The sequence below is a fragment of the Pongo abelii genome, chromosome 2 (genome assembly GCF_028885655.2).
Source record: "Pongo abelii isolate AG06213 chromosome 2, NHGRI_mPonAbe1-v2.0_pri, whole genome shotgun sequence".
NCBI classification, from domain to species: Eukaryota; Metazoa; Chordata; class Mammalia; order Primates; family Hominidae; genus Pongo; species Pongo abelii.
The window spans coordinates 82,225,551-82,369,729 of NC_085928.1; the positions used below are offsets into that span (position 1 = coordinate 82,225,551).

Sequence of the window (144,179 nt, forward strand, 5' to 3'; positions counted from 1 at the left end):
GGGCCATTTTATAGGATTTGGGTAGGTAAAGGAAAATTACAGTCAAAGGGGAGTTGTTCTCTGGCGGGCAGGAGTGGGGGTCACAAGGTGCTCAGTAGGGGAGCTTTTGAGCCAGGATGAGCCAGGAGAAGGAATTTCACAAGACAATGTCATCAGTTAAGGCAGGAACAGGCCATTTTCACTTCTTTTGTGGTGGAATGTCATCAGTTAAGGCAGGAATCGGCCATCTGGATGTGTACGTGCAGGTCACAGGGGATATGGTGGCTTAGCTTGGGCTCAGAGGCCTGACATTCCTGTCTTCTTATATTAATAAGAAAAATAAAATGAAATAGTGGTAAAGTGTTGGGACGGCGAAAATTTTTTGGAGATGGTATGGAGAGATAATGGGCGATGTTTCTCAGGGCTGCTTCGAGCGGGATTAGGGTTGGCATGGGAACCTAGAGTGGGAGAGATTAAGCTGAAGGAAGATTTTGTGGTAAGGGGTGATATTGTGGGACTGTTAGAAGAAACATTTGTCATGTAGAATTATTGGTGATGGCCTGGATATGGTTTTGTATGGATTGAAAAACTAAATGGAATAAGAGAAGGAGAAAAACAGGTATTAAAGGTCTAAGAATTGGGAGGACCCAGGACATCTAATTAGAGAGTGCCTAAGGAGATTCAGCATAGTCCTGCCAGCAAAGATTATTTATTTACTTTAAGAGTTAACAGTGGCAGTTTGGGGATAGCACCAGGAGATATCAGCTGTGATGGCTTGGAGAAACAGTGTAAACCGGCAGTGTAAACAAGAGCAGGGCATGTATGAGTAGTTGAGAACGATGAATAGGAGTATGACTAGAAAGAAGATAGTAGGGATGGCAAGTTTTTTGGGGCACAATCCAAGTTGGTCTGGTGTCTGGAATGAGACTGGGGCCTAATAAAAAGGAGAGTCTATACAGGAGCTTAAATGGGCTGTACCCTGTAGGATTCCGAGGACAGGCCTGAATTCTGAGAAGGGAAAGTGGTAAAAGTATTGTCTAGTCCTTTTTAAGTTGGTGTCTGAGCTTGGTGAGGTGTGTTTTTAAAAGACCATTAGTCTGTTCTACTTTTCCTGAAGATTGAGGACTGTAAGGGATATAAAGGGTTCACTGAATACCAACAGCCTGAAAAAATGCTTTGCTGATTTGACTAATAAAGGCTGGTCTGCTATCGGACTGTATAGAGGTGGGAACGCCAAACCGAGGAATTATGTCTGACAGAAGGGAAGAAATGACCATGGTGGACTTCTTAGACCCTGTGGGAAAGGCTTCTACCTATCCAGTGAAAGTGTCTACCTAGACCAAGAGGTATTTTAGTTTCCTGACTCGGGGCCTGTTGAGTAAAGCTAATTTGCCAGTCCTGGGTGGGGGCAAATCCCTGAGCTTGATGTGTAGGGAACGGAGGGGACCTGAATAATCCCTGAGAAGTAGTAGAATAGCAGATGAAACACGAGAAGTCATTTCCTTGAGGATAGATTTCCACGATGGAAAGGAAATGAGAGGTTCTAAGAGGCGGGCTAGTGGCTTGTACTATAGCATAGCCTGCCTTTGCTGGTGTGTGGCCATTAGGCCTGGTGGAACTGCCATCAATAAACCAAGTGTGATCAAGGTGAGAAACAGGGAAGAAGGAAATGTGGGGAAATGGGGTGAACGTCAGGTGGATCAGAGAGATGCAGTCATGAGGGTCAGGTGTGGTATCAGGAATAATGTGGGAGGCCGGATTGAAGTCCGGGCCAGGAACAATGGTAATTGTGGGAGACTTAACAAAGAGTGAGTACAGCTGATGGAGCTGGGGAGCAGAAAGTATATGTGTCAGGTGTGAGGAAGAAAATAGATTTTGGAAATTATGAGAGCTGTAGAGAGTGAGTTGAGCATAGTTTGTGATTTTAAGGGCCTCTAAAAGTATTAGGGCGGCAGCAGCTGCTGCACGGAGACATGATGGCCAGCCTAAAACAGTAAGGTCAAGTTGTTTGGACAAAAAGGCTACAGGACGCGATCCCGGTCCTTGTGTAAGAATTCCGACTGCACAGCCCTGCACTTCAGCTGTGTGTAATGAAAAGGGTTGGGATGAATCAGAGAGAGCTAGGGTGGGGGCAGCCTCTAAAGCTGTCTTCAAGGAACGGAAAGAGGAGTGGGGAAAGGATTTAGGATCTATGGGGTCAGCTAGGTTTCCTTTTGTGAGTTTATATAATGGTTTTGTTAGGATGGCAAAACCAGGTATCCAAAGGCGAAAGTATCCAACCATGCCCAGGAAGGAAAGGAGCTGTTGTTTTGTAGAAGAGGTTGGAGTTTGAGAGATTAGTTGGACATGATCAGCAGGGAGAGCACGTGTGTTTTTATGAGAGTTATGCTGAGATAGGTAGCAGATAAGGAAGAAATTTGGGCTTGACTGAAGTAATGGGGGCTATCTGTGAAGCTTTGCAGCAGTACAGCCCAGGTAATTTGCTGAGCCTGATGGGTGTCAGGGTCAGTCCAAGTGAAAGCAAAGAGAGGCTGGGATGACGGGTGCAAAGGAATAGTAAAGAAAGCATGTTTGAGATCCAGAACAGAATAATGGATTGTGGAGGGAGGTATTGAGGATAGGAGAGTATATGGGTTTGGCACCATGGGGTGGATAGGCAAAACAGTTTGGTTGGTAAGGCATAGATCCTGAACTAACTTGTAAGGCTTGTCTGGTTTTAGGACAGGTAAAATGGGGGAATTGTAAGGAGAGTTTATAGGCTTTAAAAGGCCATGCTGTAGCAGGCAGGTGATAACAGGCTTTAATCCTTTCAAAGCATGCTGTGGGATGGGATATTGGCATTGAGTGGGGTAAGGGTGATTAGGTTTTAATGAGATGGTAAGGGATGCATGATCGGTCACCAAGGAGGGAGTAGAGGTATCTTATACTTGTGGGTTAAGGTGGGGGGGATACAAGAGGAGGACGAAAAGGAGGCTTTGGATTGGGAAGAAGGGCGGCAATGAGACGTAGCTGTAATCCAGGAAAATCAGGGAAGCAGATAATTTAGTTAAAGTGTCTCAGCCTAATAAGGGAACTGGGCAGGTGGGGATAATTAAAAAGGAGTGCTTAAAAGAGTATTGTCTAAGTTGGCACCAGAGTTGGGGAGTTTTAAGAGGTTTAGAAGCCTGGCTGTCAATACCCACAATAGTTATGGAGGCAAGGGAAACAGGCCCTTGAAAAGAAGGTAATGTGGAGTGGGTAGCCTCCGTATTGATTAAGAAGGGGACGGACTTACCCTCCACTGTGAGAGTTACCTAAAGCTCGGCGTCCGTGATGGTGTACCGGGCTTCCGAGGCAATCGGGCAGTGTCAGTCTTCAGCCACTAAGCCAAGAAGATCTGGGAAGGAGTCAGTCAGAGAGCCTTCGGCCAGAGTTCCAGGGGCTCTGGGAGTGGCTGCCAGGTGAGTTGAACAGTCCGATTTCCGGTGGGGTCCTGCACAGATGGGACACGGCTTAGGAGGAATCCTGGGCTATGGGCATTCCTTGGCCTGGTGGCCAGATTTCTGGCACTTGTAGCAAGCTCCTGGGGGAGGTGGTTCTGGAGGAATGCCTGGCCACTGCAGTTTAGGCGTTTGGAAGTTCTTGTGTGCTGGAGATGTGGCTGGGGTTTGTCTCACAGTGGAGGCAAGGAATTGCAACTCAGAAATATGTTGCTACTTGGCTGCCTCTACTCTATTATTGTACACCTTGAAGGTGAGGTTAATTAAGTCATGTTGTGGAGTTTGAGGGCTGGAATTTAATTTTTGGAGTTTTATTTAAAGTTGGGAGCAGATTGGGTAATAAAATGTATATTGAGACTAAGCTGGCCTTTTGACCTTTTAGGGTCTAGGGCTGTAAAGCATCTGAGGGTTGCTGCCAAATGAGCCATGAACTGGGCTGGATTTTTATATTTGATGAAAAAGAGCCTAAATGCTATCTGATTTGGGATGAAGAAAAAGGAGCATTAACCTTGACTATGCCTTTAGCTCCAGCCATCTTTTTAAGAGTAAATTGCTGGGCACGTGGGGGAGGGCCAGTCATGGAACAAAACTGTAAGCCGGACCGGGTGTGAAGAGGGGAGGTGATAAAAGGATTATAGGGTGGAGGAGCAGAGGCTGATGAAGAATTGGGACCTAGCTCAGCCTGGCAAGGATGGGAGAGGTCAGATGGGTCTGTAGAAAAGGAAGATTAGAAAGACTCAGCGATGCTTGGGGTTGGGACTGAGGGGACAGGTGGGAGGGAAAGAAGGAAGATTTGGGATGAGTTGCATTCGGAACAGAGACTAGAGAGGGACCGATGTGTAAAAGAACGCCTGGACATCAGGCACCTCAAACCATTTGCCTATTTTAGGACAGAATTATTTAGATCTTGTAGGATGGAAAAATTGAAAGTGCTGTTTTCAAGCTATTTGGAACTACTGTTGAGTTTGTATTGGGGTCAAGTGGCATTGCAGAAGAAAATAAGATGCTTAGATTTTAGGTCAGGTGAGAGTTGGAGGTTTTAAGTTCTTAAGAACACAGGCTAAGGGAGAAGAAGGAGGAATGGAAGGTGGAAGCTTGCCTATAGTAAAGGAGGCAAGCCCAGAGAAAAGAGTAGAGACACGGAGAAGGGGTGGGGGTTTCTTGCCCTCCAGAAAAGCAGAGAAAGGGCTGGGGCATGGAAATAAAGGGTTGGGGCACAGAGATAAGAGGTCAGGGCATGGAAATAAGGAATTGGGGCGCAGAGATAAGAGGTCAGGGTTTCTGCCCCTCCCCCAGAAAAGCAGGACTTGCCGCTAAGGGTGAAGGACCAAGGCAGGCATCCCTGTGTGGTCTGACACCTCTGAAACCTGGATGAATAATCAGAGAGGCATCCCTGCAATGATTAAACACCAAGGGAAGGCTGCCTTCCCTAGTCTATGACCGGCGCCGGAGTTTTGGGTCCACAGATAAAACGTGTCTGCTTTGTCTCTACCAGAAAATGAAAGGAATTGAAATTAAGAGAAGGGAGAGATTGAAGTGTGGTGCCAAGATTGAAAGGAGAAAGAGGTTGAAGGATAATGAGGGAGGTTAGAGAAGAGAGTAAAAAGAGGCAGCTTATTGGATTTGAAATTGGTGAGACATTTCTTGGGCTGGTCAATCTGAGGACCTGAGGCCATAGGTGGATCTTTCTCACAGAGCAAAGAGCAGGAGGACAGGGGATTGATCTCCCAAGGGAGGTCCCCCGATCTGAGTCATGGCACCAAATTTCACTCGCGTCCCTGTGAAGAGACCACCAAACAGGCTTTGTGTGAGCTATAAAGCTGTTCATTTCACCTGGGTGCAGGCGGGCTGAGTCTGAAAAGAGAGTCAGCAAAGGGAGATAGGGGTGGGGCCATTTTATAGGATTTGGGTAGGTAAAGGAAAATTACAGTCAAAGGGGGGTTGTTCTCTGGTGGGCAGGAGTGGGGGTCACGAGGTGCTCAGTAGGGAAGCTTTTGAGCCAGGATGAGCCAGGAGAAGGAATTTCACAAGATGATGTCATCAGTTAAGGCAGGAACAGGCCATTTTCATTTCTTTTGTGGTGGAATATCATCAGTTAAGGCAGGAACCGGCCATCTGGATGTGTACATGCAGGTCACAGGGGATATGATGGCTTAGCTTTGGGCTCAGAGGCCTGACAGTCAGCACAAGATACAGGTCATTAAAGACCTTGCTGATAAAACAGGTTGCAGTAAAGAAGCCAGTCAAATCCCACCAACACCAAGATGGTGATGAGAGTGACCTCTGATGGTCCTCACTGCTACACTCCCACCAGTGCCAGGACAATTTACAAATTTCATGGCAATGCCAGGAAGTTACCGTATATGGTCTAAAAAGGAAAGGCATGAATAATCCACCCTTTGTTTAGGATATCATCAAAAAACCATAAAAATGGGAAACCGGCAGCCCTGGGGGCTGCTCTGCATTAGGCATAGCCGTTCTTTCATTCCTCTACTTTCTTAGTAAGCTTGTTTTCACTTTATTGTGTGGACTTGCCCAGAATTCTTTCTTGCATGAGATCCAAGAACCCTCTCTTGGGATCTGAATCAGGACCCCTTTCCGGTAACACAGCTACTCAAGCAGAGGCATAGAGGAAGGGATAGTATTTGCCTCCATTTCTGACACAGCTTCTCCGCTTAAACTAAAGACCTTGACTCAGACACTTGATTTTAGAAACCTTCACATGTGGGGCTTATAAGAAAATAGAATTAAAAGCTAGAGCAAGGAAACTGGGCAAAATGAAGGAAACGTTATATGACTGCAGGAGAAAGCACGATTCTTAGTTGGGTCTCTGGTTGCAAGTACCGGAAAGAAACTTGAGCTAGTTTAAATGATGAGGGAGGCAGGAAGAAGGAATGTTCTTGATGGGATACTGTATTCACTTTCCAGGGCTGCCTTAACAAGCACCACAAACTGGGTGGCTTAAACACCAGAAATCTGTTGTCTGACAGTTTTGGAGGCTGGAAGTCTGAGATCAAGATGTCAGCAGGGCTGTTTTTGTCTAAGACCTCTCTCCCTAGTTTGTAGATAGCCGCCTTCTCTCTGCGTCCTCATGTGGACTTTCCTCTGGACCTGTGTCTCCCTGCCATCTCTTTCTCTTCTCATAAGGACACCAGTCATATTGGATTAGGGTTGTTGATGAAAAGAGTCAAACTCTGTAAAATACTTGAAGAGATTTGTTCTGAGCCAAATATGAGTGACCATGGCTCAGGACACTACCTCCGGAGGTCCAGAGAACATGTGCCCAAGGTGGTTGGGATGCAGCTTGGTTTTATACATTTTAGGGAGGCATGAGATATCAATCAAATACGTTTGAGAAATACATTGGTTTGGTCCAGAAGGGTGGGACAATTCGAAGGACAGGGGGGTGCTTCCAGGTTATAGCTAAACTTAAACATTTTCTGGTTGACAATTGGTCAAGTTTGTCTAAAGACCTAGGATTAACAGAAAGAAAATGTTCAGGTTAAGAGAAAAGATTGTGGAGACAGGTTCATTTGAACTCTCAAAGCAGCTGCCGTTAGTGACAATACATGACACAAGTTTCCTATTTGGACCTTTAAAGAGGTGCTAGACTCTCAGTTAATCTCTTCAGGATTGGGAGGGCCTGGAAGAAAAAGATCTAGTTATGTTAATAGAGATTCTTTACAGATGCAAATTTTCCTCCCACAAAGGATGGCTTTGCAGGGCCATTTCAAAACATGGCAAAGAAAAATGTTTTGGGGTAAAATATTTTTATTTTCTTCTTTGTTACATAATGTTATAACAGAGTCAGACTGGAAAGTAAGTCATGATATATAGGGTTAAATAAAACCCAACTAATGAGAATTTATGGTTTATAGGGCATGATTCCCCAGACCCCATAGATAGGAATTTGGGCAAGAGAAAAAAAGCAGAGCTTAGTCCTTGATAGTGTAAATCAGAGAAAATGACCTTGGCAAGTTCAATCATTTTAGGAAGTTTATTTGCCAAAGTTAAGGACACATGCCCAGGAGACAGGTCTATGCCTTTCTCCAAAGATGGTTTTGAGGTCTTCCATGTTTGAAGGGCAGGATATTGAGAAGTACACAATTTTCAGATGAAGGGGAGAGGGGAAAATAGTCATTCATGTCTTTGTCAGGCTCAGTGAGTCTGCATTTTTTATGTAAGGTAATGCAGCTAGGCGCGGTGGCTCATGCCGGTAATCTCAGCACTTTGGGAGGCCAAGGCAGGCAGATCACGAGGTCAGGAGATTGAGACCATCCTGGCTAACACGATGAAACCCCATCTCTACTAAAAACAAAAAATTAGCCAGGCATGGTGGCATGCACCTGTAGTCCCAGCTGCTCAGGAGGCTGAGGCAGGAGAATCGCTTGAACCTGGGAGGCGGAGGTTGCAGTGAGCTGAGATCGCGCCACTGCACTCCAGCCTGGGAGACAGAGTGAGACTCCGTCTCAAAAAAAAAAAAAAATCCAAAAAATTAACCATATGTGGTGGTGGGCACCTGTAATCCCAGCTACTTGGGAGGCTGAGGCAGAAGAATTGCTTGAACCTGGGAGGCTGAGGTTGCAGTGAGCTGAGATTGCACCGCTTTACTCCAGCTTGGGCAACAAGAGGGAAACTCCACCTAAAAAAAAAAAAAAAAAAAAAAAAAGGAATGCAGACAATAGGGCAGAGGAAACAATCAGATATGCAGAGGGATGACTTTGAGTTCTGGCCTGTGTCCCTATGCAGCTGCAGAAGATAAGCTATCAATTTACATTATCATGGTGAACTTCAACAGAACTGCTTTAGGGTGAAGACCTTGGGGACCACAAGGAATTTTCTTATGGGCAAAATGTAAGGAAGGTACGTAGCTTTTCATCTTTGTAGCCGTCTTATTTAGGAACCAAAATGGGAGGTAGGTATGTGTGATCCAGTTTCCAGCTTGACTTTTCCCTTTGGCTTAGTGAATTTGGGGTTCCCAGATTTATTTTCCTTATTTTTTTGTAGCAAGAGTTACAGAAGTATCTCATGGACTCCATTAAAAGGTTGAACAAACAGGCCTTAAAAGAGCAGATACCAGGCTGGGTGTGGTGGCTTACGCCTGTAATCCCAGCACTTTGGAAGGCGAGCGGATCACCTGAGGCCAGGAGTTTGAGACCAACCTGGCCAATATGGTGAAACACCATCTCTACTAAAACTACAAAAATTAGCTGGGCGTGATGGCACATGCCTATGGTCCCTGCTACTTGGGTGGCTGAGGCAGAAGAATCACTTGAACCTGGGAGGCAGAGGTTGCAGTGAGCTGAGATGGTACCACTGCACTCCAGCCTGGCAACAGAGTGAGACTTCGTCTAAACAATACAGAAAGAGAGAGAGCAAATTCCAGGTCTGCTCCGACAGGTATTTGAGATTTTTTCTTCTTTTTATTTTATTTTTTTGAGATAGAGTCTCACTCTGTCACCCAGGCTGGAGTGCAGTGGCGCGATCTCAGCTCACTGCAACTTCCGCCTCCTGGGTTCAAGCAATTCTCCTGCCTCAGCCTCCTGAGTAGCTGAGATTACAGGCACCCACCACCACACCTGGCTAATTTTTGTATTTTAGTAGAGACAAGGTTTCACCTTGTTGGCCAGGCTGATCTCGAACTCCTGGCCTCAAGTGATCCACCCGCCTTGGCCTCCCAAACTGCTGGGATTACAGGTGTGAGTCACCGCAGCTGGCTGAGATTTTTCCTTCTAGAGCAAGAATCCCAAACCGTAATGCTTCCAAGCACTAGGAGGTAGGATTAACGAGGGCAGGGTAAACAAAATGGATTGGCAGAGACTGTGGGGGAACTGGAGAATGTGGGACCCAACTAAAGAGAGTGCTACTTAGCTCCAGACAATTGCTGCCTTTCAGAATCCCAGGCCTGGTATAGTTAGATGGTCCAGTTTTCTAACAGAATCCAAAAGTCTGGGTTTTTAGTAAAGTTGACAATATTTTAAAAACTGTGCAGGCCAAATAAAGCATGTCTGCCAGCTAGATCTCTGTCCAGTTTGTGGTTGCTTCTTGAGAGCTGTAGGGGAGGAAAGATTTTTCTCTTTACCTTCCTAGGTTTGATAGCTGGGTCTATGAAATTAACTGACAACAGGGAGATTAACAGGGAAAAAAGTATATAAATTTATGAATTCTTAATGTAACATGCATGAATGCATCACAGAAAAAAAAAAGTGAATACTTCAAAAAAGCAATGAGATTTGAGAGCTTCCATTCCATCTTAATAAGGAAAGTGGGGCGGGTTGCGGGTCACTTAGGAGAGTAGAAGATTTTTAGGAAAGATGAATGAGCCCATAGAAAATAAGATGGGAGATATGCTAGGTTGTGACAAAGTTTGTTTGAGGGTGGTGTCAACTTCTAGTCTCTCTGTGATGAGTTCATCTTCCCTGGTTGATGAAACTCCCAGGGATGGGACTGATGACAATTTAGTTTCTTTTGCAGGATCTGTCCTTGGGCAGGTAACGGAAGTTCAGAGACGGGCTCTCTCTGCGCTGCTGTTTTTTTAAGTGCCTTCAACTCAAAATAATCAATGTATCAAACTGGCCAATTTTGGGGGTAGCAAGAACCGAACCCCTTCAGAGCTTTGCTGTGATGTGACTCAGCTTCCTTCTCTGTGGCTCAGTTCTGAGGCGAGAGGTCCTGATTGGCCCAGCTAGGGCCAGGGAGTCACTGGGAGGGATGACTCAGCGAAAATGTGGCTACTGAGTGGCAGAGTGATAGAGTGGTTCCTAAAGAAGAGGGTCTGAAACTGCAGGATCCTCTGGAGGGAGTGAGGGGTCAAGGTAAAGTTGTTTATCACTTTTCCATGTCAATGGGAATTGTATCACCCAGTGGGAAGCAACTTGCAGCTTATGGAAAAGAAAGAATGAAATGAAATAGGCTTAAACTGAAATACTAGGAATTTAAATCAGACATTTGGTCTTCCAAAGGGAGCTGTAAAGCTCTGAGAATTTACCACAGGGTCTCAGGTCCTATCAGATTGAGTCAAAACATATCTGTCTTGCCTGATCTCTGGGAAGACCTTGTCAAGCATCATCTGTCATTGTCTCCACTCCCTCTTTCCAGCCCCTAAATCCCAGTTCACATGCAACACATTCACTGCCTTCCCCGAGAAGAGTATGGGCCATTTCTTATCTCACCAGCTTGCAGATCAAAGTGTGATTTGAGGACTGGGGCCCAGCCACACCTCCCCTCCCCTTACCTTCCTGTTGAGCCACTGAAAGTCCCAGCAAATCCTTTGATGTTGCTGATTCTGTATTTAAGGTGACGTCTTCATTTGGGAAAAATAATTTCACTCTGGTGGGCTGATACCGATGGGAAACTGGCATTGTCAATTGTTATTAAGTTAGAGGATATATGGAGGGTGATGATAAATTCCATGCATTATGAATTATTAAGAACAGGTTGGTACCCCTGCTCATTTGCTTTAACATGCCTCCTTCACCCCCATCTATTAACTTGTGGCTATTTGAAGGCTACATATGCAAATAGAGGCAGAGCTATCAGTGGAGGTGGGGGTGGTGGATGGGGGGACACAGCTGCTTTGGGGGAATAAATTAAATCACATCCACTGAACTATTTTGCTGTTTAAATCCATTCTAAAGATATCCTTGGAGCAATGAGCGCTCTCAAACAACCCAGCTAGGGCTCCAGAACATTCATTCTGATGGTAGTTCTGTCCAAAACTTGAAGGACAACAGCTGCAGAAGGAAATTATAGCATCAGAAATTTCCCAGCTGCTCAACTCCCTGTGGACCTGCTTCTGATAACTTTTCTTTCTTTTATTATTTTTATAATTAATTCATATAATGCTTTAAAGTCAACACAGTTGACAGGGTGTTTTCTGACCTTTCATTCATTGGAATAAGTTTACGGAATGCTTGTCATGTGCCAGGAAGCATTCTAAAAGTGGAGACTTTCATGGCAAACAAAACAGACAAGGGTCCTGCTTTTGTGGCTCTTACACTGTGATGGCAAGAAGGAAAGGAAGAAAAACAAGTCAAGAAATAAATGAGCAAGATAATCAACTGTAGCTGCAAAAGGCATGATACCCTTCCTCACCCATCGTAAGGGTCATGGCCTACACTTCTATAGCAAAAGACAGGTTAACAAGAGAAAAACATAACGTATTTGTTTAATCAAAGTTTTATGTGATATAGGAGCCTTCAGAAATTTAGACCCAGAGACCCAAGGAAAACTATCTATTTTTATGCTTAGGTTGCATGAAGAATGGATAGCCATGTGGAAGTGTGATTGGACAGAAGGGTATAATCTAATGGTAATAGACTGAGGGGCAGAATCCAGTGAGTAGAAAAAACAAGCTCAGTTTCTCCTACCACACTGTCACTCAACAATCAATGCAAAAGCCTTCAATGTTCCCTGGTCACCAAGAAGCATGTGGGGATTCCTTCTCACCGTCAACCAACCAGTCAGTTAATTCTGCAGCAGATTCTCCTGCAGAAACTACCTGCCTTTAGCGCAATTCATTTCTGACACTATCTACCTGGAGATAGCATCACGACCCACACATTGAGGGCTCAGTTCCACAAGACCGCCCCTGACTTCCAATGCCAGTTGCAAGCCCCAGGTTGTCTTACCTATGCTTCTGACCAACGAGCTATAAATTGGGGTTCCCACAGCTACTTCTTTGGGTTCGATTAATTTGCTGGAGTAACTCACAGAACTCAAGGAAACACTTACTTATGTCTATTAGCTTATTTTAAAGGATATTACAAAGGCTACAGATATACAGCCACATGAAGAGAAACATAGGGCAGGGTCTAGAAGGGTCCCGAATGCAGAAGTTGGGAATGTGTAAGTCCCCATGTGCTCAGCTCTCCCCAAGCTCTCTGAACTCTGTCCATTTTGGGTTTTTATAGAAGTTTTATTACGAAGGCATGATTGATTAAACCATTAGCCTCTAGCTATCAAGTTAACCTTCATCACCTCTCTCCTCCCTGGAGGTTAGGGAGTGGGTCTGAAAGTTCCAACCCTCTGATCACAAGGCTGATTCTCCTGGCAACCAGAACTTTATCCTGTAGTATCTAGGGGCTTTCCAAAAACTGTCTAATTAACATAAGCCCAGGTGTGTTTGAAAGAGCTTGGTGTAATTAACAAAAGACTGTCTTTCACCTTTATCGTTTAGTTGCTACTTCAGGAACCAAAGACAAAAGAGCAAATATTTTAACAGAAGATGTTCTTATTACTCCAAACACTTAGGAAATAACAAGGCTTACAGGAACTGAGAGCTGGCAGTCGGGATGGACCAAAAAATACATGGTAATATCACACCCATCAAGGCCTGTCGGCTCTGATTCTCGGCTCTCCGTGTAGCATTCCTCCCCACTTCCACCCAACCCTGGTACAAGGCAGGACCCTTCTGAGATGAAGGTCTTTAAGTGGGAAGGGAGAGAGGCCTACATAGGTTTTATGGCTTGCTTTGCGGGAGAGAAGTTCTAGTTTCTATGACCCACCTTGAGGAAGAAGAACTCTGGCTTCTGTGACTCATTTCAGGGGAGAAAGAGGGGCAGAGACTGGGGGGAGGGGAGGAGAAGGTCAGAGAGACCTTGCTTGCTTCAGAGGTCCTTCAGAGGTCCATCCAGTCTCCTTTAGTTCAAAGTACTCAGCATGCCAAAGCGCCGTACTTTGGAGTATTGTGTTCTGATCCCCAACAAGACGATCAAGGTATGGACTTGCTGAAGAAGTGCATCACAGGTGAGACCTAAATGACAAGAAGGAGCCAGCTTTGTGAAGATCTGGGATGTTCTAGACCAGTGATTCTCAACTGGAGACAATTCTGCCTTCCAGGGGGCATTTGACAATGTCTAGTGGCATGGTGGGTTGTCACAACCAGAAGGTGTGCTACAGTATCTAGTCAACAGAGGCCAGGAATGTGCTAAACATCCTACAATGTACAGGACACTCCCCCCAACTCCCCCGCATACATACACAACACAGAATTATCAAGCCCCAAATGTCAGTAGTGCCGAGGTTGAGAAACTCTGTTCCAAAGAGAATAGCTTCAAACAGAGGGAACAGCATGAAAGTTTCAGGAAAGGAAACAAAACTGGTGGTCCAAGTATATTAAACATTAACATTAAACTAGGAGTCTTCTGGGATGGCTCTTCTTCTGGCTGCAGCTTGGCCAGGCTTGGTTCCAGACTATGGGTTAGGTTAAAATCTGCTGCAAATCTTCTCTCGCTTTCCTTGGACAAGCAGCTGGCTAGGGCACACCCTTCTCCTGGTAGTATTCCCAGAAGAACAGGGGAGAGATAAAGTGCACCATCCACAGATTTCAGGGTTCTTTCCATGTCATGACCACTAATATGCCACTGGCCAAAAGAAGTCTCATGGCCAAGCCCCAAGTCCAGGTACGAGGAAGTCTCCTCTACCATGTAAAACCATGGCAGGGTTATTCAGAAGGTTAAGAATCACACGGAATGATCCACTTTTTCTCACAGAGTGTGGCAGAGAGGGAGACAGAAATGGAGATACAGGCACGTGCAAGATCAGAGAGGCATGGACTAAGGATTTTATTGTAAATACACCGAAAAGCCAGTGGATGCGCTTAATCTAAGGAGTTACACATAGTCAAATTACATTTAACAAGTATAAACAGCTGCTTTGTGAAAAAATAGGTTGTAGCACACAAAAAGAAGGCAGGGAGACCAGTTAGGACACCATTGCAGTAGACCAGGTAAGATACAATAGTGTCATGGACAAGGATGTGGGCAATGGAGGTAAACCACAGCACACAAATTTAGGATATGTTTCAGAAATAGAATCATTGGAGTAGATTGATAGATTTGGGATTCAAAAAAAGGAAAAACATCAAGAATGACTCTAATAGCTTTGTCTTGAGCCTCTGCACTAAATGGGAGGTGGTACAATTTACTGAGATGGATGACTAGGGAATGAACACGTCTGGGGAAAAATCAATCTTTATCTCATTTAATTTAATTGTGTCAATAACCCTATCTAGAGGTATTTTTATTTTCTCCTTTCCTCAAAAGAGGAAACAGGGGCTTGGAAAAGTAGTGTAACTTGTCCCAGATCCTAGTGCGGGCCAGTGGCAGAGGCAGGATTTGAATATAATTAGTCTGCATTCTATACGGGCTACCCAACCGCATATGATTGTTTTACTACTTCTCTGCCCCTGTAGGAGACCCTACATGGCTTGGGGAGGCTGAAAATCTTACCTGCTTCTGAATGTATGTTTTTTCTAGACCGTACACTGTAAAATTAGTACTTTATGTGTTCGGGCAGTAGGAAGCAGGCATTAGACTGAAAGCAGGGAGACCTAGACTCATGTCCCAGCTCATCTGCTAACAAGCTTGTATATAAAAAATGAAGCTTGGCTGGGCGCAGTGGCTCATGCCTATAATTCCAGCACTTTGGGAGGCTGAGGCAGGTGGATCACCCAAGGTCAGGAGTTCAAGACCAGCCTGACAAATATGGTGAAACCCCATATCTACTAAAAATACAAAAATTAGCTGGGCATGGTGGCGAGTGCCTGCAATTCCAGCTACTCGGGAGGCTGAGACAGGAGAATTGCTTGAACCCGGGAGACAGAGGTTGCAGTGAGCAGAGATCTGTCTGCTGCACTCCAGCCTGGGTGACAGAGCGAGACTCCATCACAAAAAAAAAAAAAAAAGAGAATGAAGTTTGTTTCTGAGGGCCTTGATAACAATGAGCAATAAAAATAAAGAATGAAGCTTGTTAGAGGAAAAGTAAAGACCAAACTCCCATGAACCTGGGTGATCTGGCCCCTGCTTCCTCTCCAACCTTCCCTCCCTCACCATGTTCCAGCCACCAGGGACTCCTCTCAGTTCCTGGGACAGACTGAGCTCTCGCTCACTCAGGCCTCTGTGCTGCCTGCTCCCATGGGTTCCTCATTCATTGCTGTTCAGTGTTCGCTTTTTATTCCCTCCATAGCACTTAGCACTGCAAGTTCTTAAAAATGGCTCCTTTTTCCGTTTCCCTGCCAGAGGCATGAGGGATTTTTTTTCTCTGATCTTCACTGCGAGAACTTGGTAGGGCTCCTGAAGGTAAACCCACAAAAGTGTGAGCAGCCCCTAAGACTAACCCCCTCAGAATTTTTACATCTCAATCCGGTCCACGCCGAGCTTCCAGTAATTTGTCAATTACAGTTGAACACATTCATCCCAATCCTGGCTCGGCCAAGAAGTCTGCTCTCAGGAAGCTGGAATTCTCTATAGCCACCCATCTGTCTCTCCAGTTTTTTGGGGGCAGCAGCTTGCCCTGTAAGCAAAATTCTCTGATGGATCTAAGAGCTGCTGATTTCCAGTGTGTTCAGCATTTTTCTTGTTGTGAGGGTGATTCCAAGCTCTTTACATCGTAGACCAAAACCAACTATGGTTTTTATTGTTAAGTTTTGTCTGCCTCCTAGGCAAAGACTGTCTCCATTTTCTTCACTCTGTTTCCCCAAGATGCCTGGCACATAGAAGGGGCCCGAGACGCATGGCTTGTGAATTAATGCGAGAACCTGGGTTCATCCCGTCATGTCAATTTCCTTAGTTAGGCATGAAATGTGTAATCTCTCAAAGATCCTTTCTAGCACATAAACGCTGTGATGATGAAGCCAGGGGATTTCTTTGGGAGATGTGACCTGAAGGGTAATTCACCAGGCCATAAAGACTATTAATAGAAATGAAAATTGCCCAATTTGCTAGCCAATCTCCTGATAAGAGTTTTGTGTATAACCAGAGAACCTCAACTATCAAATGACGGGATCCCCCAGCTCCTAGGGGCTAAGAAGAACAGAAGAGACTAGAAGGCCTTTTTCATATTTCCAATAACCACTTGGAAATGGTATGTTTCTCTATTATTAGGAACATGGACTCAATAATGCCATTTATCAGTTTTAAAAATATGAGAATGAATTAATTACTGCTGACTACATGCTGTTTTGCTTGGATGACATGGTGTTTCAAAACATGCCATTATTAAGAGGAAGAATATTGGCCATCTTCTTGGTGACTGACTTATTTATTTATCTTAATAGAGATGGGGGTCTCGTTATGTTGCCCAGGCTAGTTTTGAACTCTGACCTGCAGCGATCCTTTTGCCTCAGCCTCCCAAAGTGCTGGGATTACAGGAATGAGCCACCAAGCCCAGTCTCAGTGGCTTTAAAAAGGGGGGTTGGTAGGTAATTCAGAAGGTGATATCTCAGGTTCCTTGATCCTTAACCTCCTACAATTTTCCCCGCCAAGTTAGAGCCTGTGTCATGTTCCTCTGAACTGTGTTTGTCCCCTTCGGAGGACCCCACATGCAGCGGACACCTGATGATTCGACCTGTTCACCATCCCTTCAGTCCTGAACTGTCAACAGTATCCTCATTATTCATGAGAAAACTATTCCTCCTCCCTTCCCAGACCATGAGGATTGAGTGGAATTCACTCCATCCTTCTCAGCTCCCTGGTGAGTAGGTGGCTGGAACTAGTCAATGAGTATATTTCAACCCAGGGATGGGAATGTAGCCAACTCTGAACAATGAGAGTCAGCCTCAGGATTCTAATGGAAGTGTCTGTAAGAAATCTCTGTCTCCACCAGACCAGACACTGGCAGGGTACAAGCCTACAACTGTTGGCAGCCACCTTACCACCACCCAGGGAGTCAGTGACTGGGCTCCCTAAGAAGACGACGACTCTGAGGCAAGGATTTCTGTGCAAGAAGTTTATTTTGGAGACTCCAAGGAAGCATGGGAAGGAGAATAGGAAAGTGAGACAGGAAAGAGAAGGGGGCTAAATCAGAGTACATTGGAGAGCAGGCTGCCACAGCAGGCAACTGAGGCTTAGCACTGTTGTAAACATCTGGAGAAAATATAGAACACGTCCAGGAGTCCTCCCAACCAAAGACAGTAGTAATTCATTGTTGAATCTACTAAATTGGTCTGTCTTTGGCTGAAGGCTGCTACCAGGGCCATTAACTCCCTGGTTCTTTTGCCTGCCCACAACAGACTGAACCAGCCCCTGTGGCAAGAGAAAGTCCCCAGGCTGAGAATCACCAGAGCTGCATTGAGGAGTCCCAGCTGTGTGTCCAGGAATGCCAAATGCAGAAGGGCTATACACGGGGCACCATCATGACCTGCTTCAGAGACCATCCCTGAGAACAGAGGAGCAGAGAGAGAGAAGAGCAAGAGATGGGCAAGGACAGAGTCCCAATCCCAGTGTCTGGCCCCTGCCTCCGGCCATGTCTCAGCTAGCTCTGTCACTGGACTTTCCTTTGTCTGGGACCAATATCTCTCTTCCTTCCTAAAGATGACTGGAAACTGGTTTCTGTCCTGTGTAATAAAAAGATCATGATGTGCACAGCTTTTTACCCCATCTTAAGAATATTTGAGCACTTATCTCCATAGAGGGCAGAACCTGTAATGAATTTACTTTTCAGTCCTCCATAACACCTGTCACAAGGTTTGCACAGTTTTCAAGAAATACTGGGTAGATGAATGAATGGGTACTGAAAAGACCCACTAAAATTTAATGCAAATCTGTAACAACAGATGCCCATTTAAGGCACATGGTAGAGGGCAGGTGGCATAGGGAGAAAGTAGTTGGAGTGGATTCATCCTGGCAGTGGCACCCTGTGAGCAGGGGTACTGGCAGATCCCATTGGGGCTCCCAAGTTAAAAAGTCCCAGTGTTAGTTCCTGCTACCAAGAAACCTAGAGCTTCTCTGGTTCCAGTTTTTTCCAAAGGCTCATTTTCCAGCTTTTTCTTCCATTCTGAGAGCTATACCATAGCTTCCAATAAATTCTTTATTGTTTGTTAATTTGGCCTAATATTGTGACGCAGTCTCTGTTACTTGCCACCCTAGAACCCTAGCCAGCACAGAAATGACAGTGAAACTCTCTCCACACAAACCAGTGCTGCTTCCTCTCTTCACAGTTGCAGATTCTGTCTCTAGTGGAAGCATTAAGGGAGATTGTGTCATCAAGCCTGCTTTGCTCTAAGATGCTGACTTTAACAGATTAGAAATGTTCCCGGCACAGCCCACGCTTCTGCTAATAAATGATTCCATATCTATCATGAATGAATTTCAAGTCTTCCATTACCGGGCTGTGTACCTACTCACGAAGTACATTTCCAGGCGATTTTGTCTGAATTACATGGTTAATTGCCTCATATTTTCAGCTCATGTTAAAGGCCTTCTGAGTTAGAATGAGAGAGAGAAATACCATGTATCACTTCCTACACAGGGGACAAATTCACGGATAGAGCCAGGCACGTGGAAAACGGCTTCATTACATATATTAATGATGAATGCTAATTTGTTCCTAGCTTCCAAGTATAAGTAAGTTAAAAAGAGCCAGAAAAGGAGGGTGAGGGGTAGGAAAGTCAGCCAGTAAGCCAGATGTTTTTACTTTCAAATTTTATACTAATTCGTTCAGTAATTTGTTCCTCAAAACCTGCACACTTGCAAGGTTCTCTGCTAGGAATGTTGGAAGGTAAATTCAGAGAGGTGACCTCAAATATCATTCTAACTGAAGTTGTGGTATGTGTAACCCATTTAAAAAATAAGAAAATATAAGAGTTGTTTAAGTAAGCTACAATATAAAGCAGAGAAAGATAAATACTTACTGGAAGTTTAGGCAATAAATCCTGTGGGAGTCCATCGGGAGGTAAGTTCAGAGTTATAGAAGGTGTGAGCCATGGTGAGACCTGTTCCCAAAGGCAGGCTCTTGATGGACCTTAAAGGAAGGGCAGATATTAGTTGGGTGAGGCAGAGGTTGACATGATTCCAGGATTGGGAAATGGTTCAAGGAAAGCGGGAACCATGCACATTGCCAGTCTTACTTGCAAGTGGAGCCCCCCCGTATAAAAGTCTAATTACCAGTTGAAACTGGACATTGACTCAAGATCAATTAGAAATTTGGATTTAGGAGCAAAGTGCCTGTAAAGGCATATTCCTAAGTAGTCATGTGGAAAACAAACAACCACTAACATTTATGGAGCGATTACTTAGCAACTGTTAGCCTTGTATTCCTTACCTATGACTGTGCTAAAAAACAATCCTTAAACCTAGCAGCTTAAAACAAGAGATATTTATTATTTCGCATAGTTTCAGCAGGTCAGGAAATCAGGAGCAGCTTAGCTGAGTGATTCTAGTTCAAGGTCCTTCATGAGGTTTCAGTTAAGATGTCATTGAGGGCTGCAGTCATCTGAAGGCTAGATGGGGGCTGGAGGAGCCACTTCCAGATAACTCACTCACATGGCTGCCTAGCTGTGGGCAGGAGTCTTCAGCTCTCCACAGGGCTGCTTGAGTCCTCGTGACCCTCATGACATGGCAGCCAGTGTTATCCAGTGCAGTGATTCGAGAGAGCTAGGCAGAAATTGCAATGTCATTTATGACTCAGCCTTGGAAGTGACATCCTTGTATTTCTGCAATATGCTTTTGGTCACAGAGATTATCCTCATTCACTGTGGGAACAGACTACACAAAGGAGTGACAAGCAGAAGGCAGGAACCATTGGGAGCCATCTTGGAGGCTGACTGGCACAAGCCCTTACAGACATTGTATCTTCAGAACTTGAAAACAATGGTGCTATTAATATTATTTCTCCATTTTACGGAAGAGGAAATGGAAACCCAGGGCAATTAAGTAAATTTCCTTCAAATTTCACAACCAATAGGTGGCTAAGCGAAGATTTGAACTTGTGTCTGTCTGACTCAGCCTGGATTCCATCTGTATGAGTTTGCTAGAGCTGCCATAACAAAGTACCACACACTGGGTGGCTCAAAACAACAGAAATTTGTTGTCTCACAATTCTGAATACTAAACGTCCCAAACCAAGGTTTTGGCAGGGCCATGCTCCCTCTGAAACTCTGGGTAGAATCCTTCCTTGCATCCTCCACCTTCTGGTGGTGGCCAGTAGTTCTTGGCATTCCCTGGCTTGCAGCTGCATGAGTCTCATCTCTGTGGGCCTCTTCATACAGTGTTCTCCTAGTGTGTCCTCACATAGTCCTCTGTGTCTATGTTCAAATTTCCCTCTTTTGTTTGGTGTTAAAGAAAAAATTATTCAGTGACACTTGTTAAAACACAGCAAGGAAGACTTTATCCAGGACCATTGCAATAGGTACGAGGAACACTGCAAAAGGGTCTTGCAGTGGGGGAGAGAGATTGGAATCAACTCCGAATACAACATGAGCCAATTTATAGCTACTGAGCAGGGTGGGGGTCAGTGGGTGGAAAATTACCAAGAGGAAAACATCAATGGTAAGGGGGATCCTGGTTAAACCAACCCACTAGAATTCTTGCTGAAGACAGGCTGGAATGATTGGACATCACCTGGGGGATGGTGGAGGATAAGGAACCTGATCAGATATCAAGGATGATCAGATCTCGAGGTTGAGGAGCTTCCTCCTAAGCTGCTTCAGCAGGGTTTTTTGTTTGTTTGTGTGGACCCAGAAAATTTGAGACAGGTCTCAGTTAATTTAGAAAATTTTGCCAAGGTTGAGGACGCACACACGCCCATGACAGCCTCAGGAGGTCCTGATGACATGTGCCCAAGGTGGTCGGAGCACAGTTTGATTTTGATTTTATACATTTTAGGGAGACATGAGACATCAATCAACATATGTAAGATGAACATTGAACATTGATTGGTTCAGTCTGGAAAGGCAGGGTGGGGGCTTCCAGGTCATAGGTAGATAAGAGATAAATGGATGCATTATTTTGAGTTTCTTATTAGCCTCTCCAAAGGAGGCAATCAGATATGCATTTATCTCAGTGAGCAGAGGGATGACTTTGAATAGAATGGGAGTCAGGTTTGCCCTAAGCAGTTCCCAGCTTGACTTTTCCCTGTAGCTTAGTGATTTTGGGGGCCCAAGATATTTTCCTTTCACATTTGTTCGTTTGTTTGTTTGTTTTTGCTGAAACTGGATTTTACAAGGAAGTACACAGAAGGGGCCAGGAAAAGTTTATAAGCATTACTGACGTGTGTGAAGCAAACTTCAAGGCCAAGCAAAGATTCTTTGTCAAAGGACACTAGTCATATTGAATCAGGGCCCACCCTAATGACCTCATCATAACTGAGGGTGTTATCGCACTCAACACCTGTGGAAGGAAGTTAAATCTACAAAGACCCTATTTCCAAATAAGGTTCTCACCAGTGGAGGGTGTCCAGGTTCTTGGTGTCAACTTGTTCTTAGTACATTCCAGAACTAATGTCAGATTTGGGTCATCAGAGTCCACAAACCACATCGATGAAGAAGATGGATAGGATTCCATGATGTTGCAGTGGAGTGTGAGCAGCGGCAGCAAGTGCAGGCTGCCTGGCAGCAGAACTGGGAACTGGCAGTGCAGCTCATCCAGCTTCCAGCTGATGATGCGGAATTGCTTGTGGTTCTTGCTGAAGATGTGTTCCTGGACCAAATTGAGGGTTGGGCTGCTATTTCTTGTGGCCCAATAACGAGATGCAGATGAACTGGGAAGGAAGAGAGTCCTTATTTCTGTAACTGGTTACAGGGAGAAGGCCTGGAAATTATTGCCAGACCAACTCAAAATAATAAAGTTTACCAGAGCTTATATACCTTCTATGTGTAAGTGTGTATTTATTCAAAGACATAAGTGATTAACTTCTTATAATCTATAACTAAGGTCTGAGTCCTGAAGACCTTCCTCTGAAGCCTCAGTAAGTTTACTTAATCTAAATGGGTCTAGGTGCTGGGGTGATTACCCTCATCTTGTCTCCTGCTAAATCATAAAGATTTGGGGAGTTCCTTTAGACCCCAGTAAACTTGTTTGTGGAGGCCTGGGGAGTTATTTCAGACCCCCAATAAAACTTGTTTAATCCTAAAAAGGTATTGTTAAGAATTCCTTTGTTATATTGTCATGCTTCAAGGCTCAGGAAAAGCCTAGGCAAAACTCTTGCTGGGCTCTTTGCTATATTTCAGCCTTTTTATAAGAGCACTGGCTCAATCAGCTTTTACTGTTTAACCTAGCTACTCAGTGAGTGCTGGGACAGTCGTACTGGAGGCCTGCATTAGTGAGACCTGGCCTGCCACAAGGTCACATTCTGATGTAATGGGAATTAGGACTTCAACATATCTTTTTAGGGGGACACAATTTAGCCCATAATACCACCTGACCCCAGAGCCCACTCTCTAGCCATCACAACCCCTGCTCCTGCTGAAAGTGTAGGGGAAATAAAAATAGCTTCTGTCTACACTCCTCGGTGAACTTGTCTACAAATTAAATTCGCATAAGGCAGGTTAACAGGAAGAAACCATTTTAATTATGTACATATGCACACACAGGAGCCCCATGAAAACATAAGACTCAAAGAAGGGCCAATGCGGGCACAGTGGCTCATGCCTGTAATTCCAGCTACTTGGGAGGCTGAGGCAGGAGGATTGCTTAAGCCCAGGAGTTTGAGACCAACCTGGGCAACATAGCAAGACCCCCATCTCTCTCTTAAAAAAAAAAAAAAAGATAGGCCAGATGATTGACACTTAATCTGAGCTACAGAAAGGCATAAGGGTTTGGGGCTTCTAGGGAATGGTAGAGACAGATCGTAGGAGGGTGAGAGGAGGAAATTTATGGTGAAAATAAAGGTTACCTTGTTATGCAGATAAGAGTCTCTCAGGTAATAAAAGTTGGCTCAAAGCAGCTTTCTTCCTGGTATAGATATCTTTACTAATGAAAACTTCCTTTATACATTTCTCTCTACAAAAGGGGAGTTTGTAACTGCCCAAGGGGTTCACCTTGCCTGCTGCCTAGACAGAGCTGATTCATCAAGACAGAAGAATTGCAGTAGAGAAAGAGTAATTCACGCACAGCCGCTGTGCAGGAGACCAGAGTTTTATTATTACTCATATCAGTCTCCCCAAGCATTAAAGTTTTTAAGGATAACTTGGTGGATGGGGGAAATCCAGTGAGCCAGGAGTGCTGATTGGTCAGGGATGAAGTCATAGGGAGTAGAAGCTGTCTTCTCTTGCTGAGTCAATTCCTGGGTGGGGGCCACAAGATCAGATGAGCCAGTTTATTCATCTGGGTGGTGCCAGCTGATCCATCAAGTGCAAGGTCTACAAAATATCTCAAGCACTGATCTTAGGAGCAGTTTAGGGAGGGTCAGAATCTTGCAGCCTCCAGCTGCATGACTCCTAAACCATAATTTCCAATCTTGTGGCCAATGTTAGTCCTACAAAGGCAATCTAGTCCCCAGGCAAGAAGGACATCTGCTTTGGGAAAGCGCTGTTACAAAACTATAAACTAAGTTACTCCTAAAGTTAGTTCGGCCTACGCCCAGGAATGAACAAGGACAGCTTGGAGGTTAGAAGCAAAATGGAGTCGGTTAAGTTAGATCTCTTTCACTGTCTCAGTCATTTTGCAAAGGCAGTTTCAGTTCTGTTTTACACAGTGGAGGGGAACATGAAGAGCTTTTACTGTGTTGGCTTGTTCTTGATTTCTTTTAGTTCAAAATAATGAATATGCCTAGGCAGCTTATTCTGGTCTTCTACAGTCATGTTTTGGAGTCGCGTGTCCTGAGCCCAAAACAGATATTTTGAGAAATGGCTGAACAGGTAAGAGAGAGAGGTGTGGGAGCAGGGGAGCCCTCTCTTTGCTTCTGAAATTGCTGAACAAAAGGCCAACAGCTGTCCCTGCTGTAGGTGGCTGGAGGAGCCAGTGCCCAAGGGACCTGAGCAGGGACCCTCAGCTCCTTGGCCTCTTCCTTGCTGCACCCGTTTTCCGTTATCACAGCTGGAGTGTGGCCTTGGCTTCTGTAAGGCAAATAGCATTTTTTTTCTCCCTGTTAAAAATAAGGAAAGAGCCTTCTCTCCCTGTCTTCCTTTTCTTTCAGAATTACTTTTTCTGTCCTTCTCAAATGTATGTAAATCTTTTGAATGGCTAAATAGCCTCTGATCAGTCTCACAACTCAAGAATATTTCCTCAAGGAACTGGGAGCCACCTCTTTCTCTTTGAAATGTAATCATCAAGGAAGATAAATCCCAGCTCCCGGTTTCCTGGGAGGACACAGGCTTAACTTGTCACCTGACTCCAAATTGCAAAACCTACCTGACATATTGAATGGGTTGCATCCACTTAGTTACATAAAAGAGTGAGATTTCTTTCTGTCTTTACAATCCTTTCAGCAGCATTGCCTGTGATGGGCATCACATCTGGTTTAATGCTCATTCAATAATCAAATTGTTTTCTTTCTCTTTTAGCTTTGTGGAGATATTTTCTGGGTTGGGAAAAAAAGAGATTTTGTTTTTGGTTTTTGGTTTTTTTGAGACAGGGTCTCGCTCTGTCACCCAGCCTGAAATGCAGTGGCAACCACTGCAACCTCCGCCTCCTGGGTTCAAATGATTCTCCTGCCTCAGCCTCCTGAGTAGCTGGGATTACAGGCACACCTCACCATGCCCAGCTAATTTTTGTATTTTTAGTAGAAACGGGGTTTCACCATGTTGGCCAGAAGATTTTGCTTTTTATTATATTTCCAACACTCCCCCATCCACAGTGGCCTCCCTGATAGTTTTGTTCAGTACCATTGGTCAGAACCTAGAGTGAGGGAATAAAATCAAGATTTGTCCTTCTCCTAATTGGCTGTGTGATGTTCTCCACACTCTGCTGAGGTGAACCTAAGGTCATGTCTAGGAGGAAAAACTTCTCCTCTACCCTCTTCGGTTCAGTAAATGGGGGCCTGTGAATTAACCTGACAAATGATAGATTAACGGGAAAAGGTACACAATTTTTATTAATATTTACATGCATGAGGGTTCATAGAAAAGAAGTAGAACTAAAGAGTGGTTAGACTTGGGGGCTTATATACCATTTTAAAGAATGAAAGGGGCTTTGGGCTTTGAGGGACAGTGCAGGGTAAGGAAGTGACTAGGGAATTCATGGGGGAACGAGTGGAAGCTAATGTGGAAGGCAAGAATATGCCACCCCAGAACACACTTCCTTGATGTATTTCAAACTGGCTATTCAGAGAACTGCAGGCAGGAATAGACCTGAAAAGCTGTCCTTTCTTAAAGGAAACTTACGCGGATCTACCTTAGTATGGTAAACTGCAGATGGAAGCAGAGGTTTTTCTCTGAGGCCGTTTTAGCTGCCTAAAGATGGATAAAGGTCTGAAACCTCCTCAAGACAGAGCTTACCACAGGCAATCACCTATTTTTCTGATGGCTGTTACCTGGGAGACCTTATCTGCATAAAAACAGCCTTCCTCCCCCCACCTCCCATATGTTGTCACAACTACCCTCCAGGAATCTTCCATTCCCCATTTTTTTCCATAACATAAAGTGACATTTGAGCTTCTAGACCTCATTGGGTTATTGGGTATTGACTTGCCTGTGATGACACCATGGACTGAAATGAATTTGGATGCTTTTTCTCCTGTTACTCTGTCTGTTGCCAGTTTATTTCAGCAGACTTAAAGAATTGAATCTTCAGAAAGTAAAGGGAAAAATTCCCCTCACTTCTACAGTAAGCATTATTTTTACAAGGTCTGTTTATGCAAACTCATCTCTGTGTCAACTCCCTATCTCTGTTGATGAGAGTTACTACCCTTCCCTTCCTGGTGCTAGTGAGGAGTCACCTTCACAAAGGAAGGGAAACTTATTCCCAGCTCTTAGGCAGATCAAGGGAGGGCAGAGAGCTCTTCCTGTATCTGCTGCAGATTCTTGATTGCCTTTACCTCAAAATACTCAATATGCCACAGTGGCATCTTCTGAGGTGGAGTACTCTGGACCTGTTTGGTTACATCAGTCAGGGTCCCATCAGGAAGCAGAGAGCACACTCAATATGATGGCCATGTGATATAAAAAGGAAGCCTAGCACAACTAACTCCCTCCACACATACCCCTTCTGTCCAGCCTCCCATGATGATATTGAAGCGACATCATTCATCTGGGGTAATACCCAAGGTTCATTGTCTCATGCCAAGGAAATCAAGGACATGGACACACAAGGAATGAGGTTAAGAGTGGAGGTTAAATAGGCAAAAGAGAAGAGCTCTCTCCTGCAGAGAGAGGGGTCCTCAGTGGGTTTCTGGCCCCCAACAAAAGGCAGGGGTTTTTATAGATGAGTTTGAGGAGGTGGTGTCTGATTAACATAGGGCACAAAAGATTGGTCGGACCAGGTGTGCCATTTGCATAAGGCTTGAAAACTGGTTAGGACTAGGCATGCCATTTGGCCATCCCCACCCTAATCTTTTATTATGCAGATGTGTTCTCTACCTGCCAGTGCCATGTTGCCTATTCCTTTACCATATATGTGGTGACAAAGAAAAGGCAAGATGAAGCCTCCATGTTGAACATACCTTTTCTATTGGCACAGCTGCCAGCATTCACTCATGCAAGCTTCCAGCTTGCTTATTTATCTATGTCTGCAGCTCAACTTTTTAAAGCCGCTTTTTGTTGGAAAATAAATAATTCTGGGACTGCTTTTTGTTAAAAGGGAAATTCCACCAAGGACTCTTTTGCCCTCGCTGTTTGCCTAAATAATTTCTTTCTGTCTCCTGTATCAATATCTTTTAGGTTAACTGTTTTTGCTTGTCTCTGCACATAGGCCAATCTAACTATGGGAGGAATGTAGCTTATAGTTTAACTTTAAAGCAAGGATGAGAATAGCCCTTCCCCGAAACTAACACCCGAGGAGAAAACAAGGGTATACACAGAAGTAACAATGTTATATTAAAATTTCATGAGTGTTGTGACCTGAGCAAGGAAAAAGAAGTTGACCCTCACTGCCACTCAGATGTCTGTGGTCATCTGTCACTTTTTGGCCTCAACCCCCTGCATCTTCCCCATTTCCCTAAAATAAAGGGAGCCCTAAATTCATAGTAGCTTAACATGTTTCTTTAGGACACTAGTCTGCCATCTCAGTTTGCTGGCCCTCCAAAATAAAATCTCTTTCCTTGCCCCAACATCTTGTCTTTCGACTAATAGTTGTCATGCAGTGAGCAGTACAAGCTTTGGACTTGACAACAGTTGGAGGAGATTTTAATAAAGGAACCATTTGCAAAGGTGTAAGTAGGAAAGAGGAATCCCACAAGGCATGGTGCAGTGCCAGAGGGCTGGTAACTGAGAGGCTGTCAACACCATTAGGCTTGAAGGAGTGATGAAAGGAAGCAGGTTCCTGCAGGCAGAGGGACCAACTTACATGGAGGATGCTCAGATGCCTGTCCCCAGATACCCTTCAGTGAAGGATTCACAGCCCAGCTGCTGACAGTGGTGTCTGCAGAGAGCTTCCAGCTTCAGCCCCTCAGAGATTGCCTCAGCTGCATGCCACTGTCATGCCAAGGTTGTGCCCCTTCCTAGTGCAGCCTAATATCCAGTGACTGACAGATGTGAGAATATAAGGGCCTGGCCCTCTTCTCCCAACACTAAGTGACTCTGAAGGGCCATTCTAGCTCCAGGTCCTCCAGTGGGGTTGGCCAAGACAGTCAGTGGTCCTGCCTCAATAGCTGAATTTCCCCCGTGCCTGGTCCTACTTCCTCATCTTCCTTTCACGTGTGTCAACATGAACACTCCCTGATAACCATCCTGCATACCAAACCCCATCTCACATTGTTTCCCAGGTGTATGGGTTGAACTGTGTGTCCCTCAAAGAGGAGATCACAGCCCAAGCCTTGGAGAATGCTCATGGTTAAGTTCATTGTAGGATATTCAAGGAGAAGAAACCATTTTAAGAAGCACAGACTAGGCCAGGTGCTGTAGCTCATCCCTGTAATCCCAGCACTTTGGGAGGCTGAGGCAAGAGGATCACTCGAGCCCAGGAGGCCAGTCTGGGCAACATGGCGAAATGCTGTCTCTACAAAAAATACAAAAATTAACCAGATGTGGTGGTGTGCACCTATAGTCTCAGCTACTTGAGAAGCTGAGGTGGGAGGATCGCTTAAGCCTGGGAGGTCAAAGATTCACTGAGCTGAGACTGCACCTCTGTCCTCCAGCCTGGACAACAGAGCAAGACACTGTCTCAAAAAAAAAAAAAAAAAAAAAAAAAAGAAGCACAACTGCATACCAATGTCAAATAAAGGAGAAGCTCAATGACTGACATGGCTGTAATTAACCAGGATCTTTGATTGCAAGTAATATAAATCCAAGTAAAATTGGCTTAAGCAAAAACGTTGGCTCACTAATGGAAAATTTAAGTGAGATTCCTTCAGGTATGGTGGACCCAGGCACTTAACATATGAAGTGAAAATTCAAGCTCTCTCTAAACCTCTTGGTTCTGCTTCCCTATGTACAAAATCAGGGTTTTGCTAACCAGACAAAGTAGAGAATGGCTTCTGTACTGGGAGTTAATAGGTTACCGAGACAAGTAAAACCTTCCATTTTTAGGTGGCCTCTCTTCACATCACGGCAGCCAGCATCTCTAGATTTGCATTTTCCTAACCGCAAGTCAAGCTGAACGTGGAGCCTCTGTCTTTGCTACAGTTTTGATAAAAAGCCAGGTAATGGGATATATTGAGTGACTGGGATCATTTTTCCAATTATGAACAAATTGCTGTGGACAAGGGAACTCAATACTTCTATAACAGCATGAGTAACATGTCAACTCCAAAAGACAAAGGTGGTGTTAGTCTCAGCTTGAACTGAGACCTCTGCAGGGCCGGTTTCCCAAGGGCAATATGGATTCTGTCAATAAAACTCAAGGAATTGGATGTTGGACAGAGAGAAGCAACAAATGTCTCCTGCAAAGATGGAACAGCCAGATGTTTAAACATGGAGCCTTCTTCGTGAAACCCCATGATAAACCATACTTAAATACATCTAGATAGCTGAGCTGATCATGTTCCTCTCCTCCATGTGTCATCTTGTAAGTCACATCCTTTATTCCCAGTAACTCTGTTCATTCTGAATTCTGGAAATAACGTCATCAGATCCACAACGGTTGAGCTTTTGGGAGGGAAAGAATCTCCCTCCACACGTGTGGTGATATTCTTGGAAGAGTGATTTGTGGGCACTAAAAATGAATCATTTTGCAAAGAAGGGTGAATTTATACCGTAGAAATGACTTTCAGGGTAATAGCACCTCCTCCCCCAAGTGGATCTGATGGGGATGGAATGTTCTGTGCTCTGGGTCTCACAAGTGATTCAGGCACTTACTGAGCACAAGAGTTGTGTGACTAGCAGATGAATAATGCAACTGCGTGCTTTATAGATTTTATTCTAGAGGAGAAAGAGGAGAGAGAATGTAGGAGGAAGATGTGGTACATTGAAAAGACCAAAAGGAAAACTTGCTCATTCCTACTAATGGGTAACCTGGTAAGCAGTGATGGGAGTTTGCTAGTCTCTGTAACCTGTGATTGCCTATCCAACAACCCTTCCCAACCTTGCCACCAGGTTAGCTGAACCTGATTTTGTGCAGGTATGAGGCAGCCATGGCCTCAGGTAGGCCAGGTCATGCCCAGTGCTGATGGAATCATGTGTGGCATAGACTGCCAGTTATCACCCAGTAAGCTGCACCTTCTCCCCTTTAAATAGCAATAGAAATTCCAATTTTTATTTGTGCCCATGGCTGTGCAGGATAGACATTTCTCAGCCTTTGTCACAGCCAGGTAAGGCCATGTGATTGAGATTTGTCCAGGTGGAGTCAGCATATGTAGAATGTACAATTCTAAAAGTGTCCATTATAGAAAGGAACTTTGGTTTTTTTTTTTTTTTTTTTTAGATGGAGTCTTGCTCTGTCACCCAGGCTGGAGTGCAGTGGTGCTATCTCGGCTCACTGCAATGTCCACCTCCCGGGTTCAAGTGATTCTCCTGCCTCAGCCTCCTGAGTAGCTGGGACTACAGGTGCACGCCACCATGCCTGGCTAATTTTTGTATTTTTAGTAGAGATGCGGTTTCACAATGTTGGCAAGGATGGTCTTGATCTCTTGACCTTGTGATCCACCTGGCTTGGCCTCCCAAAGTTCTGGGATTACAGGCGTGAGCCACCGTACCCGGCCTGGAACTTTGCTTTTCCTCTCTTTTTCTCTCCTCTGGTGCTGAAATGAGTACAAGAGGACTGGAGCTGGAGCAGCCGTTTGGGGCTATGAAGGAACTTGGAGTGGAACCATGCACAGAGGAGCATGAGATTAGAAAGAGCCTGGGTTCCTGAAGCTAGAGGTTCCCAACTGCATAGCCAGACTTCCAAAATGTGAAAGAAAGCAACTTCTGTCTTGTTTAGACACTGTTATACGGGGTTTCTCTGTTCCCTTCTGGTCAGTGTAATTCTTACCTATACACAAGCTCATCCCATGTCCTCATAAAAGTTTGGTTGAGCATAGGGCATGTGAAGTTATTTTGAAAAAGGAGATATAAAGGGACATTTAATGAGACTCTAGGAATTTTTCCTTGATCTTAAAGATTGAGACAAAACAGAGATCTTTCACTTGTCTGTCTCCGGAGGTTGGTTTTTTTGTTTGTTTTGTTTTGTTTTTGCCTATGATGCGAAAACTTCAACAGCAAATGTGGGATGTTGGAAGGATCCATCCCAAAGTTTAGCAGAGGCTGGCAGGACAGTTAGTGGGGAAGAACCTGTATCCTTGGTGACAGCAATGAATCACCTGATGAATCCCTTGGGGAGCCATTTCATATCCAGACTTCTTGTTATAGGAGATAACATATTTACTTTTTAAAAAATACTTTCCCTTGTGTTCTTGTGTTATCGCTCTTTCCCTCCTCCTCCTCCTCCTCCTTCTTCTTCCTCCTCTTCCTCCTCTCCTTCTCCTTCTTCTTCTTCTTTTCTTTTCTTTTCTCTCTCTCTCCTCTCTCTCTCTCTCTCTGTCTCTGTCTCTCTCAACTGTAAACATTCTTACAGATACATTAATCAGTTCCTTCCATTGTAAATCCAGGCTAGTGAGTCAGGGTATAAATAACAGTGATAACAACAACAGTAGTAGTACACACTGACATTGATCAGTCATGGATGGAGCATGATCTGTGCTAAGTGCTGTGCATGAACTTTATCTCACTCCTTTCCCCAAGAGGTGCTCTTATCCTTTCATTTTCCAGATGAGGAAATTGGGGACTAGAAAGCATACGCAGGGTAGTGCAGGAAAAATATCTTTCCCTTCTACTCCTCTAAGACTCATCTGGGGCCCCTGTAACAGAAGACAGATTAGCAAGAGAAACACATACTAATTTATTTAATATATGTATTTTACATGACACGGAAGAGTATGAGAAAGTGAAGACCCAAAGAAGTTGTTAAACCTGAATGTTTTTATGCTAGGTTTGATGAAGAATGGAGATTCTTGGGAAAATGTGACAGGACAAAAGAAAAGTAGGAAGTAAGAGTGGTCAGCTTGGGGAGACAGCAAGCCTGCATCTAGGTTCCTCTACGTGTCCTTGTGACTTGGAGATAAGGATCCTCCTCTTCACCAGGCATAGAAAGGGCACCTCTCATGGAGGGGCTTATGACCTGCCTCAGGGAAAGGCCAGAGAGATCTTCCTGCACCTGCTGTTTTACAGATTCCTTCAGCTTGAAACAGTCAATGTGCCAAGGTATCATATTTGGGGGTAGCAGGTCCTGGAGCCTGTCAGTAGCTTGCTCAAGTTCTCTTAGTTACAAATGGCAGATCTGGGATTCAGAAGCAGGGAGGCAGTATGGCAAGGGGCTTACACGCGTGTGCGCTGGGCTCATGGGACCTGTGTGCCTGTACCTCTCTGGAGTCTCAGCCTTCAGAGGTGAAATGAGAGGGTTAGACTTCAGGCTTTTCAAAGCCCCTTTATGATCTGAACATGGGCCTTTAGGGGGCACTCAGGGCTCCTCCCCTCCCTGATCTCATGTTCCTCAAATCTTTTAGAGGGTGGGGGCTGGGGTGGTAGCTTTTAATAACTTATTTTTTGAAAATAAGTTATTTTGAAATAACTTCAGATGTATAGAAAACTTACAGGAATGGTGCCAAAAACAACTCCCCGGTACCTTTTACCCAGATCCCCCACTGATGAATATTTCACCATACTTGCTTGGGGCTGGGAGAGGGAAGGAGGAAGAGAAGGGGTTGGGGAAGAAATGGGATGGAGAAAGAATGCTCCTTCATCCCTAAATATTTCAGCATTTATTTCCTAAGAACAAGCGTCCTTACATAAAGATAATACAATCACCCAAATCAGGAAGTTAACATGGAGAGAAATGCCACCATCCAATCGAGGGGCCCTTTCAGATGCAGCTGCCTGCCTCAAAGATGGCTGTCATAAACACCCTTTCCTCTCTGGTCTAGGATCAAATCCACGTTGCTTTTGGGTGTCCCTTCTCTTCAGTCTTTTTCCATTGGAAATGGCTCCTTAGCCTTCCCTTTAATTTTCGTGACCTTAACGTTTTTCGGGAATACAGGCCAGTTACTATTGTAGACTGTCCCTCAGTTTGGGTTTGTCTGATGTTTCCTTGTGATTAGATTCAGGTTAGACATTTTGGCCAGAAATGTCACAAAAGCGATGTGTTTTTCTCAGTGCATCCTATCAGAAGGCACACAATGTCAATTTGTCCCATAACTGGTGATGTTAAATTTGGTGGCTTTGAAAGAGACTTTGAGACTTTGAATATCATATGTGGAGACGCTATGAATCCCTGTTCCTCAACAAACTTAGACCCACTTGTTTTAGCACCCATTGATGATTTTTGACAGGATCAATTATTAAATACTGGGTGCCTTGAAAGCTGCTCCACCCTCTGTGACCCTGAGCAGGCCACCTTCCCCAGAGTGGGGCCCCTCTGCCACATTGGAGGGGTGAGAATCCTTGGCTGTGATCCCGTTGTTCAAGGGCCCAGGCCATGCTGGGCATCCTCAGATGTGGGCTCCTTTCCTCCATGCTGCGAGGTGGGCTTGAGAGCAGCTTCCTCTCATGATGAGTGATGAGGTCTCCACCATGGGACTTTGAGGAGAGACGGGAGACATACAGGACTCTGATATTTCAGCAGCAGCATCACACTGCTCTTAACTACATCGCCAATACTGACCTGATCCATCTCCGGCTCTAATGCTGTTCAGCTCTTCTCCTAGTGTCTCCTCCCCTGTTTCTCAATGTGGTAAGATATTGCAAGATACACACTGATGTTTTGGCCCAGTAGTACTTCCTATGGCTGCCAACTCTTTCCCCACTCTGGGAACCTGGGCCAACTGCTTTTATTATCTCAGGGAAAGGATGTTATCACAGGATGGGGAGAAGAAGGGAAGTAATTCTGACAGTTTTGTGTTTCAAAAGTCATAGATGTTTTGAAATTTAGAGTCATATATAACAAAAGAGAGACATTATCTTGTTCCTTGTACCTTTTGCCACCTATAAAGTTTCTACAAGTTGGGGAAAAAGTATACGGACCAGAAAGGAAGGAAAGAAGGCTTAGATGCTAGTCATTCCAGACACTGCTACAGAACTGATCCCTGTTGCAGAGTGGCAAAACCCCCATATTGATTGGGGAATCCGAAAATAGGGGCTTGTACTCTCACTCTGGGGAGAATCTAGGGAAGTTGCAAGGGCCCAAAACTTAGCATAGACCTGAGTAATTCAGGCAAGAGGTACAGCTGTAGCACAGAGAGCTGGCATCCTGAAAGGCACTGTGGCTAGACGTGAGGAAGGACATACAGCAGCTGGCAGGATGAGCAGAAAATGAGGCATGTCAACAGATCCAGGGTGGAGTGGGAGAGAGAACCACACTGCAATCTGCACACACCATCCTCAGCGCCGACTTCCATCCCAGGGTAACTCATCACCCAAGACAGTTACTGGAGCTCCAACTGTCACACCAAGCTCCAGGCTGCAATAAGGAAAAAGCGGGGGAGGGCAAAACGGCCTGTTGGTTAGATGAGTCAGTATCCTTTACAGGGCCTTCCTGGAAGCCCCACACACAACTTCCACTTTTTATCTCATTGACTAGAATAAGACTCACACCCAGCTACAAGGGAAGTAGGGTCATGTGGTCTTTTGGCTGAGCACTGAATTAAAAATTGGGGTCGTTACTAAGTAGGAAGGGGAAAATGGATATGGGGTGGCACCTAACAGTCTCTTTCTCTTTTCTCATTTATTTATTTATTTAGAGACACGGTCTCACTGTCACCAAGGCTGGAATGCAGTGGTGAGATCTTGGCTCACTGCAGCCTCAGCCTCTCAGACTCAAGGGATCCTCCCACCTCAGCCTCCCAAGTAGCTGGGACCACAGGCATGTGCCACCACACCTGGCTGATTTTGTGTATTTTGGGTAAAGATGGGGTTTCACCATGTTGCCCAGGCTGATCTCAAACTCCTGGGCTCAAGTGATCTTTCTGCCTCATCCTCCCAAAGTGCTGGGATTACAGGGGTGAGCCACTTCTTCCGACCTGGCAGTCTCTTTCAGGCTGTGCCTTTTCTGTCTCTACATTTTTTCTATCTCCTTCTTCCCACTTTTCTGGGCCTCACCTCTTCCTCTCTTGCTCTGAGTTCCAACCTCACTTTACAGCACCCTGAAGGAGCCACCAGCCTCATTTCTGTCAACTCTGCACAAAGGGGCACTATTTGTATCCCATTGGTGGGAGTTGGCAGAATATGCTGGTGCCGTCATGGTTGCCTTGCCCACATGTTTTCAGTTTCATGTAGTTGCAATGGATATGCTTCCTTCCTGATGCCGATTCAAGTTGCAGCTCATGTCCTGTTGCCCATTGTGTGTGGTGGTCTGTGTGTGTGGACGCAGGCCAAATAAGTCATTCTGTAACCTCCAGTAAGGTGACCAGGTGGCCCAGGGAGCCCGAGCTGACTTTGGTACCAAAAGCCTGCAGGGCAGGTGTCTTGGAAAATGCTGTGGCGTCTCCCTTTTCCTAAGGGAAAGAGAGGAAAGAAGGAACTGACATTTAAGTGACTGTCACGTACTAAGTCTTGTGCTAATGATTCTCAGATGTGATCTTGTGTGATTTTGGTGCAAGAACATCAAAACTATGAGGCAGGTAGGTACTTCTCCTAGTATGAGTTCTACCCAAAGCAGACCCTGAGACAAGGACTTGGGTGCACATTGTTTATTTGTGCCAGAAAGGACAAGAGAGGAAATGGTATGTTGGTAAGTGTCTAACATCTGGCTGTCCAACAATAACAGCAGGCCGGGCAAGGTGGTTTATGCCTGTAATCCCAGCACTTTGGGAGGCAGAAGCAGGTGGATCACCTGAGGTCAGAAGTTTGAGACCAGCCTGGCCAACATGGTGGTCTCTACTAAAAATACAAAAATTAGCTGGGCGTGGTGGCAGGTGCCTGTAATTCCAGCTACTGGGGAGGTTGAGGTGGGAGAATTGCTTAAATCCAGGAGGTAGACGTTGCAATGAGCCAAGATTGCGCCACTGCTCTCCAGCCCGGGCAACAGAGGGAGACTCTGTCTCAAAAAAAAAAAAAAAATCAATAACAACAACAACAACCTGATTTATAGCATCTGGGGATTTCCCTGGTATAAATATGACACCATAGTCAATTTTAGGTCACCATCATGACATCACTGAACACAGAGGGAAGAGATGCACACACTGATTCTCAAAAACCTATGTAAGCTGGCACCAGCACATCAAAAGGAAGAGCTAGCCAAGATAAAGCCAATGAAGTGTGCCTTAATAAGCAGGTCACTAACGTGGACACATGGAACTCACTCTCATGGGTGCGCTCTGTGAAACAGCGTAGAGCAAACCTCAGAATCCACTCACAGGGACACTGGCACACTTACCCATCTGACTCTGTTCCCTATTGATTGAAGTTAACTTTCCCCCCAGCTCCAATTAGGTCTCCAGGTCTTTGAGAAAGCTCACCTAGTGCCAAAAATAAAGCCTTCCAGCAGAGAAGAGAGAGGCACAGGTATTTGAGATGGGAATTATTAGCATGCTGGAAAATGCCTTTGCCTGCAGCTGCAGGTGAATTCAGGTGGCCCAAGGGTATAGGGGATAAAGCAGCAGTAGTACTGGAATCTGCAACAGGAGGCAACACACTTTTTCTGTAAAGAACCAGACAGTAAATATTTCAGGCTTTGCATGCCACATATGGTCACTGTCACATATTTTTCAAGTTTTTTATTTGCTTGTGGTTTACAAGATTTTAAACATATAAAAAACAAAAAAACCTTCTTAGCTTGTGGGGCTAAACAAAATGAGTCTGAGGGCCACAGATTGCCAAGGCCTGTCCTACAGACCAGCAATAGCAGCACCCAGGAGCTTGCAAAAATGCAGATTCCCAGGCACCACCCCCGGTACTGAATACAATCTGCATTTTAGCAAGATGTACACAGTAATGTTTGAGGAACACTATGCTGCTGTACTATCATTTCCATCATACAGATAAGGACACTCAGTCCTTAGAGAGGCTGAGTCACTTGATAGAAGCTGCAAAGAGCCAGGACTCAAATCCAGGTCTGACTGATCCCAAGGCCATTCTCTTCACAGGTCTGGGTATAATTGTAAATAATCTATAAAAAATTTCAATTCCCATATGATATGGTTTGGATGTTTGTCCTTTCCAAATCTCATGTTGAAATGTGATCCCCAAAATTAGAGGTGAGGCCTAGTGGGAGGAGTTTCGTTCTTAGGGGTGGATCCCTCAAGAGTGGCTTTGTGCCAACCCCGTGGTAATGAGTTCATGCAAGATCTGGTTGGTAAAAAGAGTCTGGGACCTCCCTCCCCCCTCTCTTCCTCCCTCTCCCACCATGTGACACACCTGCTCCCCCTTCTCCTTCCACCATGAGTGGAAGTTTCCTGAGGCCTCACCAGAAGCAGATGCTGGTGCCACGCTTCTTGTACAGCCTGCAGAACCATGAGGCAAAATAAACCTCTTTTCTTTATAAATTACCCAGCCTCAGGTACTCTTTTATAGCTATGCTAAATGGACTAATATACCATATTTAAAGTAAGATGGCTACTTTAAAATAATATCTAAGCAATTTTGTAGTGACATCATTGGAGGAGCCCTGTACATGGGGAAATGAGTCATTTTAGCAATCAGTTTACAGAAAGACAGGCGATGTGGAGCTCCAGAAAGGAGTTCGTGTGTCTGTGATGGCCATCTTCCTTACACATGATCTTAGGTGTCTTAGAAGTAGACTGAGTCCCTCAACAGATTGGAACCTCCTTGAGAGCAGGAACAGGGTACTCTCTTCCCCTGATGACCTCTCAAAGGATTAGTAAATTGATTCTCTAAAGGAATACAAACAGGAAGTGCACAGACTCCCACCACTGGTTAGGCCCTAATTACACCCTTTTTTGTGTGTTGTGGGTTAGAGGTTAGCTTAAGAGGTTCAACCTTGCAACAAATTCTTCCCAAGGCACCGGGCTGACTGGGACCCCTACCCTGCTGTGTAGGACAGTGTCATGGTGTGGAGGTGAGGGCTTAAGTCAAGCCCAAAGATGACTTCCAGGCAGTCAGATCTGCTTTTTCCTTCTAGGGATTCTATTACATGCATGTTGGGTCTCAGGGATATCATTTTTATCTCTTTTTTTTCTTCTTTGATTCTCACCTCTTTAATCTTTTCCACAGAGCTCTTGAAGAAGCTCTTAAGCCTCTCTCTCTCTTCTGTGATCTTGGTTTTCTTCAGTGACTCAGGAAAGACACTGCTTCTATTGTGTTTTTAATATGACACCTATAATTTTCATCTGCAGTCTTTATGGGCTGGATTATGGATCTTGGATTATGTTTCTTCTTCATGACAATCTGCTCTCATTTAATAGATATGATGGGTCTTTAAGTTATCTTGAAAATACTAATGATGACTTACCTAGTTTCACATGTTTTTCTTTCAAGATAAATTTGCTGTTTTCAGATTGGCCCCTTTCCATTGCCACAAACAGTAAATTCTTTTTTGTTTTCTTATTTATTCAGAGAATAGCCTATATTTGCAAATTACTGAGATGTGCTAAGGTTCTTTCAGAGACTGTGTTCATCCATGTCTGAATCACAGATACTCAGATGAAGGAGAAAGACCACGCAAGATAGTAATGTTAATGGGCAGGGCCCTGAAACTAGACTGCCTAGGTTCAAGTCCCAATTCCACCACTTTCTAGTTATGTGATTTGGGGTAAGTTACTTGACTGGGCTGAACCTCAGTTTCTTCCTCCATAAAATGGAGATATTAATAATGCTGACCTCCTGGGTTTATATCATGAGGATTAAATAAGCCTAGATACAGGGTGCATAGAAGAGTGCCCAGCATATGGTAAGCTCAGAGAAAGTGTTAGCTGTGAAGACAATGATGACAATGATAACGGTAATAATTTTACTCCATTCATGCGGACTCTTCTGTTTACTTTCCAATTTCATTGTTTCTGTGAAGTCACATCAAGCCAGTCTTTAATCTTGTCTTGAACCATCACATTTTGCAGAAGTTCTTTAAAGTTTCTGGCATATGGCTTTAGGACTCTTCCGTGGTATAATAATGTAATAAAATTATTATTTTCTTCAGAGCAAAATCTGCCCTCCCACACAAGAAGGAGCTATTTTCCTTGGGAGATATTTTAGCTCACATTCCATAGAAAATAGAGCCTGAGATGATGCTTACCTGACAGTGCTTACTGGGGGTGCAATCCCAGGCCACAAGAATGAGGGAACAAAGAAATGAGGTGGAGAAGGAAGGAATGCAAACATAGGTGGTGCATTACCAATTGGGCTTGCCACAGCTTCACGATGAAACATAGCAGGTTTCTTGTTCATGCAGGACATCTGCAGAGAAGTAAAAGAGGTACTCCTAAGCCTCAGAAGAGTCCATCAGGGGAGCAAAGTGCAAGGAATTTAACTGTGACTCCTTCACTGCCAGGTCTCTCCTTGGTCAACATTAGCTCCATGGGGCATTGACTCATGCCATTTCTGGGTGGTGTTATCCCCATCTAAGCAGCCACTGAGGAAGCCAAATTCCACACCCCAAAGCATGATGCTTCTCCTGGGCCTGGAAGTAGAGGGAGGAGCCAGGGCCCTGATGAGTCAGGTCAGTCCTGGGCCTCAGAGCGGGCATGACGGGGGCCATGGGAAGGCTTTGCCTTTACTCCAGGGGAGACTGATGCTGCTGCGGGGATTAGAATATGGGGACCTAGGATACAGATGTGAGCCCCTCCCTGATAGAATATTGAGAGGATAATTTTATTTTCTCCAGGACAGTGTATGCCCAGCCACCCAAGAAATATCTATTTTTATTAGGAGATGCTTTAGCTCATGTTGCCTAAAGATTAAAGCTTAGAATAGTGAAGCTGAGCAAATATATGGAGGCCCATAAGTTGCATCCTGTGCAGTTTGAATATCCAAGAATGTTTGAGAAACAGTGTATGTTCATTGAACTAGTTTTTTGTTTTTGTTTTAAGCAAACAGGATCTTCCTCTGTCACGCAAGCTAGAATGCAGTGGCATGAGGCCACATCACAGAAGCCTCAACCTCCCAGGCTCAATGATCCTCCCCACTCAGCCTCCTAAGTAGCTGGTACTATAGATGACTGACACCATGTCCAGCTTTTTTTTTTTTTTTTTTTTGGAGAGACAGGATCTTACTATATCATCCAGACTGGTCTCAAATTCCTAGGCTCAAGTGATCCTCCTGTCTTGGCCTCCTAAAGTGCTGGGATTATAGGAGTGGGCCACCACCTCTGGCCTGAACTGATTTTTAAAGGGAGAAATCCAGGGCTCTTGTCTGTTGAGTAGGGAATGTGAGCTGATGGTCAGAGTGGAAATGCACAGAGGTCAGGGGCTAGAGAAGATGAGATAGCCAACTCCTTAAGAGGAAGTGAGGGGGAAGACAGAGAGGTTTTTAGAGTTTTATGAAGTTCAGTCTGGGCAGTGCTATAAATACCCTTTCTCATTTTCCTTGAGATCATCAGCTCCATCCATATTACCTCCTAATAGTTTGCAAAATTGATCTATTTGAGGCAGGGGCACTGGCCCAAGTGCTGAGCTCAGCCTCAAAGAAGGCACAGGGTAAGCTGAGGATTACATTGAGATGTTTGCTTTGCCTGGGGTTCACCAGGTGCCAGCTTTTCCTCTGCATTAGACAGATTATTGATTTCAAACAACAGAAATTAACTCTGGCTTTCTTCAGTGGAGAAGGAATTGAGAAAGAATATTGGGGACTGGACAGGGCAGGAATCAAGGCAGTTGCAGTAGGTCAATCAACAGGAAGACCCACAATGAATTTTAACAGGAAGCATCTGTCTAGGATGCCACCACTACCACCGCCAGGAAGAAATTAACCACCCTGCGGCTTTACCTCACTCCCTGCAGATTTAGAGTCCAATTAGCTCAGCCCAGTCAGATGTGTATACATCCTGCCTGCCAGGGGAGCACAGGGAACTGTTGTGAGAGGCAAGGAACCGCGTTCCAACAATTACTACACACACGGGGCGGGAGGGGGTGGATTCTGCTTGTAATTCCGCTTGGAGAGGCAGGAGGCCACAATCATTAAAGGTACTAGCTCTGGGATCAGATAGCCTAGATTTGAAGTCAAGCTTGGCCATTTTCTTGCTTAATGTGCCTGAATAAGTCACTTTAACTCTCTGCTTTTCAGTTTCCTTGCCTATGAAATGAAGCAAAAACAATCCTTACCTTCAAATATCATTTTGGGCTGGGTGCAGTAGCTCACTCCTGTAATCCCTGCACTTTGAGAGGCAGAAGTGGGAGGATTGCTTTAGGCCAGAAGGTTGAGGTTACAGTGAGCTACAGTCACGCCACTGCACCCTAGCCAGGGCAACAGAGCGAGACCCGGTTTCTAAAAGAACCCAAAAAGTTTCATTATAAGAAGAAGAATATTAATTTAATTAAAACATTTAAAGCATCATTATGAAGATTAAGTGTTAAAGCCCTCAAAACTTTGTTAGGGCCAAAAATTGTTAGCAACTTGTATTAGTTTCCTGTGGCTGCTGTAACAGATACCACAAAAACTGGCTCAGTTAGGAAAACAGAAATGTACTCTGTCACTGTCTGGAAGCTAGAAATTTAAAGTCAAGGTGTCAGCAGGACTGCACTCCGTCTGGAGGCTGTAGCAGGGATTCTGTTCCCTGCTGCTTCCAGCTTCTGGTGGACCCTGGCGTTGCTTAGTTTGTGGCCACATCACTCCAATCTCAGCCTCTGCCTTCATGTGGACTTTTCCTCCTCTGTCTTCTTATCTTCTGTCTCTTATATAAACACGTGCATTCCACTGAAGTCTTATCCAGATGATCCAAGATGATCTCATCTTGAGAGCCTTACTTAATTGCATCTGCCAAGACCCTTTCTCCAAATAAGGTCACATTCACAGGTACTAGGTGGACATATTTTTAGGGAGCCATCATTCAACCAACTACACAGCTCTCTGCTTTCGTCCCCAAATCGAAAAAGGAGTTGAATGCTGGATAATGGAGGCAGTAGACCCTTTATTTATGTTTTATTGATAATCCTTGAGGGAATTAGGAGTTGGGGGTGGGGTGATTTGTGTGGCCTGAGTCAGGCACATGAATCTGTATCATCAACACGGTTTTGATCGGAGGTCAGAAGCATGTTTTAGTGCTCAAGTAAGAAAGACTCTAGTGGACCAAATGTGGAGAAATGACAGATGGCTCTCAAAACATACTGCTTCCTACCTTAAGACCCTAGCTGTCACTTCCTACCTTAAGACCCAAGCAGCTGGATGATGGAAGGTTTTTCATCCATAGCTAAGACAACTGAAGGACCTGAGGTTCTAACTTCTGAGATATTCTCAGTGGTAAAACATTAGCACCTCTCATGTGGCAATAAACTTTACTGTTGTGCAAAGCCAACCTAATGTGCTGGGCAGATATGATTCCCCTAAGGAATCAGAGGAAAGGCCTAAGGCCCAGATTTTGTTCTGTTTGTACCCTCCTGGGTGGTGGCACAAGGGAGAGAATCTGAGGTCTTTCAGTCAAAACAACAGGGGTCGACTAGGCATGGTGGCTCACACCCGTAATTCCAGCACTTTGGGAGGCTGAGGTGGGAATTAGGTCGAGAGTTTGAGATCAGCCTGGACAAGCGGGTAAAACCCTGTCTCTACTAAAAATACAGAAACTAGCCAGGTGTGGTGGTGCACACCTGTAAACTCAGCTACTTGGGAGGCTGAGGCAGGAGAATCACTTGAACCAGGGAGGCAGAGGTTGCAGTAAGCTGAGATAGCACCACTGTACTCCAGCCTGGGTGACAGAGTGAAACCCTGTCTCAAAAAAAAAAAAAAAAAAAAAAAAGTGAGGGGTCATCAGGTGCAGCTGCCTTCACTTTGTACCATCATGCGCATTCTATCTTTGATACATGGTACCACGCAGTTCTACCTTCAGGGGACAGTCTTGGTTGTCTCTCTACTTCTCTGTGCATGCGTGTGTGTGTGTGTGTGTGTGTGTGTGTGTGTGTGTTTTCTCCGTAAGAATATGTAAGTTCTTCCAGAATAAGGAACCCTACCTCCCACCGAGTCTATCTTCCACCCCATCCACCCCCAAGCAGCAGACTCTGAGACAGGAGTTTCAGTACACACTGTTGATTTGGAAAGTGATCCCCCTAGGGGAGTTGGGAAATGAGACAGGGAAGAGAAGGAAGCCAATTTTGTGTGTTGCTGAGTGGGTTTTCACTGCAGACAACTGGCAGCCTTCAGAAGACTGTGCAGAACCTACTAGGGTTAAGCCCCACAAGGGGCAAGGAAGCTGAGGCTCACCCTCCAATGCTTATTCATCATCGGCTGGGGCTGCTCTTGGGAGTATCAACTCCTGAGCACTTGCAGACCAACATGTGTGCGGAGGAGAAAACCCTCAGGCAGAGGATCACAGAGGACTTCGTAGGCGTGTAAGGAAGTCAGGGCCAACAGGATATGGGGGAAGCACGAGGCTTATGATTGTGGGCTTTGCAGTTAGAAAGTCCTGGATCCGAATTTTGGTTCAGCCAGTTGTGAGATTCTGGCGAGTTCTTTTTCTCTCTGAAGCTCATTTGCCTCCTTTGTAAATTAGGGATAATAATAGTCTACCTCACAAGGTTTTGATTCAAAATGAAACACTTAACATGAAATGTTCAGTACATGCCTGGTGTGTGAGAAGCATCTGTGACCAGTAACTGCCTTGTGCCATTTTAAGATTAGCACAGGACCAGCACTGATAGCTATTGCTTGAATTGACTTTGAAATCTCAGTGAATGCTGGCACAGTGCATTATGTTCTGTACACATTTTCATATCATGATTTTGACAGATTTTAGACCACATGCTTTTGTTCTTTTCTTCTCTTTTTTTTTTTTTTTTTTTTTTGTTTTTGGTAGCTCATTGTGGTTTTGAGTCTCCCTAATAACTAATGTCAAAACTGTTCTCATGTGCTTATTTGCCACATGTATTTTTTTTTTTTTTTTTTTTTTTTTTTTTTTTGAGACAGACTCTCACTCTGTTGCTTAGGCTGGAGTGCAATAGCACCATCTCGGCTCACTGCAACCTCTGCATCCCAGGTTCAAGCAGTTCTTGTCTCAGCCTCCCAAGTAGCTGGGATTATAGGCACCCACCACCAGGCCCAGCTAATTTTTGTATTTTTAGTAGAGATGGGGTTTCACCATGTTGGCCAGGCTGGTCTCGAACTCCTGACCTCAAGTGATCCACCCACCTTGGCCTCCCAAAGTGCTGGGATTACAGGCGTGAGCCACCGTGCCCACCGCCACCTGCTTTTGATACATCTTGGAACGTAGGTATCTATTGGGTGTCAGATTGTAACTATGTACCTGAGTGCACAGCTCCTTGCCTTTCTGGGGTTTGGTCCACAGAAAGCTAAGATATAAATAGGGGAGGTATTCAGCTATTCAGAGGGGTTGAGAGACCAAGGAGAAGAAACAAGAGGGAGATTGCAGAGGAGACCCTCCCTTGAGGCTGCCCATCATTGTAGACAGATGGTTACTAAGGAGGAAGAGCCTGCATCATCTGGTGGCTGCTACAGGTGTGTCTGGCAGCTAAAAGTCGGACAGCTCAGGAAAAGGACTGTACCTTCCCACACTTCTAAATGTCAAGAGCAAGAGAGGGGCTCCCTGTGAAAGGCTTCTTAAAACAGAGCTAGCCTCAAGCATGATCCGGATATTAATCCTAACTTAATCTTGCATCACATAAGGATTCTACTGAGCATAAAGGTCTTCAAACATAATATTCTTTGAATCCCAGTCTCCTCTGGGCATCACAACGCTAGTTGTCTCAGCCTAGATTCTCTAGAAAACAGAGCTGGAGGCAAATGATTATACACTAATATTTTATTGGGAAGTACAGTCCCAGGGATGCTAGAGTGAGGGGAAACAGGAATGAGGTCAGGAATGAATGACAGCAAATATGAGAAGGTGCATGCCAAGTTGGCATGGAAAGTGACCAATTGCTCCAATTTGTCACTGTCCTCCGACAGGTTGTACACACACTTTAGAACAGTGTGCGCTCACTGGGAGGACAGTATCAGAGTTTATCCTTTCCAATAAGTTGTCCCAATTTATCATTTGACCAGCTCCTGTCCCTCACTGATCAAAGTGTTAACCACCCTGCTCACTTCCAGGTCACACATGTTGGGGTCTAGGCCATCTGGTGTCTCAGCAGCAAGAGAGATGCCTTAGGGCAGTAGAGAAGAAGAGAGTCCTGAGTATAGGAGGCAAAGTCAGCCATGGGGCAAGAGCTGTTGGGTCGTGCTCAAGCAGGTGGTGTCAAAAACTCTCTCCTTGACCACGCTCTAGCCAGGCTCCTTTGAGCTCTTCGTCAACAAGGACCCATCTTTGGGCATGTCCTCAAGAGCCCTTTCTTTTTTTTGAGACAGGGTCTTGCTCTGTCACCCTGGCTGGAGTGCAGTGGTGTGAACTTGGCTCACTGCAACCTCTGCCTCCTGGGTTTAAGCGATTCTCCTGCCTCAACCTCCTCAGTAGCTGATTACAGGCATGCACCACCATGCCCAGCTAATTTTTTGTATTTTTTAGTAGAGACGGGGTTTCGCCATGTTGGCCAGGCTGGTTTCAAACTCTGGACCTCAGGTGATCTACCCACCTCAGCCTCCGAAGGTGCTGGTAATACAGGAATTACAAAGTGCCATGGCTGGCCAAGAGCCCAATTTTATCGAGAATCCTACTGCGTTTCTCCGGCCCACTTATTGAGTGACCCAAAAGGCTACCAGTTTTGAGTGGGGTCCAGAACAGGAGAAGATTCTGCAATAGGTCCAGGCAGCTGTGCAAGCTGCTCTGCCATTTGGGCCATATGACCCAGCAGATCCGATGGTGCTTGAGGTGTCAGTGGCAGGTAGGGATGCTGTTTGGAGCCTTTGGCAGGCCTCTGTAGGTGAATTGCAATGGAGGCTTCTAGGATTTTGGATCTAAGCCCTGTCATCTTCTGCAGATAACTACTCTCCTTTTGAGAGACAGCTCTTGGCCTATTACTGGGCTTTGGTAGAAGCTGAACATTTGACTATGAGTCATCAAGTCACCATGTGACCTGAACTGCCTATCATGAACTGGGTGCTTTCTGACCCATCTAGCCATAAAGTGGGTCATGCACAGCAGCATTCCATCATCAAATGGAATTGGCATATACGTGATCAGGCTTGAGCAGGTCCACAAGTAAGTTACATTAGGAAGTGGCTCAAATGCCCATGTTCTCCACTCCTGCCACCCTGCCTTCTCTCCCCCAGCCTGCACTGATGGCCTCATGGGGAGTTCCCTATGATCAGCTGACAGAGGAAGAGAAGACTAGGGCCTGGTTCACAGATGGTTCAGCACAATATGTAGGCACCACCCGAAAGTGGACAGCTGTAGCACTACAGCCCCTTTCTAGGACATCCCTGAAGGACAGCAGTGAAGGGAAATCTTCCCAGTGGGCAGAACTTCAAGCAGTGCACCTGGTTGTGCACTTTGCATGGAAGGAGAAATGGTCTGATGTGTGATTATATACTGATTCATGGGCTGTATAGCCAATGGTTTGGCTGGATGGCCAGGGACTTGGAAGATGCATGATTGGAAATTTTGTGACAAAGAAATCTGGGGAAGAGGTATGGACCTCTCTGAGTGGTCAAAAACTGTGAAGACATTTGTATCCCATGTGAGTGCTCACCAACAAATGACCTCAGCAGAGAAGGATTTTAATAATAAAGTGGATAGTATGACCCATTCTGTGGACACCACTCAGCCTCTTTTCCCAGCCACCCCTGTTATCACTCAATGGGCCCATGAACAAAGTGGCTATGGTGGCAGGGATGGGCTCAGCAACATGGACTTCCACTCACCAAGGCTGACCTGGCTACAGCCACTGCTGAGTGCCCAATTTGCCAGCAGTAGAGACCAACACTGAGCCCTCGATATGGCACCATTCCTCGGGGTGATCAGCCAGCTACCTGGTGGCAGCTTGATTATATTGGACCTCTTCCAATCATGTAAAGTGAAGAGGTTTGTCCTCACTGGAATAGACACTTACTCTGATATGGGTTTGCCTATCCTGCATGCAATGCTTCTGCCAAGACTACCATCTGTGGACTCATGGAATACCTTATCCACCATCATGGTATTCCACCCAGCATTGCCTCTGACCAAGGCAATCACTTTACAGGAAAGAAGTGCAGCAGTGGGCTCATGCTCATGGAATTCATTGGTCTCACCATGTTCCCCATCATCCTGAAGTAGCTGGATTGACAGACTTGTGGAATGGCTTTTTGAAGTTACAATTACAACACCAACTAGGTGACAATACTTTGCAGGGCTGAAGCAAAGTTCTCCAGAAGGCCATGTATGCTCTGAATCAACGTCCAATGTATGGCACTGTTTCTCCCATAGCCAGGATTCACTGGTCCAGGAATCAAGGGGTGGGGGTGGAAGTGGAAGTGGCACCACTCACCATCACCCCTAGTGATCCACTAGCAAAATTTTTGCTTCCTATTTCCACGACATTATGTTCTGTTGGCCTAGAGGTCTTAGTTCCAAAGGGAGGAATGCTACCACAAAGCGACACAACAACAATCCCATTAAACTGGAAGTTAAGAGTGCCACCTGGACACTTTGGGCTCCTCCTACCTTTAAGTCAACAGGTTAAGAAGGGAGTTACAGTGTTGGCTGGGGTGATCGACCCAGACTATCAAGATGAAATCAGTCTACTACTCCACAATGGAGGTAAGGAAGAGTATGCATGGAATACAGGAGATCCACTGGGCATCTCTTAGTATCACCATGCCCTGTGACTAAGGTCAATGGGAAGCTACAACAGCCCAATCCAGGCAGGACTACAAATAACCCAGACCTTTCAGGAATGAAGGTTTGGGTCACTCCACCAGGAAAAAAACCACCATCTGCTGGGGTGCTTGCTGAAGGAAAAGGGAATACAGAATGGGTAGTAAAAGAAGGTAGTCATCAATACCAGCTACGACCACGTGACCAGCTGCAGAAACAAGGGCTGTAACTGTCATGAGTATTTCCTCCTTCTTTTGTTGAAAACATGTTTGTGCATGTGTACACTTGTACTAAGAAAATATCTTCATTTTATTTCTTTTCTCCTTTATCATGTGACAAGATTTATTGACTTCACATCAGCGTTTAACTATTTGGGTTGGGGATTGGTGAGTTTCCGGTTGTATTATGTTAGGCGTAATTATGACCTTATTATTGTCTTTATTTGAAGATTATGTATGATCTCAGGAGATGTGTATGGGTTCAAGTTGACAAGTGGTGGACTTGGGATGGTTAATACTGAGTGTCAACTTGATTGGATTGAAGGATACAAAGTATTAATCCTGAATGTGTCTGTAAGGATGTTGCCAAAGGAGATTAACATTTGAGTCAATGGGCTGGGAAAGGTAGACCTACCCTAAATCTGAGTGGGCACAATCTAATCAGCTGCCAGCTCAACTAGAATAAAAAGCAGGCAGGAAAATATGAAAAGAGAGACTGGCCAGCCGGGCGCGGTGGCTCACGCCTGTAATCCCAGCACTTTGGGAGGCCAAGGTGGGCGGATCACAAGGTCAGGAGATCCGGATCATGGTGAAACCCCATCTCTACTAAAAATACAAAAAATTAGCCGGGCACGGTGGCAGACATCTGTAGTCCCAGCTACTCGGGAGGCTGAGGCAGGAGAATGGTGTGAACCCGGGAGGCAGAGCTTGCAGTGAGCCGAGATCGCACCACTGCACTCCAGCCTGGGCGACAGAGCAAGACTCCATCTCAAAAAAAAAAAAAAAAAGAAAAGGAAAGAGAGACTGGCCTAGCCTCCCAGCCTACATCTTTCTCCTGTGCTGGATGCTTCCTGCCCTTGAACATCAGACTCCAAGTTCTTCAGTTTTGGAACTTGGACTGGCTCTCCTTGCTCCTCAGCCTGCAGATGGCCTATTTTGGGACCTTGTGATTGTGTGAGTTAATACTGAATAAACTTCCCTTTAGATATATAGATATATATATATACACACACACACACACACACATACATATATATAAAGGGTATATATATATATATATATATATATATATTCCTTTAGTTCTGTCCCTCTAGAGAACGCTAATACACCTACAAAGTCAATTTGGCCAGAATCCCTTACTCTCCATATCCAATCACCCTCCTCATCTGGCACCATACCAGATGATATCTGATCACTCTGGCCTGCCTTCAGCAAGAATCCCATTAAGTCAGTTTAGTGAAGAATTACCTTACCTTCAGTGATTTTCCACCCACCAACTTTTCACTGGCTATAAATCCCCACCCTTCCTTGTTGTATTTTCAGAGCTGAGAAAGAAAAGCAACTTTTTATCTGAGGAATGCCAGTCCATTCAAAAACCTGGCCCAGAGAGGCATTGAAATGTGACAGAAGGCTCATATCACCTGCCCTCCTTGAGCTAAGTAATCTGCCTGCTACCTGGACTCTAGACTGAATGTCCTCACCAAGAAGCTATAAATTAACTTAACAATGCCTCACACTGGACACCATGACCCATACCCTACAGTTCAACAATATAGTGTCAATTACTCATCAATGTTATTTCTGCAAACCAGTGAGAATTCCTGAGGAACAACCTTTGTAATCTCTCCCTCTTTGAATTTGCCCTTTTTTCTTTTAAAACACAAGCCTCTCCTTTATTCCCAGAGCATTTCCCAGCATTTCCCAGACTGCAGTCCTCAAACTTGTCCCAAATAAACTCAACTGTATTAATTTTACCTCCGTTTCTTTCTTTAGGTAGACAGGGTTGAATCCAATCTCTCTCTCCTACTGCAAAACCCCATCGTAGCAGTCACCTGAATAAGGTGGCCTTCTTGCCTTTCATGAGCATCAGAATAGTTTTTCTTTCACAGTGATCAGACCACACAGTGGTGAGTCCAATATGCAGGAGAGGTGCCTGATACACTAGTCTGAGACCTATTTCCATAGGAAATACTGGACTCTGAGTAACAATTAAAGGCTTTTTTTTTTTTCAAGCATTTACTTTGCAACCAGACACTTTTCTAGGCTCTTTATCCTATTAGCTGATTTAGTACCATTTTCAGAAAAGGAAACCCAGGCACCAAGAGTTTAAGTTACCTAACGCAAGATCACTCAGCAAGTAACTGCTGGAGCCTGAATCTCAACCCTGGTAGACCAGCTTCACAGCCTGTTGTCTAACCCATTACACTTAATAGACACAGAACAACATAACAGCATACAGGACACCCTGGTCCAGTCCCCTACCAGCCACAGGATCCAGGGCAAGGATGGCAATCTCTGTGGCCTGGGTTCATTCATCTGTACAACGCAAATGAGCATACATTGGAATTTTACAAGCACAAACATTTTGAAACAAGTCACAGAACATGCTCGCTTCGGTGCCTGACTCTGAATAAACACACACTCTATTTTATGTGTTGTTCTTATTATCATTATTACCAATCTCTTTTAAGTGTTTTCTTTTACCTGAAATGGTGCTCATTGAATTGAATGCAACTTCTTGGCACAAAGAATCACAATGAGCTCTTTCAAGTTTCAATTTTCATCACCTTTGCCTCCCAAGCAGCACACACATATAGAAAGTGCTGTAAGGATTAGCCACGGAGCATGCAGTGACTCCGTCTCCTTCCTGTGAAATCCAAATTGAGTGAGCTGAGTTGCCCCAGGGACAGAAGAGAGATGTTTGGATAATTGCTGATCATTCACAGGCATAAAATAAACCTTTGAAGGAGACCTCATCCTTATACTAGATTATCATAATGCTTTGACGAAATCTTCTGACTTTAAAAATGTCTTGTAAATTTGGTTTGAATGCTTGTATTAGGTTTAATATCATCTTATTTTTCTGTTTTATGAATCATGTCAGTTTTTCTCTGGAGCTTGAAAGAACTATCCATTGACGGAACGAAAAGTTGTTAAGCAGGTCGGTCATCCTGTCACATCATAGGGCGACGCTTACCCTACCAGGGGTTTGTTTCATGTGCTTATTTGGGTATGGGACAAGGACAGATTAATCCTACAGCTGACCTTCAGCCCTGCCCCCTCTTGAAACCCTCCTGAGGCTATCTCCAGAATGTTCCTTATCAGAATACGCATCACTCTTCTCTGTCCATGGTAGCTGATTTTTGCATAGCCACACATCAATAGTTCATTCATTGACTGAGTATAAAAGGAAAGGTTCCACAAAAGTAAATTGTTCGGCTAAATGGAGCTTATCCTTGTAAGCAACACATTTAAAATTTTTAATTATATTTGAAAGAAATGTTGCTAGGAGGTATGTGCCCAAGTCAGAAATAATTTGGTTATGAGTGACAAAAAACCTACTCAGACTAGCTTAGGTAAAATGGGGTTTATGGAGCAGGCAGAGGGGTGTCTCATGGAATCCAAGAACAAAAAGTGACAGAGGTTTCTAAGAAGCAGGAAAATCATCACACACTCTCTGGTCCAAAGGTACTCTTGGGGACTGCACTGTCACCCTGGGTGGAGTGCAGTGGCACAATCACAGCTCATTGCAGCCTTGACCTCTCAGGCTCAAGTGATCCTCCCAACTCAGCCTCCCAAGTACCTGTGTGTGCCACCATGCCAGCTAATTTTTGTATACTTTGCAGACACAGGGTTTTGCCATGTTACCCAGGCTGGTCTCAAACACCTGGGCTCAAGCAATCCTTCCGCCACGGCCTCCCAAAGTGCTGAGATTACAGGCATGAGCCACCACACCCGGCCCTCATTTCCCCTTTTTAAGAACTCTATGAGTTAGATTTCATCAACTTCCATATTCCAGGTATAGCAACAGGAGCTCAGAAAGGTTGTTATGTCCCTAGGTCACACAGCTGGTAGCAGGTGCTAGAGCTAGGAGTCAAACGTAAGCCTCCCAAAGTGCTGGGATTACAGGCATAAGCCACTGAACCTGGTCTCTGATTCTTTTTTTTTTTTTTTAAGATGGAGTCTCTGTCACCCAGGCTGGAGTACAGTGGCAAAATCTTGGCTCACTGCAACCTCTGCCTCCTGGGTTCAAGAGATTCTCCTGCCTCAGCCTCCCGAGTAGCTGGAATTACAGAAGCCCACCACCACACCCAGGTAATTTTTGTATTTTTAGTAGAGACAGGGTTTAAACATGTTGGCCAGGCTGGTCTTGAACTCCTGATCTCAAGTGATCCAACCTCCTTGGCCTCCCAAAGTGCTGGGATTACAGGCGTGAGCCACCGCACCTAGCCCAGCCTCTGATTCTTGATTGACAAACCATAATAGTCACAATTCAGAGTCCCAATCAGTCATCTGTAAGGCAGGAAGCAGTGTTTGGGCACCAGCTCTGGCTCAAACCAACATTGCAAAATTAAACATTTGTGAGTGGTTCTTAGGCAAGGATGAGGGAAGTTCTATCTCAAGGGAGTATTAGGAAATAGATGAGGGCATTGTTGATTGTCACAGTGACTTGGAGGAGGGCCACTACTGACATTTAGTACATAGGAGCCAGGGGCACTTAATGTCCTCCACTGTATGCAACAGCCCCACAAATGAATTGTTCTCACCTCACATCCCTCCCTCGCTCAACCCACCAAATGCCAATAGTGTTCATACTAAGAAACACAGAATCCCAGGGAGCTTCATTTCATTTTCCCAAAGGAGTAGCCTTAGCTGTTTGGGCCACTACAGTTTTTAAACTCTGTGGCGTAACCATGACTGTGTGATATCTTGGTACAGAGAGGCCCTCTGGTCGTGATTTGTGCTGCTAGGCAAACATTCTGATCATCCCCATTCTGGACACACGGAAGGGCAGGAGCAATGTGACCAGCAATGGGCAATGAGCTGTGAGCCAGAGAGCACACCCCTTCTGCGATGAACAATGAATTGTCAATGAACAATCCACAAAGGTGCTCTTTTTTCCTGACCACAGCTGGAGACGTTGTAACAATGGCTGCTCCATGAGTCTGGGTCCTAGAGGGAAGACAGTGATAATTCAGAGTAGAACCTCTTGCCTCTCAATGATGAACATGAGTATAGGTGAAAAATAAACCTTCATTATGTTAAGTCACTGAGATGTGGGGGACTGTTTGTTACTGCAGCAAACCCAGCCAGTCCTGACAAATACAGGCTCTCAGAATTGCTATGTGCCAGGAACTCTTAAGTACTTAACAGTATTAACTCATTTAATTCTTACAACTTTATGAAGTAGATGCTACTATCATCCTTCCTCACTGTATAGATGAGAAAACTGAGGAACAGAAAGGTTAAGTTGCTCATTGAAGTGACAGTAAGTGATGGTGCTGGTATTTAAACCCAGGCAGTCTGCCTTTAGAGTCATATCTTAACTACAATGCTGTACTGCCTCTTGAGTTTTATGTAGCAGGTGCTACCACGCTAAATGACTTTAAACTACTGTGCTTCAGTTATCTAATTTCTGCTTTCAATGTTGTTAACAATTTTGATTCTTTATTCGTGTTGGTTGTCACTTTTTGCCATTGTCATCATACCTGCCGCTAGCAATAACTCCTTCTTTTTTTCTCTTCTAATATGCTGTTTCTAATCCATTACGGACTAGGAAACCAGATAATTAAGCTTGTTATGCACGTTATAATTGTGACTAATTGAGCCCGGCCACCTTGATAGTCAACATCGCTCTATCCCACCTCCACCCACCTTGCTCACGCTCTTGTAATTGTGTGATTGGTGGCTCTTGTATCTTCCCCTCTAGAGAGCATGCTCTTTTGAGGAAAGGTAATGAGCTCAATTCACCTTCACGTCTCTCTGTCCCCTTCCCCCAGCACCCAGCACAATGCTTTGCATATGTTAGGTGACTAATAAATATCTGCTAAGACTATTAAGTAATTAGGTTCTGAGTAATGGCCCAAGAGCTTGCCTATAAGTTAATTAGATGGGCTTTCCTGCTAGCCTGTGGGACATCCGTTTTAGCTGTCTAGAGGCCTCTGGGATTTTCTCAGTTGTGTCTTGGATACTTAAGATTATAGGACAAAGAGATCAATGAATTCCTTCATTTAGTCTCTCGGTAGTTGTTTATTGACTTTCTACCATAATATTAAAAATACTAGTAGCTTATATGTCCTGGATATTTACCACGGGGAAGTAATATTTGAAGCACTTTATAAGTGTTAATTTATGTTACACTCACAACAATCCGATTAGGTAGGGACTGTTGTCATCAACCCAAAGGCTGAAGAAACTGAGGCACAGAAAGCAAGTTTCCTAAGGCCTCATGGCTACTGAGAAGTGGAGTTAGACTAGTCAGGTGCTGGACCTATAGGAGGACAAGATAGAGAAGACATTTACCCTCAGGAGGTTGACATTTTTGTGGGAAGGCCAGATATGAAACAAATAAGCTTATAAATCTACTAACTGATTGTAGGCTGTGATAAGTGTTCTGAAAAGAATAAGCAGAGTGCTATAATAGAAAATAAAGCAAGGGACATAGGAGTGTGGTCCCACAGGGTGTCTAGGAGTGGGTGCATTAGCGTATCTATTGTTGGATAACAAACTACCCCAAAAATGTAGTGCTTAAAATAATAGACCTTTACTATCTCCCAGTTTCTGTGAGTCAGGGATTTGTGAGAGGCTCATCTGGGTAGTCCCAGCTTGGAGTTTCCCACCAGATTGTAGTCAAGATGTTGCCTGGCTGGAGCTGCAGTCATCCAAAGGCTTGACTGGGGCTAGTGGATCTGTTTCCAAGGTGATTCATTATATCAAACAGGGTTCTCTCAGACAAGCAGAACCAGTAGCAACGATATAGATCACAGAGTTGGGGGCATGGTTATAAGTCTCTTTCCAGGTATAAAGCTCTCCCTACATCTGATGCCAGACCTTGAAATCCACAGAGCAAGCAATCAGGAAGGAAAGGCCACAAGCAAATGGAAACCCCACCAGCACAAGCTAGAGCCCCACAAGGATAGACTGAAACTCATGTTCTTGGTGGTGAGGGCATCCTACAGAGGTTGGGCCTTTGTTCCAGATCTGAACACACACACCTGGCCCAGCTCCTGCATCACATCAACAAGGTGAGTCAGCAGGTGAGTAACAATGTATTTGCAATACAAAATTGCTGTTGCCCCCAGTACCACTACCCCCTACTCCAAGTCACTGAGAATTTCCCTCATGGCCAACCCTAACTGGAAACATACAAATAAGGGGATTCTGTAGTTCAGCCTTGTTAAGCTGACACACTGCAAACCCATCACATCATGACACTCACTCCAGTGGCTCTTAAAGGCCTCAGTTCCTCCTCGGCTGTTGGCAGGAGGCCCAGTCCCTCACCACGTTGGCCCTCATTAGGGCTGCTTGAGTGTCCTCATGACACGACAGCGACAGCTGTCTGCTCCCGGAGTGAATGGCCCAGAAAGAGAGTGAGGAGAAGACTGCAATGCCTTTGATAGCCTAGTCTTGGAAGTCGCCTATTGTCACTTCTCCAGTATTCTATTCATTACAAGTGGGTCATTGAGTTCAGAACTCATGCAAGGGGAGGACAATTAGGCTCTACCTTTTGAAGAGAGCAGGGTCAAAGATTTACGGGTGTATTTTAAAACCAGGAGACGGTATTTAAGCTATGGGGAAGGCAGCAATTTGAAGAGCCAGAGAAGAGTGTTTTGGGGCAGAGGTGACATCAGGAGACCCTGAAGGGTCTGATGTGTGTCTTTTACTGTGTGTTTGTTTGCTGTCCTCTTAAGGTCAGCGTGGCTAGATCCTCATGAGCCAGCCTCTGGGGAAAGCTGCCTAACATGAGGCTGGGCCTCCTCAATTGTGAGGAGCAATTTGTGTTTTATTCCAAGTGCAACCAGACACCATCATGAGGTCACAAGAAGAGGGACACAGTCTGGTTTGAGTTTTTGTGGTATTGCTGTGGCTGCTTTATGGGGAGTGGGTTGGAGGAGGATAGAGTAGCTGCAGGGAGCCCAGAAGGGGCATCAAAACACCATGCCTGTTCTTGTTCAAGCTCTATTGTTTATTTGGTCAATTCTTGTAAGCTTTCTGAACCCCTTTCATCAACTGTAAAATGAGGTGACTACTCCTTCCACACATCTCTGGACCACTGCAGGACTCAAAAAGAGAATGTATGTAGAGACACACTGCAAAATGCAAAATGTTCTGCAATGCAGCCGGAGAACTTTTGCCTGACTTGCTCTGGGTTAATACCACTTCCAGAGTTAGGTATTTTAACTCCAAAAGAGCACAATCATCAGGAGAAGCCTATTTTTAGCTTCAGTGTATCTATTGGTACAATTGCTACTCAACACTTCAACAGAGTTGATACCCACCTAAGTATTTAAATGACCAAGAACCATCACATCGTTGGGGGCAATGCTGTGAGATCACTGTAACATCCCAGCAATCATTCATGACAACTCATACCACCTGGCCATGTGGCATCACCTGGCTTAAGTTAGTGTCCTGGAGGCAGAGCCTAAAATGGGGACTTTTGCGCAGGTGGTCTATGGAGGTGGTGCTTCAGAGTAACCTGCAGCAGAGTGAGGGAAGCAGGATCAGGCAGGAGAGCAAGCAGGCAGATGGTGGTTTCAGGAGGGAACTGGCCTGAGCATGATCCTCTGGGGAGCTCTGGAGCATGAAGCATGAATTGCAGAGGTTATCCTGCCCAGAGGCAAGAAGGCTTGGCTGGTATACAACATCCTCTTCGCATGATTGGAATAATCTCTTGTAGTTTAACATGTCACCGCAAGAACTAATGACTTAAAACAACAGTCATCTACTTGTACACAGATGATCATAGCAGTATTATTCACAATAGCCAGAAGGTGAAAGCAATGCAGGTGTCCATTGCCAGGTGAAAGGATAATCAAAATGTGGTATATACATACTATGGATTATTATCTAGCCTTAAAAAGGAAGAAAATTCTGACATGCTACAACATGGATGAATTTGGAAGGCATTACGCTAAGTCAAGTAAGCCAGTCACAAGAAGGCAAATATGGTATGAGTCTACTTATATGAGCTGCGTAGAGTGGCCAAATTCATGGAGATGAAAAGTAGAATGATGGTTGACTGGAGGGAGGAGGGAATGGAGTTGTTTAATGGCTATGAAATCTCAGCTTTACAAGATGAAAAAGCTGATTGGTTATACAACAATGTGAATATATTAACACTACCTATCTACTTAACTGTACACTTAAAAATGGTTACAGTGATAAATTCCCCATTATGTGGGATTTTTTATTTTGTTTTTGTTTTGGAGACAGGGTCTTGTTCTGTCACCCAGGCTGGAGTGTAGTGGCAGAATCATGGCTCACTATAGCCTTGAACTCCTGAGCTGAAGCAATTCTCCTGTCTCAGCCTCCCAAGTAGCTGGGACAGTAGGCACACACCACCACGCCTGGCTAATTTTTTTTTTTTTTTTTTTTTTCTTGTAGAGACACGGATCTCGCTATGTTGCTCAGGCAGGTCTCAAACTCCTGGGCTCAAGAGATCTGCCTACCTAGGCCTCCCAAAGTGCTAGTATTACAGATGTGACCCACTTTGCCCAGCCTTGTTATGTGTATTTTACCACAATTAAAATAAAAAATAAAATTTTAAACAACAGTAATCATTTATTATCTGTCACTTTCTCTGTGGGTCACAAATTTGAGGGTGGCTCAGCTGGGCTGGGCCGGGCTATTCTCATTCAGGGTCTTTCATGAGGGTACAGGCAGATGGCAGTTAGGACTTAGCTGTCTTGAAAGTTTCTTCACACACGTGTCTTGTAGCTGGGCTGAGAAGACTCAAACAGCTGGGGCTCCTTAGGGGTCTCTATCTCTATCTCAGTGTGGTGGCTTCCCGGTCACTGAGCTTCTTACATCACGGCTCAGACTCCAAGGCACATGTCCTGAGGGACAGACAGAGACAGAGAGGCAGGCCGAAGCCGTATCGTTGCTTGCAATCTAGTTTGGAAGGTACATTAGTCTCCTAGGACTGCTGTAACAAAGGACCACAAGTTGGGTGGTTTAAAACAACAGAAATTTGGTCTCTCACAGTTCTGGAGGCCAGAAGTCTGAAATCCAGGTGTTGGCAGAGCTGCACTCCCTCTCAAAGCTCCAGTGGAGAATCCTTCCTTGCTTCTTCCAGCTTCTGGTGTTGCCAGCAATCCTTGGCACTCTGGCTTGTAGAAGCATCCCTGCAATCTCTGCCTCCATCTTCACGTGACATTTCCGTGTGTGTGCATGCCTCTATGTGTAAAACAATAACTGTTTTAACAATAGTTGTGAAGATGCAGTGAGTTAATGCTTAGGTGTGTAATAAATGTCCATTAAACATTAGCAACAGGCCGGGCGTGACAGCTCAGACCTGTAACTTTGGGAGACAAAGGCAGGTGGATCACTTGAGCCCAGGAGTTCAAGACCAGCCTGGGTGATATAATGAAACCCTGTCTCCCTGTCTTTCTCCGTATAAAGACAAATTTCCCCCTCCTTCTCCATATAAAAACATGAGTCGCTGGATTAAAGCCCACCTTAATCCAGTATGAACTCATTAAAACTTGATTACATCTGCAAAGACATTATTTCCAAGTAAGATCCCATCCGTAGATATCAGGGGTTGCGATTTCAACATATCTTTTTAGAAGACACATTCAACTTACAACAGAACGCATGCGGCCACTTCCACCTCATCCTCTTCCTTAGAATCCTGAAGTCTTTAGTACTGGCCCACCTTCAAGGAGAGGGAATCTGCCTTTTGATGAGAAGGATGTCAAAGAATTTGCAGGGAGTGTGTAACCTCCCAGGCATCTCAGGAGCTGTGTCTCCTGCCAGCCATGCCCAGCCTTCAGAGAGTGTGCAGGTGTGAGCTGTTAAACCAGCACTGCTGCAGCTGGGCAAGCTGGCCTGGTAGCAGGCATTTGGGAGCAATGCTATGGGACACCTGCTACAGGAATGTGACAACCAGTCCTTTGCAGACCAGTGGATCAGCTCATCCCCTTCCATGGCGTGCTACAGCCAACTATTCTTCAATTATAAAAATGGCATCACCTCTTAAGTAGAAAAATATTTTTAAAAAATTTTTAAATAATCACATTTTTTGATACTGTTTAGACAGCTAAATAATAATACTTGCCCAATGAGAATATTTACAACGGGTCAATACTGTTCCAACTATTAACAGATTTAATCCTGACAATTGTAGGAGGTTGGTTCCATTATCATCCCTATTTTACAGATGAGAAGACTGAAGCCCAGAAAGGGTTATGTAAATTATCCAAGTTCAGATGGTTGCTCAGTGGCAGAGCTGAAGTTTGAAACTCAGCATCTGGATCCATAAATCTATGCTCTTAGTCTCACTACTGTACTGCTGTTCTGAAATAGAATCCAGTAAGAAAAAAGCAAACCAAACTTGATCTTCTATTATATAATCATTCAGATTTATAATTGGATTTAAACATAGCCCAAGAAATTAAGGACCAACAGTTCTACAGCTGCTTTCCCAAGAGGACTGTTATGCTGAGGCATAACCACTTCTTCCAGAAGCAAGAGCCTGGGATAAGTCAAACCCAAGGCTGCCTGGGCAAGGTAGCATTGTCCTGGAAGAACATGTCTAACTGAGGCTCCAAATCCAGCGTCAGCAAACCCTTCAGGTGAAATTAATCTGCAACAGAGACGCTCTGCAGGGCAGTGTGAATTCTGCAAGCAGACCCTCTCTCCTGGTAGTTAGATGAGGTAAATCAACTAATTTCCCCAGTGAGATATGTTTTCTGTTGGACTTGTGCTTTCAATTATCCAAATGAAGAAAAATTCCATTTCGGAGGCTCTTTTCCAAATCCCAATTTTCTTCCTTATTCCCAACTCTTAACACTTCCTCTTCCCTAGCAGCTACCTAGGACCAGAGATTCTGATCTTTCTGCTTAGTGGAGTGTGTGTGTGTGTGTCTTGGAGGCTGGGGGCAGTAGGCAGGGGTGGTGCAGCACCCTGAACAGTCATGAACTGCCAGATAAAATGCCCTTGATCTGATGGTTTGCTTCAAACCATCAGACTGCATCACTCGACAATCCGGCAGCCTCCAGCTGATGGATTTGCAGAAGTGCTCAAGGATAATTGGCATTTTAATGGGAAAATGCCGTGTTCCCAAGTGTCAGAATAGCAATAAGATACCCCAAGGGCCATTAACACAGTTCTTGGGTAATTAAAGTTGCTCACCCATCAGTCTTGGTCTCAGAATCTATCCCATGCTTGCAGCAGGGCTTCTGAGGGTGCCCAATTCTCGCAGACCACTAAATTGGAACTCTAATGATCAAATGGCTTTTCCCATTCAAACACACACATGCAAAACACAGTGAAGAGCAGTTGCACCTCCATCTGTCACTGCCATTCTTCTGTCTTCTCTTGCACTAGGGCTGGGTTCAGGAGAGAACAGTGAGAACCATGGGTAATAGAAGGAATAATCCTTAACTGACTCTTCTGATATCAACTTACAGAGGCCACATTTCAGAAGGTCATTTTGATCCAATGCATCCACTATTTATTTATAGTTTACAGATGCCAGATACAGGGTGCATGGTACCCATTGGCTTGGTGATTAGGGCTGGGGCTGTACTTTAACCTCCCTTCACCCCCTTGGCTGGGCATCTGGTGTCCACACAAATAGATGTGCCGGTCTTTGCTAATGTTTCTTTTTTTTTTTTTTTTTTGAGACAAGGTCTCACTCTATTGCCCAGGCTGTAGGGCAGTGGTGTGATCTTGGCTCACTGCAGCCTCAACCTCCTGGGCTCAGGGGATCCTCCCACCTCAGCCTCCTGAGTAGCTGGGACTACAGGTGCATGCCACAACACCTGGCTAATTTTTGTATTTTTTTTTTTTTTTTTTTTTGTAGAGACAGAGTTTCACCATGTCGTCAAGGCTGGTCTTGAACCCCTAGACTCAAGCTATCTGCTGGCTTTTGTCTCCCAAATTGCTAGGATTATGGGCATGAGCTGTCGTGCCTGGCCTGTTGCTAATATTTAATGCACAGTTATTATGCACCCAAGCATTAACTCACTCCACCTTCACAACTGTTGTTAAAATGGTTATTGCACAGATAAAGAAGCTGAGGTTGAGAGAGGGAAGTGGCTTGTATAAGGTCACCCAGAAAATGGAGCTCAGGCTCAAGCTGTCTGATTGCAGAGCTCAAGGTTTTCACCACTACCCTATTGTAATGGTTGATTTGGAATGTCAACTTGACTGGATTAAGGGATACCCAGATAGCTGGCATTATTTATTCTCCATGCTTCAGTAGGTACTAAGCCTATCTCTTTTCTGCTGAAAAGGAAACCCAGGTAGCTTTGCTTTTGACTGGAATGATTGGGCAGCCCCAGATGTGTCTGTGAGGGTGTTTCCAGAGATTGGCTTGTGAGTCGGTGGACTTAGTGGGGAATATCTGCCCTTAAAGTGGGTGGACACCATCCAATCAGCTGTGGATCCAGATGGAACAAAAAGGAGGATGAAAAAGAGAATCCTCACCCTCTTTCTGCCAAGGCTGGAAGCTCTTCTCCTGCCCTTGAACATCAGCATTCCAGGTACTCTGACCTTGGGACTCACATCGGTGGCCTCAGACTGAGAGCAACACCATTGCCTCCCTGGTTCTGAGGTCTTCAGACTTGGGCTGAGCCAAGTTACCAGCTTCCCTGGGTCTCCAAGCTTGCAAGCATGGGCCTCTCAGCTCCGTAATCAAGCGAGCCAGTTCCCCTAATAAATCTTTTGCATGAATCTCTCTCTCTATGTCCTATTGGTTCTATATCTCTGGAGAACGCTGACCAAAATGGCTCTCCTTCTCTCAATCACTTATCAAAATTTGGGGGCAACCCATTTCTGTACCTATTAAAGAAGTATATCTTCCTATGAAAGCATCCTTAATTCTCATTTTGACCAAAGGGTTTGTCCCAGTGCCATTTTGGAAGCATGAAATAATGCTCAAGTCAAAGCATGTGGGCTGGACTGAGGGCTTTGAGATGAGGCTGGTGTTTGATGGGCTTTCTCCCATCAAGGACCACCTGCCCTTAGGAATAGGGACAGGAGAGTCAGGGTTCTGACAGGAAACAGATGGGCACGTGTGGACTGTTTAATAAAAGTACTCTACAGAGCTGAGGGCAAGGTTTAAGAAACCCAGGGAGGGATGGGGAGAAATTCCAAGTCAGGCAAAAGCCTGCTACATCCTAAGATATGAAGAGAAATGGGGGTTGGGGAGTCAGTGATTTCAGGGACCTAGAGAAGGTAGCTGCTTGGGGGTGGCTGCATGACAGGGGCTGTGGCTTCCCTAGAGGAACACAGCAAGTGAACTGGCAAAGAGGGGGTCCAGCCTCATTCTCCTCTTGCCTTCTCTCCTGCCAGCCCCTGCTTTCAGCTACACCCAACCCAAATCCAAAGGACAACGAAGCCACATTCCCTGGGGGCAGCATTCACAGCTGCAGTGTTTCTAGGCACACCACAGGTGGGCCAGGAAGAAGCTGAGTCTAGAATGAGAAATAGAAAATATCCAGCACAACAGAATGATGACATAGAGCTGTGTAGAACCCGATATTCAGTGGGACAAACTTGTTTCCTGAGATTTGACTGTTGGGGGGAAAATACTTATTCCCCTATTTATTCTTCACTTGTTTTTAGATCAGGATAATCTTGGCTTCTTTCTGCCCCTTCATTTATTTGCTTGAAGAGAAAGAATTAATTGAGTGATGACTTTGGGACAGAGGAGGCAAAGTAGCCCAGCCCCTTCCCATCTGTTCCCCTTAGGGAGCAGCCTGACTACTTAAAGCATGTGGTCCAGTCCACTCTCAGCACTGCAGCTATCTTGGCAGGAAACCCCTGCCCTTAAGAAGAAAGGCCCATGACTTTCCAATATTGCTTGAGACTGGCTAGGTAAATACACCACATTTTGGGATGTCCCAAATGTGGGACATGTCGTGAGTCCTTTGGCCAGATCTAAATACATCTTTTCATCCAGTTTTATCAGAAATAACTGGTCTCCCGATCCCTGTCAGCCTTTCTCCTTTCGTTTGTCATTGTTCAGTGCCTGACCTAAAGTAGGAAAGAAAAAGCTATATTTCTTTTTTTTTTTTTTTTTTTTGAGATAGGCTCTTGCTGTGTTGCCCAGGCTGGAGTACAGTTGCACAATCTTGGTTCACCGCAGCCTCTACCTCCCGGGTTCAAGCGATTAGCATGCCTCAGCCTCCAGAATAGCTGGGACTACAGGCATGTACTGCCATGCCCAGTTAAGTTTTGTATTTTCAGTAGAGATGGGGTTTCACCCTGTTGGCCAGACCTGTCTCGAACTCCTGACTTCAAGCGACCCGCCCACCTCAGCCTCCCAAAGTGCTGGGATAACAGGTGTGAGCCACCACACCTGGCCAAAGCTATATTTCTTCAACCTCAAAACTGGCAACTGAGAGTCAAAGTTGAGGACTTTGTGAGTGTCAAAAGTTTGTGTCAAGCCCCAAACAGACACATCCCATGGTGTATGGAGAAGCAAACAAACTGACATGCCTCTGTGCAGCAGTGCCCATCCTCCAGCCCCCTCCCCACTCCCACTGGCCTAAACAAGCAGAAGGCTAGAGGAGGGAGGTATTTGAAGTTGTCCCTTAAGTGGAGGGTGCCTAGGGAATAGAGTTGTTGCACCTCTCTTGCCTCCCCATGGAGGATGGAAGGGGTGGTGCTTTATTCCTGAAGCCAAGCAGAGGAAATTTCAAAAAGATCACTAGGACATTGGGCAGGGGGACAAGAATGGGAAAGAGATGGGAAGAGAGAGGGGAGACCAAAGTGCAAGTGTAGGTCACACAGATACCAAGAATGTGACCCCATTAGGGCCATCTTGCTACTGACCCATCCAAGGGAGAGCTCCAGAACCAAAGATATAAGTTGAGGGGGTGTTCTAATTTATTGCTGTGTGACAAGCCACCCCAAAGCTTAGCAGCTTAAAACACCAGCCATTTTATTGTATGTCATAATTTTGTGGGTCAAGAATTCAGGCAGGGCTCTACTGAGAATTCTGCTGCTCCACATGGAATCAGGTGAGGGCCTCCGGTGGTGTGCAGCTGTTGGAAGGGCTGGTCTAGTGCCTTGGCTGCAAGGCTGGGTTCAGCTAGGACTATTGATTGGCACACCTACAATTGCCTTCCCAGTGTGACAGTCAGACTTCTTACATGTTGGCTCAGAGGTCCAAGAAACCCTGATGGCAGCTGCAAGGTTTCTTATGATCTAGCATCAGAAGTTTGAGACTGTCCCTTCAGTTGCATTCTATCAGCCAAGGAAGTCACTAAGGTGAGCCTACTTTCAATGGGAGGGGAAAGAGACTCCTCCTCTCTACAGTAGGAGTAGCAAAGATTCCATAGCCATCTCTATATATCCTGGAGGCATTTGGCATATGTCTAGCCAGAATGTTTGTCTCAGGTCAGGGAAGGTCCCTCACCCAGGGCCTTTTATATAACTTAGTTATCTGCCCCATGAGAAGGCAGGTGTTGGCTGCCAGCCCAGCAGAAGCCATTGCCAGAGAAGCCAGGAAAGTCTCAAAAAGAAACAATAACACCCATTAAGAGGCATTTGTCCCTTTTTCCTCAGCCTGCTCCTCAACTCCTAAAGCACTAGAGGAGGAAGAACTAAAAAACAGACCACATCCCTTCCTCCTCAAGATGCCTTGGGTCAAAACCAGGTGTGCTCTGGGGGCTGGGAAATGAAAGTTAAATTGGGGCATGAGATTGAATCTTCAAACTTTAAACTAGCCTGGACTGGACTTTTAAAACCTAAAAATGACTGGAAAACTAGGGCTGAAATCTGATTAAAGGAGAGTAGACAGAGCACAGTTAGAGTCAATAATTAGAGAAAATAAGACAGTTGTTTATATCTTTACTGAATTTAGATTTTTCAATAACCTGGTAACATTTTCATAATAACATATGGGTGTTATGCAATTAGCAAGAAATAGGTTTGTAAGATTTGAAGATGCTCCTTCCTGAAAAAAATACAGGGCTTAAACCTCTTCTAAATGATCCATTGTAGGGGCCCATAATCTTTTCTCTGAGATGAAGCAGGGACACTGGTATTGGAGAGGAAAAACTTTTCCTCTACCCTCTTAGGTGAGATAACTGGGGACCTGTGAATTAAACTCACAAAAGACAAACTGAGAGGAGAAAAAGCACACAATTTTTAATCATATTTATGTGCATGAGAGTTCACAGAAAAGAAGTGAAACGCAAGCAGTTAGACTTGAGAGCTTGTGTGCCCTTTTAACAAAGAAAAGAGGATCATAAATTGTGGGGCAGTAACTGGCACATATATGGGGGAACTAACGGAAAATAAGGATTCTTTTAGTAAAGTCTGTTTACGTAGACTCATCTTTGTATGGACCCTTCATCTCTTCACTCTTCTCTTCCTGGTACATGTGTTTGGGATCAGTCACAAAAAGGAATGCTGCCTTCTGGTGTGGGACTTTGGTGGCATTCACTCCCTGTGCTGCAAGCGTTGCTGAGAAGTTACATCTAAGATAAAACAGAAGCAAAGGATCCAGCTTTCAGTTTTCATGAGACTCAAGAGGAGCATCAGCATCACTCACTAAAGGAACGGAGATGGACACAGTGGGGTACTAAAAATGCTGGTGACTAGCTGCTAGGGAGGCTGAGGCAGGAGAATCGCTTGAACCCAAGAGGCAAAGTTTGCAGTGAGCCAAGATCACACCACTGCACTCTAGCCTGGGTGACAGAGCAAGACTCCATCTCAAAAAAAAAAAAAAAAAAAATTGCTGCTGACTGCATCAGTCGAGGTCCTGCCAGGACACAGACGGTGCTCTCAGCATGAGTAATTTGAGGTGTGTTTAGTAAAGGCACTATCTACAAAGGGGTGGGCAGAGTATGGGACACCATAGTTGACTTGCAAAAACCCAGGGCTGGTAACAGCTATTATCACCCTGATGCCTTGAAGGGACAGGAAGGGACAGTTATGGGGACCTGGAGGTAGCATGGGCTTCCCAGGAGAAGCTGTGATCTTTGAGGGATGCTGCCACTCCCAGGCAATTCCAGAGGGGAAGAATGAATTGGTAGAACCCAACCAGAAGCCACAGGAAAGGTGCCTCCTGGGCCACAGAGCAGGGTGTGGAATGGCCAAGAATAGATTGAGACAATGGAAAATACCCAGCACAGTGACAGTAAAATGGTATATCAGCAATCAATACCAAGCAGGAACTCACTACATTCCGGACCTAGTGCTGAGCATTTTATAGGTATCCACTGATCGAATCATCGCAAATTGATCAGCACAGTTTCTATTCATATTGCCCACATCACAATTTACTAAATTGTCCAGCACCGCACAGCTAGGAGGTGGTACAACTGGGGTCTGTCCTTTTCATTGTCTTTAATGAGCTCTTTCAAAACTCTGTTGTAGGAAACTGATAATAATGCCAATAAGTTTGGTCCAGTGGAGATGCCATTGAGTACCCTTTGGAAGTAGACAGTACTGCATCTGTAGGGGTGTAAAAAAATAGTCTCTCTACCTTTCATAGTTCTTCATTAGGACAGACTCCTATAACAAAAGACAGATTAACAAGAGAAAAAGTGTATTAACATGTATGTTTTGTATATATGGGAGATACCCACAGAATGAGTAAATCTCAGAGGAAGCTTTGAAATTAGGCTTATGTAACATTTTTCACAAAAAAAAAAAAGCAGTACATTTTTAGAGAGTGATAAGACAAAGGAAAAGGACTCTAAGTCTCTAGGGATGGCAAATTGTGGGAAAGCAAATAGCAGACAAAGGCTGATAATACAGCTTGTCAGGTAGATGCTTCTGCTACCTTCTCCTAGCTGATAAGGGTCTAAGGTTGTCTTCAATGTCTTGTTTTTGTCCTTCCTGGTAGAGAGGGGAGGAGGAAAAACTTACCTTTATAAATTTATATCCTGCTTTTAGGCAAGTAGGAGGAGGGCAAAGAGGTTTCTTGTACATGCTTCTTCTCAATTACCTTCAGCTCAAAATGATCCCTATGCCAAAATGGCATCTTTTGGGGTAGCGTATCCTGGTCTCCTACACACCTATTAGCAAATCCATTTGGGCATTTCTGACTACCTATATAGGTGTCTGCCTTTTTTCCCCTCATTCTCCTTTGGACTGGTTGATTGAATCTAACTGATTTTTTTTTTCATTAATTGAGTTAAATGAAATCTTTGACCTGCGTTCATTTTATATGTGAGTCATGCCTTTACCTTTTAGAAAATCTCTCCTTTTACCATGGTCCACCTGCATGCACCTTCACCCCTTCATCCCAGTCCTTCATTGACTGACCGATCTCTCCCTTTGGGAGTCCTGAAAATTGTGGGAGAGATGACTTCTCCCATTTTCTCTTCCTGTTAGCAGCTGGTGTTTGATATCCAAGGGTGCTGGGACCTTGCTAAGTCCCAAGGCCCAGGAATCCCCACTTTTCTGTGTACTAGCAGCAGAATAGCCCAGGGCCAAGGGCACGGGCTTTGGCATCCAGTTGTACCACTTCCTAGCTGTGCAATGCTGGGCAATTTACTCTAGTAAGCTGTGATCTGGGCAATATCAATAGAAACTGTACTGATAAATCTGTGCAGACAGAGCAACCTCTGAGATTTACTCATTTCTATGGGTATCTCCCATGTACATATGAAGCATTCATGTTAATAAACTTCTTTTGCCTTTGTTAATCCATCTTTTGTTATAGAAGTCTGTCCCAGCTAAGAACTATGAAGGGTAGAGAGAAAATTATTTTTTCCTTTCCTACAGATACAATATTGTCTCTTCCAAGGGGGACTCAGTGGCATCTTGACTGGACCAATCTTATTTGCATTATTATCAGTTTCCTACAAAAGAGTTTTGAAAGAGCTCATTAAAGAAAATGAAAAGGACAGACCCTGATAGAATCAGATAACCCACGCAGAAGGTGCACCTAGTATTCCACTGAAAGGCTATCCAATGATCTCTTGTGCCTATATCAAAGGCTTTTCCAGTTATTCTTGACAATCATGATTGCAGTTGTCCGTAAGTTTATAGGCTGTAATTCACATGGTTGTCACCCATGTGGTCATCCAAGTTTGCAGTGCCTGACAGTTGAAGGAAGAAGCCAGCAGCAGGAACTATTTTCACTGTTCCTTAGACCTCACCCCAGACTTTCCCTCTTCCTCTCCCCTTCTTCCCCTGATTTTAGACCTCTTTTATTTCTAGAGAAAATCTTCTCCTATTTTTCTTTCCCTCTGAGATACTTCTCTTATCTTTTGACAGTAAACCTTGATGGCTAATTCATTAGCAACTGAAAAACTGCTTCGTCTTTCCTCCATGGCAGCATGAGCTTAAATCCTCAAACTGTGAGGAGAGAGAAATTCTTTGCCCTCCATCCTTCAGGGGAGCACAGCAAAGGAAAAAAAAAGAAAAACAACAAAATTATTTTTCTGTATTAAATTAAAATGTAATTAAACAAAATTAAGTTAATTAAAATTCCATATTAACATCCTATTCAAGGCTTAGTTCAAATGTCACCTCCCTAATGAAGTCTTCCCTGACCATCTTATTTTAATTGCAGCTCCACACTCCCACCCATCTTGTACCCCCTACTCAACTTTATTCCTTATAAAGGATTGCAGCCTGCAGGCTGGGAAGTATAGCCTTGAGCAGAAACCAAAAGCAGGGTACTGAATTTGGACTTTATGCCAAAAGGGTTGGTTAAGTAGATATGTTTAACAGACTATAGGAGGGGCTATGAATGCTCATGATGGTGTAATAAGCAAACATGCATGTTATATACATCCCGTGTTCACTTTGAGATAGAGACTTGACATTTAAATGCATGAAAATTCAGCTCTATATGTCAAAAGGTGTAAACAGAGGATGCAGAGGCATCCTGTATACAGTCCCTGTAACCCGGCCAGAACCAGTCCATGGTTGGTAGTCTCTTATCAGGAAGAGAAGTTAGTCAGTGGTTTAAATTGGAGGTAGAGCAAGTCTTTTGAAAGTGCTGGTTTCTGGTTAACTCTTTTTTTTTTTAAATTGCATCTCACTTTAATGTGGAATCTAAAATCAAAAAAGGTCAACTGTACAGATATAGAGAATAAAACAGTGGAAAGGGGGAGATGTAAGTCAAAAATACAAAGTAGCAGATATGCAGAATAAACAAGTCGAGAGGTCTCATGAACAATTTGAGGACTGTAGTTAATAAAATTGTATTGAATTAGTGATTTTTGTTAAATAGATTTTAGCTGTTCTTGTTATAAAAAGTATAACTATGTGAAAGGATAAACATGTTAATTTGCTTCACTATAGTAACCATTTTACTATCTACATGTATGTTGTAAACCTCAAGTATAAATAATAAAATTTATTTTTAAAATGGCTGAGGGAGTTTATCACCACTAAACTAGCCTTATAAGAAATGCTAAAAGGAGTTTTTTTGAGTGGAAATAAAAAGATGCTGAAGTAACAACATGAAAACATATGGAAATACAAATCTTATTAGTAAAAGTAAATACATAGTCAAATTCAGAATACTGTAATACTGTGATGGTAGTCTATAAATCACTTTTGTTTAATTCTACTTTAAGTTCTGGGATACGTGTGCACAACGTGCAGGTTTGTTACATAGGTATACATGTGCCATCATCTAGGCTTTAAGTCCCACATGCATTAGGTGTATGTCCTAATGCTCTCCCTCCCCTTCCACCCCACCCCTCTCTGGTTAACTCTTAAGAAAGCAAGCCTAATGATGGTTAGCAAGGGAGGGGGTAAAATAAGGCATGTTCAACCTCTTATCATGCTGGGAACTCAGTTTTCAAGGTTTCTCAGAGGTCCCTTTGGCCAAGAGGGGGGTCCATTCAGTCAGTTGAGGGGGCTTAGAATTCAATTTTATTTCTCAGATGTCAACTCTTTGAAGGCAGGGATTTTGTTTCTTTTGTTCAATATCTTAACCCTACCACCTAGAACAATGCCTGACATATAAATGTTCGATAAATATTTGCTGTGCAAATGAATGGAAATTGTCTGGACACTGACATCCTTCCACACTTGACTCACTGGCCTACACAGTAGGCTTCACACTGGCTGTGACCTAACCTATGAGCTGCCCTTCTTCGGTTTTCTTCTTTCCTCTACTGTTTCACTTAGCATCTAACTGTGAAAGCTGCCTGAGATCAGGAAGCAGGAAATGGAAGCTGAAAGTCGCAGAACTCTTGATACACAAATCAAAATGTTTGGGGCCCAGACTCTCAGAGCTAAATCCCAGCCCTCTCAAATGTTTTCAGACAGGGAAGATCCAGGTTTCTTGTGACCCATAGCCTATAAATTGGTGAGGAGAGAAAGGTCCTTTGAGGAAAAACAAAAGGAAATTAGGTATGACAGCCTGCGTAGAATGAGAAGAGAAATCACATCATGTCTCTTACTGGAGCCTTAGAGTTGTCATTCCCTTTCTTCTGAGATCTCCTTAGGCAGTTCCTCAGGGATGCTTACAGAGATGGGTTGCTGGCTGCACCACCGCCTCCTCTCCTGGTTCAGCTGACAGAAGCAAGGACATCACCTGGAAGTCTGTTAGAAATACAGGTCTCAAGCCCTGCTGATATGGTTTGGACCTGTGTCCCCTCTAAATCTCAAGTTGACATGTAATCCCCAGTGTTGGAGGTTGGGGCCTGGTAGGAGGTTGATATGGTTTGCCTGTGTCCCCACCCAAATCTCATCTTGAACTGTAGCTCCCATAATTCCCACTGTTGTGGGAGATAATTGAACCATGGGGGCAGTTTCCCCTATACTGTTCTCGTGGTGGTGGGAATAAGTCTCACCAGATCTGATGGTTTTATAAGGGGAAACCCCTTTCACTTGGTGTTCATTCTCTCTTGCCTGCTGCCGTGTAAGATGCACCTTTCACCTTCTGCCATGATTGTGAGGCCTTCCCAGCTATGTGGAACTATGAGTCCATTGAGCCTCTTTTTCTTTATAAAATACCCAGTCTCAGGTATGTCTTTATCAGCAGTGTGAGGATGGACTAATACAGAGCTGTTTGGAACATGGAGGCAGATCTCTCATGTATGGATCAGCATCATCTCCTTGGTGATGATGATGAGTGAGCTTTTGCTGTGTGTCCACACAGATCTGCTTGTTTAAAAGCATGTAGCACCACCCTACCCACGCTCTCTTGCTCCTATTCTCATCGTGTGACGTGCCTGCCCCAGCTTTGCCTTCCACCTTGAGTAAAAGCTCCTTGAGGCCTCACCAGAAGCGGATGCCTGCACCATGCTTCCTACACAGCCTGCAGAGCCGCAAGTCAATTAAACCTCTTTTCTTTACAAATTACCCAGTCTTGGGTATTTCCTTATAGCAATCCAAGAACAGTCCAGTACAGCCACCCTAGGCCCATTGAATCCAAGTCTGCCTTTTCTTTTCTTTTTTTCCTTTTTTTTTTTTTTTTGAGACAGGGTCTTGCTCTGTCACCCGGCCTGGAGTGCAGTAGCGTGATCTTGGCTCACTGCAAACTCCACCTCCCAGGTTCAAGTGATTCTCCTGCCTCAGCCTCCTGAGTAGCTGGGATTATAGGCGCATGCCACCACGCCCAGCTAATTTTTGTATTTTTAGTAGAGACAAGGTCTTGCCATGTTGGCTGGGCTGCAAGTCTGCCTTTTCATAAGGTGCTGGGGGATTGATTCCTATACACATTAAAGGTGGGTTGACATAGACTTTGTGGAGTCCTGTCAACTCCAAATGCCTCACCTTGGCTCCTGCCAGGAGCCCTGATGCTGACGTTTCCTCCTGTGATCCGTACACACTGTAGTCAGGTCTGCCACTGGCTAATGCTACAGGGTGTCTGCCTGAGGGACCAAGACACTAGAGTCCTCACTGTGGCATTGCTACTGTCCACTTGTCCTTTATTAAGTGACCGTGGTGCATCCTAGCACAGTCAAAAGAGGGAGCTGCTGTACTGAAACAGAGGACTAGTGGGTCATTATAGGACTTGGGACGCTCCTTGAGGTGGTGGAGGATAGAGTAGAGGCCATCTGTCCCCTCATAGTTCCTCAGGCCTTAGTATTCTAGCCTTGGCCAGCACTCATCCACTGCTGAGGACATTCTGGAGCAGCTAGAACCCCTCACTCTGCTAACAAGGCGAGCTGCAATACCAGAGAACGCATGTCCCAGGGTCTTTTCCCCATCCCATCCTGCAGCCCTCAGCCAATGGCTGATGACAGCTGCAGCACAGGTGCGTGTTACACACTGGCTCCCAGGACACTTCAGCAGGATCATGCCCCTGTTGCCCACAGTGGTTACATACTGGAGGGCACAACTTAGGCTGGCATCCTTCCCTTCCCTGCCTCACTTCCCCCAATCCCTCATGGGTATTTCCTGGGGTTCCTTTCCAAATAAACTACTTGGACTACAATCCTCATCCCCGGGTCTGCTAGAAGGGAAACCCCCACCTAGGATTTGGGGTGGAGGTGGGTTGGGGTCAAGTAAAAATCCCAGGTTGATTTTTAATTTTTTTCCTCTATGAATCGTGACAGCATCTGCAAAACTAGACCACTTCCTGGAGAACCATTCAGCTCAGCACAGGCTAGAAACTATGGAAAGAACGGGAATGCGGACCTCCTGCTCACTGAGCAGGCAGGGCTTAAAACTGCTGTTGTGTTAACTCAGGGTTTCTCAACCTGGGCATCAGGACCAGAGAATTCTTTGCTCCCAGGGTTGGGGGTGCTGCTCTGTGCACTGTGTGATGTTTAGTAGCATCTCTGGCTTTTGCTCACTAGATGCAACTAACACACACACACACACATCCCATTGTGATAATCAAATATGTTTCCAGACATTGCCAAATGTCCCCTGGGGGGCCACAAATCGCCCCCGGTTGAGAACCACTGGGTTAACTGAACTCTTTCTTCTGAGCAATGGCAAACAAAACCCAGGCTGACTGTTTCCCACCTGTGGTAAAACTTGCAGCCCTTTGCTTTACCTCTGATGCGCCTGCCCTCTGCCCTGCCTGGCTTCAAGTCCTCATTATAAAACCCATTTGTCACCGCTCCATTTTTGAGGATTAATTTCTAGATTGTCTGCTGATGGCTAACTGGGATTGCGTTTCTGGTAAAAAAAGAAAAAAAAAAAAAAAGAAAGCCCAACACATCAGCTCCCTGCTGGTCTCAGAATTCCAGAGTGCCCTCAAGTGGCCAGAAACTGCCATCCTCTTTGGCTGCCCTCCAAATTCCAGGCTGCTCTGGAAAGAACTATGGGGGGCAGGGACCTTCCCCTTGCTTGGTGCTTCTAGAAAATCTGTTTTCTCACAAAGTGACAAAAATTCAGCAGTGTCTCCTTCAGGCTGTTTCTTGGAGCATGTTTTTGAGCGCATCCCTGAGAGGTTGATCCTACGGGCTGTGTGTGCATGTGTTATGAACGTGTGTGGTTTTCAAAGTCTGGTCAGTAATGAGGAATGCAAATGGAGTCAGTGCTGAGAGAAGGGGCTGCAGACCACACCACTGTGCTGGGCACACATAAATGAGCCTTGCGTGCTGGCAGAGGGCAGTCAGGCCCTGTCAGCTGTTACAACCACGTGAGCTGCAGGGAGACCTCTGGGAAAGAGACCGCAGTCTTTATCCAAGTGGCCTCGGTTACCTGCAACCAGGTCACACAGACTCTGTGTTCTCTCTTGATTCACCAGTTTTAGCATGCGACAGCCACCAGAGAGAAACCAGGTCTAATTCTCCGGTTTTCCAGGCCTACTTCAGTTCCCGAGACTGCCTCTTCTGGAGGGACGCTCCAAGAGATGGGGAGATAATGGAAGTGCCTAATCGCAAAGCCCTACAATATAATTTGTAGGAAGTAGGCAAAGTGCATGCAAAATGAACATTAAAAGCTAAGGAGCTATTCAGGCTGGAAAGAGAAGAGGCTTTCAGCACCGGGTGGTCTTCCAGCCTACCTGTCACTCACCCTCTTCAGGACTAGGCGGGGACCACTGTGCTCTCTGCAGACATATTTCAAAATACTCTACAGCACACAGCACAGAGCACTCAGCACAGAGAACTCAAAACAGGTTTTTCACTTGCATGAAGCTCCCTCGGTGCCAACTCTATGTGGGCATTCAGTATTTCCCACTATCACGCTTCACTGTAATTGCATAGGGTCAGATTCCTGGACAGACCGGAGGCTCTGGGGAAACACCAAGGCCCACGTCTCATCACAGGAGACTTCGGACACAGCACAGGGTCTGGCCTCCAGGGGCACACTGTCTTTATTTGTTGAAGGGACACTTAAATCAGAGATCAGTGGATTTTGAAAGACAAAGAAGAAAAGAGATGGAATTCATGTAAGGAAATGGTAGACCCTAAGACAGAAATGTGCTGAGTCTGTTTGGGGAATAGTGAGAAGGCCCATTTTGAACTAGAGAAGATGGCTCGTGTAATGAAACAATGAGGAATCATGCTGGAAGGTTGCTGAGGGGCAAGAGAAAAACTGATCTTCATTTCCTAAGTCAATAAAATATTCACTAGCAGTTGTTCATGTCTCACCTTCTTTTTCTTGATGAATATCTTATAATGCCCCTTTACCACCCTGAAATGAAATTCATCTTTTCAATATAACCCACCTACTCACATAATTTTTAAAAATAAGTATAATGGCCCAAGTCTAGTCTAAAAAAGAAAGAAATGTCATTTACAATATCATATGCATAGGCCTGGATTTATTAGGAGATATAATGAAGTAGTCAGATGTTTGCAACTCATAATGGAAAAATTTGAATATAAAAAATGTAAGGCAATATTCAGCTGAATATTCACACACGAGGAATCACTGTGGTGGCGAGAGCTGCAACTGTAGACTGTTAACAGGTGTATTGCTTCGGTGACTCTAATACCTTAAGGAGATTTGCTATTGGCAATGTTGTTTTTGAAGCGGAGAAAAACTTTTGGCAAAGGTTCAAACATAACTAAGTACAACTATCCATTGATTTACAGTCACTGTGTTTCTAGAATCTATAATACATATTAAGATCCCATGCAAAAAAAAAAAATTGTTCTAGTATGTAGCTGGAGAATTCAGAGAGGGAACAGGACACAGAGCTTGACTCTGTTATGTCCAGGGCCATAGCTGGAATACTCAAAGGCTGAAGTCTAGAATCATCTGATGGCTTCACTGGGGCTGCAAGACCTACTTTCAAGGTGGCTCATCTACACAGCTGGCAAGTTGGTGCTGGCTGTTGGTAGGATGCCTCTCTCCCTGTGAAATTTCCCCACAGGGCTGCTTGAGTGTCCTCACACCATGGCAGCTGGCTTCCTCCAGAGTGAGCAATCCCAGAGAGAGGGACAAACCAAAGCTCTTCCTTTTACAACCTAGCCTCAAAAGTCACATAGCATCACTTCTACCACATTCTTTTCCTTAGAAGAGACTCCTTAAGTCTGGTCTGCATTCAAGCAGAGGGGAATTAGGCTCCATGCTTTGAAGGAAGAGGTATCAACAAACTTGCAGACATATACTAAAACCACCATAGCTCAGATAACTTGCAATGGGGTTTTCAGGTACATTCAGTCTACTCAAAATTACATGGGATGGGCCGAGCGCAGTGGCTCACACCTGTAATCCCAGCACTTTGGGAGGCCGAGGCAGGTGGATCACCTGAGGTCAGGAGTTCGAGACCAGCCTGGCCAAAATGGCAAAACCCTGTCTCTACTGAAAATACAAAATTAGCCGGGTGTAGTGGTATGCACCTGTAATCCCAGCTACTCTGGAGGCTGAGGCATGAGAATTGCTTGAACCCGGGAGGCAGAGGTTGCAGTGAGCTGAGATCACATCACTGCCCTCCAGCCTGGGTGACAGAGTGAGACTCCATCTCAAAAAAAAAACAAAACAAAACAAAGCAAACAAACAAAAATTACATGGATGTAGAAAAAAAATCCATAATGTGGGACAATCCCACATATTACAGACTGTCTTATGCTCTGTAACCCCATCCCTACTCCACCAAATGCCAGTAGCACATCTTTATCATTGTGAAATGCAAAACACCCCATACACTTTCATAATTCTCTCTCCTTGAGAACCACTGTAATGGATCATAAAAACAACTAAAAATTTGGGTCAAGAAAGCAACAAAATCAGACCCAGGCATTATGATTAGTCTAGCAGCAGAATGTGGGAAAGTCTTCCGATTATTTTAAGATCCATGACTTATGCTCTGCCATCTCCCACAGCCTCCACTGGCACCAGTGCCCTTTAGGCTCCTTGTACGCACTAAGCTCCCTCGTGACTCAGGGCCTTTGCACTTACTGTAGATCTCTAGAACATTCTCCTGTTTCTCCCTTATACCCGCACCTTTTCACTCTCAGAATTTCTTCAGATAAATCTTCCTTCTTCTTTCCAAAGATACCAGGTTTCCCTGGAAAGCAAAGTTTTCCCAATTTGAGCACAAATTGCAGTTTTTAGTTATAGACTTGTGTGATTATTTGTTTAATTTCTGTTTCCCCATACAAAGGTAAGCTCAGTGATGGCAGAGGGAGGAAGGAAGGAAGGGAGGGAGGATATGAGCCTCTTGCATTAGCCACAGAGCTGAGCAGCCTCGGATAACATGGAGAAGTTTACTATTCCTTTTGGGCCCCCTGAATGAACAGCCCCACATATCACTGGGTGGAAGGAAGGAGAAGGAAGGGCCCCATCCCTATTGAAATATTGGTGAAGATATATATCTGACTGTGCCAGCACACACATAAAGAGGCATATTAGCTCCCCAGTTCGCAATGAAAAACCACAGCTGCTAATGGTGATGTTGCTAGGTTGTTCTGTCGAGCATGATTTTCTGTTTCAATTACTGCAGTGGTGGTGATTTAGCAGCCAGACCGTCTGAGAGATGCTCCTAGGAGGTTACGTTGTAAGGCCCATCAGAAAGAGATGGCCTGGGTTGGTTGGTTTCTTTCGCTCTCTCCATTAGATTTTGCTGTTCACCCAAATAGACTCTCCAGTTTAGGCTGTGGCCATGTCATCACTGTGGGTGAGCTGGGCTTATTGGGGGTTCCTGCGAGGGCTTAGTGAATACTGTGCCATTGCTATTACCCTGAAGCAGGGCTATGCATTCTATAAGAAACCTCGTGATCACCACTTACAGAGAGTATTTATTGTGTGCCAGGCACCCTGGTACATAAACTTCCTGCTAGATTTGCCCTGACACAATCTCACTTCAGCCCCACAACAGCCTAGTGGCTGCCATTTTACACTGAGTTCACTAAGACCCGGAGAGGTTTTCAAACAGTTCCTTAAGGTTAAAGAGCTGGGACGCAGTGAAACAGGAACTTGACCAAGATTCATCTGACTGTCCAGCCGGAGCTTGTTACATCACCCTGTACTGCTAATTCCTGTCCTCCTGCCAGCCAGGGCTGATACTTCATCCTGCTATCCCCATCATCATTCACTGGATCTGCCTGTAGCATCCCTGAAGGCTTTGGGTGACTTCCAAGTGTGAGGGAAAATGCAGGTGCAATCTCCATTTCACCGCCTTACCCTTGAGACTCCACGAAAGACTACCTCTGGCATTCTGCACATGTGGGCTGGAGAATTTCTATGGCCTCCCAGAGGCTAGAACTTGCATGTGGATCTGCCCATAACAAGCTCTTCCATCTTTAGAGCCCTCCCAGAGGGACTTTTGTGTCTATTATTTAATTACATATTCAGTGTTCTGAGTCTAGTCCCCAGTTTCACAGGCATGCATGGCCCTTGTTGGTAGGAGCAAGGGTGGCAGTTACTGAGGCTCGCTGATCCCTGAACTAGACGTGGCCTTGGTAATGCCCTTGAAATCTATAGTCCAAATGTGTCCCCTGACTTCTGCTCCTCTAGCTCATCCACTCATTGTATAAGCTCCCATTTCCTGTATTCAATTATTTTCTATTTGAAATGACTGGAATGGTTTTGGTTTCCTAAATTCTGACTTACATGCCCTACTTCTAGTCCCTGAGATCCTGGGTCTTCCTCTGTGATCTTCCCAACAGTAGACACAAAAGCATCTTTTTTTTTTCATTTTAAGTTGGGTTTCTTTCTTCATTCTTTTCCAACTAAAGATTCATAATCAGTCACATGTATTATCTCATTTAATCCTCCCAACAAGCTTTTAGAGTAGATATTATTAACCCCATTTTGTAAATAAAACTGAGGCTCAGAGAGGTGAAGTGGAGGGTTCTGCTAGCTCTGTGGTATCTTCTGTGAATAAGAAGAAAATATCTGTTCCTGGAGAGTGAATTTCAAATTGGCATCCACTATGAGCAGGAGAATTACAAAAGGCACCCCTTCCTCTGGGCTGATGTGGTCCCAGAGCCAGAGAGCACAGCTTGATAAGCAGAGCTGGGGATGGATTTCTAGCCCACACATCCTCTAGTACAAGCACAAAGGACAGGACACAACTGGCCATGTGCCTGCGTGGTGGCCTTAGTTAAATGTCTCACCCAGGGTCACACAGCTCCAAGTGGAAGAGATAGGCTCCAGTCTCAGTTCTTTTTTCTCTCTCTGTCTCATTACAAACAACTGTACTGTACTGCTGGATAATACTCTAATTTATTTGTTACTTAGCATTTGCATGTTTCATGTTGTTGCTTAATGTTTCCTATCTGTGTATATTTATGAGTATTTCTTAGTGCCTGGTGCTGTGCCTACACTTTGTAGCTGCTTAGTAAGTGCTTACAGAATGAATAAATGAATGTGCTGTTTCCTCAAATAGATTGTAAACACATAACAATTAGCGACCATGGTTTCCATCCCTTTGACACCTCGATGCCTGATACTGTGCATTTGAGGTATCAGTAAAGATATCTTCTTAATGATGAGGCTGATTGTATGCCATGAGTACTGGCAGAATTTGTGCTATTGTGTCATGGAGTTCCTTTGAGAAAGCTCCATGGAGGATCCTGACTGAGCCTTGAAGAATAAGCTTTCCAGAGAAAAATGGGAAGGGTGTCCTAAGCTGAAGGAATGGCCAACAGAAACGTAGGCAAGAAGGATGGGTATGGTGGGTTTAGAAGTGACAGTCAGGAGGTCGGCTCATGTAGGAGTGAGGATGTGTGTCAGGGGAGTGGTTGGAAATGAGATTGGCTGAAATTAATCCCAATTCCACATCCAGCTCCACCATATGCAATTAACCCAGACCTCTGTTTACAGAGAGGAATTTGAAGCAAAGGCCACAAAACCAATCCATCACAGTTCCCCAGGGACTCCAACCACAACCGATGACACGAACAACCATCAGTGTTCTTTAACTCTAAGAACTTGGAAAGACTGATAGTCATAAAAGACATCCTGTAATTAAAACTGCCAACCACTATCCATCTAATATTTCAGGCTCTGTGGGAGAGCACAGGGGCTGGGGAGGAGGAGATAAGGGGGAGACAGAGGATGGCATGTTTTACAAACTCTAATCAGCCATTTAGCCATACTTATACCTCTGATACCTTCACAAGCTTGTCCTCTGTCATACAAATTTTTCATGACACAAATATGAGTGGTAATATTAGATGAATTGCTCAGGACCCTGATTGCCAAAATAAAAAGCATCTGGGGACCAGATTAAGTCCTAAAGAAAGCAAATTGTGTATAAAACCAAGGAACCCAACATCCTAGTGAGTAACTTCTGTGGTTTGATACCCAAAAGTATATGCCTATGTCTTGTCCATTTTAGTCCTCAGTTAGCCTGTTTGTGAAGTAAGGAGAAACTAACCCTTACTCCGAATAAGATAAGCATAGCTGGGTGCAGTGGCTTACACCTGTAACCCCAGCATTTTGGGAGGCCATGGCAGGAGAATTACTTGAGCCCAGGAGTTCAAGACCAGCCTGAGCAACATAGCAAGAACCCATCTCTAGAAAAAAAAAAAAAAAAAAAAAAGGATCAGCTGGGCATGGTGGCACACACCTGTAGTCCCAGCTACTTGGGAGACTGAGACGAGACGATCAGTTGAGCCTAGGAGGTCGAGGCTGCAGTAAGCCGTAATTACACCACTGCACTCCAGCCTGGGTGACAGAGTGAGACCCTGTCTCTGAAAAAATTAAAAAGTCATAAATGAGATTAGCAGTGTAAGGCTTTTTAGATAGTTCCTGTCATACAAGTGACAGTTCTGGAGTGGTCATAAGTAGCTGTTCTTTCCCCTCCTTCTCTTCGCTAGCATGGTAATCTGGCCATGTCTGGCTAAGAACCTGTAGATGCCAGGTAGGAGTGGGGAATAGCTACAGGTTAGGAGAGACCTCTGGAAATAGGAGTCCGGTATCATGCACTCCTGCTTCTAGAATGTTCTCCATTCTTTATGTTCTGTGGTGTGTCTGCCCATCCTCCCCTGATTTGTTCAGGTCCACTCCTCATCCTTCCCCTGCTCTGCTCTGCAGCTCAGGGAGGCCAATGCTTGGAGACTATTTTCCAGGCACCCATTCTAGCTGGTTTCCACCGAAGATCAGTCATTTGGAGGCACTGGTGGGATACTAGAGAGTCGAAAGGATGAACCAGGGCACTTCACTCTTCTGTCTGCTCACGGGACATCTTTGAGGCCAGCTGCATCCTCCCTCTCCACGTGGCTCCAGCTCCCACCAATAGGCCTACGGAGGTTCCAGCTTCTGCTAGGTGATGCCAGTGCTGTCCTCCCAGCCTAGGAATGGTGGAGGCTCCCTGCGCTTGCCCACTAAGCCCTGATGGCTTTCTTGGTCTCTTCTGTCTGGGGACCAAGACCTTGACTAAATTGCCTCTGTTTTAAACACCTAGAGTGAGATTTGTTCTCCTGGTGGAACCCTGACTGATACAGCCTTACTGGGAAAGCTCTAGTGCAATATCTCTATTATGATTTGCTGGTGACCAGTATAACCATTGTCAATTTGCTCCACAATTCTCAGGTTAAGAAATGTCCTATTTTTATATTTTCCTCTAATCAACTTAAAACCGGCTCCAGCCTGTACCTGTCTGGCTGGCTGGATGTCTGTTCTCAGGCAGCACCAGGACTCATCGTTTGTTCTCTGCATAAGAATTTCAGGTTCATCCAGTCTTTAGGGAGCAGGCAAGGAGCTGGTCCTTGATAACAACAGGAAATCCTGTGGAGCATCATTCCTTCTGTTTCATTACCCTGCTGTCAATTTCAGGTTCTCCATCGCTTATCAGAGACTTCTTTTCTGGGTGGGCCACATAAATGTCCTTCCCAGTGGTCTTCTCTTCCCATCACAGCTTTGGCCTCAGGGGACCCTTGTTGATGCTCTCAAGGCCACAGTGTTTAATGTCCAGCCTCCCCAGCATGTCCTCAGAGGAACAGCTCCTTCTCAGGTGCTTCATGGGACCACCACAGCTGTAGTGGAAGCCACCACCCCTCACCCCATCAGTATCCCAAAGCAAAGCCATGCAGAATCCCTCTACCAGACACACGTCTGGCTCCATCCCCCCATGAGCCTGGCAGAGCCCTCCACTGGAGGGCTGCAGGCTGGACAATGCCCACAGATATATTCAGTTGGGCTCTCAGAATGTATTTAACATTCAAAAAAATTATCTGCAACATTCTAAAATCAGTAAGTTCTACACAATAGTCCAAACTTCCTTGTACTGTTGAAATATCAGAAAAATCCAGCCACAATGATCTCACACATCCTGATGCCAAAAATGGGATAGAGCTGAGTAGTAGTGATGGTCTCTGCAGAAGGGGCGCTTTCTCCAGGCTTGGTTCATTCATGGGGCCTGACCTGCCTGCCCAGACACCAGGTGTGCCAGCCCCAGTTCAGCCCTTGAGAAGAGAGGCCTGTGCCATTCCTTCTCAGTGCTGTGTTCTCACACCCTAAAGCTCAGCTGGTCCCAGAAGGAGGGTGAATGGGGACAAAATAACTTCTCAAACTTGTGAACCCATTATGCAAGTAACAGAAAACCACATCTGTCCTATTAGGTGAGTGCAAAAGTAACTGCAGTTTTTGCACTGTTGGCATTTGCCATTTGATATTGGAATACATTATTAAATAAATGTGGTTATGTCATATATCAATTTAATGGGCATTTCTCACTTTATGTCTTTTGCTAATGACTTATCACTTGTCATTTATTTTATGTTTATTTTGGACTATGGAAATGATGTTAGACCGCAAGCAAATTTGAGTGATTTTCTTAATTTGAGTTCAAAATGGGTCATAAAGCAGCAGAGACAACTTGCAACATCAACAATGCCTTTGCCCCAGGATCTGCTAGTGAACATACAGTGCAGTGGTGGTTCAAGAAGTTTTGTGAAGGAAACAAGAAGCTTGAAGATGAGGAGTGTAGTGCCCAACCATTGGATCTTGACAATGACCAATTGAGAGCAATCATCAAAGCTGATCCTCTTAAAACTACACAAAAAGTTGCTGAAGAACTCAACGTCGACCATTCAATGGTTGTTTGGCATTTGAAGCAAAGTGGAAAGTTGAAAAAGCTCAATAAATGGGTGCCTCATGAGCTGAGTGAAAATAAAACAAAATCATCATTTTGAAATGTCATCTTCTCTTATTCTATACAACAATGAACCATTTCTTGATCAGATCGTGATGTGCCACAAAAAGTGGATTTTCTACAACAACTGATGATGACCAGCTCAATGGATGGACCAAGAAGAAGCTCCAAAGCACTTCCCAAAGCCAAATTGCACCAAAATAAGGTCATGGTCACTGTTTAGTGGTCTGCTGTCAGTGTGGTCCGCTACAGCTTTCTGAATCCAGTGAAACCATTACATCTGAGAAGTATGCTCTGCAAATTGATGAGATGCACTGAAAATTGCAATGCCTGCAGCTGGCATTGATCAACAGAAAGGGCCCAATTCTTCTACACAACAATCCCCAACCGTACATTGCACATCCCACCCTTCAAAAGTTGAACTAATTGGGTTATGAAGTTTTGCCTCATCCACTATATTCACCTGACCTCTCGCCAACTGACTACCACTTCTTCAAGCATCTTGACAACTTTTTGCAGGGAAACAGCTTCCACAATCAGCAGGAAACAGAAAATGCTTTCCAATACTATGCAGCCATAAAAAATGATGAGTTCATGTCCTTTGTAGGGACATGGATGAAATTGGAAATCATCATTCTCAGTAAACTATTGCAAGAACAAAAAACCAAACACTGCATATTCTCACTCATAGGTGGGAATTGAACAATGAGAACACATGGACACAGGAAGGGGAACATCACACTTCGGGGACTGTTGTGGGGTGGGGGGAGGGGGGAGGGATAGCATTAGGAGATATACCTAATGCTAGATGACGAGTTGGTGGGTGCAGCGCACCAGCATGGCATATGTATACATATGTAACTTACCTGCACGTTGCGCACATGTACCATAGAGCCTAAAGTATAATAATAATAATAATAATAATAATAATAATAATAAAAAGAAAAATAAAATAAAAAAAAGGATTGCAGAAAAATCAAATTAAATTTATCATAACATTAAAAAAAAAAAGAAAAAGAAAATGCTTTCCAAGAGTTCATTGAATTCCAAAACACAGATTTTTATGCTACAGGAAAAAACAAATTTATTTCTCCTTGGCAAAATTGTGCTGATTGTAATGGTTCCTATGTTGATTAATAAAGATGTGTTTGAGCCTGGTTATAATGATTTAAAATTCGTGACCTGAAACTGCAATTACATTTGCACCAACCTAATAGTTTCAGTAGAAGGTGGAAATTTATAAGGATATAGAGATGTCTTTGAGAACTCAGGGGTGGAAACACACATGTTCTCAGAAAGGGACCAGAACTGGCACTTAGGAAGTCCAGATTATCTTTCCATCTCTCATCTCTGCTTTGATGTTTCTGCTTCATTCTTTCCCTCTCCCCCTAGAATATTCTCTTCTGCTTCTTGGTGAAAAATATTCCCCCTCATAGCTATCAGGAATGCATGGTGAAGATCCAGGCACGCCACAAGAACAACTCTCTCACTGGGTTCCACTTCCACATCCCCAGGGAAGGGACTCTGTTTGGCCCAATGTGAGTCAAGAGCCCACTGCAAAGCAGTCACCTATAGCCACAGGAGAGGCTGCATGTTATCACATGTCACCAAATTCCTGCTGAACTAAGGGGGTGTGGTTGTTAAGAGGAGATTGTTGTGAACACGGCAGACACTCTCAAAGTGTCTGCTGTGGATGACTCTAGAGAAAGTAGAGAATAAAGTCATTCCCCTCTCCAGCCAACCCCGCCCCTCACAGCCCACGTACCAAGGGTGGTCTGAGAACCTGGCAGAGAAAATGGCACCGTGAGCAAGACATGAAAAATTCATTGATTGCCTGCCTGTCTGTGAGGGAAGCAATGCCAAGCTTCATTCATGCTCATCATTAATTCAATCCCAGGCTGGACTCTTTAGCTCAGAGCTTTCAGTTTAAAACAAATGAGCTTGGATATACAGTCAGCCTACGGTTGTCTGCAGGTGATCTATGTCGACGTTGGCTTCTCTCAGGCAAACCCTCCTTTCAAAGTTATTGCCAGTTAACAGATTCTACACAGCCCTAACTACCCCTTGGAGGACATTTGGAGCTCCGGATTTGCAGTTAGCACCTTTCTCTGCTTAATTACAGCATTATGGATATCTCTGCACCCTCTGTTTACTTTGCCTGCTGAGATGCATGCTGAAAGCCAAGCGCCACCTGCCTGGCTCCAGGGAAGGTTAGAGAGGCAGACCTTTCATCAAGCAGAGAATAAGCTGTCTACCCCTAGGGAGCAGTGGCTGGGAGGAGCTGGGTGAGCACCAGGTGGGAAACTTGGCTCTCAGTTTCTTGCCTCTCCAGAATGAAGTCTTTACCAAGGGGCCCTCTTTTGTTCTTAGAATGAAAATAATAGCTCATATTATCAAGTTCTTATTATGCATCTATCACTTTGTTTGGTGGCCAGCCTCCAAGATGACCCTCTGTCGTCCTTACCTTCTAATACCCATGCCCTTGGGAAGTCCCTTCCCACAATGAACCAGAGCTGACCTGTGTGACCAGAAGAATATTACATAAGGAATGGTATGTGACTTCTGAGGTTATGCCAAAAAAGACATTGAGGCATCTGCCTTTGCCTCTTGAATAGCTTGCTCTGGGGGAAGGCAGCTGCCATGTTGTGAGGACACTCAAGCAGTCTTCAAGAAAGGTCTGTGTGGGGAGAAACTGATGCCTTTGGCCAACATCCAGCACCAACTTGCCAGCCATGTGTGTGAGTCACCTTGGAAATGGATGCTCCAGCCCTGATTAGGCCTTCAGATGATCCCAGCCCCTAGCTTCCAAGTCTTCCGGCTGCAGACCCAGATAGTGGAGCAGAACTAAGTGGCCCCAACTGTACTCCATCTGAATTATCCACGCAAACTGTGAGATACAATAAATGATTGCTGTGGTTTCAAGTCATTAAGTTTTGGGGTGGTTTGTTACAGAGTACAGTCGATCCTTGTACAACATGGGTTTAAACTATGCAGGTTTACTTATATGCAGGTTTTTTCAATAAAAGTTACATTGAGCATGCCTGCCTCTCCTGCCTCCCCTTCCAGCTCCTCCACCTCTTCTGCCTCTGCCAACCGGATACAGCAAGACCAACTCCTCCTCTTCCCCCTCCTCCTCAACCTACTCAACTTGAAAACAATGAGGAGGAAGACCTTTATGATTAATGAATAGTAAATATATTCTCTCTTCTTTAAGATTTTAATAACATTTTCTTTCCTCCAGCTGACTCTATTGTAAGAATACAGCCACCTATATGCTCCAACACATGAGCATACAAAATATGTCTTAATTGACTGTTTATGTTATCAGTAAGGCTTTTGGTCAACAGTAGGTTATTAGCAGTTAAGATTTTGGGGAATCAAAAGTTATACCCAAATTTTCAACTGTGTACCCTTAGCCTCCATGTTGTTCAAGGGTCAGCTGTAATAGTTCACTAACATGCTCTGTGTGTGCTTTGCAGCAGCAGTCCCCAACCTCTTTGGCACCAGGGACTGGTTTCATGGAAGACAATTTTTCCACCAATGGGGGTATGGGGATGGTTTTGGGATGATTCAAGCACATTACATTTTTTGTACACTTTATTTCTATTATTGTTACTGTAATATATAATGAAATAATTATACAACTCACCATAATGTAGAATCAGTGAGATCTCTGAGCCTGTTTTCCTTCAACTAGACGGTTCCATCTTGGGGTTATGGGAGAAAGTGACAGATCATCAGGCATTAGATTGTCATAAGGAGTGAACAACCTAGATCCCTCGCATGTGCAGTTCACAATAGGGTTTGTGCTCCTGTGAGAATCTAATGCCGCAGTTGATCTGACAGGAGGCGGAGCTCAGGCAGTAATGTGAGCAACTGGGAGCAGCTGTAAATACAGACGAAGCTTCACTGGCTCTCCCACTCCTCACTTCCTGCTGTGTGACCTGGTTCCTAAAAGGCCACAGACTGCTACCAGGGCGGGGGACAGAGTAGGTGGTGCGGTTGGGGTTGGAGACCCTTGCTTTACAGCATTATTTCCTGTAATCCTCACAACAGCCTACAAGATAGATGCTATCTATCCACATTTCACACATGAGAAAACAGAGGCACAGAAAGTTTTCTTGCTTGCCTACTCCACATAGGTAAATACCAGATCCATTGGTGGTTCATCCATATGCCCTCAGTCTTCACCCTCCCAGTCCTTGCCACATCCTACCGTTCTACTGCAGGTACCTGCAATTCTCCATCTGAAAGCTTTCTCTCCACCCCACATGGGGCAGGCCAGAGCTACCAGAGAGTGAATGCTTCCAGGAGCAACCCTCAGCTACTGAAGGACATGCTTCCTTGCCTTTTGGGTGGGATCCCTCTGAGTCCTGCTTTACACGGTGTCCTAAGTTCTGTCCAGTATGACGCAGCCTCAGTTGTCCATAGTGGGAAGCTGATCAATAACACATCCTTTTTCAGCTGCCTTCCTTCACCATTAGACTCTCCATGTCCAGACAATGACTCTTGGGATCACCTCCCAGTGAACCACTTACATTCAAATCCTTGTCCCAGGGTCAGCTTCCAGAAGCACCCGACCTAAGACATGTAAGAAATGACAAAGTTGGAGGCCAGGCACAGTGGCCCATGCCTGTAATCCCAGCACTTTGGGAGGCTGAGGTGGGTGGATCACTTGAGGTCAGGAGTTTGAGACCAGCCTGGCCGACATGGTGAAACCCCATCTCTACTAAAAATACAAAAATTAGCTGGGGGTGGTAGCACACGCCTCTAATCCCAGCCACTCGGGAGGCTGAGATGGGAGAATTGCTTGAAGCCAAGAGGCAGAGGTTGTGGTGAGCTGAGATTGCGCCACTACACTCCATCCCGGGAAAGAAAGAAAGAAAAAGAGAGAGGGAGGGAGGGAGGAAGGAAGGAGGAAAAGGTAGGAAAAGGAAAGAACAGAGCTGGGATTTGAACCAGGCACTGACTCCCAAGCCAGCTCTCTGAACCATGTTGCCACTGAGTCTCACACAAGTCAAACCCCTGAGCATCCATGATTCTCATTTTCAAATGCAAATATACCCCACACTAATCAGACTTAGGAATGATCTGCTATTTGGGATTGGCCACATTTCTGATCTCTCTATTCATAGAAATCACTGAGAATTCACTAAGTAAATATGAGGCAGAGGAATATTATTCAATGTTGGTTTGCATTTTCCTCCCTGGTGTCAGATAGCCAGGCTCATACTTGAACTCTGGCTTGATATTTTCTGGACGAAAGAGATAGAGTTAGCTTCGAGAAGAGTTGGCTGCTCTGGGCTTCAGCCAGGGACTCCTGTCACGGAGGGTCGTGAGCAGGAGCAGACCAAAGCCCTGGAGAGCAGCAGGAGCCGTTGCCACATCAGTCAGCTGGAACACAACTACCCAGGCTTATTTTTCTCCTTCTCATTTGCTCTCTTGAAAGCATCAGTGCCTTCAACAGCCTCAGCGTAGTCGACTGGGAAGCCAGAAGCTCTGGGAAAATCCACCTGGCTCTAGAGAAAGCCCCAAGCTTTTCATCCCCATCTCCCCAGAGCCCATTTTTGTTGTTTTTTGGGACAGGGTCTCACTCTGTTACCCAGGCTGGAGTGCAGTGGCATGATCACAGCTCACTGTAGCCTTCACCTCCCAAGCTTAAGCAATCCTCCTGCCTCAGCCTCCTGAGTAACTGGAACTATAGGTGTACACCACCATAACCAGCTAATTGTTTTATTTTTTGTTTGTATAGAGACAGAGACAGCGAGAATCTTGCCCAGTCTGGTCTCAAACTCCAGGGCTCAAGCGATCCTCCTGACTTGACCTCCCAAAGTGCTGAGATTACAGGCATGAGCCATCACACCCAGCCAAGAAACCAATTTTAGTCTTTTCCAAAAATATATGACTACACATCACTCCCACTTTTTAAAACAGAACACCTGTTAACATCTGGTAGCGTACTCACATTTCATGAAACAGTTTGGCAATCATCATCCTAAATTTTCTAATTACTGCCTACAACAGGATTTTGCGGATACCCATCCATGCTGGGCATCCTGTTTGTGAGACAATAAAACAGGCAAGGCCCCAGTCCTCCAAGTGCCTGCCAACCTTTCCAGATTGCTGGGAAGACTGAGTGATGAGTGCTGAGTGAAGTATGAAGCTTCACAGATGTCTGTTATTGTTACTGCTTGTCAACTCTCAACTGTGGTTTTGTTTTTTAAGGATTGCTAATAAGGGAGCTTCTAATAACTGTGCTTGTGGGAGTGTCAGGAAGTAGACTCTGGGATACAGGGTGTGCCCCACGTGTTCTTGAGGTTTATACCCAAGGAAAGGAGGAGAAGGAAGCTGGACTGGGCGGAGGGAGAAGCTGGGTTGCAATGCACCCTGTTGATGGTTAAATGCCCCCAAGGGGCACTCTGGAGCTGGGCTGGCCATTCAGTGTCATCCCTAGTTGGGGTGAAGGGAATGAGCCTTTACCTCCGCACCTTGATCAGTCATTGGATACGACACCCACCTGCTGGACTCATCAGAGCCAGTCCCTGCATCGGGCTACCAGCAATCAGGGAGTAAGTCCCTCATTCCTGAAGGGGGACTAGGTGATGCACCACATTGTCCACAAAATAACATTCTATAAGTTTCAAGGAGATAAACATTCCATTTCTTCACCTCTTTCACAATATCAGGTAGCAATCCAATCTAACTCTTTACTGGGGAGTTGATTCACATCTTGCTTTCTGGAGCTGACCTTTTAATAGCAAACAGGCACATGTGCCAAGAGATGCCAAATCAAAGCCTTCCTTTGATATGTAGCCATTAGGGAATGCCAGATTGTCCCTACCAGTGGAGCCATTTTCTCCTCTCAATTAGCTAAAGGGCCTCTCAGTAGTTTTCTTCCCCAACATACATAGACCTGGCCTTCTAAAATGGACTTCTCTCCCCTTCTTCTTTGTAGGGAGTTGTGCTGGGCATTCTCCCACTTTTTCCACCCCATTCTGTGTCTCAGGTGGGGCTGATCGCCATGGCTGCATCAGTGAGCTCCCTTACTTTCCAGCTTCTATTCAGGTTCAGCCAATGGGAGGCACCAATAGGAATATGTTGGGGGGAACAGAAAGAGATTGGGGTGTTTCTTCCTCCTGACTCTCAGTCCCTAGCCAAGAGCAGAGGTCATGCTCCTTTATCCAAGGCCACAGTTCCTCTCAGCTCCACTGTTGGAGTCATGGCTCTTGTTAGTTCCAGAAACTGTTCCTTCCCTTTAGCCCTTCAGGACTGGGTCTGTGGAAAGGGAAGCAGCTCCTCTCTGTATTATCTGGGCTGTGCTTCCTTGTTCCTCCTCAGTTTCCCTTATACCTCCATTTGTAAGATGAATTTTTATGAACATCTCCTTAATCACCCCTTTGTGCTTTTTCTGCCAGGACCCTGACTCACACACAACCCCATCCTATTGTCCAGAAATGAAATAGCTTCACCCAGGATTTCCCAAGATTCCTGAAAGGCCAGGAACCAGAGAGAATCTGTACGTTTTTGTCTTTGGAGGTCTACATTGAGGTCCCTGAAGCTCAGCATTCCAGACTCTTCTCTGCTTTCTCTCTATTTTATCTTTGATCTTTAGAACAATGTTTCTCAACCATTTTAAAAGGCACACTGCCCATTCAGGATCACTCAAAGACCTGCTTTATCTGGCTCTTCTCTTTGTCTCTCCCATTATATCATTCTTCAATAAATGTCTGTGGCCAGGTGCAGTGGCTCACGCCGCGAATCCCAGCACTTTGGGAGGCCGAGGTGGGAGGATTGCTTGAATCCAGGAGTTCAAGACCAGCCTGGGGAACATGACAAGACCCCATCTCTACAAAAAAATAAAAAAAATAATTATCCAGGTGTAGCAGCACGTGTCTGTGGCCCCAGCTACTCAAGAGGTTGAGGTGGGAAGATTGCTTGAGCCCTGGAGTTTGAGGCTGCAGTGAGCTGTTGATTGTGCCACTCTACTCCATCCTGGGCAACAGAGCAATACTCCATCTCAAAAATAAAAAATGTCTATGGGAAGAATGAATGAATGTCTGATCCTCAGTTTCCTTGCTTACAAAAATGAGGGGAATAACCCTCCTAAAAAGCTTTTAAGTTAGGTGTCATCATTACTACAATTTTACAAAGGTAGAAATTGAAGATCAGAGAAGATAAGGACTTGCTCAAGGTCACACAGCTAGGAAAGAGCAAGATCAGAAATGGAACCAAGGGCTTCTGACTGAGTCTGGGGCTCTTGATATGGCACCACAGCCCACTACCTTTCCAGATTAATAAAAAGAAACCAGTGCACCCTCAACCACTTTAAAAGGCACACTGCCCATTCGGAATCACTCAAAGGCCCACATTATGTGGATTTTCTCCATCTTCTCCTGAACAGTCAGGAATTGAGATTTCTGAGGCCAGATAGATTATAGATGATTGATAGATAGATATGCAGCTATATATATTATATGGTTTAACTGTGTTCCCACCCAAATTTCATCCTGAATTGTAGTTCCTGTAATCCCCACGTGTCACGGGAGGGACCAGGTGGAGATAATTGAATCATGGGGGTGGTTTCCCCTATTCTCATGACAGTGAGTTAGCTCTCATGAGAGCTGATGGTTTTATAAGGGACTTCCCCCTTTGCTAGGCACTCATTCTCTCTCCTGCTGCCCTGTGAAGAGGTGCCTTCCACCATGATTGTAAGTTTCCTGAGGCTTCCCCAGCCATGTGGAACTGTGAGTTAATTAAACCTCTTTTTTAAAAAAATAAATTATGCAGTCTCTGGTGTTTCTCCATAGCAGCAAGAGAATGGGTTGATACAATATATGTGTTTTCTTTTTAATTATCCTCTAAGCGCACACACACACACACACACACACACACACACACACACACACACACAGAGAGAGAGAGAAGAAGGCTGCCCTTAAGTTCCTCTAGGGATGTGGGGTGGAAACATCCCCCTTCTTGTTGTCATCATGGTTCTGGAGGTCTGTTATCATGCAGCCCCTTTGTCCGTCTTTGCAATAGTTCCAGGGTCCTTACCTTACTTCCCTGAAGCTTTGATTAAAAGGGTGAGTCACATGGCTATTGAAAGGCGCAGAACATAGGTGGATTGTAATTTGAGCTACATAATTGCAAATGAACATGTTTTTAAACCTTCAGAGCTTCACTTTTCTCACTGTAAAATAGGAAAAGATATTTACTCCACAGGTGACAGTGAGAGTCAACTGAAAAAAAAATACCCAGTACTATGCCTGTTGTAGAGTAACTGTTCAGTAAATATTAAATCCCATCCTACCCACCTCCAGGGGTTCCCAACCACTTCCCAGGCCTCAGAAGAATCTCACTGTGTTGGGTAGGGGGTCCGTGGACGGCAGGGACCTGTGGATGTACAACCTTGCTTTGCCATTTTAGAGGAATATCAGCCGAGGTGTGGAAAGGAGTTATGTCAGGCCCTGTTCTTCGCTAGGGAATGTTCTGCTAGGTCGGGACACTGTGAGCAGAGCTTCAGCAATCCCAGTGTGCGGCTCCACAGCAACTTGTTGCACCTGCCAGCCACCATCTGATGGGAATTACCTGAGAGCCACGACCGTGAAGCCATTCACAGGAACTCATTCTTCCAGGAGGTCAGCAACGGAAATGACCAGGACCAGAAGAGATACAAATTTGGGGGAATTTAACCTGATGAATGCTGGGCCTTTCCTAGTCCATGGGGCCTTGTAGAACCCCAGGTGGAGGTGGAGGTGGAAGGATCTAGAAGTTGCTTAGTTATAAAGAATGATAACCTACTCACACTGGCTACTTGAGCGGAATTTATGGAAATGCTAACCTACCAGGCTTATCAGAAGGTAGGAGCTAGGCATCTCTCTGAAGCAGAAGTCTAGACATTCTGAAATTGTGCCATTAAAGTAACTAAACAGCCAACTCTCTCATCTCTGTTTCTTGATTCAGAGAGAGAGAGAAATATTTAAGCGGCAAGAAGCCAACCAACGCTCACTCCTGGCCGAACAGCTGCAGCAGAGGGGTGGGCTTACGCAGGTCCCATTAGGTGGAAGGGGCCTTCCTTCCCCTGTGGCTGAAGGAAAAGAATTCTCAGAGATGGATGCAGACAACTGGCCAGAACCCCACAGGTTGTCTACCACAATAAGCAAGTTCTACTTAGTAGCCTTTTTCATTTAGGCAGGGCTCCATTTCTGTTTAAATTGGGGAAGCTTTAAACTTTATTTGCAAAGGTTTTCTAGAATACCTTTTAGCTTCCTGACTGCTCAATTCTGCCACAGGACTTTTGAAAACTCTGCTCCCTCTGCCTGGAAAACCCCTTCTAGCCTCCGACCCCTTCCACAGCCGGGTACTCCTCCTCATCTGCAGCTCTCTAATTGGATGTCCTATCACCGACCCTCAGAGGAGCTCACGGTCATCAGTTTCACACTCTGGTAATATGCTATGCTTTTCTTTCACTGAGTTTATCACACATGCAATGACCTGTTTGTTTGTGTAATTATTTCATGTCTGTCCCTTAGACTAGGCTACAAGCTCTAAGAGGGCAAGGGCTGTTTCTTATGTACCACTTTATCTCCATTGTCTGGCATATTGCTGGGAACAGGTAGGTGCTTGCTATATTTTCCCTCATCCTTGTGCTAAACTCATGAATCCTCACAATAACCTTTATTATCCACTTTTATGATAAAGACACAGGCTCAGAGAGTGCAAGTGATGTGCTGTGGGGCAAACACACCTAACAGCAATAGCTTGAGCACACACTTAGAATGACCCTGTATGGCAGATGCACCTGAATGTGTGTTCCGAACTAGGGAATCCAGGGGTGACCAACCCAGAGATCATTCATGATCTATAAAAATCAGAGCCCCTGGCCTGTCCTGTGGCATACAGGGGATCGAGGTCCTGAGTTTGGGGGTCAAATGAAGGCTGCCAGGTGGAGGTCATTAGGGGAAGGGTGTTAAGTGAAAATACTGCATAAACTGCATGTTGTGTGCAGGGGGTTGCGGTTCTCCTGCCCAGCCCGCTGCTGCTGGACTCTCCCCTGTATGGAAGCCCCAAATAAAATCTCACGTCTCCTTTGCTGGCTCTGTCTTCAGCCTCTTGAACCCACTGAGGTTAATAGGGGTTCAGCACAACTAAAGCCACACAGCTGGGAAGATGCAGAGCCAGGCAGGGCATCTCTCAGACCCCAAAGCCTGAGCTTTTTTATGATTCCATGCTGCTTCTCATGTAGACCAGATATGTCTCATTTCAAGATCTGAAGAATCTCCACAATTAGTCTGAATGTCCACATGTGCGGCATTTTGCTTTTAAATCCACAGGCCTTAGAAGCAGCAGTTCTAAGAGTGAATCTGTAAATTGGTTTCAGGTATCCCAAATCTCAGGCACCAAGGGAGCATGTTTAAAAGCCCCAGTACCCAGCCCCACTTGCAGGGCTAGGTGAGACTCTAGTACTTGCAGTATCAACAAGCACCCCCAGGTGCTTCTAATGCACAGCCAGGTTGAAAAACCAGTGCCTTAGGGTACCTGGTGCCTGTCTGATTTTTCTGTTTTTGCTGTGATTACCTGGAGGGGGTTGGTAAAGGAAGTGTTGAAGCTTGCAATGAAGAAAAGCCGAAGCTTACCTTTTTATTCAAAAGAAATGCCTACTGCTCCAGGAAGACAGCAAGGGGGCGTCTGAGCTGTCATTTGAATTGCTGGGATGAGGACACGGTCTCTACTTCACGCCTTGGCGGTCTCACTAGTGCCAGTTCATAGGAACAGGTGGGCCTCACAGGCAGGCTTATGGGCTCCAGAATTGGCTTGTAAATAACTCATACGGCACAGCTGGGTTTCTGGCCTCATAAATATTGACCAGCTGTGATTAACCGTCCACTCCGGATCACATTATCTAGTGGGAAAACTCCTTTATTAGGGTATTAAATAAGCATGAGGCCGTGCCTGTTCTGTACAACAGCTTTCCCCTGTGAAGTATGATGCTCTGGCCAGGTGATCTCTACCCAGGTAGGTAAAAGAGAACCATCAATTCCATTAAACAAGGTATTAATTGAGTACTTACTATCTGCTTGGCATTCAGCCAGGGACTGGGGAGATTATGGTGAATGAGATATTTTAATGAGTCAGAAAATATGTTCAAAATAAGCTCAACTCTCTAAAACTGCCTAAAATGATGTCAGAGAAAGGTGTGGATGAGAAGGAACCTGGACACTGTTAGCCTAAGACTTTATTTAAAAATGCAGGTGTATTCATTTCCCAGTTCTCATTAGTTGCCCTCCACCCGAACGAGACCAAACCGAGCTTGCTACAGGAAGGGAGTCAGCCACCATCACGTGTGTTTGACAGAGATACAAAAGCAGGCAGAGGAGCCAGAAAGCTTTGTAAAGGGAAGAAGGAGAAGATTTCAGCCCTGATTCAGGTTGTTGGCATGGGAGGTGGGCTAACAAGAAGTGGGGCAATCCTATGTGATGGGCTAGAGTGCATTTTTGGCTTCCCCTGATTGGGCCTAAGTTGAATATGGGGACACAAGTTGGGGAAGCTGTCAGCTACTGAGGATATCCTGGCCACTTGGGGCTGATTGCTACAGAGGTTGCTGTGTGGCATCCTGGGCTGGTTACTACAGACAGGAGTCTAATTTTCTGGACTAGTTGCTGTAGGCAGTAGATTGGCTTCCTGGGCTGGTTGCTTCAGGTTGTGGATCAGAGGTCGGTTTTATATATTGTCTGGCCATGGTCTATTTGTATATTCAGTCTCATAGGGCTGCCATAACAAAGTCTCACAAATTGAGTGGCCTAAAGGAAGAGAAATGTATTCTCTCTCAGGGCTGGAGACTAGGAGTCTAAAATCAAGGGGTCAGCAGGGCCACATCCTCTCTTCCTAGCTTCTGGTTGCTATAATTAGTGGTGTTTCTTCGTTCGTAGCTGCATGACTCCCATAGCTGCCTCTGTGGTCACGTGTTTCTCTTCCTCCTGGGCATCCATATTTTCACATGGCCGCCTCCTCCTCTGTGTGTCTGTCTCGGTTCCTCTGCTCCTCTCATGAAGACTCCAATCATGTTGGATTAAGGACTCACCCTAATTCATTATGAATTCATCATAAGTTGATTGCATCTGCGAAGACCCTAATTCCAAATTGGATCATGTTCACAGGTACCAGGGTTGGGACTTGAACATAGCTTTTGGGGGACACAATTCAAACCACAATACTGTGTATCTTGAGAAGGCTCCGAAGAGGTGCCAGGAGCACATGCTGATGGTTTTATGGGGCTTTGGCAGGAATAGTCAGCCAATGTTTAAGTTTCTGGAAGAGTCAAGGATGATTCTAGAAGAAAAAGGAATTGCCCTGGTGGTTTAGCGGTCACTGTTTCAACAGTATGGATCTTACCGAGAGGAGTGGGGAGATGCAGTCAGAGGCTTAGGTTTTGTGCTGGAGTGGGTGGGAGGAACAGCTGGGATGACAAAGACACACAGGCGCCCCAGTGGAAAAGTGTCTCTCATGAGGTCACCTAGAGATGGCAATAATAGGTCAAAGGCCTACATGGTACCCAGGCAAAACCGTCAGTGATGCTGATAATCAAGGCCAAGATTGGATGCTTACAAATGAGAGGAGATGGATACAGGGCTTCCCATGACAAAAGCAGCCTCATCTCCATCCCTGCAGTTTTTAGCCTTATAGGGTGCATTCATTTACTTGGGCTGCCATAACACAGTACCACAAATTGGGTGGCTTAAAACAATAGAAATTTATTCTCTCACACTAATAGCTACAAGTCCAAAATCAAGGCATTGGCAGGTTCGTTCCCTCTGGGGGAGAATGTGCTCTGTGCATTTTCCTAGTTTCTGGTAGGAACCAGCAGTCCTTGCTATGCCTTGATTCCTAGATGCATCACTCCAATCTCTGCCTCCGTCTTTACACGGCGTTTTCCCTCTGTGTCTGTCTATATCCAGATTTTCCTCTTCTTAAGAGGACACACTTTGTATTGGATCAGGGCCTACCCTAATGACCTCATCATAACTTAATTACATCTACAAAGACCCTATTTCCAGATAAGATCACATTTACAGGTTCGGGGGTTAGGGCTTCAACATATCTTGTTGGAGAATACAATTCAACTCATAATATAGAGGATATAGGAAATAATACAGTGTTGTAAATGCTGTAATGGAGAGTGGGGAGGCCTGAGAGCACTGTAGGGAAGGGCCTGGGCTTACAGGGACTGGAAAGGCTTCCTGGAGGAGGCGCCATCAAACGGAGACCTGTGGATGACTAGGCATTAGAGAGGTAAAATGAGTTCCAGGAAGGAACAGCACATGCACAGACCAGGAGAAAGGGAAAAGCGTGGTACATTACAGGATAAGTAGTTCAGACTTTTTAGATCAGAAAGAACGAGAGAATAATGGCACAAGAGGAGCATGATAAGAGAGAGATGGAACTGTGCCAGCTGGAACTTTCCTGAACAGCAGACACTAGGGAAAGAAGAGAGATGTGCGGAAGAATCTTTATTTGTAGGAATTCTTTTTCTTACTCAAGTTTCTGAGAGTCATCATTTCTATATGCAATGCAAACTGCAATGATATCGTTTGGCTGTGTCCTCACCCAAATTTCACCTTGAATTGTAATACTCCCCAAGTGTCAAGGGTGGGGCTAGGTGAAGATAATTGAATCATGGGGTGGTTCCTTCATGCTGTTCCCATGGTCGTGAATAAGTTTTACAAGATCTGATGGTTTTATAAATAAGAGTTCCCCTACACGAACTCTTTTGCCTGCTGCCACATAAGATGCGTCCTGCTTCTCCTTTGCTTTCCACCATGATTGTGAGGCCTCCCCAGCCATGTGGACCTGTGAGTCAATTAAATCTCTTTCCTTTAGAAATTACCCAGTCTCAGGTATGGCTTTATTAGCAGCATGAGAACAGACTAACATATGCAATCTTGGAGATCTAAACAGAAGGACCTGGTGGCAAGCTTCCAGAGCTGATATAAAATAAGATGACATTTGTTTCATCAGTGAGTACCTACTACACACTGGCCATGTCGCAGTGTAAGCAAAAATCCATATTGTGCCTATCCTCCAGGCTATTAATGGTCTGTCTACTGGGAGAGAGACAGTAATCAAATAGTCCTTCAAATAAATGTTTAATTACAAATTCAGATAATAACATAATGGTAGGATTAGATTTACAGGATTTTTTTCCATTTTTAAGAATCACAGTGGTTTAAATATTAGCAGTTTTTCTCTCTCATAAACAAAATTCAGAGATGGCTGGTACAGTCACTCCACAGTCATCAGGAACTCAGGCCCCTTCGGTCCTCTGGCCCATAATTTTTAGCATATCTCATGGTGCTAGATGGCCACAGGAGCTCCAGGCATCAGGTTCATATTCCAGGAAGGCTGAAGAACAAAATGCTATACCCCTTTTAAAGAGCTTTCCTGTAAGTATTAACCAATCAAATTCCACTTACATGTCCTCATCAGAACCCTGTTACATGGCCACCTAGCTGCAAGAGAGACTGAAAATAATAGACTTTAACTGGGCTCATGTCACCCTAAAATAAAATCATGATTCTAAAACCAAGGACAGAAGGCAGAAAGGATATTGTGTGGGGAGTCAGATCCCTCTATCACATGAAACAAAGGAACGCCATTCTCCCGGGGAGTGATGCCTATGTTGAAAGATACAGGATGAGGAGGGGCTAACCATGTGAAAGGGGGAGGGACGTAGGGCTCCCCACAAACTAAACAGGCTAATGTAGCTGGACCACAGATGGGAAGATGAGGTACTGAGAGATAAAACAGGGCAAGGTAGGCAGAGACCTGATGAACCGGGGCATTGTTAAGATTTGGGGCTTTATTCTAAGTGCAGTGGAAGCTGCTAAGGGGTATTAAGTAGGAGATAATACCCTTTAGCAGCTGGTCTGATCATCTCTGTGTGTTTTGAGCACCTACAATGTGCATGGTGCGGGGTACTGGTGATACAGAGGTATAGCGTCCCCTCACTGGTGGAGCCTGGTTTGGGGGAGAGCAGCTGCCTTCTGGATTAGAGCTCACAGAACCATATGCCCAGCTGTGTGCAGGGAAGTGTGGGTGTCAGCAAAGGGTTAACCTCAGAGCCACCTGTTGGTAGTTGAATGCAATTTTAGCAAGATGAAGGGGAGGACAAGGACATGCCAGGCAGAGCCGGCCCAAGCGCTGCAAGTGTCCAGTATTGAGGATCTGCCAGTAACAGGTGATTTCTGGAGGAAGGCCAAGAGATGAGACTCAAAGTCAGTCAGAGGTTAGATCACTAAAGGTCTTGTATGTCAGGCTAAGGAGCTGAATGTTAGCGAGCCACGGAAGGGTGTTGAGTCAGGGAGTGACATGATGCAAGCTATGTTTTAGCACATCAGCATTGGCAGCAGCATGCACGAATGCAGAGGAGGGAGGAATGCATAGTTACTGAAAAGAGGAGGTTGCTTTTTGTGCACTTGAACTTCTGCCTGTTGGGATCCTGGCTAATTTTATCCTTGTTGGCAGACACCTACTCGGACTACTCCTCCTTGTGAAATACAGAAGCTGAGACCTACATTCCCTTGTCTGAAATTCTGAAATCCAGAAAGCTCTGAAAACAATTTTTTTTTTCTTTTTGGTGATTCCTTTGATGACCAAACCTGAGCCTAAACTAAACTCATTCATCCCGACTCTGTCTGGCATAATGTGACTTAATCTATTTAGTCCTCTTAATGTGAATATTAATGTTTTCCTGTGTAGAAGGATTAATGAGTTCAGTGATCAGTGTTAAATAATAAATGGCATACATAGAGTATTGCCTTTCTAACATTCAAAAAATCCTAAATTTCATAATACATCTGGCCCGAGTGTTTTTGTTTGTTTGTTTGTTTGTTTGTTTTTTGAGATGAAGTCTTGCTCTGTTGCCCAGGCTAGAGTGCAGTGGTGAAATCTTGGCTCGCTGCAACCTCCGCCTCCCAGGTTCAAGCGATTCTCTTGCCTCAGCCTCCTGAGAAGCTGGGACTACAGGTGCCCACCACCATACCCGGCTCATTTTTGTATTTTTAGTAGAGACGAGGTTTCACCATATTGGCCAGCCTGGTCTCGAACTCCTGACCTCACGTGATCTGCCCGTCCCGGCCTCCCAAAGTGCTGGGATTACAGGTGTTAGCCGCTGTGCCCGGCCTGGCCAAAGGTTTTAGATAAAGGATTGTAGTTACCATATATAAGCAAGAAGTTCTGAAATAGCAGGAGAATTTGCTCTAACTAGGGGATTGTTTTAGCAGAGAAAAGGAGAATCTACTTGACGCAAAAGACAGTAAACTTATGGATCTCATATTTCAGTGGATCATAGACAGTATAAAATAAATAGGCTCAAAGAACATTTTCCTACCTTTATGGATGATAAATCAACAAGAGGTTAATAAGAAAGACTTAGGGCTACCCAGGATGCCACCACATTTATAAAGTTAATATCATAGAGAATAACTAGCATCTACTCCCATAAGGCCAGTGGCATTATTGTTTTTGATAACAAACGTATATTTATATGATGCTTCGGATTGTTTCAGGTATTATTGCAAATGCTTTCTCCTTTAATTCTTGTAAGAACCATGATGAATGGATGTTGGCATTCCCAATCTACAGCCAAGGGCTTCAAGCTCAGAGAAGAGGAAATTTGTTCAAAGGCACTCAGCCAACATTTACACATAGGGCCTGGATTCGGTTCTTCTGAATCTGAGATCTGTGATCTTATTTTCAACAAACAATAACATTCTTGGATGAAGGGTAACAACTTTTAAAAAGCCTGCTACAAAGACGCAGCACAATAAAATTTATCTCACAAGCCCACTCCAACTCATAAATTGTGGCTGAATGACATGCTCAGTTGAGGATTTCAAAATTGTTTCCAGGCCTAACAAGGACTTTGGTAATTTACCAGACCTGACAAGGACTTTAACAATCTATTAGCTTTGATTACCAAGGTACAAAATGGCAGCGTGGCAAATGGGTGGATTGCTATTCTTTTTTAATTATACTTTTATTTTTTGGAGATATGGGATCTTGCTATGCTGCTGCCCAGGTTGGTTTCAAACTCCTGGCCTCAAGCAATGCTCCCACCTCAGCTCCCCAGAGTGCTGGGATTACAGGCATTAGCCTTTGTGCCTGGCCCTACTATGCTTGTTTAAGGGTTGACTTTACTTTGTTTCATTTAGTCAACAAAAAAACGTCCCTTAGGTGTTTACTGCCAGGCACTGCAGGATGTGAGGCTGGCTAGCTCTATGAAGGCTCAGTCCCTGCCCTCAAGGAACTTAGAAAAGTCTCACTGCTGCTCCAATTGTGTAGGAAAAGTAATGTGTGATGCATTAATACTACAGACCCACAAGCCCAAAGAGGGACTTGGAGAAGCAAAGTGAAGATGGTGCTACCAACATAGTCTAGACTTCAGAAGAGAGCATGTTCTCCTACAAACCGCATTAACAGCTTGGGCTTTGGAATTGTACAGGCTTGTGTCTAAAACCTAGTAACTAGAGTGACACCCAGGAAGGGGCTTAGCTTATCTAGATTTCAGTTTCTTCATCTGTTTGAAAGGGAAGAAAAAAGGAAATAGCGACCTCAGAAGTGTGTCCAGACTTAACACAACTGGTAGGAATAACAGCTATGATTTGTTGAGTAGTTTTATGCACTGGGCCTTGTTTTAAACTCTTTACAGTGAGCGCTCAGAAGGTGGGTATAATAGCCATAGTATTCTTGCTGCCACTGACATTGTTACTAAGAACTCTTCTGGGACTGATTTCTTCCATTCTGTCCAATCTCTACTGCTGACTCTCTGTGATTTTCGAACAAGTCACTTCTACAGGGAGTCAATTTTTCTTTTTACAGAGTTTGCTGTTAAAAAAACCTTGGATTAGATGAGAGGCTAAAACCTGAGGATCTTTTTTAAAAAAACCCAGATTCTTGGGCTCCATGCCATAAAGATTCAGATTGGCTAGTTCTGGAGTCAGGCCTGGGAATCTGTATTGCTTTTAACTTACTGATGAAAAAGTACAAATAAACTCAATGCTAAGAAAGGCAATGGCCCCATTAAGTATAAATTGGCCAGCTTCAATAGTCACCAAGGCTTTGTTGTATTTGTTTGATCTATCCTATGCAGGCTGTTCTCCATTCACCACCCCCAGAGCAGGTCCACTCTACCCTGCTCTGAGCCTCAGGAAGGATGAACTCAACAACTGTTTTCACCAGGTTCCCTTGCCTTTTGTCTCCAGCAGGGACTGGAAATTAGGAGGAGAGCAAGATTGGGCCTTGCATTTCCCTGGCTCCCCCCTCCTGGGGTGTTGGCAATGGCTGTGTCCCTCCACCCCAGGGCACAGCTCAAGGCAGCCAGCCTTCCCTGGCAGCTTGCATCTGTCCGTAGTGTCTTAACCATTCCCTCCCCTGGACACTTCAGGTCTAAGAATTGTGGTTTCCCTAGTGTTGCTTATTTCACCCCTTTTTGATTTCCCTAAGCCCTGCCCACATCTTTAGAAACAGCACATGCTCTCTAATTACCTAATTTGCATATGACACTATTTTCTATGGGGACCAACCCTCTTTTTATTCATGCCTGAATATTCTAAAGCAAATCACTCTGCATCACAAATGCAATGATCACATTCAGCAAGACAATAATTTTAATGTCATCTACAGGCAGCCATCTGTATATTTCAAGTGCCCCTTTGGTACCTCTGAGCAGTCATGTTTGGGAATCACTAGCCTATCTTTGTGTGGTTTTTCCCTCTCAAATGATCTGCCTCTTGGATATGCAGAGAATATCCCAGTTTATAGATTTGAGTCAGTCTCCACCTGGTGGCAGGAAAGCTCACCTGGATTGTGGGCTGGTAAATGAGAACCCGGTTGTGTCAATGAGGTGGTGTTGCCATGGGAACGGCCCTAGACCATTTAGGAAGTGGTTTGAACACTTAGGCCTCGATCTATCCATAGGCTGAACAATTAGGTGGACACTGAACCAAACATTCCACCTAACTATGTATCTTCCTTCCTCGGGGACAAGTATGGCCACTCATAGGACCAAAAAGAGAAGTCATAAGCTGTGTATTATACAAGTTGCTGTATGACTAATAAAAAGGGCGAATTTGGGAAGTGGTTAGAGAAAACACTGTAGTGATGACCAAATGTAATTTTAGTAAGTTTATCTGTTTGAATTAGGCTTGGGAATCAAAGCACAGACTATTCACTTGGTGACAGAGGTCAGGCACTATGAGGTTAATAAAATATTTTAAGATCCTAAAAAATAACAAAAAGTCATTATTCCACCCCAAACATGGGAACCTGCCCTCCCCTAATGCTCTGCAAGGAAATCTCTCCCAATACTTATTCTAGGGAGTTGTTTCTCTTGCTTGAGTCTTACCTTAGATCAAACTTGTAATTACACATGTTTTAGTCTTTGAACATTTTATTCGCTCTTTCAGGTTTAAGATGAAAAAGATCCATTAACCACTCCTTGGGCCTTTCCCAGAAAGAGGGAAGTTGTGGAATGTGGCCAGTTGGAGAGGCGACAAGTTGGCACTGTGAGATGTCTAGGCAGATCTGCACGTAAGTGGACAGGACTGAGCAGGTCATTGCCTGCCTCTAGGACAAAGGCCGCTGCTCTGCCCTTATTCTGGAGACTTTAGTATCTCTGAGTGAGTTCTAAGGAACTGTTTCATCCTCATTGTACTAAATTACAATCCTGAATGAACAGCTTGGCCAGCGAAACTCCATTCAAGTTTAGAACAGCAGAAATTGGCTGGGGATCAAAGCATCTCATTTCTTAAAGACGAGTCACCAGGGGCATATGGCTGGGTATTTGGTGGGTCGGTTGCAGGCAATGTTTTCCTTGTTAGCTTTGCTACATAAAAGCATTTTCTGCTGAGGCAGGCAATTTACATTATTCTAGTTTTCAAAGCAAATCCTTCTGCAACCAGGTTACTAAAACCTAAGCAATCCTCAGAGGCTTTGCTGATCACCCCTTCGTTAGGGCATCCCACTGTGCAATTACCACCAGAGAGCAACCTTGTGCCCTGCAGATACAGATTTTTGCCCTTAAGCACTTGAATAAGGAAATTAGGCCAGACTCAAGCTGTAGTCCATTTTGGCTAAAGGAGAAAGGCTCACCTACCTGTCAGCTACAAATTACCTTTGCCCCACCCCTCACTTCTTGATCATCTGCTTTGCACTCCCCCATTGCTTCTACCCGGGCCTGCACGTGTCACTTGATCTGCTGGACAGCAGCAGTCATGGGGGACAAGCTGTGTACCAAGACCTGCAGATTTGCAGGTGGTTAAGAGAGATGTTGGGCTTCAAAAATCATGTGCAACGGGATCCTTTAAGATGACCTGCAGAAGGAAGGGGAAGGAACAATTATTTCAGGAGACCCCCCACTCCTGAAGACACAGGAGTTGAAGCAGCTGTCTGCTCTAGGCTGATATTAGGGGGAGCTTATGCGGTGTGGATTCCCAGATGCCACACCCAGAGGTCCTAATTCAGCAGGCCTGGAGCATCTGCATCTCTAATAAGCTGCTCTCCCTTGTGATTTAGGACCAGGAGATGCAGGAACCTAGCTCAAGTCCTTCCATCTTGTCCTGGTGATCTGCTTTGAGTTTAGAACTGATGAACACATGTGCCTAAAAGCCTTTGAATTTTCTGGGCAAGTCAGAATGATTTACTGGGGGGCAAGTGGGTTTTATATCCTTAGATTGTGCCACTGGGGTATCAGACATCTGGATCAATTAGGAAAAGTCATTGCTTTAAGGTAACAGAAGGCCCTCATTAAAATGCAAAAATTAGCTGAGCCATGAGTGATGCTAGCAGCGCTTAGGACACTATGCAGTCAGCAGTGGGAAGGGTCAAATGCTTAAAGGTTAGGGGTGCTAGCTTTGCTGAGTTGGGGTCCACTCAGTCACCTCACTAGCCCTGTGAGCCTCAGGCAAGTTCTTTAACTTGGATTGTCCATCCATTAAATGGGGATGATGACAACCTCATAGGGATGATGCATATAAATGGCTAACCTCTGTATATGGCCCAGGCTATGCCCTGGTGTCATGTCAGACCCCTACTAACTCCAACAGGGATGGCACCAGGCTCCAGAGGCCAAGAAAGAGACCCAGAGCCCATAAAGAAGATCTGGGGTTTTATCAGGGGAAACCTTACAGGGAGGGTCCAGTGGTGGTGGGCTGAGCAGGAAACCTGCAACTGCTTGCAAAAAGCAGGCAGTTTATATATCACCCTCACTTAGCACCCTCCCTCTAACACCTCCACCTCATAAATTTCATTTAACCCAAAACAAAGGGCCTCAATCCCCTGCACAGCCCGTGTTCCGCTGGACAGGCCGGGGGCTCAGATGTTCCTCATAGATAAGGAACGGATCTCCAGGTTGGCCATGCTAAGAACTCTGAACACATACAGGTGAGTCAGCCATAAAGGGTCATTCTGAGGCGGTGCTTGCTATTGCTGTCAGGTGTCACTGTGACTGCCTACCATACACCAGGATAAAATGGTATCCAGTTATTATGGGGTATTTGTAGACGGATACAAGTGCTAGAGGATCTATTAACAGATCCCCATCACTCCCTCCCCTCCTACCCAGGCAATCCATCCTCTACACAGCTGCCTGAGATGGCTCTAAAATCCATATCTCATCCCGCTCCACCACCGCACCTTACAATCCCTCAATGGCTCCCTTAGGGTAAATGCACCTGAGAACAATAACAAGCATACCATGAGAATGACCCTCTATGGCTGAGGCACCTGAGTGTGTGTTGTGAGCTAGGGAACCCAAGAGTAGCCAACCCAGAGATTCGTTCCTTCTCTATGAGGAACATCTGAGCCCCTATTCCTTCTTGTGGAGTACAGGGGATCGAGGCCCTTTGTTTTGGCTTAAGTGTTAGGGAAAGGGTGTCAAGTGAAAATGCTATATAAATTTGCATGCCTTTTGCAAGCAGTTGCAGCTCCCCTGTCCAGGCTGCTACCACTGGACTCTCTCCCCTGGATGTTAAGCCCCTAATAAAACCCCATGTCTGGGTCTTTTCTTTCATCTCATGAACATGGTGCCACTCCCACTGGAGTTGATAGGGGTTTGGCATGACAGCTCCCTATTGCCTTCATGTTAAAGTCATACAAGGCTCTACATGCTTTTGCTCCTACTGAACTCTCCAGCTCCTTATCTTACCACTCAGAACCTTTGAACTCTCATATTGCACAGTGTCCAATTCACTTTCCACCCACCTACCTACCCACCTACCTACATTTTTCCTTCCTCCCTCTACAGTTCATTCTCCCTCCCCCACAATAACCCCACCCCGGGTTACTTAATACACTTCTACTCATCCTTTGAAACAGCCCAGCGGTCACCTCCCCTAGGAAGCGTCTATGACCTCCTTCCTCCACCTGGGCTGGGGGAGGACCCTCGGCAGTGTCCCCTGGGACACCTCTCAGCACTTTCACATCCTATTCTAACTGCTCATGAATCTGACCTCTGCATCAGCAGTTCTCAGCTCTTGCCACTAGAATCAGCTGGAAGCTTTTTAAACTCCCCATACCCTGGCCACATGTCAGACCAATGAAATCACTCTCTAGGGGTAAGACTCAGGTATCAGAAGTTCTCCTGATGATTCCAGGTGATTGCAATGTGCAGCTAAGGTTGAAGGCCAGGGCTCCAGATGGTAAGCATCTTGAGGGCATCAAATGTGTGTGCAGAAATGACTTTCTACCAATGCTTAGCACAGCAACCGCCACATTGGTGGTCTCCAATAAATGTCTGAATACACATAGGAAGGTGGGTTAGTATATTCAGGAACTTCCAGAGCTGCATCACAGTCTGAAAGAACAGGTTGTGCAAAGGTATTGGGACAGGTGACCCTTGGAGGTTCAGGGCCACAAGAAGGTGCTAGAAAGCAGAGCGGGAGACTGGGGTGGGTGGACCGAGCACAAACTCCTGCAGTGGCCCTGCAGTGGACACCTGCAGAGTTCCACCTGAGGCTGATATGGGCATGCAGGGCACGGGCCACAAGTCAACTCAGCTGTAACCACATCCAGTCCAGCCAGAGACACTTGAACCTCACCGGCCAGGGGTCCTTGTGAAGGAACTGTGTCCTATTTATTTAACTGGTGGGTCTAACAGGCTTGGAGACTCCTCTCTGCCCTCCTAGAGAAGGCTTGGGAGGTGTCTATGTCCTGGCAGACAGAGAATGTGTTCACAGCTCACTGTCCTGGCCACACACTCTCGACTTCCTTTGTGGACAGCGAGAGAGGGCAAGAATGTCCAAGCCCTCCAAAAACCCTTCCTGATCAATCATCCTAATACCTGCTTCCCTCTTGAGCCCTTAATAGATGAGCCTTCCTTCTTGGCAAGAGTATCTGAAAGTAAAATGAGAAATTCACCAGCTTATTTTCCCGTAGGCTTAGCCCAGAAGAACAAACTGTTTTTTTCCTTTGCCTTCTCTGAAGAGGACAAGCAGGTCTTTGTAACATGGAACCTCAAGTTTCCCTTGTCCCAGAGGATTGGTTAACAAAACAAATCTTTTAGAGGAGGAAAATCCAAGCTCTGGTTGGCAAAGGACTGAGCTACCTAAATAGTGGAGACTATGCAAGGTGGGAGGTTTAGATTTCCTGGGTCTGGGGGAACAAGGGGTTTGGGTTCACTGAGTTGTAGCACTTATGCCTCATCCCACTAGAGCCCGAAGAGGTGCAGGACCCTTGCTGGATGCAATGATGGGTGAACAGGGCTAACTCTCACCCCCACCCTGAGCTGTTCTTCACAAGCGATGGCTTTTGAACCTTCCTAATTGTTTGAGGTTTTTGGTTTGTGGTTGTTATGACAATGGTTACTGTCTGATAGACACATCTGATAGCAATAATTTAACTTACACATGCCCTGAGGATGACCCTGTATGGCAGACACACCTGAATGTGTGTTCGGAGTTCTGCAGGTGGCCAACCAGGAGAGTCGTTCCTTGTCTATGAGGAACATCTGCACTCCCAGCCTGTCCTGTAGAACATGGCCGTGTAGGGGATGGAGGCCTTTGTTTTGGGTTAAATGAAGGTTGCCAGATGGAGGTTGTTAGGGGGAGGATGCTAAGTGAGGATGCTATGTGAACTGCACCCTTAAGCAGTTGCAGTTTTCCTGCCCAGCCTGACTGTTGTTGCTGGGCCATCGCTGTACGTAGCTTTCCCACTGGTAAAACCCCAGGTCTCATTGGCTGCCTCCAGGTCTCTCCTTCGGCCTCTTGAACCTTGTGTCATCCCTGTTGGAGTTATTAGGGGTCCCACATGAGGGTGACAAGACACTAAGACACTGGAGGGTGGAGTGGGGTACAGGGTGGGGAAATCCAAAATTGTGTTTGGGTATATCCATTAGCTATTTCAGTGGAGAGGTGGAGTAACTGCAGTTAGTATCCCTTGCTTCATGCTTACTGGTTTAGGCACTTTCCATAGATTAAGTCATTTAATCCTCACAATGACCTATGAAGTTAGTACTTATTCCTTTTCCCATTTAGGAAACTGAGGAGATTAAGTGTTCAAGGGAACACAACAAAAAAGGCAAGTAGTCATTTGGTTACACAATTTTGGAGGGGTGTGTGTGTGTGTGTGTGTGTGTGTGTGTGTGTGTGGTGGGAGTAAGAACAAAGCTGGAAATACAAATTCGGTAGTCAACAGCCGATAAGATGATATTTAGAGTCATTGATCCCATCAATCTTCCTGGGAAAGCACCTAGACTGGGAAAAGGAGAGTGTCTGGACCAAGCCCTAAGCACTCCCAAATTTAGAGATGAGAATGTAAAGGGGTAGGAGCCATGGCCCACTGCTGGGAACTGGAGAAAGGTCAGCCAGTGAGGTAGGAAGAAATCAATGACAGTGAGGTGTTCTGGAAACCAAGAAAGGGAAGCATTCCGAAGACCAGAAAGTGGCCAGTTGTGTCTGGAGCTGCTGGATGGCCAAGTAAGATAAAGTCTGAGAAGTGCTTTTGCAGGGAGGAAGACATTGTGCTTTTGACAGGAGCAGCTGCTTTGGAGGAGAGGGGACAAAGTCCAATTGTGGTAGAGTGGGAGGCGAGAAAGTAATGTTGGGGAGGTGCTACCTTTCAAGAAAAATCCAGGGACTGAGCTGCAAGGGATGGTCCCTGGCATTCTCTCCAGCTCTCTCCACACAGCAACTTCATTTTTTTCCCCATAGATGCTGTAGAGCATTTTCTTTAGGTCACAAAGAAGGTCTTGTCCCATTCGGTCAATAATTGTACCAAGGAGGTGAAAATGGGAATAAAATATAAAAAATAGAATGACAAGAACGGGATGAGCAAGTCGCAAGGATCAATGAAGCCAAACCTGTCCGGAAAACGTATCTATCCATGAACCCCTGTCTTCAAGGAATCAATCAGCAGCTCTTGAAAAATTGTATCTCCCGTAAAAGTGTCATCAGAGCTTTCACGGTGTCACGATGCAGGTGCCAGTGGCTGGGCACAGAATAGATGGCCCATTAATACTCATTGATGGGTTTATTGATTTGTGTGTCCAGTATAATTAGCCCCACTGATCTCCGATCAATGCAGCTTGGGGAGGGGATGGAGCCAATGTATCCAGAGCAGGGAGTGGAGGGCTGGGCTCTGTCCTGAGGGCCACTGGTTCCCTGCATAGCCTGGAAGCACCCCAGACTCCTCAGATGCATGGGTTCCTCACTTGTAAAATGGGAGGATGGCAGTTCAGAGTTTCCCAAAGTGATTTCCAGTGATCCTTAATTCTTTGTAATGTTAGTAGGGTTTTTTTTTTGTTTTTTTTTTTTACTTTTTTTTTCCTCACCAAAAGGGTTAAATGGTCAGATTTGGGCAACACTCATTTTAAATGAGCAGGAATTCTTTGAGCTTTTGGTATACTGGATATTATAAATCTCTAAGAAATGTGATAAAGTATTCATTTATTTGTTTGATCTACATTAGCACCAAGCATATGCCAGGCACTATTCTAGTGTTGAGGACCTACCAGCGAACAAAAGGCTTTAGTCCCTCTGTGAAAATATTTGCTTTCTAGTGAGGGAATACAAAGAGACAATCAACAGTGATAGATCTAATGACAAATAGAGCTAAATCCTGTACAAAAAAGTAATCATAGTAACACAGCACAGGAGATAGAAGGTGGTGCTATACATAGGAGAGATGAGGCTTTCTTCTCTCATAAGAGTATGTTTGAGCAGAGACCTGAAGGAAAGGAGGAACTGTAAATGCAAGGTGGCAATACATTCGTCCTGGTCACAGAACATCAAGGGGGTGAATGCAGCTGATATGGGGACAGTGGTGAGATGATGTGGGAGAGGAGGGGGTAAGGTTCTGTGGAAGCTTCCCTCTTAGCATCTACTGATAGAGAGGTAGATCATGTTTTCCACACTAATGTCTTCAAACAGGGGACTATTTTTTTCTTTGATGATGTAATTCTCAGGATTAACCCACTGGAATAGACAGTTTCTAAGTACAACACTAATGATATGACATGGGTAATGGAATGATGTTCTAAACTGACCAGTGGAGAAAGTGAAAAGTATAAGTTACAGGTTCTCTTGTGAAATGCTGTTCTGCTTTATAAAAAACATGGACCAGATTGTAATTTAAGAATGGAATCTAGACTGGGCACGGTGGCTCATGCCTGTAATCCCAGCATTTTGGCAGGCAGAGGCAGGTAGATCACTTGAGGTCAGGAGTTCAAGACCAGCCTGGCCAATATAGTAAAACCCTGACTCTACTAAAAATACAAAAAATTAGCCAGGTGTGATTGCACATGCCTGTAGTTCCAGCTACTTGGGAGGCTGAGGTAGGAGAATCACTTGAACCTGGTAGGTAGAGGCTGCAGTGAGCCAAGATCATGCCATGCACTCCAGTCTGGGTGACAGAATGAGACTCCCTGTCTCAAAAAAAAAAAAAGACGATCTCCAAATCAGATTGCAAGAGTAGTGTCAATTCCTCAGTTGACTCTCTATATGACTTTGGGCAATTTCTTGGCCTTTCTATGCCTCAGCTTCCTCATCTGTAAAAATAGGGACAATTATACTTCCTACCACAATGACCAGAGTGAGGATTAACTGAGAATTAACAAAATGCTTAATGCAGTGCCAGGGACACAGTAAGTTCTCAGTAAATGTTACCTGGTAAGGTACATTTACATTAACATTAACATTTAATGAGGCTTATAAGTGCTGCTGACCAAAGAATCTGCTTTATATATAAAAAAAGGATGACAGAAATATAACATCAAATGCCAGGACACCTGGAGTGCTTTTGAACGGCTGAATGGTGTGCTTCATGACCGTACTGTGTGTTTCACACACCATGGCTGTCATCCTGGCTGCCTGCACAGCAACTATTCCTCTGCTATCCCCTGGGGTAGCAGCCACACTCCTTGCCATGTTCCATGCCAGTTACTTGTTGCAGTGGGGCTGTTCATGCAATACAGCAGAGCTCAGGACTCGGCTAGATGGTTGGGAGAAAGGAAGCCATCCTCTTTGCTGTGCTGTAGAGGAGAAGTCAGGCAGCCAAGGAGCCGCAACAGTCATCTCTCTGCCATGAAGACAGCCAGCCCGGGCACAAGGCCAATACACAGAGCAAGGCAGAGCCAGGAGACTGCCTGAGAAATGAAGCCCCATCCTGGCTCACCAGCTACCTCTAAACCAACCCAATTCTGAAATTCCCCCTCCTTCACTGTAAACCCTTCAGGCCCAGGATCCAATAAATTGCTTTATTTTAAAACCATGCTAAACTGGCTTTTTCTTTTACTTTATAGCCCAAAGCATCTTAACTGATACCCATCAGATAAGTTATCTCATCCTATCTCCATGACAACCCTGTTGTAAGATGCTGTTATTCCCAGGTGACAAATGGAGACACACTCAGAGAGGATGGCTGACCTGCTGTGGAGCTATTTCGGGACAAAAGTTTGTACGGTGGATTTGGGTTTCAAAGATCTGGGTTCCTGTCTTAGGTCTGTTATGTATGGCTATGTTTCCTCATCTGTATAACGAATATAGTTCTTTTATTTTCTTTTTTTTGGGACAGGGTCTTGCTCTGTCGCCCAGGCTAGAGTACAGTGGTATGATCACGGCTAACTGCAGCCTCAACTTCCCAGGCTCAAGTGATCCTCCCACCTCAGCCCCCTGAGTAGCTGGGACTACAGGTGCATACCAGTTAATTTTTTAATTTTTGGTAGAGGCAGGGTTTCACTATGTTGCCCAGGCTGGTCTCGAACTCCTGGCCATAAGCGATCCTCCTGCCTCAGCCTCTTAAAGTGCTGAGATTGCAGGCATGAGCCACCATTCCCAGCCTAGTTCTTTTTTTAAGAAAAATCTTTTCTCCCAAGGTTGACATGGGAGCTGAATCAAACAAGATGCCTTAGGGGGAAGCTCTTTGCAACTGTAAAGTACTGTGCAAATGTTCACTATTCCTAAGCCATGGCTCCCATGTAGAAGCTCAGTCTTTTGAATTCTGCATGTTGCTGGCTCAAGAGGCTCAGGTTCTACCTTGTTCTTTGATACTGGTAAATATTCTGGTTTCTTGTTTATACTGATTGTTTGTTTAGCAAATTCTTCCTTTATAGCTAGTAAATATCTAAAGTTAAGCCTAGGCCAGGCACAATGGCTCATACCCATATCTCAGCACTTTGGGAGGCCAAGGCAGGAGGATCCCTTGAAGCCAGGAGTTCAAGTCCAGCCTGGGCAACATAGTGAGACCCTTTCCTTGCAAAAAATTAGCCAAGCATGGGTGGTGTGTGCCTGTAGTCCCAGCTACCAGGGGGGCAAGGTGGGAGGATCACTTGAGCCCAGAAGGCTGCAGTGAGCTATGATCATGCCACTCTACTCTAGCCTGCGCAACAGAGCAAGACCCTGTTTCCAAAATAAAAAAAATAAAAATGAAAAAAATGAAAAACCTATCCCTGACCCCACATATTATAAATGGAAACTCAGCTGTATTCCAGACATAGGCTTTATTTATCAGTTGGCCTGCTTCTCTCATCTAAACAGGCATGCATGCCCCCAATTCCCTCAGCTTCTTGGAACCACAGACCTGTAACATTTTTCATGGTTGGTCAGTAGATTTTCTATGCCCTGTTAGCATCCCAAATGTATATTTTGTATCTTCTACCTTTAGGGATTAAAAAGATAAATACACCACTGTAAAATTTTCTCTTGTTAGGAAGAACTTTGAGGTAAAAGTCCCTGTAGTTATTTAGGGTAATAGAAGTGAAAGACTGTAATTCAGATAAGAGGGTGAAAATTTGTCCTTACCATGAATATACTGAAATGATTTACCTAAGTGGTTCAGACTTGATTCCCCAAATATATTAATCATGAGCAAGAAGAATTGTGTTCATCTTTGCACTGTTTATACCAGAATAGAGTGCTTGTCAAACAAGGCCCTAGTTCAATAAGCATGGTATACAAGGGGAAAAATGAAATAGATTTATTCTTGTTATTTGAGGAGTATGTGCTTTATTGTACACACTTTGCTTCTGGCTATAGAGAAAATAATTTATCTGCAAGTCTTTTCCTTTCATTTGCCTTGAATATAAAGATTAACTGGTGTTTTAACCATCTTGTTCAGGCCATATTTATGAAGGGAAGTGGTTCCCGCACAACTCCCAATATTTACGTTGTATCATTATTCTTAAGGATATGATGGTAAGCCTTTCAGTCATAAAAGTTGGGCTATTCTTTCATATTAAGAACTTGAAAGGAATTTTTTGCATTAATTTTCATGGCAGGGGAAAGTGACAACAGCCAAGAATTGGGAAAATTAATGTTCTGCAATCATATTGACTTAATTTGACCTTGTCAGCCACTGAGGTAGTACGGGTATGATAGAGAGTGGTATCAGATTGTTGCTCACTGTGGCTGCCCACTGGGATAAACCAAGTACTGGATATTACATTGAACTGTTTACTTATTTTCTCCTCCTTTGATCAAAGGCCCTTAAAATATATTCAAGGTTGGGAGTGATGTCCTTGCAGTAGATTGCAACCTGTTTATATTGTCTTTATCAATGTCAACTGTTGGGTTTCAAGGAAGAAGAAATGTAATCCAGGTTCAAGGACAACTATTTAGAAATGCTTTCATCTTAGAAAGAAAACCAAAGCATCTCTCAGTCTCATTTACAAAATGCTTGCATTTTAAAAACTAATTTTTCTCTGCTTCTGATAAAAGCATACCCCACAGCTGAAACTACTTACAACATAGGTTTGATTGAGTTTTGTTTGTTTGTTTGTTGCAAAACAAAGATTTCACTTTTAATTCAAAGAGATGGATGCTCATGCTATCTGAATGTCTGAATTCCTTTAGCTGGATGGAGTTTGAGACCCCACCAATTAGTTTAAAAAATATTGTGACTCCAGCAAGTCCATACTTAGAGGCAGACCAAGTTATTTTGTTGTTGTTTTGTTTCTTTCGTTTTCATTTTTACAGACAGGGTATCACTCAGGGTCACCCAGGCTGGAAAGCAGTGGCATGATCATAGCCCACTGCAGCCTCCAACTCCTGGACTCAAGGGATCCTCCCACCTGGCCTCCCAGAGTGCTGGGATTACAGGCACGAGCCATGGTACTTGGCCCAGACCAAGTTTTTAAATAATGTCTTAATACCATATGCTCTTCCTTATACATGGGAGCTAAGCTATGGCTGTGCAAAGGCATATAGAGTATTGACTTTAGAGACTCAGAATGAGGAGGGCGAGAGGAGGGTGAAGGAAAAAAAAACTACGTATTAGGTACAAGGTACACTACTCACCTCATACTTCACCACTATACAGTTCATCCCTGTAACCAAAAACCATTTGTACCCCCAAAAGCTATTGAAATACATATATATATATATATATATTTAATGTTTTGGTACCATGGGCCTGACTCTTCTTTACTAATGTTGTCCCTGCTTTGAAATCGAGGGTTTCAGGGAGTAATCTCAGTCCTGTTCCTCCAAGGACTCTCTCTTGTCATTTATTTCACTTCCACCCCAGGAGTATGAGTGAAGTGACAAAAAGTTGCCAGAAACCATGGATAGGTATTCTTATGACTTGGGTTATACCTGCACCTAGTGCATATGCACAACAGACTTGGTTAATTCTTCTGCATCTGGATACTTTGAAAGCAAAGCCGGGCTCTTTATGAGCTGCCCAAGGCCAAAACTAACTAGAAACTTGAGCCTGAATCACCCCAAAGATCAAGCTAAAGACGACCCAGGTGGTGAGGTCAGACGTGTTCTTCTGTCTTTATGCAACACTTCTTTGTGGAGGAAGACACAACTCCAGGCTGCAGACTGTTCTGAAAGATACTTTTACCCAGTTATGAAGTCCAACTAGACAGTGATGCCAAAAACAGAATTAGTAAGGAAAATAATACTATTTTGGTTGCTATGAGAGTTTTCTTCTCTCAGAGGAAAGAACTGAACTGCATAAAATCCAGAGAATTCTAGAACTTTCAACGCTTTTCATTATTGTTTAACAGGTCTGGTCATTAAAATGACACTGGAGTTTCACCTTTTGGCTTTTGGTCTTTCTTCCTGCCTGCCTTTCTTCCTTCTCCCTTCTTCCCTTTCTTCCTTCCTCCCTCCCTCTCTCCTTCCCTTCCTTTCTTCCTTCCCTTTTTTTCTTTTGTAAAATCTTACCTGATACTGACAGATCTGCCTGCAGTTTCCTCATGAGAATAGAGCAATAATGAGTATAAGCTGATTAATTAATGCACTTTAGAACAGGGGTTCCCAACCCCTGGGCCACAGACAGATACCAGTCCATGGCCTGTTCGGAACTCAGCCACACAGCAGGAAGTGAGTGGCAAGTGATCCAGCGAAGCTTCATCTGTATTTACAGCTGTTCCCCATCACTCACATTACCACCTGAGCTCTGCCTCCTGTCAGATCAGCTGAAGCTTTAGATTCTCATAGAAAATCCTACCCTATTGTGAACAGAGCATGTGAGGGGTCTAGGTTGCATGCTCCTTATGAGAATCTAATGCCTGATGATCTGTCACTGTCTCCCATCACCCCAACATGGGACTGTCTAGTTGCAGGAAAACAGGTTCGAGGCTCCCACTCATTCTACATTATGGTGAGTTGTATAATTAATTCATTATATATTACAATGTAATAATCATAGAAATAAAGTACACAATAAATGTAATGCACTTGAATCATCACAAAACCATCTCCCACCCCTGCTGGTCCATGGAAAAATTGTCTTCCACAAAACCAGTCCGTGGTGTCAAAAAGTTGGTGACCACTGCTATGGAACACTGAGACCTGGGCGGTACTGGACTCATCACAATGCTACTCCATTCCTATCTAAATTTCCACATCCTCAACTCCTTGCCCAGCCAAGTGCCATCCAACCTTCCCGCTCCAAATCAAATAACTTTTCCACCAACTTTCTGCCCTCATCTCATCAGACGATGATGATGATTCCCTTCTCCAAATATCCATGCCACCTGCAGACGATTCCTTGTACATTGCCTGTTGGGAGTTTGTTTGTTTTTTTTTCCCTCCAAAACTTTATTACACTGGTAATATGAGATAACATGCTTGTTGAGTACAGTGAAAGAATGTGGAAGTAAATAAAAATGACCAAAAACCCCTTTCCTGGTGCTCTGATTTCCCCTTCCTCCCAGAATAAATGACTTCAGAGCTCTGGGCACACCTTCCCAAGCCTCCTTTTAGGTATTTACACCCAAACATATGTACATACACATATGTATAGATGGGTTATTTTATATGTACATATGTGAAACCATACTGTACATATAGTTTAACACCCTTCTTGAGATGTTACTCAGATACCATCCTTATTTCTTTTCACCATACCATACTTCACCTCCTCACTGGCACTTATTTGCTGTCTTTTTGTTGATGATCACCCGAGGGGTGTGATGTGAAATCTCACTGTGGTTTCGATTTGCATTTCCCTAATGGCTAATGATGTTGAGCATCCTTTCATGTGCTTCTTGGCCCTGTGTATATTTCTTTGTATATTTTGTGCACTTTTAAATTATGAGTTGTCTTTTTTATTATAAGAGATGCTTACATATTCTGGGTATAAGTCCCTTATTAAGTACGATTTTCAAATATTTTCTTCAGTTTTGTGGGTTGTCTTTTTGCTTTCTTGATGGTATCCTTTGAAGCAGAAGAATTTTCAATTTTGATAAAGTCCAATCTATTTTTTTTCTTTTGTAACTTATGCTTTTGGTGTTATATCTAAGAAGCCTCTGCCTGATCTAAGGTCATGAAGATTTTTCTTTTATATTTTCTTCTAAGAGTTTTTTTTTTCTTTTACATTTAGGTCTATGATCCATTTGCAGTTAATTTTTGTAGATGATGTAATGAAAGGGTGCAACTTCATTCTTTTGCACTATTTGTTGAAAAATAATGATTCCTTCTCCATTTAATTGTCTTGGCAAGAATGTCAAAAAATCAATCTGGGCCAGGTATGGCAGCTCACACCTGTAATCCTAGCACTTTGGGAGGCCGAGGCAGGTGGATTGCTTGAGCCCAGGAGTTTGAAACCAACCTGGGCAACATGGCAAAACCACATCTCTACAAAAATACAAAAAAAAAAAAAATTGGCTAAGCATGGTGGCATGTGCCAGTAATCCCAGCTACTTGGGAAGCTGAGGTAGGAGGATTACTTGAGCCCAGGAGGTTGAGGCTGCAGTGAGCTGAAGTCATGATACTTTACTCTAGCCTGGGCAACAGAGTGAGACCCTGTCTCAAATTAAACCATAAATGTAAGGATTTATTTCTGGACTCTTTTATTCCATTGGCTTCTGTGTCTGACCTTATGTTAGTACCAACCCCTCTTGGTTATTGTAGCTTTGTGGTAAGTTTTGAAATCAGAAAGTATGAGCTCTCTTCCTATATATCTTGATTCTCAATTGCCTTCACCTCAAAAACATCCTTATGCCAAAGCGGCATCATTTGAAGTGACATGTTCTGGATCCCTTCAGCAGGAAAATGAATGTTTACTGTTAATTTCACAAGTGAGCTTGATTCAGGGTTAGACTTTGTCTTGGTCTGTTTGTGTTGCTATAAAGAAATACCTGAAATTGGGTAATTTTTAAAGAAAAGAGGTTTATCTGGTTCGTGATTCTGCAACATGGTGCTGGTATCCACTCAGCTTCTGGTGGGGGCCTCAGGCTGCTTCCACTCATGGCAGAAGGCAAAGGGGAACCAGCAGGCACAGAGATCACACGGGGAGAGATCTAGCAGGGAGGTACTGGGCTCTTTCTCTCTCTCTCTCTTTCTCTTTTTTTTTTTTTTTTTTTAAATAGTCCTACTGCAGTACAGGCTCTTTTGAACAACCAGCTCTTGTGGTTGTTAAGTAAGACCAAAACTCACTTACTATTGCGAGGATAGCGCTGAGCCCTTTGTAAGGGATCCGCCCCCAAGAACCAAACATTTCCCATTAGACCCCACCTCCAATACTGGGGATCAAATTTCAACATGAGGTTTGTGGAAACAAATATCTAAGCTATGGCAGACTTAAATCTTGCAATTTGAGATAAATGTGTAAGTTGCTGGGGGCTGCTCAGTTTTTACTTGCTGGGGGCAGTCTTCTATAGTCCTTTCTTGAAAGATGCCAAGCCTAGGTCAGAGCCTGAATGTCGATCTGTTCCAGAGAAGCCTCTGCAGGGGCTCAATCTGTCCACTTAGATGGGGGAGAATATTGTGTGCATTAGCGCTGGGCTCACACCTTGCCAGCTGTTAAATTGTGAACTCTGCCTGGCCCACAAGGCAACCGTTCTCACGGCTTCCACTTTAGCACATTTAAAATGAACAAAAGGATGCACCTGGGCACCTGGCTGTCCCCTCTCCCTGAACAGCTTAGAGAAAACATTTTTAATTCTAGTAGATAATTCATTCAGAAACCCTAAGATCTTTCTGATCTCTGAATGTTGTTGTTCTTGTCTTTCTACCCATTCTCCCACAGTCCAGGTCTAGTATATTGGGTTTGGGTTTTGATCTGTTCGTCTGACATTTATCTTTGAAAAAGAGGCAATTCAGGGACATGTTGTAATGTATTTATTTATCCAGTGGCTCTGGACTAAATGTGAAGCCAAGAAGACCAATTACTGACTTCATGAATCAAGATTCGATTGACACTTCACTTGTAAAGGAAGTCATTTGTTAGTTTAAGACATTATGAGTTAATTACTGGCTTCAGTTCTTCAAACCCAAGGCTGAGACTGGGTGCTTTTGCTCTCAAGAGATACAGCATGAAATCAACACACTAAACTTACATGTGGCTTTAATTTACCAAGTGCCTCAGTTGAAATAAATGATTTGCTTTGGCAATAGAAATGAAAATGGGGGATGCTCATTTGTGCTTTTGCTAATTATTCTCTCCTTTTCTCTCTTTCTCCTGTCCCCAAACCGGAGAAGTTCATGGACCGAGGGACAGGCGGGGTCACTTCTCCAGGTACACACTCACACCAAGGTTTATACTCAAGTAGAAAGATGACATCAGCCACAGTACTTAAATTGTTATTTCTCTCTTTTCTCTTTGTTTTGTTTTGGTGAGAGACACATTGGATTTGTGTGAGTTAATGTTGCCTTCCAGGATCACTCCTAGAGTTTTGTGAGGACTGCTTGGGTTGTTAGGATCAGAGAGCCACTCCCACTAGTTCTATTCAAGGTTGCTTATTCTCAGGAATCCTGGTAGAAACTTATGGAAATTCACAAAAATAGAAGCCAAATACAGCCAAGGGAACATAATTACAAAGCTGGGACTAAGGACTTTCCCCCTCTCTCTCCTTCTTTCTCTCTCCCTTTCTCCTATATCCTAGGCACTCTTTTCTCCTCCTTCAGCTTTCATGGCCCATTTAAGGTTTTATTCCCACACTTACTACTAAAATTCCTGAAATAGTCCAATGAGCCCACTTCCCTCTTCTGCCGTGAGCAGCCACCATGAGCCCACTGCCCACCACATCCCGAGAACGAGTGTGAACAGGCAAGGACCGGCCTGTCTTCAGCAGTGTCTCCACCCACCTCTGCCCCAGAGAGAGTTGCCCACACCCTCCCTGGGGGCTCACTAAAGCATCTATTATACCTTCCACACTGGATGGCAAGTATTTGTTCATCCACTGTCTCCCTTGCCAGTCATGAACTCATGGATAGAACCTTATTTTCCAGACTGTCCTATTTCATCATAGTCCCTGACAGATTGACGGGGCTCAAGAAATGTTTGCATGGGTAAATGAATCTATATAACCCCTCAGCTGGGAAATACTTTGAATCTCTCTGTGCCAGACCACATTGCCTGTCCAATAAAAAAAAAGTACAGCTGGGATCAATGTTGTAAAATATGATTTCCCAGGCTTTGGCTGCACTCCTCCAAAGACGGGAAGAATAGAACAGTACGGCCCTGGGGGTCTGGGTCTTAATCCTTGGACAGCCTCATTTCCTACTTGTGCTTCCCGCATCCATCGGGAGGCGCCGGCCAGGGACGCAGGATCTCCGCCAAATCCCAGGCGTCTGCGCCAGGATGCTCAGGGCTCTGGGTCTGGGGTTCTGGTTGGAAGCCCTGCCGCCTGGGCTGTCTGCCTGCTCCTCACTTGGAGACACATCATTCCTGGCCTCTGGCCCCGCCATCGGCTTGCTGTCAGCTTCCTCATTGATTTTTAAATTTTATTATTGGCTTTTAGAGCGCTTGAGGACCTGAGGCTTTCCTTCACCATCGATTTGCTTGTTCCCAGCCAAGGGGGTGAGCTTTGCCATCTTCATCCCCTGGCTGCTGACCAGCCCCTCTGTCTCATACTTGGGGATCCCTGGCTTGCTCTGGGTCAAGGCTGAAAGACTGGGCTCATTTCTTCAGACATCTGTCGTGCTGAGACACTGCTCCAAGCCAATTTGAAGGCTGTATTCGCCATGACCAAGTGACAAGAGCTGACTTTAATTGAGTGCAAGCTCTGTGCCAGCTACTGTGCTAAACACTTGATGTGCATCACCCCCATTTAATGTCCCAAGAATCCCTTGGACATAGGTAATTTATCACCAGTGTACAAACAGGGAAACTGAGGCTCAGAGAGGCGCAGCCACTTAGTGACCATAGAGGTATTTGCATAGCCTCTACAACAGTACTGCTCAAACTATTGCAGCCTGGTATATAGTATGTCTGTGTATGAGCAACACGTAGCTCAGGCCACATGCAACTCACCCTCCAAGTTCAAGTTCAACACCACCCTAGCTGGTTTGTGCCGCAACCAATAAGTCCCATGATCACAGCTATCTCAATAGCATTAAATTGCAATAAAAGTTTCCAATCCCATCCTCTCAGTTCTGTACTTCCCTTGGTAACAAACAATTAGACCAGCCAGCAGCCCACACTTGTGTGGCACTTGTCCAGTGGATGCTGGGACACCTTCCTGTGTAGAGGGGTATCATGGAGGAATTGTTTCTGCAGGAAGAGAAGTGAGGGGTTTGGCCCTGCTGGGTGGAACTTGGACTTTTTCCTACAACACTGGCTCCACTTCCTTCTGCCCCCCTTATAACCCCTATAGGATCGAGACCATGTCTGCAAGTTTACTTCACTCCTTTGACCACAGGGAAAATATCTGTTCTGAAACTAAATTTTTAATACCATACAGCAGCTCACTGCTTCCTACTTTTAAAGGCCCAGGGATGGGGCAGACTCTTTTGCAGTCCTCTCCTTTCTGATCTGCTTCTGCCCTTCTCTCTCTCTCCTCCCTTTCTCTTCTCCCCTCCCTTCCTTTCCCTCCTTTCTCCCCGTCCTCCCTTCCTCTTCTTCCTTCCCTCTTTCCCCCCTTCCCCCCCACTCCTCTCTGTTCCCTCTCTCCTTGCCCATGTGTAGCAGCCTATATATTTTTCCATGAAACACATCTGTCAGTGTTAGCATCTCAGGGTGGTTTTGGGACACACCTGGCACAGTAAATCCTGCAACTGGGTACCTGGGCAGGTGGCATGCACCAGCAGCCTGGAGCTAAAACCATGGCCAGCACTCTGGAGGAATGGGTTCTTCTTATGGGCTTGCCACAGGCCCAACAGACAATAATCCTATGTGTGAGTGTGAACAGGATAGGAAGGGAGGAAACCCTTCCGAAGGCCAACATTGTTCACAGGGCAGTAATCACGGGGAGGTTATTCTCTCAGGCAGGGGGTGAGTGTTTAATTTATACACTCTGGACCTTGGATTTTGTGGTTTGCATTGGATTTCTGTACTTCATGTCATTGTTGACCCCTGGAGCTCGGATCCAGGGGCCAGGTGGGTGCTGCCCCAGGAGATAGAGTTGGACAGGCCCGGGGCTAGTCACACACAGCAGACAGGTATCCTCATCCCCACCAACCACTTTGCTTGTAAATAATTTAACCCTCTTAAACCTAAGTTCCTTATATAGAAGATGGGGACAATAAAAATATTCTCAAGGGTTAGAATTAAAGGAGGTAATAATCCACATGAAAGAGCTCAGGGCCTAGAACCTAGTAAGGGTACAACAAAGATTAGCTACTTGTACTGCCACCCTCATTGCCTATAATGTACAGATGAGGACTAGAAAAATTCATCAAAGTCACATGGCCAGAAAGAAGTGAAGTCAGGATTTGAATCCAAGCAGTCTGACAGCTAAGCCCAGACTTAACAAATGGGCTTTATTGCTCCCTCAAATGTAGCCTGTGTTACAGAGGAGTTGATGGTGAATCTGTGAGCCCCTTGAGGACCAGGATTATGCCATTTTCATGTTTGCATCCCAATGCCTGTCACAGTCTCTGGCACACAGAGCTCAGTAAATGTTGATGGAATAAATGACTGAATCAGGAAAAACACAGGTCTGGAGGAATAAGTTGGGCTAATTTCTGGAAAGGATGGGGAAGAAGAGGGGGCTATGGAATCTGTTACTTAGTAACTTAGTTACTAGCACTAATACATGATTGACTCAGGAGCCAGCAGGTGCTAACCCAATGTTAAACCAACCAAATTATGGATCTAAGGACTCCTACGCTTCCTTGGTTAGGTTAATCTGGTCTGAAACCTGCCTTATCCTTATGTAAAACAGAGGTTGAAAGGTGAGGGGGAAGGAAGTAGACATTCAAATAAACCAGAAGTCAGACATGTAATTTCAAAATGTGGGTTCTGAACTTCCTCAAATTCTAAAACCACAGGCTTCCTACTTGCTTTAAATGTCAGCCAGGGCCAGGCCCGGTGGCTCACGCCTGTAATCCCCATACTTCGGGCAGGAGGATCACTTGAGCCCAGGAGTTTGAGACCAGCCTGAGCAACATAGCAAAACCCCATCTCTACAAAAAATACAAAAATTAGCTGGGCATGGTGGCACACACCTGTAGTCCCTGTTACCTAGGGGGCTGAGGTGGGAAGATCACTTGAGCCCGGGAGGTTGACACTGCAGTTGAGGCTGCCACTGCACTCCAGCCTAGGTGACAAAGCAAGACCTTATCTCAAAATAAACAACTGTCAGCCAGGACCAGCTAACCAGCAAGTTCATATCTGTCCTACTTGAGAAGGATACCCAGTTTAGATGCACATCAAGGCTTCTCTTTTTTCTTTTAATAATAGTGTTTTTTTATGTTTCATTTTTAAATGCATTCTCGATCACTGTAGGAAATTTAGAAAACATAGCGGAGTAGGAAAATTTTGTATTACTCTAAGTCCTTAAACTTCATAACTACTATATGCATTTTGCTGTATTTCATTCCAGAAAAAGATCACTTTTTAACTAAAGCTCATTGAGCACCGACACTTTCTAGTTCCTACAGATCTAGTGAAGACCTCGAGATTTATTTTGGAAGAAAAAAAGTTCCAGGCTTCTAAAGAGGCACCATGACATAATGGAAAGACCCTCAGTGACAAGTCAGGTGATGCTGAGTCCATTCTGCCACGGCCTCGGTGTCTGACCTCCGCCAGGACATTCACTGCAAGGATTTCAGTTTATCTTTCTTCCCCCATTTTCTGCCCATCTTTCCTTAGTCGAAGGCCTGGCCTGCAGACTTCAGGTTCCTGTATCAGACACAGACACAGGCCGCCACACAGCTGGGACTATGGAACCAGCTCTTACAATTGCAAAAGGCCAAATCCCTATAATAAAGCCCCAATAGTATAGATCTTCTAAAGGTGCTGCTTTTCTGAGTCCTGATCTTACAGCAAGAAAGGTGGCCACCATATGCATAAAACTTGCACCCTGCAAGCTTGGCACTGGAAAGGGTCTTTTGTGAATCATATGAGGCTCATGATGATTATCTACCCCTCCAAGAGTGTAAACTCCCTAAGGGTTGGGTTGTTGAGAAACCGCCATAGCATAGCAGTTGCATCAGTTTCCCAGGGGTGCCATAACAAAGTACCCCACCCTGAGTGGCTTAACACAACATAAACTTATTCTCTCATAGTTCTGCAGACTGGAAGCCTTGGATCAAGGTGTCAGCAGGGTGCCACCTCTGAAGCCTCCAGGGAGGATCTTTTCTCACCTCTTCCACTTGACCTGTGGCAGCACACCCCTGTCCCCACCTCTGTCCTCACATGGCCTTCTCCCTGTGTCTGTGTGTCTTCATTTGGCCGTTTCTGCTCTGTGTCTCCTCTGCTTTTAAGAACATGAGTCACATTGGATTAAGGGCCCACCCTACTCCAGTCTGACTTCATCTTAACTAAATGTCTGCAACATACAGGTCTACGTGTCCTTAGACCTGTATCTAAACAAGGTCACATTCTGAGGTACTGGGAATTAGGAGTTCACCATATATATTCCAAAGAACATAATGAAATCCACAACAGGGGTTGTGATGGTTGATTTTCTATGTCAACTTGGCTGGGCGACAGTGCCCCGATATTTGGTCAAACATTATTCTGAGGTGTTTTTTGGTGAAGAAGGTGAAAGTGTTTTTTGGATGAGATTAACATTTTTTTCTTTTCTTTTTTTTTTGAGACAGAGTCTCTTTTCTGTCACCCATGCTGGAGTACAGTGGCTCTATCTCTGCTGACTACAACCTCTGCCTCCCAGTTGAAGCAATTCTCCTGCTTCAGCCTCCCAAGTAGCTGGGACTATAGGTGTCCACTACCACGCCCATATAATTTTTGTATGTTTTGGTAGAGACAGGATTTCACCATGTTGGCCAGGCTGGTCTCAAACTCCCGACCTCAGGTGATCCACCCTCCATGGCCTCCCAAGGTGCTGGGATTACAGGCGTGAGCCACCACGCCTGGCGGAGATTAACATTTAAGTGGGTGGACTCTGAGTAAAAAGATTACCCTCCATATTGTGGGTGGGCCTCATCCAGTCAGTCAAAGGACTTAATAGAACAAAGACTGGCCTCCCCTGAGTAAGAAGGAACTCTGCCAGCCAATTGCCTTCGGACTCAGACTGCAGATCTTCCTGGCTTTCCAGGCTGCCAGCTTACCCTGCAGATTTGGGGCTGAAATCTCCCCAATTGTATGAGCCAATTCCTCAAAATACATCTGTCTCTTTCTATATATACACATCCTGTTTGCTCTGTTTCCTGGAGAACCCTGACTAATAGAGTGATTAGGAACACGAACTCTGGAGTCACTTCTCTCTCCCCCCATTTACTGGCTGTATGACCTTGAGCATGTTAACTTCTCAGAGGCTCAGTTTCCCCATCTGTAGACTGGGAAAAATATTAGTACCTACTTCTCAGGGTACCATGGGGATTAAGTGGAGTTAATATAAAACACTGAGAACCACCCCCAGCCCATAATAAGCCCTATGTAAGCATTAACTGCCTGATCAGTGCTGTATCTCCAGCTTCTAAGACTAGGATTGCACAGAGTAGAAGATAAATATTTGTTAACTGACTCTACTTCCTCTAGCTCTGTCTATTAAGTTTCAGGCCAAAAATGTTTGGCTCTAACAGTTTTAGAACATCTCTAACTCTACAGTCCTACCATGCAAACCATTCCCAACATAAACAGCTGATCCTGAAGTGATATTGAATTTTAGGTACACTTAACGGGGCTACTTGGATAACCTGAGCTCTCCTCAAATGCCAGCTGGGTATGTGCCGTATACTCTCACCCTCTCTTTCTCTCCCCTCTCTCCTCTCCCCACTCTTTCCTGCAGTAGTTAACAGGATCTCCGAAGTGGCACCTGACACAGCACAAGTGGCGACAGGATGGATTTAGAAGGATTTAGTCTGCATCTAGAAATGTAGACTCCCTTTCCCCACAGAAAAACTGATTTCCAAACTATCTCGGAGAGTACCACATTGCCTAGGAGCTCAAAAGCTCTAACTCCACTCTATTAATAATCAACAGGGAGCACTAAGCACATAAACTATGACCAAACCTTCTGAATATCAACCTGGAGGTGAAAAGTTAGCCCTCCTCGCTGTGTTTCTATAGAACTTCTCCTAGGTGGTGTTCCAGAGCTAAGGAGAGCTTAAGAAAGGAAAACTGGAATTAAGAAGCATTCACACAATAAGGTAGCTCATATTATATAGGTTAGCTCCATGGGTGGCTCGCTTAGGAAGCCGCCTGTGAGTTTCTCATTAAAGGAATATTAGAAGAATACATTCATAAATTTCTGAGCCAGGCTCAATTTTCCTGTTTGAAAACTGCCAGGGAAGAGAGTAGATACAAATATATGAAATATGAGAAAATGAGACTTAATGAATTCTAAGTTTATTCACTGAAGTATTTGACTATCCAAGCCACCAAGCGGGGATAATAAATTTGATGATGTCATAAGACTGGCCCACTTTAATTCACATTTGTAAAATGAGCTATAAAGAAAGGACGGGATCCAGTGCTTAATTTTTAGAGATGCATTAATTCATAGTGCCTGTGCCTACAGAGTGCCAGCGGCGGAGGGAAATGACAAGGCGCTTGCTGATCAGGCGGGTGGTGACTACCCAGACACCCAGACCAGAGCCCAGGACTGGCCTTTGATGATTCGGCATCTGTCATCAGCGCGGCCACCACTGTCACAAAAGTCAAGTTCAAATCTGAGTCAGGCATGAGGGAGGGAAGAGGTGGCCCATTAGAAGGGGGTAATTAAGGAGAGTTTAATGAAGAAGATGACTCTTTACAAAGGTGAGAGCAGGATTGAAGGAGGCTGAGAAAGGATGGGGAAGCACCGGGGCCCTCAGCACCCCTAGGCCTGAAGGGAACCACACAGCTGCTGTGTTGGGGTGTCTCAACCACCCGCCCTTAAGGAGTTTCCGCTCTTTGGGGTGGGAAATACAAGCAGTAAACCCAGAAACAAGATATTTTCAGATATTGATAAGTGCTTTAAAGAAAAAGTAGAAGTGGGAGCACAAAAGAGTGGGAAAGAGATGGGGGGACTCCTTGAGTTAGGCAGAGGCGCTGGGGGTTAGGACTTCAATATGTCTGAAAGTTGATATTGGGGGCGGGGGTAGGGGGCGCCTCTGACGCTGACACCGAGTCAGAGCTAGCCAGGAGGTGCCCAGAATGGGAACTGGGAACAGCCAGGAGTGCTTGAGGGGCAGAGGGAAGCCCCATGGGCTAGAATGTGGTGACTTGAGGGGGTGAGGAGGAAGAAAAGGGCAAGGCCTTGCAGACCCCGTGAAGCACTGGGTCAGACAGTGACCCTCGAACAGCACCGGGTTAGGGACACCGACCCTGCGCATTCGAAATTTTCCATATGACTTTCGACTCCACAGAAACTTAAACTACTGTTGACTAGAAGCCTTACCAATAATGTAAACTATTGATTAATGCATATTTTGTATGTTCTATCTATCATATACTGTATTCTTATGATAAAGTAAGCGAGAGAAAAAGTTAAGAAAAACCATAAGGGGCTGCGCACGGTGGCTCACGCCTGTAATCCCAGCACTTCTGGAGGCAGAGGTGGGTGGATCACCTGAGGTCAGGAGTTCGAGACCAGCCTGACCCACATGCAGAAACCCCATCTCTACTAAAAATACAAAATTAGCCAGGCGTGGTGGCGCATGCCTATAATCCCAGCTACTCAGGAGGCTGAGGCAGGAGAATTGCTGGAACCCAGGAAGCAGAGGTTGCAGTGAGCCAAGTTCGTGCCATTGCACTCCTGCCTGGGCAACAAGAGCAAAACTCCACCTCAAAAAAAAAAAAAAAAAAAACCATAAGGAAAAGAAAATATATTTACTATTCATTAAGTGGAAGTGAATCATCATCATCTTCACGTTGAATAGGCTAGGAAGGAGGAGGAAGAGAGGGTTTGGTCTTGCTGTGTCAGGGGTGGCAGAGGAATAAAAAAATTCTAGTATAAGGGGACCCTTGCAGTTCACACCTGTGTTGTTCAAGAGTCAACTGTATTCTAGTTGTGATGGGGAATGACTGGGGGCTTTAAGCAAGGAAGTGGTGGGGTCTGATTTACATTCCAATGGAGCACCCAGGCTGCTGTGAAGGAGACACACAAAAGCAGAAGCAGTGAGACCAGTTACCAAGCGACTGTAGCAGTAAGAGGTGAAGGTGGCTTGCACCAGGTGGGAGGAGCTCAGACAGGGAGCAGTGGATGGAGTTGAGATCTGTCCTGTCTACCCAGCATGCTCTTCTTCCTGCAGTTGGTAGACAGAGGCCTCCCAGGCTTTGAGAGAGAATAAAAGTGTGGTTAAATTTTTTTTTTTTTTTTTTTTTTTTTTTTTTGCATAGTGTCCTACATTTTCTGCATGCTGCATATATTACTTTTGAAATTGGAGGGAAAAAGTAAAAAAGAAAATCCACTGAAGGAAAGAAGGGGAGGAGGGTAGTTAATCCATCTGGAAGAGGGAAAATATATATTAGGGAGCTTTGGTAAATGGTAGGCTCAATATGTAGTGAGAGATGGCTTTCCAGAAAGTTAATGGAATTTTGGGTTGCATAATTAGAGAAATAGTATCTAGAATAAGGAGGGTGATTCTTTGAGCTCCATAAGGGAAGGACTGTGCCTGGGCCTCACACATCTATTTGCATATACTGCTTAATACCTTAAAAGGATTGGAAAGAGAGGGAGAAAGAAGGGACTTTCTTAAAAGCCTGATTTTTAAAAAGTATGTTCTTAGTGATGAAGTTTAATATCTATGTAGATGATACTCTACTTGGTCATCTGTAACTGGGACAAGCAGGTGACTTGGGAAATTCTCAAGAGTCAATCACAAAAATCAGAGAATGTTTTTGAGAATAGGATGGGATCCAAAGAACCACTAAGAAAAGAACTTTCTGGTGGTTGTGGATACTCACAAACATTTGTCCACTTGGTTGTGGAGTAAGGAGGGTCATGTACCAGGCTGGCCTAGAGCTTGGGTAAATTCCCCCTCTGCAAACCATTCTATGCTTTCCACAAAAGCCTTCTGGGCCTTCATTTGATAACCCTAAGTGAGCTGTCTCTGGGAAAGATGTGTCCTAGGTGAAGGGTGCAAGGATTCCAGTCCCTGGAAAGATATACTCCCACATACACTTCATAAATTAATTTATGCTGGTTATCAGTCTCTTGAGGGTATGGTAAGGGAGTCAGACACCTGAAAGCTGAACAATTATATGCACACACCAGATGAGTTTTCTTGACCTGCAGAAACAAGAATGAAATTTTGACATGTGGGGTACTAACTCAGGGGCTACTTACCAGAGAGGTCCTGTTTGGGTGTCCCTCTGTTTCCCACTGTGTGTCATCTTACCTCCTATAAAGATTACACCTGTCACTTGGTAATAAGTTAACAGCAGAGGTTAATAGCAGTTTGTACATAAGACATTTTTGGCCATTTTTTAGCACACTCTTTACCCATCACTCTTTTATCCACCAAAACTGAACATGCTATGTACTAGTCATTCCTTATTATCCAAGAGATTTTCAGTGTGTTCCTGATTGCCCTGCCAAAGTTACGTCTTTATTGGAATTCTATTACAACCCCTTAACTAAATTACTCTTAGATGCTAAACTAGATCCACATACAAGTCAGGCCACTTTTATTTTCAAGAGACAGAGATTGCACCACTGCACTCCAGCCTGGGTGACAGAGCGAGACTCAATCTCAAAAAAAAAAAAAAAAAAAAAAAACCCCAGCAAACCAGTATAAGCCAAATAGTTCACATAACTGAAAATTCTAGTGATAGTTACAGCTTCAGAGCTGGCTGGATCCAGAGGCTCCAAGGCTGTCATCAGAGCTGTTGCCCTCTACCCGTCCGTTGAAAGAATTCTCTCTATATAGCCAATGCGGGATGCCTGGACTGTCCACTTAGCTAAGCTGGAACTACATTTCCCAGAATTCTTTTCTTTACGTAATTCCAGTTAGTGTGGGCCACAGAGACATTTTGTGTGCCATTGGGAAGTAGAAGTAAAGCAGCAATCATATTTCGCTTTATGCTTGGAAGGCCAGGGCAGTGCAGGAGGTGCTGTCGTGGCTGCTCCTGTTGTCACTCATCTGTTCGCTCACCTTGTCAGATGAGCTCACAGCATCCTCACCTCCTACTGGATCCTCCTCCACCCTCTCTGACTCCTGGGCCAGGCGCGTGATTAGCTTTGTGATGAAGGATGCCAGCTTCCCCTCCAGCTTACTTCCATCATTCAAGTGGGTGGCTTGGAGGTGGGGAGAGACCAATGTTGGTCCAAGTCTCTCCTCATGAGTCCCAGCCCATCCTCACAGATTTCAGTTTATCCTTGATTCACCCACTTCGTGTCCATCTTCCCTTCTCAACAGCCTGTTGATAAGGGTAGACCTTGTTTTCCTGAACCTGACACAGAAACAGCAGCTTCACATAGACTGTAGAGTTAGCTCTTACAATTGCAGAAGGCCAAATTCCTCGAATCCCCTATAATTTAGATCTTCTAAAGCTTCTGCTTTTCTGAGCAAATCCTGACCCATACAGCAAGAGAGCTGGTTGCCGTATGCATGAAATTCACACTCTACAAGTTTAGTGCCAAAAGAGACTTTTATGATATCTATAATCAGAAAAATGTCCCTGGGAGGACTCATAATGGAGGCAGCTTGGATCATATACTCATTCCTGTACCTATCATTGTGATCAGGGCAGGTTAGGAGGTTCGGCCAAGCCCGAGGCTCATTCCCACTTTTGTAGCTGGGGAGAAGAAGGGAGGTCAGCCCCACTTAACACATATGAAAGGCTATCCACTGGGGGAAAAGAAGTGGGTTCCTGAAAGGAGGAGAAAGAGTGATAGATAGGCAAAAGCAGATAACCCCAACACTCTTCCTGCTTTCTTATTCTAGGGGTGCTTCATTTACTCGAAGAGAAAATGAGATGTAATCAATTGCAAAAAGTGGTTACTATGCCCAGGCATTGAACTTAGTACTTTTTGTATATTATCTCTTTTTGATTCCCACAAGAAATTTATGAGGAAACTGAAGTCCAGAGAGATACAATAACTTGGCTAAGTTCCTTCAGCTAGTGACTCAAGGAGCTAGCCCATAACACCAGACTTGTATTAAGTTTAATGACAAACACATTCTCACTCTGTTAGATTTGCCTTACCTTGGTAATTTTGTACAAATTGACCAGTAAGCTGAGAAAACTGTTTTTTTCTCCCTCCCTGCAGAAGTGAATGATGCTGCCAGTGAAGAATCCGTGAACAGCTGCCGTGTAATACTCGTCAATGCTTGGTAAGACAACTTATATTAGGGGACTTTGGGGTGAGGTAGGTGGAAGATTTTTCATTTTAACAATCCAGGAAAGTTGGGACATGTTTAGAGTCTGACAAAGAGACTTGATGTTATCAGAGTGCAGTTGTAACATCACTGCATTATTAAGTGTTTACAGTATGCAACCTATTGTGACCATGGAGAAATCTTACATACTATTAGGTAATTAATAGATTTTGAAATGAACTGGCAAAGAGTAAAGGTTTCAGTTCTAACACTGTATATGTCATAAAGTAGAATTGAATGCGGGTTTAGGGAGAAGGTGGACAATTTGTGTGTTTGAGAAAGAGTGAAGGGTGGCTCCTGCATCGATTCACCACTGAAGTTTCCAGAGGACTCAGTCTCTTCTAGGAGCCTTAAGATCCCATCCCTTTGCATGGCAGAGGAGGAGAGAGGGGATAGCAACTTGAAGTTCTTTTCTGTGCAACCAGGAATACTGTAAAGTTCTTTTCTGCACAACCAGGAACATTGGTTGAGCACATGAAAGGTGCGCCCAACCAATGCATCAAATAGATGTTTGACTATGGTATGTCAAGCTAAGATGCACAACTCTCAACCCTGAAGAAATTGAACTGGAAAGATTCAGATAGAAGATGCTAGAAAGTTAGGAGGTTTTTCTTTTTTACTCAATTGTCCTCTGAACATTTAGCTGGAGAAGCCAAGCAAGCTCAAACTGAAACTGAGTTGCGTGTGTCCTAGATGTCCGCACTAACCATTGGTTTATACCTTTCTTGGTAGAAAGACTTGGGCCTTAGGTTTGAATATCAAAATCCCGATTACTGGTCCTTAACTTTCCTCCATAGCAGACAATTTTCCCCCAAAGCTATTTATTGTTGTCAGATAACAAAGACAGAAAGAGATGGTTGGATTTGGGGGGAGTACTTATTTCTCTTCTCCCTGCTCAGCTGCACTCACTCTGGCCATTGACAAGGTGGTCAAAAAGAAAAAAGTTAGAGATGGAGCAAGTAAGATGGAAATCTACCACTTTAAAGAATATGTACTTCCAGGGACATACAACAGATCTGAGTAGTTCTTTGAGTTCAGGGGAATTGAGAGTATGGGTACGCCTCATGAAAATTTGAGAAGAAAACCTAGGAAAGATTGAAAACCCAGGAAGTTGCTCCATCTTGGAATAGCTTGCTCAGAGTGGTAAGCCAGTCATCTGGATGTAGCTATGATGTTAAAATGATGGCCATCAGTCCCAGCTGTGAGGACCTTACCCCACCCATCTTCTCTCTACTCTCAGTTCTCTGCTTTGACTGTTGGATCCTACTCATCGCCCAAAGAAAATGGTCTGTAATGTTTTCTCATCTCACACCCAACATACACATAGTGTTTTCAGCTAACACACCTCTTCGCGATTATATTAGTCCATTCTCACGCTGCTATAGAGAACTGCCTGAGACTGGGTAATTTGTAAAAGAAAGAGGTTTAATTAACTCACAGTCTGCAGGTTTGGGGAGGCCTCAGGAAACTTACAATCATAGCGGAAGGGGAAGCAAACATGTCCTTCTTCACATGACGGCCAGAAGGAGAAGCGCTGAGCAAAGTGGGAAAAGCCCCTTATAAAACCATCTGATCTCATGAGAACTCACTATCACAAGAACAACAGCATAGGGGTAACCACTTCCATGATTCAATTACCTCCCACTGGGTCCCTCCCACAACACGTGGGGATTATGAGAACTACAATTCAAGATGATACTTGGTTGGGGACACAGCCAAACCGTATCAGTGATCATAGGTTATTTTCAGAGAGCTGCATTTTACACTCCTCATGAGAGTTCATCCTCATAAACAATGTTGTAGGAGAGGCTAGCTCTAGTGAGTTGAGTGTTAGTGCCCCATTCTCTCCCAATCCCACCTGATAATCTAGTATTTGGGTATTTAAAATGGCTTCTGTAATAAGAATCTCGGAGTGGGAAAAAGATCATCTTCTGTTCTTTAAACCTTCCTGGAGTGAAGGTAGCAACCTTATAAAGCAAACAAACAGATCAATAGAGGATGCTGATTTCAGTAAATGAGGTAAGTGAACAATGTAATGATGTCAAGAAATTAGTTTCCATAGGACTTCCTTGAATTGACTTTATGTTGAGTGTTTAGCCTGGAAACTTAATTTAGAAAATAGAAGGTTGTCACCATTAAGTTCTAATCAATGCCAATCACTGAGAAAACTTCAATTCCTTCTGGGGCTTTTGCCTAGGTAGCCCACTATGCTTTGGAGAAAGGTCTAACTTAGAAAATAGCTTGGGCATAAATTATTACAGGCTCAGAGCATGCCACTATTTGAACTTAGGCTAATATGATCTGTAACAGATTTAGCCAGAAAAGAGAGGGAGAGCCTGAGAAATGCCATTTTACATTTACAGGACAATTTTGGGTGGGCGCAGTGATTACGTCTGTAATCCTAGCACTTTGGGAGGCCGAGGCAGGCAGATCACGAGGTCAGGAGTTCAAGACCAGCCTGGCCAACATGGTGAAACCCCATCTCTACTAAAAATAGAAAAATTAGCTGGGCATGGTGGCACGTGCCTGTAATCCCAGCTACTCAGGAGGCTGAGGCAGGAGAATTGCTTGAACTGGGACCCGGGACGGGGAGGTTACGGTGAGCCAAGATTGCGCCACTGCACTCCAGCCTGAGCTACAGAGGGAGACTCCGTCTCAAACAAAACATTTACAGGACAATTCCATTTTGCAGAAAATTAGGGTAGAAGGAAACAGTGGACAGGAATCCTGCCCCTAGCTCCTGTTTACTCATCCAGGTCTTGCTGTACCACATGACCATCCTAGTTTAGGTTGTCCCAGGAGCAGACCTGAGGCCAGGATCTGAATGCAAGGAGTTTTTTTCGGAGGAAAATCCAGGAAGCACCTATAGAAAAGTATAGAAGCAAGCCCAGGAAAGGAAGGAAGCCCATAAAGAGGGCATTAGCAGGCCACCACTGTGGGCAAGTGGAGCTGAGTCCCTCTGGAATATGGGGTACCAGTGCACAACACATCTTGGAGTTATCCTTCCATCACTCATTGGTTAAGGGCAACTCCCCCCGCCCCAAAATATTTGGCTTTGGAACTTCTGGCCTGCCATGAGCAGGCAGGAGACCCCTGGCTTCCAGAAGAAACTCCCAAGCAAAAGAATGCAAATGGCGACAGTGGGTGGCCTGCAGGTTCCCTGCAATGGCCAGGTGCGAGGGACATAGGTTGGCAATGGCAGTGGCTGCTACTGGCTCTGTCCAGGGGAAACGGGGAGACTCCATCCCGCATACCCACCTCTCATAAGCCTGTCTTACTGGCTCCCTCAAGTCTCTTTTAGCTATTGACAGAGGCAGACCTTGCCTAAACCCGGCAGAGGCTCGCTGAGAAGTTCTCTCTCGTAGCCTTCCTGAGGACAGGCAATTAATTATTCACCAATAGCTTAGTCCCACTGATAACTGTCTCCCTGGCAACCTAAGGTCCAGTGTAACAAAATGAAATACATTAAAAAAAAAAATATATATATATATATATATATGTATGTATGCATGAAAAATATGTAAAGATGTAAAGATTATTCTTACTTTTTCATAAAAGTGCCTTTAAATTAAATATGGTTTTTGAACAGTGATTAAATATAACTGGTTTTCCAGCCCTGTATCAAAATCCCTATCAAATCAGTCCCTCGCAGCTCTAGATCATCTCAGTGATGTGTGTTTCTAGGAGACAGGCACTGATGCTTCCTCCCAGCTGAGGTGTCTGCTTCTTTTTATAGCAAATGATGCACTGCCATGTGATGGCCCCCAAAGAGCACTGCATTGCCAGTTACAAGCCTTGCCTGTCTTCGGCAACACTGCTCACTTGCTGTGTGACCTTGGCCATGTTACTTACCCTCTCTGGGCCTCAGTGGCCTCATCTGTAAAAGCCGTAAGCTGGATGCGATGCTCTTACAAGTATCTCTCTTAATCGAAAACAAATTCTGCATGACTGTTGTGCCATTCCACGTTAGGTCACATCCTTCTCTGAGAATATGAACTCTGAGTTATATTTCAAGGATTCTGTTACTGGGAGAAAACTGCTGGAAGATCCACCTTGTCCATCCTTCTCCCTTAGGATCGCCCCTGTAAAAAAGCTAAGAAATGAGGTCATCCCTAGGCTTCCTTTTGCTGCAGTGCAGTGTGAAAGGCAAGAGTCCAGCCCCAGCCTGACCACATTGCTGGCTGTATGGCTTTGGACAAGTCAACTGACTTCACTGAGACTTCATTTCCTCATTGGAAAGATGGGATAAATAATGGTACTGAAACATTTATATGTAAAACTATTCCACAAATATTCTTTTCAGAAGAAAAAGAAGGATTTGAGTTTCTTGTGGCTCTCTCTTCCTCTCTCCTAAACCTCTATCCCTGCCCAGCACACCAGCTCTCAGGAGTTGGTCCTGTTTTAATCCCTTCTCGTGATGCTTAAACCTTTACAGTTCAGTTTTGGTAATGATGTTATTACAGTTTTTTTGTTTTGTTTTTTTTTTTTCTAATTAATCCCAGCCCTTTGGGAGGCTGAGATGGGAGGATCACTTCAGCCCAGGAGGGCAAAACCGGCCTGGGCAACATAGTGAGATCCCTGTCTCCATAAAAAATAAAACAATTAGCTGGGCTTGGTGGCATGCACCTGTAGTCCCAGCTACTTAGGAGGCTAAGGCAGGAGGATCACTTGAACTCAGGAAGCTGAGGGTGCAGTGAGCTGTGGTCACACCACTGCACTCTAGCCTTGGAGACAGAGCGATATGCTGTCTAAAATAAAATAAAATAAAATAACACATAAAGAAATAAGGAGGTAGAGGGGCATACTGTTACAACCCAAAGGCAACTGTGGTTAATAGGCATGCTTCTCAGTTTACCTTTTTGGGGAAGGAGGCACTTGGTTAAGCCCACAGAGCATTTGAATTTTTGGTTCCTACTTCTCATTTTTAACATTATCCTGTAACCATTTTACTCTGCTGTTAAAACCTCTTGATGATGGTCTGTTGTGAGTGTGCATTGTAATATACTTAACCATTCCTCCATTGTTGGGTGTTTAGGTTATTTTCATATTTTTTTCCATTAAAAATAGCACACACGGCTCAATCACAGAACTTCCAGCTTGCCTTCTTTTTAAGACAGTTTTAAGCCCCTTGGGGCAGCTTTGCCATGGACAGTTCTATTTAAAACACTCCTAAAAGCTCAGCACTATTATAGGAGGGAAGTTCACTGTACCCACTTCTGGCTGCCCCTCGGCTGCCCCCTCCTACTATGCCCTGGAACAGATTCACTTGGTTCTGGGTAAGCTCTCCTGCCCCTGAAGTAGATAGTTATAGCTCTTCCCACTTTCCTGTCCAGCAAGTGCTGCAAATGCCCTGCCTCTGAAATTCAGCCCAATCTCCTAGGCCAAAAGTGGGCAAGTGACTCAGGTCTGGCCCATCTCAGGACCCCACCCAACCAGCAATGGTGGGTGGTCCATTTAGTATGACAGAAACTAGGAAGGACCAATCAGAGCCCTTCCCAGAGAAAAAAATACAGATGCTGTGAGATTAAGGATAACAAGCAGCTACTGTGTCAGCTGGGAGCAACAATGGCTATCTCCCCACAGCATGGAGGAAGCCTTTTCTATGGCAGCCTGGGAGAACGAAGAAAGCAGAGGCAGCCAGCTAGGACAGAGAAGGAGCCTGGAGACAGGCAACACCAGCCCTAACTCTGAGGGCCTGCCTCCTGCACATCTGCCTTGGATTCTAGGGACGATCCCAGGATCCTTCCCAGCTATCTGAACCAGCACATTCCCTTTTTGCCTACACAGTCCGAGGTAGAGTTCAGTTTCTTACTCTGCAAGTCTTGGCTGTTAGGCCCCTCAAAGTGGCCTTCCTAGAAGTTGCCCAGTAGAGACTGTGATAATGTCTTCTAGGCAGAGTTCAAACTCAAGCATCCATGGGACTTGGCAATAACTGCCAATTCCTCTTTTTAAGCTTCCCCAGAAAGAAAGAGGGGATCTAGGCAAAAAGAGCCCCAAGAACCCCAGAGTTCCCCTGAACCAAGATTCCCAACAAGCGAAACTCCCCTATCAAGGCTGGCTCAGAGTAACTTGACACTTCAGTCATAGCGAAAGTAAATGCCCCAGGCAAAGCTGGCCCAGAAACCAGGAGCTTGCTTTGTGAGAACCACCCTGCAATACCCAGAGTGAGAAGAGAGAATAACTAGAAACAAAAGTCTTCCCTTTTCTCTGTATCCCCATTTTTAAAGCGTGAGTTTCTCAACTTTGTTTTTAGACTATGGTTAACCTTTTTCATCATTGGATAAGAAGGAAATAAAGGGCTATTTTTGGAGGTATGATGCTTAGGAACATTTTCTGTCCTCTGTATTCAAAGGGAGGCAGCGTGGCTATGAACGTTTCCTCAGGGTGTGAGAGATCAGCTTGACAGGGCTGGGCTGTCATCAAGAATGTTTCACACATATGAAAAAGTGTTGAGAAATCACTTTGGTTTTGTTTGGCCAAGAGGGTTCATGAAGCAAAGACTGAGTCTTTTCAAATCACTTGAGCCCAAGGGGCGGAGGTTGCAGTGAGCTGAGATCATGCTGTGGCACTCCAGCCTGGGTGACAGCAGTGAAACTTGTCTCAAAAAAAAAAAAAAAATTGACTCTTTTAGACAGAACTCTCTTTAGAGGACCTGTCATAGCTAAGAAGAGTAGGGGACATTCTCAGGCACATGCTGTGTCAGCATTCTGGACAGAGTTGGATAGAATTCAGCTTTCCTGGCTCCCCACAACCCCCATAAGTAGGCTCCCTGGGTGTGTGTAAAACAGGTTGTAGGCAGGCTGCACTTGGAGAAATCCTGGCCACAGGTGGGATTCGAGGGCCTCCAGACAGCCCTTCCTTGGATAAGATCCCATCTACCTGCCAGCAGCCATCCCAAGCTAATTTTTTTTTTTTTTTTAGAGGGGGTCTTGCTCTGTTGCCCAGGCTAGATAGAGTGCAGTGGCGCGATCTCAGCTCACTGCAAGCTCCGCCTCCCGGGTTCACGCCATTCTCCTGCCTCAGCCTCCTGAGTAGCTGGGACTACAGGCGCCCGCCACCACGCCCGGCTAATTTTTTGTATTTTTAGTAGAGATGGGGTTTCACCGTGTTAGCCAGAATGGTGTCAATCTCCTGACCTCGTGATCCACCCGCCTCGGCCTCCCAAAGTGCTGAGACTACAGGCTTGAGCCACCGCGCCCAGCCCAAGCTAATTCTTAAACTACCTCCAGTGGCCCAATCTGTAAAGCTCTCGCGTGAACTCTTAGTTTCCTTTTAAAACACAAGTGTTTTGAGAAGAAGCATCTTTGGCTTAATCATGAAATTCTTCTTAGATTAAATCTAAGCTCCCACATGTTGCAGTGTGTCCATGATTATTTATTTATTTAGTTTTTTTTTTTTGAGACAAGGTCTTATTCTGTCGCCCAGGCTGGAGTGCAGGAGTGCAGTGGTGCAATCTCAGCTGACTGCAACCTCCGCCTCACTGCAACCTCCGCTTCCCAGGTTCAAGCGCTTCTCCTGCCTCAGCCTCCAGAGTAGCTGGGATTACAGGCACATGTTGCCACACCCAGCTAATTTCTCTATTTTTAGTAGAGACGGGGTTTTACCATTTTGGCCAGGCTGGCCACGAACCCCTGACCTCAAGTGATCTGCCCGCCTCGCCTCCCAAAGTGCTGGGATTACAGTTGTGAGCCACAGCGCCTGGCCCCATGATGTTTTTCATACATCATGTCACCTAGCACTTCTCTTGAAGGAACTGTTATGAAGACCTGGTCCCCGGGAGGCGGAGGAGGAAACCAGTGCTCCGTGAGGTTAAATGATTTGTCTGAAGTCTCAGAGTTCAGGAAGTGGCCTTGCTGGGATTTAAGTGTAGGAACAACTGACTCCAAAGGCCTTTTCTTTCTAGATTGATAGCTGGTCCCTGAGCGAAAGAAAAACAGAGCTGGTAAGTTTTGCTGTATGGGAGTAAGAGGAGGGAGATTCTGGGTGACGCATGGGAAGGCCTGAAGTGGGCAGGCCTGAGAGTGAGGCCAAGGCAAGTGGCCCTGAGGACTGGGTGTGTGCATCAAGCCACACTGAGCCAGGACAGATGGAGAGCGTTACAGCCAGGCGCCCTGCCTTCCAGCTTGGCCCAGGGATACAGACACCACTGTGGGTTGGCTAAGGCTTCCAGCCCTGCTGTTGTATCCAGAGCCATACAGCACTGGGAGTAGTGGGTGCCCAGCCACTCCTCGCTGCTCTTGGTGGTGGAGTCGTAGTGTATTCCAATTTTATTACCCCCTCCTCCATTGGTCTGCAGGCTGGATTCTCTTTGCTCTTCTCTTAAAGAGCAGCCCTGCTCATTTGGATACCCTGCGAGCTGAGAATCTTTCCCTCCTGGCTTCCACATTACTGGCAGTGACCCAAGACTGGAATATTTCTGGTTGAGTTGATAGACTTGTCTGTAATGTAGCATGGCCGTGCCGCCTCTGTTGGTTCCCCAAAGGGTCTCCTCCAGTCCACTTAGGGGGCCTGGGGTTCCAGGATCCTCTCCATCACTGCATCTGCCACTTCTTTTTCTCACTACCTGCTGAGCAGTCAAACCGTTCTGGATGAGTGAGAAAAGGCAGCCTCCTAACTCTGAGAGTGGGGGATACCCTTAATTCCATGCTTCCAATAGCAGCAGGTGAGGCTCATTTCGGGGAGCTTCTAGGTTAAAAAAAAGTCTGGGCTCCTCCCCCAAGGATTCCTGTTCCCTTTCTCTGGCATAAGGTCCAGGTAACTATCCTTTGAAAAGCTCCCCACGTGATTCTCATGTGTAGCTGTAGAGAGGAATCACTACCTTAATTTATGAAATCCAACTAGCAGCCACTTGGGGCAGGACCCTTACAGCAGGACCTAAAAGGCTGGACTCAGAGTGGCCTCAAATGCCCAAGTCCAGGTTCTAGCCTACCGCCTGCAGGCTATGCAACTTACCTCTTTCCCCAGATCTCTGGGTGGAGATTCCAGAATTTGGGGGTGAGGGAGGTGTTACTAAAGCTTGCCACAAAAAGTACTCCCTAAATCATTTTTATTGTCTGGTTTTCTGTTTAACAGCAGTACCATATAGGTCTATAATGTAAAACCTACCAAGTCAAGTGCTCATAAGGAGTGAGTGTCACTTGTCAAAGCAGAACATACTCAATAGAGGGCTCCCTTCAATGCCCACATCTCACTTCATGCTCTGTTCATCAAGAGTTCAAAGTGAAAAGAGGCTAGGAGATACTCAGGACCCAAATCTCCAAAGTACAAATGTACCTATCATGGCCGTAACCATCCCACATCAGTACCACAGAATGACATGGGTGTCTAGGAGGCTGTACTAGATGAGGCAGATGGTTGCAGTAATAGTGTCTTAGTCCATTTGTGCTGCTATAACAAAATACCTAAGACCGGATAATTTTTATTTTTATTTTTTTAATTATTTTATTTATTTATTTATTTATTTATTTATTTTTTGAGACAGAGTCTTACTCTGTCACCCAGGCTGGAGTGCAGTGGTGCAATCTCGGCTCACTACAACCTCAGCCTCCTGGGCTCAAGCAATTCTCATGCTTCAGCCTCCCGAGTAGCTGGGATTATAGGCACGTACCACCACACCTGGCTAATTTTTTGTATTCTTAGTAGAGATAGGGCCACGTTGGCCAGGCTGGCCTTGAACTTCTGACCTCAAGTGATCCGTCCACCTCAGTCCCCCAAAGTGCTGGGATTACAGATGTGAGCCACTATGCCTGGCCTGAGGCTGGATAATTTTTAAACAAATTTATCTCTCACGGGTATAGCTAGGAAGTCCAAGATCAAGGAACTGGCAGCTTTATTGTCTGGTGAGGACCCAGTCTCTTCTTCAAAGATGGTACTTTGAACACTGTTTCTTCAGAGGGGGTGAATGCTGTGTCCTCATGTGGGGGAAGGAGGATGGGCAAAAGGGCCCTGCTAGCTCCCTCCAGCCATGTTATAAGGAACAGATCCCATCCAGAGCACAAAGCCCTCATGGCCTAATGACCTCCTGAAGGCCCCATCTCTCACTACTGCTGCACTGGTGATTCAGTTTCAACATGCATTTTTGGAGGAGGACACAAACATTCACGCCATAGCAAATGGCCTGCAATTTTTCATGCTTTCTGTATTCACACCTTCTGGTAAACCCCTCCTTGACTGAGTCCGGGTTGGGCTATGAGACTTGCTTTGGCCAAGGAGAAAATAACTAACCTGAGAGAGACAACTAACACCTATGCATTAGCCTTGCCCTCTCTTTCTGTTCTCTGAAACTACCATGTGAAGATGCCCAAGATAGTCTCCTAAAGGATGAGGGGCCTTGGGGTGGACTCTTCTCCCTCAGCTGAGAGTTCCTAGGTCAATCGGCATGCTGGTCACAGTCACCAGATCTGTAAATAGGGCTATCATGGACCATCTGTGATGGTTGATTTTATGTATCCATTTGCTTGGGCCACAAGGTACCCAGATATTTGGTTAACTGTTATTTCTGAGTGTGTTTCTGAAGGAGTTTCTGAATGAGACGGCACTCGAATTATATTGTGTAAAGGAGATAGCATACCCAATGTGCTGGATGGAATATTAGTCATCCAACAGATAGGGCATCATCCAATCTGTTGAGGGCCTGAATAGAGCAAAAAGGTGATGGAAGAGAGATTTGCTTTGCTTGGCTCTTCGAACTGGGGCATTGGAGTATTCTCCTGCCCTCAGCACTCCTGGTCCCCAAGCCTTCAGATCCAGTCTGGAATCTCTACCATTGGCCCTCTGGCTCTCAGGCCTTCGAACACCACTGGCTTTCCTAGGTTTCCAGCTTGCAGACAGCAGACTGAGGGACTTCTCCACCTCCATAATCACATGAGCCAATTACTTATTATAAACCTATTTATATATCTATATAGGGTATACATATATAAAATATATATGGAGATGCATATAGATACACATTTAGAGATATTCATACATATATATGTATGTATGTATGTATGTATGTATCTCCTGTTGGTTCTATTTCTCTGGAGAACCCTGATTAATATTCCATCGAGCCCCAACCCAGCCACCATCTTCTAACTTCTGAATACATCCAAGCAAGCCTAGACCAGAAGAGCTGCCCAGCTGGTGGTTGATGCTTGAGCACCCAAGCTTCGTCCACACCCACCACAAACAGGTGCCTCTTTGTCAACTCTCGGATCTGGAGGTGAGGTGGATGGACCTGGGGAAGAGGCCTGTGTGGGCCCTGGATGTGGACTTGGAGTCAGCAAGCAGGAGACTCCAAGACCCAGGATACTCAGAATGTGATCTCCAGGTGGTCATGGGCTCCAAGTGGGCACCGTTCCTTGTGATGCAGAAGCATCTGTGGATACCACAGACGGTACCCACAGTAAGAGGCCAGAGAAGACAAGACCAGGGATCCCTCCAGCAGTGCTCCCCAGTGCAGCCCCAAAACCAGTGCCAGTCCAAGAGCAGTCTGTTTCCCATCTGTGACAGGGGATGAAAAGACATTGAGAGTAAGCATTGAGATACTCACATAGCAGTTTCAGAATTGGAAGATCTTCATCCAAGCTTGTGGCCAAGACTGGTCCTGAGCTATGGACCAATTGGAAACTGTTGAACTTGCCTGGCATTGATGAACTTGAGTTTCATGCAACACAGCTGTATCCCACTTCTGTGGAGTGAGACTATATGCCTATCCACATGGATTGAAAATAATATTTTAAAAAGCCCCAGTCTACCAACACAGATGGTTTAAGAAGCACCACTCTCAAGTGCGTGGGACTCAGAACAAGGGTCCCTCTTGTCCAGGGTCTGAGAAAGCTCAGCACTTCAGCTTCTATGCTGAAAAAACAGGGTGCTACTGCCTGGTTTTAAACAAAGAGCTGCTTTATGAAAAGGATTACTCTGGTGCAATAGTGAGAGAGACAGAAGGGAGCAAAGGTGGAATGAGGAGACCTATCAAAAGGCATTGCAATCATCTAAACAAGTCATGACAGTAGCATGGACAAGGGTTGCAGCGGTGGAGCTGAGCGGGGTTAAGATTTTGATCCAGATGAGAGTCAGCAAGATCTCCTTATGGGTTGGATGTGTGAAGTGAGAGACAGATAAGTGTCAAAGATTACTCTGAGATTTTTGGCCTGAGAAACTGGAAGGATGCAGAAGACATCAACAGAGATGGGGGAGGCTGTGAATAAGGCTGATCTCAGGTTGGGTAGATCACACATGCTGCATCTGAGATATCTCTTCACTGTTGTGGAGATCTCATCCAGGCAGTGGATAAATAAGTCTGGAGTTCAACAGAGAGGTCTGGACAGCTGGGAATATTCATTTGGGAATCCATGTCCCACAGACGGTACTTAAAGCTGTAAGGCTAAGATCTCCAGCAGAGGAAGCTTGGATAGAGAAGGTAGGAGTTACGACATTGAGAAGAGGAGGAGCAGCAAAGGAGACTTAGAAGCAGCAGCTGGTGAGGCAGGAGAAAACCAAGAGTGTGGGTTGAAATCCCGGAAGTCAAAAGAGGAAATCGTGTCATGGCGGAAGGAGGGTCAGCTGTGTCCAGTGCTGCTGGGTGAATCGATCAGGATGAAATCTGCGTATTGACCGTTAAATTTAGCCATGTGGCTGTCATTGGCAACTTGATGAAGGCAGTTTGGGCAGGGAGGCGGAGACAATGCTTCACTGGCATGGGGTTGAGAGGGAATGGGAGAAGAGGAATTGGAGAGAATACACATTGGCAACTCACCTAAGAAGTTTTACCATAACAGGATCAAAGAAATGGGACAGTAGCCAGCAGGGGAAGTGGAATCAGAGAACTTCCTTAGTGGAAGAAAGAACAGCATGTTTCTACCCTGATGGGGTAGAAATAATCCAGTAGTGTATTAGTTTCCTGAGGCTGTTGTAAGAAATGACTACAAAGTTGGTGGCTTAAATAAACATTTTTTTTTCTTTCACACTTCTGAAGCCCAGAAGTTTAACATCAGTTCCACTCAGCTGAAATCAAGGTGTTGGCAGGGCTCTGCTCCCTCCAGGGAAGAATCCATTCTTTGCCTCTTCTAGCTGCTGGTAGCTGCAAGCATTCCTGGACTTTATAGCCACATCTCTCCAATGTCTGCTTCCATTTGCACAAAATCTTTTCCATGGTGTGTGTCTGTCTAGTCTCCCTCTGCCTCTGGCTTGTAAGGACACTTGTGATAGCAATTAGAGCTCACCCAGATAATCCAGGATGATCTCCTCTTCTCAAAATCCTTCACTTATTCTGCGAAGATCATTTTTCCATTTAAGGTCACATTTACATTTACAGATTCCATGATTAGGACATGGCATATCTTTGGGGACCATCTTACAGCCCACTATGGCTAGGTGCAAAAATTAAATGATGGTGTAGGGTAAGGGTTGGCAGAATTTTTCTGTAAAAAGGAAAGTAGCAATTTTATTTATTTATTTATTTATTTTTGAGACAGCCTCACTCTATTGCCCGGGCTACAGTACAATCTTGGCTCACTACAACC

The 144,179-nt window shown here is 44.9% G+C and overlaps 1 protein-coding gene and 1 long non-coding RNA gene across 6 annotated transcripts; one reads left to right on the forward strand and one right to left on the reverse strand.

The window, feature by feature from the left end:
- Positions 1 to 12,672: 12,672 nt before the first annotated feature.
- Positions 12,673 to 34,202, reverse strand: LOC129058233 (uncharacterized). Of its 5 annotated transcripts, none has more exons than XM_054550584.2 (5): positions 34,027 to 34,202; positions 24,527 to 24,695; positions 21,619 to 21,935; positions 19,090 to 19,199; positions 12,673 to 13,212 (listed from the first exon to the last, which is right to left on the reverse strand). In XM_054550584.2, the coding sequence occupies exons 2-5, from the start codon at positions 24,547 to 24,549 to the stop codon at positions 13,171 to 13,173; spliced, it is 492 nt and encodes a 163-aa protein (XP_054406559.2). In that variant the 5' UTR covers positions 24,550 to 24,695; positions 34,027 to 34,202; the 3' UTR covers positions 12,673 to 13,170. The 5 variants fall into 5 exon arrangements, with proteins under 5 accessions (XP_054406559.2, XP_054406557.2, XP_054406558.2 ...); XM_054550582.2 differs by having other exon boundaries at positions 33,940 to 34,195; XM_054550583.2 differs by lacking the exon at positions 12,673 to 13,212 and adding an exon at positions 17,175 to 17,615 and having other exon boundaries at positions 34,027 to 34,195.
- Positions 33,162 to 102,671, forward strand: LOC129058234 (uncharacterized). Its single transcript, XR_008523257.2, has 4 exons — positions 33,162 to 33,472; positions 54,591 to 54,782; positions 92,371 to 92,523; positions 102,541 to 102,671. It is a non-coding gene; the product is annotated as an uncharacterized LOC129058234 (long non-coding RNA).
- Positions 102,672 to 144,179: the final 41,508 nt, after the last annotated feature.

Coding starts and splice junctions, on each gene's coding strand:
- LOC129058233 (XM_054550581.2), bottom strand. CDS start 24,549: ATGCAACCCATTCAATATGTCAG. Junction 21,936..24,526: donor CAACCCATTCAATATGTCAG/GTAGGTTTTGCA, acceptor CTTCCTTCCCAG/TTCATCTGCATCTCGTTATT. Junction 17,794..19,089: donor ATTTATTGCCTAAACTTCCA/GTAAGTATTTAT, acceptor TTTATTACACAG/GACAGAAACCAGTTTCCAGT.